A 142,113-nucleotide genomic window follows, 5' to 3' on the forward strand; every position below is an offset into this window, starting at 1 on the left:
ATTCATAGGTATACTGCCACCACCGCAATCAGTTTTAGGACATCCATGATCCCAAAAGAAACCCTGTGCCTCTTGCTGTAACCCTAACCACCTTCATCCCTCTTGGCAAAGCTATGGTTTTTATTGTTATCTACACCTTACAGAATAAGGACATTGAGACTAAGCCAGGAGAATAACTTGCCCAAGGCCACACAGTTGGTATGTGACAGCATCGGGATTCCATTTAGGTTTGCTGGAAACTAAAGCCTGTGCTCCTGTCCACACAGGTCAGCTTGACCAATGAGGAAACTCAGGTTCAGAGAATACATGTGACCAACCCAAGGCCACATAGCTACAGCTATTAAGCGGTCAGGATGAGGTTCACATGTAGTCCTGGCTCCTAATCCATCCATAATGGTCCTTATTCCACTTTACTGTGCCCCTTCAAGGTAAGCAAATCAACATCACCAGAATCGCTGAGAACCTTAAGATCCAAGAGAGAGACGTGAAACTAGTGATTGCTCTCTTTTCCACTGAGGAAGGAGAATGGTGCCTGGGTCCAGTCTCATTCTGGACTTGGAAAATTGACATCTCTTTGAGCCAATTGTTCCCTTTTCCTTTGATCCCGAACACCCTGGGGAGGCTCCATGCAGGTGGAGAGGAGTTATCCTAGCTGGAATGAGGAGCAAGGTGGTACCCGAGCCCCTATCCAATCTTTTCTAAGGCATCTGTCATCCTAGGAGTGAATGAGTTTCACAATATCTACTACCTTCTCAGATGTTAAGGGGAACTGTGGGTGGACATGAGAGAATTGTACGTCAAAGCTTCTAAAAGGGATGGAATGGAAACGCAGAGTTGCTTGGTAGCCTGCAAGTCTAGGATCTCCAGGGTCTAATTTCCACTCTGCCCTAGACAACTATACTCAGAGTGATTAATCCATCTGGACCCCAGTGTCCCTATCTATAAATTCACAGAGAAAATGGGGAAATGAATTTGCAAGAATTATGAGTTTCTAGGAGGAAAGTATGCTACAGATATCTGAAAGGATCTTTATTATTTATTTATTTATTTATTTTGCGACAGAGTCTTGCTCTGTCACCAGGCTGGAGTGCAGTGGCGCGATCTCGGCTCACAGCGACTTTCGCCTCCCAGGTTCAAGCAATTCTCCTGCCTCAGCCTCCCAAGTAGCTGGGACCACAGGCACATGCCACCACGCCCGGCTAAATTTTGTATTTTTAGTGGAGACAGGGTTTCAGCATGTTGGCCAGGATGGTTTCAATCTCTTGACCTCGCGATCTGCCCACCTCGGCCTCCCAAAGTGGTGGGATTACAGGCGTGAGCCACCACGCCTGGCCAAAAGGATCTTTATTTTCCTTCCTTCCCTTCCTCCTTCCCTCCCTCCTTCCCCCCAACTTCCTTTCTTCTTTTTGGATTTTTTTCAGGTTTATTGAAGTATAATTGACACAAGGAATTGTGTATATTTAAGGTGCACCATTTGATGTTTTAATACATGCATACATTATTAACTTACTATCAGGTAAGAGAAGCTATGGATTTTTAACACAGTTTTCTTAAGATGTAATCATACACCATACAATTTACCTGTTTAAACTGTAAAAATCAATGGCTTTTAATATATTCACAGGTATACTGCCACCACCACAATCAGTTTTAGGACATCCATGATCCCAAAGGAAACCCTGTGCCTCTTGCTGTAACCCAAACCCTCTTATCCCTCCTAGCAAAGCTATAATTTTTATTGTTATCTACACCTTACAGAATAAGGAAATTGAGGCTAAGCCAGGAGAATAACTTGCCCAAGGCCACACAGTTGGCATGTGACAGCACTGGGATTCCATCTAGAGCGTGTGTGTGTGTGTGTGTGTGTGTGTGTGAGATATATATATATATATATACACACACATATCATATACACATTTAGGTTGTTTCCACATTGTGGCTATTGTGAACAGTGATGCAATAAACATGGAACTGCAGATATCTCTTCAAGATCCTGATTCCATTTCCTTTAGATATTTACCCAGTAGTGGGATGGCTAGATCATAAGGTAGTTCCATTTTTAAGTTTTTGAAAAACCCCCATTCTGTTTTCCATAATGGTTGTACCAATTTGCATCCTCACCAACAGCACATTTTGCATACTAATTTGCATCCTCACCAACAGGACTTTTCTGTATGTCCTCATCAACATTTATCTTTCGTCTGTCTGATAATACCTATTCTAAGAGATGTAGAGTGATACAGGGTCTTTATTTTTAAATGTTTGTGGAAGCTAGTGATTTACCTGGCCGTGGGTTGGATTTCCATCTTTTCTACTTGGAGCAAAGATCCTCCACTTTCACATTCCTTATTTTATATTTACAATCGAGCAGCAAGAATCTAAATATCAGCTTCATGGAAGAGGAGTGGACCACGATAATAAACACAGCAGAGCCGGGAATCCGAGTATTTAGGAGAATTTATTTCTCACACATTTCCCCTCCACTCTCTCGGAGGTGTCCCGTGGCCATGAGCATCAGGTGAGCCTCATTCTTCCATCTTCTGTGGGAGAAAAAAGAATGCACATAGGAAATGAGTGAACTAAATGGGAGACAGAACATCCTCTTGGAGTGGAGCAGCTAGAAAATCTGGAAGGTCAGAGAAGTATTAAGGAATGGCATTGTTTCCCTTTGCACATTGTAAAAGCAAATCACAGTACTGGAGACAAGACAAACGCCCTGCAAAGCAGGGGCTTCATGGGCAGCATCTGCAGCAACAGGGAGAGACAGCGGTGACAGTGTACCTCACTGCTCCTTCTCCCAAGAGCCTGGAACCATGGGAGTCTTTGCTAAAACAGTCGCATTTGGGAGTGCATGACCAGCAACAGGCAAGAGAGAATCCACAGTCATCATCCAAGCTCTCCCTGGGTGGTCCATGGGACTCCCCTGCGTCTTGGGACTTCTTGGGAAGAAGCCATACTCAGGTACCTGCTCTTACCTGGCCCCCATATTCAGTATCTGTTCTTAGCTGTCCCTGCATCTCCGGTACCTGCTCTTACCTGGCTGCCCACATCTCGGCTCTTGGCTCTCAGCTTGTTGACCTGGGATTCGGCGATGTCTGCCCTCTCCGCCGCCTCCTCTAGCTCATGCTGGACTCTCCGGCATCTCGACAGCTGCGTATTGGCCTGCTCCTCCTGAACAGGAGACAGAGGGGGTATGAGACTGTAGACTCTCTCAGTCTGATTATGAGGTGCCCTGTCCCTGAAGGCCTCTGAGGAGTTAAGCCACCAGGGCCCTGGATTCCCTTTCTCCAGAGTGTGAGGATTTCCTTTCTCCACAACCATGCGTACTGCCTTGGATCACCTTGCAGGGGCCACGGTCCCTCCTAGGACCTCCACACGTTCCTTCGTACCTCTTCTATATGGTATCTGTTCCGTAGAGATCTTTAGAGGAGACCTAAGCTCAGAACTCTCCCAAGACACCTAAAGGTATAAAGACCAATGGCCCAAGTCTCCCTTGTCCTGTGCCTCTGCCCAGCACCATCTGTCTAGGGCCAGGCCACTCTACTGGTCTATTTGGGGGGATTTCAAGGCTTTCTGACTAAGGTGGCCTCCTGGGCACCCTGTAGCCTGCCTGTCCTGCTGGGACTGTACTAATCCTAGGCGCACGAATTGCTCTCAACACTGAACCAGTTCAAATCCGCTTCCCTGAGGCTAGGATTGAACCGACCAGGTTCCGAGGCAGGGAGGAAAAAGAGCAATGTGAGCAATTCAGTCATTTGTCCAGGGCAGGGTCCCCTAAATTTTGGTCCTCAGGAAAGTAGTCTTGTGAGATGCTCTGCATACAATAAGAAGGTTCCAACATCAATTAAGTGTGAGAAATGGTATATTCTGGAACCCCTCTTCCATTTTTTTAGAGTTGCTGACATATCAAACTCTACAACATCTACGAAATCTGAGAAATCCTTGAAGTAAAGCAACCAGTGTAACTTTGTTTAACTCAGAGTTTCCCAAACTATTTATTTTCTATAAATGAAAAAGCTGAGCTGGGTGTGGTGGCTCATGCCTGTAATCCCAGCACTTTGGGAGACTGAGGCAGGAGGATCATGAGGTCAGGAGTTCGAGACCAGCCTGACCAACATGGTGAAACCTCGTCTTTACTAAAAATACAAAAATTAGCTGGGTGTGGTGGTATGTGCCTATAGTCCCAGTTACTCAGGAGGCTGAGGCAGGAGAATTGCTTGAACCCAGGAGGCGGAGGTTGCAGTGAGCGGAGATTGCGCCACTGCACTCCAGCCTGGGCAACAGAACAAGACTTCGTCTCAAAAAAAAAAAAAAAAAAAAAGAAAAGAAAAGAAAAAAGAAAAAAAAGAAAAATCTCCCCATAGCCCCAGCCTCCTGCTTTTAACATCCCTCGGAACCAGTGTCCTCAGAGCATACTTTGGGAGACACTGATTTCAGCCCATTCCATTTCTTTCCTGTTGATTTCACCTATTTGATTAAAGGGTGAATCAAAAAGGATGGAATGGAGTGGAGGGCACTAGGGACAGTTGAGGAAGGCTGGAGATGGGGGGGACTAGTAGGGTGGGCTGTGGTGAGATGGTGGGAATTAGGATGAGGTGTCTCAGGTCAGGTCATGGGAGCAGGAAGGGCTGGGAGGGTAGGCTGAGGTGGTTTGGGAGAGTCAGGGTGATCTAAGGCCAGCAGGATAGGCTAAGATGCTCTGGGGTGGGTCACGTGAGTCACGGTAGGTAGGATGAAGGGGATGGGTGGGGCTGGCCAAGTGGGGTGAGGCAAGAAGGCACAGAGGTGATAGAGAGGGGGAAGGCTTAACATGGACCAGGAGAGGGAGAGGACAGGCAGATGTCTCTGTGTTTATAGCCTACAAATGCAAACTCAGGCCTGGGACTCAGAGGACTTTACCAACCAGGAACCTGCTCCTACTCAGGGATGGCAGGGACACCCAGGCTGCCTCAGGGACAGTCTGACTGTGGGCACTCCCGGGGACCTCCTGTGCTCACCGCCTCCTCAGCCTGCCTCTTGTAAGACTTCACTTTGGCCTGCAGCTTGTCCACCAGGTCCTGGAGCCTGAGGATATTCTTGCGGTCCTCCTCAGCCTGCCAACAGAGCACACGTGGCAGGGCCCCGCAAACCCACGGCCACTTCTGATGGGGCTTGGTTCATACAGCATTGGCTAAGGTTTTTGGGACCTCTACCTGGTAAGTCATCTCCTTGACTTTGCGTTCATATTTGTGGGCCCCCTTCAGGGCCTCAGCTCCCCTCTTCTGTTCCACATCAAGCTCATTTTCCAGCTCCCGCACCTGGGTAGGATGCAAAGAACACAGAAATCAAGTCTGCTCTCCCAGGCTTCTTGCATGGACTCACGGGCCAGTCATTCTAGGGTGAACTCAAGATTCCCTAATGGGATTTTTATTGAGATTCACTCAGGGTGGCTGGCAAAATATTAGGAAAATATTAGGGAGAGTTATAAGATTATAGTCTCAAACTTTTTGGAAGGCTGAAAGGTTTTAATGGAATGGGCTGAAGGCAGCCAGTTCTTACATTAGCACTTTAAGTCATAGGGTAAAAGGTTAGAATAATAAAAGCTTTCCCAGTTAAGTCTGTTTATGCCACATTCCTTTGTCCCTACTTTAATCTGTTTGCTCACGTAAACTTTGTGCTAGATGGTCCTCTTAGGGGGAGGTCGAAGAGGACTTACCCATTAATGGTGTTTATTCTAGGCACCCCCCCAACCAAAACCTTTTATTCATAAAAACCACTCTTTTAACCATGTTAATTATTCACAAGCATGTTGACTTAGAATCTCTGTTACTAAATCTATACTGAATACCTGCGAGGAGGAACAGAAAGTCATAGACAGCTGCAATTGCCCTCTGAAAGCAGCAGAGGACCATCAGATCCCACTCAAATCACTGTACTAGGTGTGAGCATGTATTTTATTCATCTGTTGCTGAGTCAAGGTCTGCAGGACAGAGCTCCACCGGTAGTGATCAGTGTCTCAGGTGGTGACCCTGACGTGACACTCGTCACAGATTTTTGCCAAGAATATCTCCTCCTAGGGATTGGGAGCCATATTTTACTGACCAGGTCACCACAAGTCCATGCAGGTGCTTTCAGGAAGTGAGAACAAAATGCCTTCATTTGTTCTCAGGTGCACAGGGCATAGCTGTGCAGGCAGCCTCAGGTGCACAGAGCATAGCTGGTGGGTCAGGCTTTGCTTAGCTGCCCCCTCCTGTGGAGCCAGGTAGTTTGGCAAGGGCAACACAAGCTCCCCTGACTTGTCCTTGCAGGCGAAACCTGCCCAACTCTTCCTGGTGATCTTGATTACAGATCAAGTAAGGCAGCAGGGACCATGAAGAAAACCTGGGCCAGGAGAAGTCAAAGCGCTCTCTGGCCCCGCTTGATAGATTCAAAGCAAGTCCGCCGCCACCACTGAGCACGAGTTTCTGTATGCTTAGGATGGAGACAGTATTTCCTGCCCAGCCTACCTTGCATGTGGAGATCGAATTAAAGTATGTGAAAGGATTGTTAGAATGACAAAAACTACACAGGTGTTGTTGATTTCACAGTTGCTTCTGCCTTTCCGGAAGTCTTGGGGGGAAACAGCAGCCACTGAGGATGCAAGTCATCGGCTGTGGTCCCAACTCCACAATCCAGAGATTCAAGCTGCGGAGGGGCAACGGCCAGCTGTATGCTCCACTCCACCAGGAATCCCAGTGGCTGCGGAGTAGGGGCGACTCTGGGCTTGTAGACTCACTAAATCGTCTATGAAAACTACCAATGGGACAGTCTTACTCTGGGCGGTCTTCCAAAAACCTCCCCACCCTCCACCCCCGGAAAACTGTCTTCCATCAGGTTCTACAGAACACTTGTTTTCCTGGGAATTCTTTCTAGGCTTATGGAAGTCACATAACTGGGCGGGGGATGGGAGGACAGTCAAGGTGCCTCACCATGGGAGGGGGAGGGTGGCCGAGGGCTCCCTGCCGACCCAGAAATCAAAGTATGACAGAAGGTGTCATGTAGACCTAATCCTTTTCCCATAGGAGAGATCCATGAGAAGAACAGGCCTAAACTCATTGTAATGGAATAGGACTGGGGATGATTGAAAATAAACGTTAAAAGAATTTGGGGGGAAGTTCTCACTTCCCTGGTGTTTACTTTTGTTAATCAAAAAGTCTATGTGGCCTTGTTTTTAGCAGACCCCTCAAAAAAAAAAAATCCTTTCACATTTAATGGGACCCTGTGCCTGGGGAGGATATCCTCGGGCAGTTTGCACAAAGAATGACTGTATTTGGGGGCTTATCTGCTGGAAAAAGTTGTCTCCATTTTCTTTTCCTCCTCCTCATCCTCCTTTCCTCCCACTCTTGCATTTCCTGTCTCCCTGGGACAAGAGACATTCTAGCAGCCTCCTCCTCAGAGCCCTCCTCCAAAATGTCAACTGCGAGTACAGCCCATTTAAAGAATGATTGAAATAAACCACCCGGGTCTAAAAGGAAAAGCAAGGGGGACAGGAAACAAAGGAAATGGTGGGTAAAGACACTGAACCATCAGTGCAGAATACGGTCTCAGATAGAGAAAGAGCAGATGTCCAGGTGCTGCGGGGCTTGAACTTTTCTGGTGCATCAACCTAAAGGAAGAAGCCCCAGTCACCCTCTTTTGGGTATGGAGCCAGAATTGCAGCCTGCAGTGAGGGCTGGGAACAGCTGGGGAGGGAAGGACACCTGAGATGGGGAGAAAAGAGAACAGGAGATTTTATGTGGGAAGGGAAGCTCGGTCCAAAATGTACATTCACCACAATGTGTCATCTTCTGACTGTAAAGTATATGTTAATAGCTTTTTTCCATGTATGTGTGTGCCTCTGAATCTACACAGCAAATGGAATGGGAACATTAACACACATCATTCTATTCCACTGACTGAGGTGTGAGCATACCAAAATAGAGGGTGTGTGTGTGTGTGTGTCTGTGTGTGTGTGTGTGTGTGTGTGTGTGTGTGTGTGTGTGTGTGTGTTGGGGCATAGGAACAGGTGAAAAAGATAAAGGAGAGAAATAAGGCTCATGGGGAATTTCACAAGCAGCCCTGAAACTGAATTTGCAATCTATTTCATCAGTGACCACTTTCCCACCACCTCAATTTCTGGGCTGTGGTTCTGTCTGAGGCTGTCACTTTCAGAGTGAGAGTCCTCTCAAAAACTCTACCCGGTTCTCCAGTTTCTGGATCTGCTTCTTCCCGCCCTTCAGCGCCAGCTGCTCAGCCTCATCCAGACGGTGCTGCAGGTCCTTCACCGTCTGCTCCAGGTTCTTCTTCATCCGCTCCAGGTGGGCGCTGGTGTCCTGCTCCTTCTTCAGCTCCTCGGCCATCATGGCGGCCTGGTTAAGTTCACAGGCACATCAGAAGCCCCGTCCACCCATCCCTACCCGGAGCATGCAGAAGAGGTGAAGGTTGGGATCATGATGCTGAGCCTCCCCTTTCTGACTCGGGTCAGTCATTGCTGATTCTTCGCAGCCTCCCTTCCCGCTTTGCCTCGTTTGGGACTGTAACTCTTTACATCTGTCTGGGAAGCCACCACTAACTGATTGTGGTCATAAGAGATGAAACATACTTGCCACGCCCTGGCTCAGAGGCCCCCCTTTCTCAGCTCTGAGAAGGAAGAGCAGAACTCACATCTGTGATGGCCTTCTTGGCCTTCTCCTCTGCATTCCTGGACTCCTGGATCGAGTTCTCCACCTCTGCCTGGCACTGAGCTATGTCAGCCTCCAGCTTTTTCTTGGTATTTATCAGGCTTGTGTTCTATGAGAATAATTAGATATCAGGGGTGTGGGTTCTATTTGGGCACTTAAAATCATTGGAAGGGGGAGGGTTGGTTGGGGAAGGAAGTAAATCATGATCCTGTTCCATTTCTTATTTTTCACATGGGTGACCTGCTGGGTACAGTACTGTACATTCTTTCTTCATTCTTTTTTTTTTTTTTTTTTTTTTTTTTTTGAGACAGAGTCTCACTCTTTTGCCCAGGATGGAGTGCAATGATGCCATGTCGGCTCACTGCAACCTCCGCCTCCAGGGTATAAGCCATTCTCCTGCCTCAGCCTCCTGAGTAGCTGGGATTACAGGCACATGCCACCATGCCCAGCTAATTTTTGTATTTTTAGTAGAGACGGGGTTTCACCATGTTGGTCAGGCTGGTCTTTAACTCCTGACCTGGTGATCCGCTCGCCTTGGCCTCTCAAAGTGCTGGGATTACAGGCATGAGCTAACACACCCGGCCTCTTTCTTCATTCTTAACTGAACAGAAAGTCCTGAAACAGACCCAAGAATTGTACATCAAAGAATTAAATAAATGATAAAAGTAGAATTTCAAATATTTGAGGATGGATAGATTATTCAGTAAAAGGTGTTGGAACAAGGAAATGATTGATAGACATACTACATAAAATGAAAAATAATGCAAATAATCAAAATCTGTCATAAATAGAATTGTAAGCGGGATGACAAACTGGAAAACATTTGCAATATGTATATTACAGAAAAAAATTCCCCTTCTTAACATATAAATACAGCAAATAAATTTTAAAAAGGGCAAAAACTACAAATGGGTGAAACACACTAGAAGAAATACAAATGACCAGCAAATGTGATATAACATTCCACCTCGTTAGCAGCAAAAAGCACTGAAAACTCAGTGAGGTGTGTTTCAGCAATAAAATTGGTGAAAATTTTAAAAATAAGAGCTAGAATATTTGAGAATTTATGGAAGATAATGCTCACACATTTTCCCAGTGGAGATAATAACTGGGACAACCTCATTAAAGAACAATTTACAATGTATTACAAGTATCTTTGCTGTTTATACCCTGGAATTTCATTTTTAGAAATTTATTAACTTCTAGAAATATTAAGATGATAGTAATCATGGAAGTATGTGAAAATTTAGTTATGAAGAAGTTCATCACAACAGTCTTTCTAATAGTAAACTTGTTATTGAGAACAATCTAAGATAACCACAGAGGATTGATTAAACGAAAGTACCATAATATACAAGTAGAATAGCCTACTTTTCTGTCATTAAAAAACACATTGCAGAAGACTATTTAAAGATGTTGAGGCTGGGCATGATGGTTCCTGCCTGTAATCCCAGCACTTTGGGAGGCTGAGGCGGGAGGACACCTGAGGTCAGGAGTTCAAGACCAGCCTGGCCAACATGGCAAAAGCCAGTCTCCACTAAAAATACAAAAAAAAAAAAAAAAATTAGCTGGGCACAGTGATGCAAGCCTATAATCCCAGCTACCTGGAAGGCTGAGGCAGGAGAATTACTTTTACTTGAACCTGGGAGGCAGAGGTTTCAAGATTCTGTCGTTAAAAAAAAAAAAGAAGTCGAAATATATTCATGATTGTTAAATGAAAGAAAGAGGCTGCAAAAGATTGTTCATACTTTTACAAAATATACTTATTTTATTTTTAATTAAAACTGGTCTCAAACTCCTGAGATCAAGCAATCCCAAAGTCCTGGAATTAGAGGCAAAAATATAATATTTATATAATTCACAAGGACCTAAGAAAGAGAGACCCAGGAATGTTAATGATATGCTTGATTTTTTTCTTCCATGTATTTGCTTGTTTTTTCTATTTTTTAAACAAAAGAGTTTTAAAAACTTTATATATATATATATATATATATATATATATATATATGAAGAGAGAGAGAGAGAAAGAGAGAGCGAGAGAGAGAGAGAGGCAGGGTCTCCCTCTGTTGCCCAGGCTGGAGTACAGTGGTGTGATCATAGTTCATTGCAGCCTCAACTCCTGGGCTTAAGGGAACCTCCCACCTCGGCCTCCCAATGTGCTGGGATTATAGGTGTGGCACTGAGTCTGGTCAAAAATAATTATTTTGAAATAAAATCTTAATATTCTAAGGTTTCCACTTAAGTAGTACTTCCAGGTGCTCTGTGCAGTACTTAATCCTTTGTTGCTCTGATTTTCTCTCCACATGCAACATGTTTTATCTTTAATGTTTGGATGAGAGAAAGCTCAGAAGTCTGTCAATCAAGAGTCAGTTATTCCCAGAACCAAGCTTAAAGAAACTTGGTCTTGACAACTAGTCTGGGAGGAACCGGGTGCTCCTTCCCATGGCGTGGGCCCTGAGCCAGCGGAAGCAGCTGGGGGTGCAGGAGGTGCTACCTGCCCCAGGGAGGACCTTCAGTGGAGGCGTGAGGGTGGGCGCACCTGGGAGTGCAGGAGCTGCACGCGGTCGCTGGCATCCAGCAGCTCCTGCTCCGACAGCCTGCGGGTCCGCTCCGTCTGCTCCAGGGCCACCTTCATTTCCTCCAGCTCCTCCAGCAGGAGCCCATTCCTGCGCTCCACGATGGCCAGCTGCTCCTTAAGGTCCTCATTGCTCCTCAGGGCGTCATCCAGGTGCAGCTGGGAGTCCTGCAGGGGAGACCCGGAGTGAAGTCAGAGCCACCTGGCAGGCTGGGGCCCGTCCAGGTACACAGAGACGGCCACCACGCTCACCTTAAGCTGGCCCTGGACCGTGCGCAGGTGTTTCTGGGTCTCTGCCACCTGGCGGTTGGAGTGGCCCAGCTGAATCTCCATCTCATTGAGATCTCCCTCCATCTTCTTCTTCAGTCGCAGGGCGTCATTGCGGCTGCGGATTTCAGCATCCAGCACGCTCTGCATGGCCTCCGTTGCCCGCTGGCTATTTCTTTTTAACTGCTCGATTTCTTCATCCTTCTCAGTGACCTTACGGTCTAGCTCGGATTTCACCTGGCTCAGCTCTAGCTGCACGCGCAAGATCTTGCTCTCCTCATGTTCCAAGGAACCCTGAGGAAAGCAAAAGAGTGCCGTGGAAGGCCACTTTCTTGAATGGGTGTTTTCATCCCCATACGATCAAACAGGTATTCTTTTTTTTTTTAATTTAAATTTAATTTTTTGGGGTGGTAGAGACAGGGTCTATGTTGCCCAGGCTGGTTCTGAACTCCTGGGCTCAAAGTGATCCTCTCTCCTTGGCCTCCTAAAGTGTTGGGATTACAGGTGTGAGCCATCGTGCCTGGCCCAAATAGGTGTTTTTTTGTTTGTTTGTTTGTTTGTTTGTTTTGTTTTGAGATAGGGTCTCCAATGGCATGTCTCGGCTCACTGCAACCTCCAACTCCTGGGTTCAGGTGATTCTCCTGCCTCAGCCTCTCCAGTAGCTGGGATTACAGATCCCCACCACTGCACCTGGCTAATTTTTGTATTTTTAGTAGAGATGGGGTTTCACCATGTTGTCTAGACTGGTCTCAAACTCCTGACCTTCCAGGTAATCTGCCCACCTTGACCTCCCAAAGTGCTAGGATTACAAATGTGAGCCACCACGCCTGGCTGCAAATAGGTATTCTTATAACCATTTTATAGATGAAGAGAACAATACTCAGAGTGGTCTGAGTATTTGGCTTGCTCCCAAATGTCCCTCAGAGTGATGAAACTGGGACTAAATCTTTGCATCTCTCATGACCAAATTATCTTATGACTTGAGATAGAGTATCTTTCTAATTAGTGAAAATTTTATTGAGGGTATCTATTTTAATAGTGACCATAAATCAGGAGTCAACCTAGTCTCTAAAATGACAGGGCAATTGCTCTCCTGTCATCCTGTGTTGGTTCATATTTCCCTAGAAACAACCAATCATCCTGGCCATGACCGACGACTGCTTCAGGAAACTTTGGGTGTGTTTTGGTTATACAGGATTCTTGATAGTCAGAGATGAGTGTCTGTGCCTTCATGTTAAATGTAACTGAGAGATTCTCCATTGCTCTCAGGATGTTAGATGATTGATTTTCTGCTTCCTGAGAGGAAGACATTGAAGACATAATGAACACATGTATTTATTTTCGAACGGGGAAATGTGCTAGAGGACACCTAGGAGATGAGGTAGCAGCCCGTAAATGTTTCAGCCCCTGGGATGGCTGAGTGTTCTTCCCAGTGGAGACTCAGGGCCTCCTGGCACGAAGGGCCCCATGGGGTGGGGAAGGGCAGCCTCTTTTAGTTCCCCGTCCTCCTGAATTTCCAAATGTCACGTCCCAGACACTTGCCTCCACTTCTTCTAAGGCAACCTGCAGATCTGACTTTTCCTGCTCCACTAGCTTCTTGGTCTTTTCCACTTCCTGAAGATTCTTGCCAGTTTCTGCAATCTGCTCAGTTAAGTCAGAAATCTCTTCTGCAAAGGACAGGCTCGATTTAGGCTGCTTCAACAGGCTCCAGTTTATAGTATAGGCATTTGCCAGGCAATTTAGGGACTGGGGATTCATTCATGACGTTTATACAGGAGAGAATACAGGGAAGCCGTTCAGAGGAGGTGTCAGCAAGACAGGGATGTGTTGCCTCACCTGCGCTCGGCAGACGGGAACAAGTGAAGAATAGAAACTTAAAACTTCAAAAGTGCTCTATATAAAACGATCATAGAGAAGGCCAGACAAAACAGTTGTGGGGGGAAATGCACAGAATCATGGTATGCAGGACCAGAAGGGGCTTTGGAAAGTGTTGGGTGTGGTCTTCCGGTTTTGTAGATCAGAAGTCTGAGAACCTAAGAGATTCAGTGGCATGCCCAAGAATGCAAAGCCACTTAGAGACAGAATCACTGAAGGGTCTGACAGAGCAGTGGACTCAGCAACCCGTTGTGCCTTCAGTTCTCAAAAATGAGACTTAGCTGCGGCCATGCCTTACATGAAAAAGGTTTGGGCCTTGGGGCAAACTGAGTAAATGTGAGGCATGATGGGTGAGGATCATGTGGGGCAGTGGGCAGGAGGCATCTGGAGATGGCGGTGGCCACATGGGGAAGGGGTTGGCAGGAGGAGAGGGGCATGTGTCACACACTGGTGGTGGAGAGAGCTCACCTTGCAGATTTTTGTTCTCCCGCCTCAGTGTCTCTAACTGGTCCACCACCTCCTCATAAGCGTTCCTCATCTTGAAGAGTTCAGTGCTGAGTGACCTGGACTCCTTCTGAGCAGCTTCCAACTCAGCCTGGCTTTCATCCAGCTTCTGCTTCCACTCTGCAAGGACCTGGGAGATGACAAAGGGACATGGGAGAAGCAGAAAGCCTGGGTGACTCGGAAGAGTTCATGCAAACAAGGGCTGTCAGTAAAACCGAGGTTTTACCCTTCCATCCTTAGGGACTGAAGAAAGAGGAGGAGCACTGTTCCAGATCAGGGACCCCAAACTGTGATATTCTTGCAGGTCCTCTGCTGCATTCTCACAGACATTACGATCTCAATGGAACTGAATTAGCTTTCACTAAAAATAAAATCGCTGGGCTGGGCACAGTGGCTCATGCCTGTAATCCCAGCACTTTGGGAGGCTGAGGTGGGTGGATCACGAGGTCAAGAGATTGAGACCACCCTGGTCAACATGGTGAAACCCTGTCTCTACTAAAAGTACAAAAATTAGCTGGGCATGGTGGTGCACATCTGTAGTCCTAGCTATTCAGGAGGCTGAGGCAGGAGAATCACTTGAGCCCAGGAGGTGGAGGTTGCAGTGAGCTGAGATCACACCACTGCGACAGAGTGAGACTCTGTCTCAAAAAAAAAAAAAAAAAAAAAAAAAAAAAAAAAAACACACACCAAAAAATGGCCTTTGGAGGGACTGTCACAATAGTCAAGAGACACCCCAAGTCCCCTGAACTGGGAAGTGCTGTTTCAACTGGGGGCCTTCTAGGATGTGCAGGCGGCTCACACATCTAAGTGTGAAACTGTTGCTTTCACCACCGCTGCTGTCAAACATTTGACCCTTTCCAAATCCAGATATTTTCATTTAGATAGCGTTTCCCCAACTTGAATGATCCCCATGCTGTCGTCACAAAGAAAGCGGCTGGGGCAGGACCTTGTCAAAGTTCCTCTGCTTCTTGTCCAGGGTGGCACAGGCTGTGTGGGAGCGCTCCAGGTCCCGCATCAGGTCGTCCACCTCTCCCTGGAGCCTCTGCTTGGTCTTCTCCAAGGACGCGCACTTGGAGTTGGCTGTCTCCGTGTTCTCCTCTGCTTCCTGGAGCCTCTGGGCCAGTTTTTTCCTAAGACAACCAGATTTACTATTTTCCCCCCCACCCCTTGGCAAAGGTGGACTATTTCAGAAGGCATCTGTCAGACGGGAAGAGAAACGAACAGCATGGAAGGGACTGGTGTTTGATGAGACTGAGACCTAGGATTGGGTGATTGGAGAGGATCCAAGTGTCACCAGGAGATTCCTAAGATGCTTGGTGGCAAAGCAGGTTCCTAAGGAGCCCCCTGGGGAGCTGGGTGGAACGGATGGTTCCCGAGAAGAAGGACAGGGAGGCCACCAGAGGGTGGGGGGCACATTCGGAATGTTTTGGACACCACCAAGGCATGGCAGGGAAGAGAGACTCTCTCAAGACACCTGCTCCCTTGGCTTGTGTCCTCGGGTCCCCTCTGCTCTTGCAACCCCGGAGCCCATACTTGGCCTCCTCCAGCTCCTCTGTGCGCTGGATGGCGTCCGTCTCGTATTTGGTCCTCCACTGGGCAACCTCAGTGTTGGCCTTGGACAGCGCCCTCTGCAGCTCGGCTTTGCCTTCCTGCTCCTCCTCATACTGTTCCCGCAGCAGGTCGCAGTCGTGGCGGGAGGACTGCAGGGCGTGCGCCAGGGCGTTCTTGGCCTGGCAATGAATGACAGCGGTGACACATTGCAAAAACACCTGACCCTTTTCCAAATTCAAGTATTGATTTTTTTTTTTTTATAATAAGAAAAAGAATAAAGAAGAAGAAGAAAGAGGAAGAGGGAGAGAGGATGGGGGTATTGCTTTGTTGCCCGGGCTAGAATGCAGTCTAAATATGGGTATGCCTATAATTGTCCTTAATAATGGAGACATGAAAGAAAATGAGGAAAGAGAATAACAAACAAGGAGCCAGCCGACATTTCGTTTAAACTTCTAAGTTGATATGATGTGGTGCTGATAAGAGTGTATATTTTGTGTATTTAAAGTGGAGAGTTCCATAAACGTTAATTACGTTTACTTGTTCTAGATCTGAGTTCAAGTCCTGGATATCGTTGTTAATTTTCTGTCTCATTGATCTGTCTAATATTAATGTTGAAGTCTCCCACTATTATTGTGTGGGAGTCTAAGTCTCTTTATTAGTATTGTATATCTGGGTATTCCTGTATTGGGTGCGTATATATTTAGGATCTTTAGCTCTTCTTGTTGTTGCATTGATCCTTTTATCATTATGTAATGTCCTTCTTTGCTTCTTTTGATCTTTGTTGCTTTAACGACTATTTTATCAGAGGCAAAAATTGTAACTTCTGCTTTTTATTTATATATTTTAGCTCTCTGGTTGGTTGGTAAATCTTTCTCCATCCCTTGTTTTGAGTCTTTGTGTATCCTTGAATATGAGATGGGTCTGGATGCAGCATACTGATGGGTTTTAGTTTTTTATTCAAATTGCCTGTCTGTCTTTGGATTGGGGGATTTAGTCAATTTAAATTTAGAATTAATAATGATATATGTGAGTTTAATACTGCCATTTAATATTAGCTGGCTATTTTGCCCATTAGTTGATGTAAATTCTTCATTATATTGGTGATGTTTTTGGTATTTTTTAGAAAGGCTGATACTGTTTGTTCCTTTCTATGTGTAGTGGTTCTTTCAGAAGCTCTTGTAAAGCAGACCTGATAGTGATGAAATCTCTGAGTGCTTGCTTGTTCACAAAAAAACTTTACTTTTCCTTCACTTATGAAGCTTAGTTTGGCTGGATGTGAAATTCTTGGTTGAAAGTTCTTTTCTTTAAGGATGTTGAATATTGGTCCCGACTCTCTTCTGGCTTGTAGGGTTTCTGCTGAGAGATCTGCTGTAAGTCTGATAGGCTTCCCTTTGTGGGTAACCTGACCTTTCTCTCTGGCTGCCCTTAGTATTTTCTTCTTCATTTCAACCCTGGTGAATCTGACGATTATGTGCCTTGGAGTTGCTCTTCTTGAGGAATATCTTTGTGGTGTTCTCTGTATTACCTGGAGTTGTATATTATCCTGCCTTACTAGGTTGGGAAAATTTTCCTGAATAATATCTTGAAGCGTATTTTCCAGCTTGGATTCATTCTCTTCGTCACATTCAGGTACACCTATCAAGCGTAGATTAGGTCTTTTCACATAGTCCCATATTTCTTGGAGACTTTGCTCGTTCCTTTTTATCCTTTTTTCTCTAATCTTGTCTTCTTGTTTTATTTCATTGAGTTGGTCTTCGACCTCTGATATCCTTTCTTCTGCTTGATCAATTCGGCTGTTAAAACTTGTGCATACTTCACGAAGTTCTCGTATTGTGTTTTTCAGCTCCATCAATTCACTTATATTCCTCTCTAAATTGTGTATTCTTGTTAACATTTCGTCAAACCTTTTTTCAAAGTTCTTAGTTTCTTTGGATTGGGTTTAAACAAGTTCTTTTAATTCACAGAAGTTTCTCATTATCCACATTTTGAAGCCTGCTTCTGTAATTGGAACACACTCGTTCTCCATCAAGCCTTGTTCCGTTGCTGATGAGGAACTGTGATCCCCTGCTGAGGGAGAGGCGTTCTGATCTTGGGTATTCTCAGCCTTTTTTGGCTGTTTTCTTCTCTTCGTTGTAGATTTATCCATCTGCGGTCTTTATAATTACTGTCTTTGTAATTGGGTTTCTGAGTGGACGTCCAACTTATTGATTCTCAGCGCTGAAATCTGAGCAACCCACTGCGCCCACTAAATCAGCGGCGTTAAGATTGATGGTGCTTTTCTGACTCTGCACCAAGAACTGACACTCGGAGGCGCCGGCAAAACCGCCTCGCGCTGGCGACCCCGTGGGGCTCCTCCGCTGGGAATCTCCTGGTGCGTGAGCAACAAGAATTCATGTGAAGGTGTGGCGTCCTCTCGTTCTTTGCACTTTCGCTGGGAGCTACAATCCCGAGCAGCTAGTGATCAGCCATCTTGGATCTCTCCTCAAGTATTGATTTTCATGTAAGTATCTTTTCCCCAACTTGAATTATCCCTATGCTGTCTTCACCAATTTTGCCACATCGGCATATCACCTGGTTTATTTAATTTCTTTTCAAGTGGACTCCTTAATTATATTTACGTATATTTAACAAAAGAGTAAACTGTAACAGGACGGCAAATGGAAAACCATTGACATTTGCCATAAGCAGAAGGTAACCATAAAAATAAGTGAAGTGGGAATAAAGCAATGTTATCAGGTCTAGCTAGGTACTGTTGCCTGCTGGGACTCCGTGCCTGGGGTCTACCCTCTATTTCTTAATAGGGTAAATAAACAAATGCTAAGAAGTGCGGTTCACAAGGAGGCCTTTTTCTTGATATAATCGAAAGGTTTGGAACAATTAAAAGGAATAATTTTTTCACTACTGGATACAGTGGTATGAACTGCTGTGATCAGGAGAAGCCTGAAAGCATCTTTTGAGGTCACCAGTGGGCTATGTCCCCACGCTGGGGACTGCTGATGTGAGCTTCGCTGATTCCACAGCTCGACTCCCTCTTCCTAGGCAGAGAAGACATGCCTAGAGGCCTCTGTCCCTCACCCCCTCCCATATGGAGGGATGTAAAGGCAACAGGTTAGCTCCAACTATAATGGCCACAAAATGCCTTCTGGTGCCACCATCAAAGAGAGAGTTCTGTCACCCCACTTCAGTGATTTGTACATTTTCATCTTTTTAAAAATACAGGCTGGGCACAGTGGCTCAAACGCCTGTAATTCCAACACTTTGGGAGGCTGAAGCGGGTGGATCACCTGAGGTTGGGAGTTCGAGACCAGCCCGACCAGCATGGTGAAACCCCATCTCTACTAAATTACAAAATTAGCTGGCGTGGGGGTGCATGCCTGTAATCCCAGCTGCTTGAGAGGCTGAGGCAGGAGAAGCGCTTGAACCCAGAGGCAGAGGTTGCAGTGAGCTGAGATCATGCTACCGCACTCCAGCCTGGGTGATAAGAGTTGAGACTCCATCTCAAAAATAATAATAACAGAATAAATAAAAACGCAATAAAGGACAAACTTTGCCTAAGAAGGAAAACAGCTGTTGCTGTATCCTGGCCAAAGGACAGCCCCCCTCCTGCAGTGGCCCTTCTCGCTACTGGTTCAGGCTTGGGTTCTCACCACCTCCTCCTCGTCTACCAAAGTCTTTGCCTGAGAATGGAAAGAAGGGAGACAAATATAGCGCTTGTCCTTTTTCAGAAGAGAATGGTGGAACTTGGGAAAATTCCAAAAGATTGCCCTGTAAGTCTGAGCCAGTGCACAGCAACCTCAGAATTTCATTTATGCAGTTTTTCGAACTCTTGGACCCCTATTCTGATACTGGAACACGCATTGGCAGCACCAAGCACCTACTGTGTGCACTGTTCTACTGGGCACAGAAGGTACAATAGGGACAGACCATTCTTGCCCCCAGGAGTTTACAGATCTGTGGGGAGACACGTATTATAAACACAACATCTAGATACTGAAGTCAAGCAGGTGATGATGTTCATGTTTATGCAAATGTCTCAAGGGTGCTCCCAAAACCATGCTCCCGTTTTTGGAGGAGGGGAGCTTAAAATCAGGTGGCATAGGAGGTGACACAGCAGGAATAATGAAGAAGGAAGAGGAGGGAATTTCAAGTGGCTGGGACAAATTGCTAGGAAGAATGGTCAAGCGCGTGCAGTGATGGGGAGGAGGTGCCCTTGGCTCGAGAGGGGAGCTTCTGAGACTACCCTGTAGGGGACAGAGGAACCCAGGGGACGGAACACCATGGTGTGGTTCTCTATCCCCGACAAAGGAGATCCAATGCCAAGATCCTCTAGCCTTAAGGAACAGATTCCCACCATGCTCCAAGGCAGAGAGGAGAAGCAACAGGTTTCTTGACATACCACTGCTTAGGACCAGCTTTGGGTGTGAAGTGGTCATACTCCCTGGCTTCTCAGGTTCAATCTAACTCTACGTCTTTACCTTGGTTTCTTCTTCCAGTTGCCTCTTAAGCTCCTCCACCTGCTGGGTGAGGGCCTGCTTGCTTTTGGTCAGCTGTGAAATCAGAGACTCCTTCTCTTCCACTTGGTGGCTCAGCTCCCCTACCAAACAGATGTGGCCCCCAAGTCAGTGTTACTGGCCACTCTTCCCATGGTCCGGCTGTACCCAGAGCCCTGCCCATCCTCACCATTTTGGGTCTGCAGTCGTGCTTTCTGCATGTTGAGATCATGGATCAACTGTGTCTGTTGTTCGTCCTTGGCTTTGATTTCATTAAATTGGTCTTCTACCGTCCGGCACGTTCTTTCTATGTTACTCTTTAAAAAACAAAAAGTCAGCATGAGTGGGGAAAAAAATAGATTCCTAGTGCCCAGCATTGAACTGAACAGTGTGATCAGTTAGCTTCTTTTCAGGTAAAATAAAGATAAAAATACAGAACAAAAATGTTTCAAAAAAAATCGTAATTGGCTGGGCGCCATGGCTCATGCCTATAATCCCAGCACTTTGGGAGGCTGAGGTGAGTGGAACACCTGAGGTCAGGAGTTTGAAACCAGCCCGGCCAACACGGAGAAACCCCGTCTCTACTAAAAATACAAAAATTAGCTGGGTGTGGTGGCAGGTGCCTGTAATCCCAGCTACTCGGGAGGCTGAGGTAGGAGAATCGCTTCAACTTGGGAGGTGGAGGTTGCAATGAGCAGAGATTGTACTCCAGCCTGGGCAACAGAGTGAACTGTCTAAAAAAAAAAAAAAAAAAAAAAAAAAAAAAAAAAAAAAAAAAAAATCATCATTTCAGATTTGTGAATGCAGCTCAATCACCAATTGCTTGGAACATCAGCTTTTGGTAGATAAGTATTTAATGATTTGTAAACAAATCTTTGAGAAGATTCTACTTTTTTTGTTTTGTTTTGTTTTTTTGGATGGAGTCTAGCTCTGTTGCCAGGCTGTAGTGCAGTGGTGCAATCTCAGCTCACTGCAACCTCTGCCTCCCAGGTGCAAGAGATTCTCTTGCCTCAGCCTCCAGAGTAGCAGGGACTACAGGCACCTACCACCATGCCCAGCTAATTTTTTTTTTTTTTTTGGTATTTTTAGTAGAAACAGTGTTTCACCATGTTAGCCAGGATGGTCTCGATCTCCTGACCTGTCGATCTGCCTGGCTCAGCCTCCCAAAGTGCTGGGATTTCAGGCGCGAGCCACCATGCCTGGCCAAGAAGATTCCACTTTAAAGTGCATCCTTGGGATCCTCTTGTAATATAAGTAATTCATGAATACTTACAAGCAATGCCAAGCATGTGAATATTTGCAAGCAGCGTATTCAGATGACTGTTAAGCATTTCATTCAACAGCACAAAAGGTTCCCTATGGTGGAGGTGGTAAGAAGGGATTCACTTTCCCAACCTCCAGTTGGCCTGGATTCTTGTGAAGTTTGTTCAAAACCCTTGTGTGTATTGCCCTTTCTCTGCTCCTGCTGCTCCGTAACATAGAAAATAAAATGTATTGAGCATATGTTTTCCCTTAGAGTGGGAAGGATGAGATGGCAGTGGAAGGAGCAGGGATACTGATTCCAAGGGAGTCCTGGAGGAGCTTAGGGTCTCTTTGAGGAGATGACGCACAAGCATGGGAGAATCAAAGCGGGGAGAGTTGAAACGCGATGGTGACTTGCAAGGAGACCCATCAAAGGGGACAGCTGAAAAAGCATAAAGAAACATGAAGTGCTGGCTCCCCTGGATGCGAAATTCTCTCTTGAGAACAGAGAGCAGCAGAAGGCAATTCTGGAGAGAGGGAGGCTGCAGTGGGGGCTGTTTATAGTCACAGTGCGTAGGGGATGCTGGAGGCTCTTCCCACCCAGCTACCCCTGCAGGCTGGCCTGGCTCGCTGAGAGAGAGGTGTGGGAGGGGAACCTATTCAGACCCAATTTCTTAGAGGAAGAAAGGAAACCAAGAAAGGGAAAAGGCGCAAACAGATGGGAAAGCAGGAAAGAAGGAGGAAAAAGAGTCATCACCCGGAGAAGCAAAGGAGGCGGCACGGGGCAGTGTGGACGCAGACCCTAAACAGTGACCGCGAGGAGCGCTGTAGAGACCACTCTGTTCTCTGATCCATATATCCCTCCCTTCTCTGGACAGATGCCCTGACCTTCTGGAAAACCCGCTGTGGGAGGCCCACAGCCCCACTTCTAGGGTCACCACTGCTTCTCCCAGCCCAGCCAAACAACTCCTAGTACAGCTCAGGGCACCCTGTAAGGAGGGTAGCTGTTAAATGAAGGAATACACATGCTCCAGGAGGAATGCTTTGCTTTGAGGGCAGGTGCAGAGGTAGGTTCGCTATGAAGCTTGTGAAATAAGCTTCAAGGCCCGTATTTGCATGGGCCCCAGAGGATCTGGGAGCTGCAGAAGGTTGAAGGTAGGGAAGAGGAACCATCACAAGCAGAATATATTCTAGAAGACGTTTCTGGCAAATGGCCCAAAGAGGCCTCAGGGGAAAAGAACTTGAGTCTTCAAGGTAATCTGTGACTTTTTTGTTTCATTATCAATATTAAATCTCATGCCCAATTTTCGTAAGTTTGTATACTTTTTCTTTAAGAGCCCCAATCAGCCAGGCACAGTGACTCACACCTGTAATCCCAGCACTTTGGGAGCCTGAGGCAGGTGGATCACCTGAGGTCAGGAGTTCGAGACCAGCTTGGCCAACATAGCGAAACCCCCATCTCTACTAAAAATACAAAAATTAGCCGGGCACGGTGGCGTGCACCTGTAATCCCAGCTACTCAGGAGGCTGAGGCAGGGGAATTGCTTGAACCCGGGAGGCAGAGGTGGCAGTGAGTTGAGATCGCACCACTGCACTCCAGCCTGGGCAACAAGAGCAAAACAGTGGTGCCAGATCATTCAATTGTGCTTGAATCAAATGATCTTGATGATACGGTCTGAATGTTGGTGTTCCCCCAAAATTTGTAATTTCTAGTGCAGTGGTGTTAGGAGGTGGGGCTTTTGGGAGGTGATTAGGTCATGGGGGTGGAACCCTCATGAATGAGATTAGTGCCCTAATAACAGAGGCCTAGAGAACGTGTTCACCCCTTCTACCACATTATGATGCAATGAGAAGGCACCACTTGGGAGGAACAGGCCTTCACCAGACACCGAATTTACTGGCATTTTGGTCTTGGACTTCCCAATGTCCAAAATTGTGAGTGATATATTTCTGTTGTTTATAAATTACCCAGTCTAAAATACTGTGTTACAGCAGCCCAAATGGGTAAGACAAAGGACATGAGTGAATGTGAGGAATCGGAAATAGGCAGAAATAGGGAAGAGAGCTTCAGTGTAGAACATGCAGTGGATTTGGAGGGTATGTTCAAACGTGCTGGGGGCAGGTGGCTACAGCTGCCTTGCATTCTCCACGAGCAGAAGGGTCGGTCCATCAGGTACCTTCGACTTGGAGATAGCCTCGATGTTGCCGGCCATGTCATCGATCTCCATCTTCAGCTCGCTCTTCTCCTTCTCCAGCTTCTGCTTCACCCGCTGCAGGTTGTCAATCTGCTCCCCAAGCTCGGCCACACTGTCTGCGTGCTTCTTCCTCAGCGTGGCTGCCGTGGCTTCATGCTGCAGGGTGGCCTCCTCCAGGTCCCTGCGCATTTTCTGGAACTCCGCCTCCCGCTTCTTGTTCATCTCAATCTGGGCCGAAGTGGCCCCACTGGCTTCTTCCAGCCTCTCGCTGATCTCCTCCAGCTCCCTGGCCAGATCTGAGCGCTGCTTCTCAATCTTGGCTCTGAGTGTGTGTTCCGCTTCAATTTCCTCCTCCAGCTCTTCTATGCGGGCCTGAAAGGATCACTCTATCAGGAATGTTATGGTAGAGGAGGGGGCAGCCCCCTTTGGGAGGGGCTGGGTGGTGAGGAATTGTGGGTAGGCAGCACGAGGTGGGTGGATCATTTGAGGTCAGGGGTTTGAAACCAGCCTGGCCAATATGATGAAACCCCGCCTCTACTAAAAATACAAAAATTAGCTGGGTGTGGTGGTGGGCACCTGTAGTGCCAGCTACTTGGGAGGCTGAGGCAGGAGAATCACTTGAACCCAGGAGGTTGCAGTGAGTGGAGATTGCTCCACTGCACTCCAGCCTGGGCAACAGAGCAAGACTCCGTCTCAAAAAACAACAACAACAGAAAATACAATATAATATTAAATTGGTGAAAAAACTTGGAAACAACCTGTACCCATGAATAAGGGAATGCTCCAATCAATCGTGATGGAGACTTGCTCTAGAAGTCTATGAAGCAGGTAGACACTGATCCACATCCATCATGGATGGCTCTGCAGATCATGTTGCCAAAACAAAGGAGCAAGTAGGCCAGGCGCAGTGGCTCACACCTGTAATCCTAGCATTTTGGGAGGCCAAGGTGGGCGGATCATGAGGTCAGGAGTTCTAGACCAGCCTGGAAAAGATGGTGGAACCCTGTCTCTACTAAAAATACAAAAATTAGTCAGGCGTGGTGGCATGCGCCTGTAGTCCCAGCTACTCAGGAGGCTGAGGCAGAAGACTGGCTTGAACCTGAAAGGTGGATGTTGCAATGAGCCGAGATCCTGCCACTGTACTCCAGCCTGGGCAACAGAGTGAGACTCCATCTCAAAAAAAAAAAAAAAAAGAGCAAGTTGCAGAGTGATACTCTCAGTATGATATTTATGCTAAGACTATAAAGAAACAAGAACCTTTTCTGCATGTGTGCTATATATTTTTGGGGGTCTTAAATGTGTACAAAAACACATAGCAAGAGATGCAGAAGGATGCATATCCAACGGAAACTGGTAATTACTTCTGAGAAGACGGGAAGGACCCTGGGCCGACGGGCGGCGGTCAGAGCACCCTTCCCAATAATATTTAGCTTTACTGGGCACATTTTGAACCTTTGTAAGGAAGAATGTTTATGGGTTGCTTAGAACATTTAAATGTTATTTTCAAAAAACAAAGAAAAAGACAGGACACCTCTAGCTTTAGCAGAAGGAAAGAAAGAAGCAGCTAACGAAACAAAGGGGAAAGAGCAAGGAGGGGCGCTCTTGCAAAGGGATTGTCGTGATCGGGAAGGTTTTGAGGCTCTCACCTGCAACTCTTTAATCTTCTTTTGAAACTGCAAACTGTGGACTTGTTCATCATCTATTTTGGCTTGTAACTGACTGATTTCAAACTCCTTCCTGCAAATAGATTTAAAAAAAAAAAAAAGAGCATGAGATACTAGCCTCTTGGAGAAGGGTGAAAGTCGGCTTTTAGGCTCAGACACAGAGGTGGCAAATGAAATACCTACTTTTTCAATTTCTCTTCTATTTGCTGCTTGTCATTTTCTAGATCCATAATGGATTCCTGGGTCATTTTCAGGTCTCCTTCCAGCTTCCTCTTCATCCTTTCCAGGTCTGCCCGCAGTTTCTTCTCCTGCTCTAAGGAACCCTCAAGCTGAGAAGACACACAGGTAGAAAATTAAGCCCCTGCTGGGGAAGTGTTCGCTCCTTTTATCTGGTACACCTGGACACATGGCCTGGCACTTCCTGAGGCTCCTAGAGGGTGCTGGCTGCAAGCCTCTCGCCCCAGGAGGAACCAAATCTTGCCTCTAGATCCCGTATCTCTGTCTACTAGAAAAGGCTACCCAGGGCATGGCTGGATCCCTCAGGGGCCTTCTGATGCCTCTCTCAGCTGATTGCCACTCGGCCTGGCCCAGACCATGTTCCCTGTAGGGGTATGGAACCCATAGGAGCACACTCTTAATGGGGGCTTCTATGCACAGCACTGTGAAGGTCTATGCTGTACCCCATCATGCCTTCCCTGCTCACATGCATCATGCAACCATGGGAGGCAAGGAATTTGTGTGTGTGCACACACACACACACACATGCACGCACACGTCGAACAGGGAATGGGTGTAGCGGAGGAGCACGCCCACCCTGGGCTCAGAAAAATTAAAGATATCTAGAAAATAATCTCTAACCACAATACTGAGTAAAACCTAAACACTTCAAACTTGGCTCTTACTTCTCTAAGAACAATAATGTAATGTGACGGGGCAGAAATAGTCATTTTCATGGCCACAGATGGAAACATCTTTAATAACGTTAGAACAGGGTTGGAGGGTTTTCGACCCAAAGGACCTACAAGCAGATGCTAATAATAATGATGATGAAGATGATAACAATATTAGCAGCTGTGATTTACTGAATACTTTCTGTGTGCTGAGCTTTCTGTGAAAACCCTCCGAGATGGAGCTATTAACCTCGCCATTTCAAGAGGCATGAACTGAGGCTTTGCAAGGATAAGCAGCTTGCCCAGTACCCCAGACTCCTTCAGGGTCAGGGTGGGGCTGATTCCAGAGTCTGACCTTGCAAGCCCTGCATTCTAGTTAGACTGTCTCTTAACTGTGGTTTACAAGCCATAAATGCTAAAGCTTCGTAGTAAAATATCCTCACATCATCTGTTTGCTGTTCAAGCTTGGTATTGATTTTGATGAGACCATTGACTTTATCTTCTTCAACCTGAAGATCATCCAGTGTTTGCTGATGGGCTTCCTGCAGAGATTTCTTTTCTTTGGTCAATTTGGAAATGTTTTCTTCAAGTGCTGTCATTTCTTCAGAAAGATTCTTTACCTAGGATAATATCAACAGCGATTTAATATTGAAATGATTAAGCCAGAAGCTTCCACCAGTAAAAGCTCTTGCTTCTTTGTTCATTTTCCCTCTTTTTTACCTCCTGGAATTGACAACCTGTCCGTTCTTTATCTTCCTTTATGGTCTATCACGGTACCTCAAACTGTCTCCCATTAGGATTATTCCTTTAAGGAGGGCATTATATTTTACAAGGAAGGGCAGTATTAAAATGCAAAAGTGATACCTTTGAAGGGTAACTCATCAATCTATATTCGCTCATAATACGCCTGTGGAGATGTGTTTGTTAGGTTGGCTGATGAGGATTTAGAATAAGGCAGGGAGGGGAAGGAGAGACATGAAGTGCTGTGCAAGAAAACTCACAGCGGGACTGCTGTGTTATCAGGAAGCAGAAGGCAGGCACCAAACGTGGAGCCTGGAGGCAGTAAGTGGAAACTTTTTCCATGTCCACCCAGCTTCCAGATCAGAAGTTGCTAACTCCTAATCTATGGACTGAATCTGGCCATATTTTCTTTTCTTTTTCTTTCTTTTTTTTTTTTTTCTTTTGAGACAGAGTCTCACTCTGTCGCCCAGGCTGGAGGGCAGTGGTGAGATCTTGGCTCACTGCAACCTCTGACTCCCAGGTTCAAGCAATTCTCCCTGCCTCAGCCTCCCAAGGCTGGGACAACAGGCGCATGCCACCACGGCCAGCTAAGTTTTATATTTTCAGTAGAGACGGGGTTTCACCATGTTGGCCAGGGTGGTCTCCATCTCTTGATCTCGTGATCTGCCCACCTCGGCCTCCCAAAGTGGTGGGATTACAGGCATTAGCCACCGCACCTGGCCCTTCTGGCCATATTTTCTTTAGTCTACATGGTAGTTTACAGTTTTTAATATGTTGTAAACATTGAAAAAAATGAGATTTCACATAAAACTTGGATTTCTGGCTTCTCATGGAAAACCAGAAACTCTGACAATGCTGGATTCCTATTCTCCCCGACAATAGTTGGCTGGGGCTGTCACAGCTGCCATCTGTGGGCGGGGCGAGAGTGCCTCAGTTTGCCACAGTCCCCAGCTCTCCCAAGTGTCTCTTCCCATTAGTCCCAGTGGCTATCCAGCACTGACTTTGAGTGTCAACTGCCACTGTCATCTTACACTCAGCAGTTTGCACCCCTTAGCCCACCTCATGGGTAACCCATTATGATATGAATCATGTCAGTGACTGCATATTTTTGTTCAAATGTATGTTGTTGTATTGTGTGCATATGATTGTTGTCTACATAAATGCTATCATGCTGCATATTTCATTTTCTTACATTTTCCTAGCAGTAGGGGGTTAATATTTGCTGTGCACAACCCATCCGTGGTGTGTATCTACCACATTTTTTTTTTTTTTTTGAGATGGGAAAAATCTGTCACACAGGCTGGAGTGCAGTGGCATAATCTTGGCTCACTGCAATCTCCGCCTCCTGGGTTCAAGCAATTCTCTGCCTCAGCCTCCTGAGTAGCTGGCATTACAGGTACCCACCACTACCACTGGCTAATTTCTGTATTTTTTGTAGAGATGGGCTTTCGCCATCTTGGCCAGGCTGGTCTTGAACTTCTGACCTCACGATCCACCTGCCTCAGCCTTCCAAAATGTTGGGATTACAGGCGTGAACCACCACGCCCAGCCTATGTACCACATTTCACCTCTCTGTTTTCCCCGTGGTGGACCCTGGCACTGCCTCCAGCTGTCTCCCATAAGCAATGACACTGCAAACACCCTAGGACAAGTCCCCTTGTGGACAGGTGGAAGAATTCCTTGATCTGTACACCCAGGAGCAGATTACTGGGTCATCGGTTATCTGGATTCTTAATTTGACTAAGTAATTCCAAATGACTTTCCTAAAGGCTGTCTCAGCCTCTGTCCCACCGGTATACCCTCCTGTCAGCCAGTCCTTGGTGTTATCCAGTCTTCTGCCTCCTTCACTACCTGTCTGGCCCCTGTAGGCCTTCATGTTTGCGATCCCTGTGCTTGGTGCTATGGAAAATGAAGAAGAATATGAAACAGTCCTTCCTCTCAAAGAAATGCTAGAAGTTTGTGATACAGCCAGGGAGAGCTGGGAAGAGCCTATGGGGCCGGGCACGGTGGCTCACACCTGTAATCCCAGCACTTTGGGAGCCTGAGGCAGGTGGATCACCTGAGGTCAGGAGTTCGAGACCAGCTTGGCCAGCATAGCGAAACCCCCATCTCTACTAAAAATACAAAAAGTAGGTGGGCATGGTGGTGCGCAGGCCTGTACTCCCAGCTACTCAGAAGGCTGAGGCAGGAGAATTGCTTGAATCTGGGAGGTGGATGTTGCAATGAGCTGAGATCACGCCACTATATTCAGCATGGGTGACAGAATAAGACTCCATCTCAAAAAAAAAAAAAAAAAAAAAAAAAAAAAAAAAGCCTATGGGATAGAAAAGATGGCAGAGAATAGAACTTGCTGGGACTTAACTACCCTTCTCCTTGACTCCGGCATCTCATTTCCGGGCAATGTTGTATTGACGGGCTTCTAGGCCACCCTTTCTCCTTCTTACAGAGAGAGTAAAGTCTGGTCGAGACACAGAGGGGTCCTTGGGGTTTGCGAACCTTATTCTCTGTGGCATGCTTCTCCTTTTCAACTTTGGTCAGCGTCAGCTCCAGGTCATCAATGTCTCTCTTGAGAGAGGAGCATTTATCTTCCAGATTCCTCTTCTTGGCAACCAGTTCAGAATTCATCTCCTCCTCCTCTTCCAGTCTCTCGGTCAGCTCCTTGACTTTTGCTTCCAGTTGGATCTTGCTTTTGATGAGTCCTTCACACCGTTCCTCAGCGTCCATCAGATTTTCTGTTTCCTGAAAGAACCAGGTCATTTTACGTTTTGATTAGCCTCTTGGAAAACATGACAAAGAAAGGGTATCACCCTCTACAAGCCCATTATCTACACCTAAGCCAAGAAATGGATCATGCACTCACATGCACACACAGGTACACGCTGCACACACACGTACATAAACTTAGATATCACCCGTATACACTCTTTTTCTTTTTAGATGAGGTTTGGTCTGTAGCCCAGGCTGGAGTGTAATGCTGCAAGTATAGCCCGCTGCAGCCTCGCACTCCTGTGCTCAAGCAATCCTCCCACCTCAGCCTCCCAAGTAGCTGGAACTACAAGGGATGTGCCACCATGCCTGTCTGTTTTTTTTTAATTGTACAGATGGGGTCTCAATGTGTTGCCCAGGCTTGTCTCAAACTTTCAGCCTCAAGTGATCCTCCTGCCTCAGCCTCCCAAAGTGCTGAGACTGCAAGTGTGAGCCACTGTGCCTGGCCTCACTTATAATAATTTCAGAGGAGTTCATGAAGTTACAAGTTCATTTTAAAGAATGAAGCTTTGGCTGGGCGTGCTCACACTTATAATGCCAGCACTTTGGGAGGCCGAGGTGGGCGGATCATGAGGTCAGGAGTTTGAGACCAGTCTGGCCAACATAGTGAAACCTTGTCTCAACTAAAAATAGAAAAAATTAGCTGGGTGTGGTGGTGTATGCCTGTAATCCTAGCTACTCAGGAGGTTGAGGCAGAAGAATCGCTTGAAACTGGGAGGCAGAGGTTACAGTGAGCCAAGGCATTGCCATTGCACTCCAGCCTAGGTGACATTGCGAGACTCCATCTCAAAAAAAAAAAAAAAAAAAAAAAAAGAAAGAAAGAAAGAAAAAAAAAGAAAAGAAAAACGAAGGCTCTAGAAATTTGCTAAATTTGAACAGCTGGTCATCTCACTCTTCCTGCTACCACCAGTTGGAAAATGACTCATCTACTCTCAGTTATCTCAAGCTAAGAAAATATTTTCTAAACATTACTATCTTTTAACTTTAATTAAAATTTTTAAAAATGTAGGTATTTATTTATTTTCTAGAGATAAGGGCTCACTAAGTTCTCCAGGCTGGTCTCGAACTCCTGACCTCAAGTAATTCTCCTGCCCTGGCTTCTCAAAGTGTTGGGATTACAGGCATAAGCCACTGCGCCTGGTTCTTTCAATGGAAAAGTTCTGCCTATGTCTCCTTGAACCACAGAATGGATAATTAAAAACACCCAAGAATTCATGATTGAATCCATATGTCCCAGAAGATCCTGCAGTGGGTCCCTTGAACAGACCAAGATCAGCTATTTCTGTTATAACTGGGCTATATCTTCCCATATGAGAAGTTTTTGTTGTTGTTGGGTTGTATTTTTGAGACGGAACCTTCTGTTGCCCTGGCTGGAGTACAGTGGCATGATACTGGCTCACTGCAACCTCCTCCTCCCAGGTTCAAGCAATTCTCCCACCTCATCTTCCTGAGTAGCTGGGATTACAGGCACGCACAACCACACCTGGCTAATATTTGTGTTTTTAGTAGAGACGGGGTTTCACCATGTTGGTCAGATTGGTCTCAAACTCTGGACCTCGTGATCCACCCACCTTGGCCTCCCAAAGTGCTGGGATTACAGACCTGAGCCCCAGGGCCCAGCCATATGAGAGTATTTTAAGATACACGAGGCAGGGTAATGTGTGGAGGAGACTGGCAAGCACCGTGCTGATGTTTACTGAACATCATAAACATGAGCTGTGTGCTAGGCATTTTACAGGCATTAACCGCTCTGATTCTTCAACAGCTGGATGAGTGAGTAGGTGACTATGCCCATCTTACAGATGAGACAGTGGAGGCACAAAGAGGATACATAGCTTGTCCGAGGTCACGTGTGGAGCATCTAGGATAGAATCCCAGTTATCTGGTTTCAAGAACTGTTCTCTTGCCCACTGTACTCCTAATAACTCACTAGAAATTGCTCCTAATAACTCGCTTTACTGATGGGGAAAGTGAAAAGGGGAGCAGAAAATGTTCTGCATATAAAACAGAAGGTAAAAGTATTTGAGGGTTAATGATAAAGGAGAAATTATAGGCCAGGAGCAGCGGCTCATGCCTGTAACCCCAGCACTTTGGGAGGCTGAGGTGGGCAGATCACAAGGTTAAGAGATTGAGACTAGCCTGGTCAACATGGTGAAACCTCGTCTCTACTAAAAATACAAAAATTAGCTGGGTGTGGTGGCTTGCATCTGTAATCCCAGCTACTCGGGAGGCTGAGGCAGGAGAATTGCTTGGACCCAGGAGACGATGGTTGCAGTGAGCCAAGATCATGCCACTACACTCCAGCCTGGTGACAGAGCAAGACTCAGTCTCAAAAAAAAAAAAAAAAAAAAGGGGGGGGGAAATTAGAAATTGTTTCACTCTGTGAAAGAGACACGTATACTGCCCATTTCTTTGATAAGATTATGTATCTTTAAAACACTTTTTTTTTTTGAGACAGGGGGTCTCACTGTGTTGCCCAGCTTGGAGTGCAGTGGTGTGGTCTCGGCTCACTGCAGCCTCAACCCCCCGGGCTCAGGTGATCCTTCCACCTCAGCCTTCTGGGTATCTGGGACTACAGGTATGTACCACCATGCCTGGCTAGGTTTTCTAATTTTTTGTAGAGATGGGGTTTTGCCATGATACCCAGACTGATCTTGAACTCCTGGGCTCAAGTGATCCTCCCACCTCAGCCTCCCAAAGTGCTGGGCTTACAGGCATGAGCCACTACACCTGGCCTAAAGCACCTTTTACATATCATTGTAAATAATATATGGAAAATTACTCTTGTTACTTTGAATTGGGTTAATTTTGATGTTTTATTTTGATTTTTATTGATTTTTAAAAGGTGTGGTGCATATATACGAGATACGTATATATCCCTCATGCCCACAGCAAAATATATCTAACTCTGCGATGACAGGGAGAAATCAGGGAGAGCGCAAATTTACTTTGCAGACATAATTTCTGGCACTCACTGCTTTGGCTAAGCCTGGGGCGAGGCATCCTTTTACGAACAGGGTGGTGCTGCAATACTCCACATGAGCACTAGGTGACACCACCGTCTCTCGAATAGACACCTGATGGGGGCCTCAATCTTCCTCCCCGTTTATTGTCCTCCAGAGTCTGTGTCTCGCATTGTCAGGTAGAAGGTACTTACAGACTGGACCTGCAATTGGAGGTCATTCTTCTCCTGCAGCAGGGAGACCATTTTCTCCTCCAGCTCCTTCCTGCGCGCCTCGGATCGGGCCAGTTCTTCCTTGGCCTTCTCGAAATCTTCCTTCATGGTGGCCATCTCCTTCTCGGCCTCTGCACTCTTCAGCAGGGGCTTGATTTTGAAGAACAGGTTCATCCAGGGCCAGTGCTTGACATTCATAAAAGAGCGGATGTTGTACTGGATGCAGAAGATGGAGTCCCTGTACACCCGTTAGGACTCCAATCAATAAACCCAGCAAGGTCTGGCCTCTGCACCCCCCACCTGTTCCCCACCAGCCCTGTCCGTCCTTCATCCTTTCCGGTTAGGTGTGAAGGAGTTTGGCAGATCCTCTGGATCCAGAGTAGGTCTGCAAATGCAGGGCAGAGGAAACGGCACGTGCAGAGGTTGGAAGGTAGGAGAGGGCATGGGGCCACCTGTGGGCTCCTGGTCACCTGGCTGCCCCTTCCACCACCCTACTGAGAGTGCCCTGCCTGAGGGCGTCAGTGGCCTTCTAATGCTTAATGCAAGGAATAGCTTTCACTCCTGTTTTATCGGGTCTTTCTCCCCACTGAATGTTTTAATCAGCTCTCAACTTTTGAAACGTCCTCTGCCTTAGATTCCATCAACATTTTTCCTGTTTCATTCTATGTTGCCATGCGGGGCCCCTCTTCCTGCTGAAGAAATCCAGGACTTGTCCTTGGTCATCCCCCAGTCTCTTGCCCTAGTAGAGTTGATCTGTTTTCCTAATTCCTTCCTTCCTTCCTTCCTTCCTTCCTTCCTTCCTTCCTTCCTTCCCCCTCCCTCCCTCCCTTCCTTTCTTCCCTCCTTCCCTTTCTCTCTCCCTCCCTCCCTTCCTTCCTTCCTTCTTTCCTTCCCTCCCTCCCTCCCACTCTCTCTTTTTTTCCTTCTCTCTTTCTTTCTTTCTGACGGTGACAGTTTTTTCTTTTCTTTTTTTTTTTTTTTTTGTTTTTTTTTTTTTTTTGTTTTGAGATGAAGACTTCCTCTGTTGCCCAGGCTGGACCGTAATGGTGCAATCTCGGCTCACTGCGACCTCTGCCTCCCAGTTCTCCTGCCTCAGCCTCCCAAGTAGCTGGGATTACAGGCACCTACCACCATGCCCAGCTAATTTTTGTATTTTTAGTAGAGACGGGGTTTCACCATGTTGGCCAGACTGGTCTTGAACTCCCGACCTCAGGTGATCCGCCTGCCTCGGCCTTCCAAAGTGCTGGGATTACAGGTGTGAGCCACCGTGCCTGGCTTATATTCCTAATTTCTACTGCTGTTTACATCCCAGTGTCACCCACATGGTCTCCTCCCCTTCACCCTCCACAGCTTTATGTTTACATAACTTATGGATTCCTGAACACGGGCTTCTCTTTCCCTTCTTGAGATTTTTTGTTGTTGTTGTTAGACGGAGTCTCACTTTTTCACCAGGCTGGAGTGCAGTGGTGTGATCTCGGCTCACTGCAAACTCCGCCTCTCGGGTTCAAGCGATTCTCCTGCCTCAGCCTCCCAAGTAGCTGGGACTACAGGTGCACGCCACCACACCTGCTGGTTTTTGTATTTTTAGTAGAGACGGGGTTTCACCATGTTGACCAGAATGGTCTCGATCTCTCGACCTCGTGATCCACCCGCCTCGGCCTCCCAAAGTGCTGGGATTACAGGCGTGAGCCGCCGCGCCCAGTCAAGATTCTTTTCATCTCTATGCTGGCTTCCATTTGCTTCATCAAGCTCGATCCCTGGGAGTGATTCCTGGTGCATACGTGATGGCGGCAGTCCATCATGGCCCTGACAGTCAGAGCCACACAGGGATCAGGGAGCGCTGGCTCCCACCCACACCCCCTCTCCCTGCAGTCCCCGCAGATGGCCAGTCATCAATGTTGCTATTCCTTCTCTTGAATTTTTAAAGGAAGGAGACTTAAGCATTCCTTTAATCCATGCCCTCCTCTCTCCGCCATCAACCATGTTCTGCCTCAGGTCCTGGTCATCCTTTACAGTCATCCCTTATTTGGACTTCTACCTTTATGGCCTTGTGTTCCCTCTCCTCCTAGAGTGACCCAGTTCTACCCCTCCTCTCTTCACACCCCTTCTGCAACTCTCCATCAACGGCAGTATGCAGCCTGGGTTTCTGACTGTGACAAGGGGGACCTCCCCTGCCGCTTCTTGCTCTCTATTCCAGTGACAGCCACCTGTTAGTGGGGCTTCCTCCCAGACCACCTATTCTCAGGTTATGCAGGGCTTGCTTCAGAAAGTGCTTTCTTCAGCCAGGTACCGTGACTCACGCCTGTAATCCCAGAACTTTGGGAGGCCAAGGCGGGTGGATCACAGGGTCAGGAGATTGAGACCAGCCTGGTCAACATGGTGAAATCCCATCTCTACTAAAAATACAAAAATTAGTTAGGCCTGTTGTTAGCACGCGCCTGTAGTCCCAGCTACTCAGGAGGCTGAGGCAGGAGAGTCACTTGAACCTGGGAGGCAGAGATGGTAGTGAGCCAAGATTGCGCCATTGCACTCCAGCCTGGCAACAGAGCAAGACTCTGTCTCAAACAAAGCAAAACAAAACAAAACAAAAAATTAGCCAGGCATGGTGGCGCATGCCTGTAATCCCAGCTACTAGAGAGGCTGATCCAGGAGAATTGCTTGAACCCGGAAAGTGGAGGTTGCAGTGAGCTGAGACTGTGCCACTACACTCCAGCCTGGATCACAGAGCAAGACTCTGCTCAAAAAAAGAAAAAGAGAGAGAGAGAGAGAGTGAGAGAGAGAGAGAGAGAAAGAAAAAAGAAGGAAAGAAGGAAAGAAGGGATGGAGGAAGGGAGGGAGGGAGGGAAAGAAAGAATAAAAAGAACGTGCTTTCTTCTTGCTGACACCTTCATGCCAACTCCAATCCCCCGACCAGGCTGGGGGCTTCTTCTTGCCGGTTTCCCCTCCCCCTCACCATAACCTGAGCACTGCGCTTGTCACAGTCATGAAAACCAGCCATGCATGCGTCTGCTTCCCACTCCTCTGTGACCCCGTGGGGGCAGGGTTCGCTTCCGTATCCCCGGTGCCATGCAGAGCACCCAGCCCAGGATTGCCGCTCACTAGAAGTGCGTTAAACAGATGAACAGAGAAAGAGCAAGCACATGGAGATCCAAGACGAAAAGCAGGAAGCGACAATCAGCTGCTAAGCAGGGAGGGCAGGATAAGGGGGAGGTGAGGGTCTGCATCACCTCCTCTCCATCATCTTCTTGAACTCCACCCGCATCAGGTACCCCCTGCACACGGCCTGCGTGCGTGTCATTAGCGTCACCAGCTTCTCATCTCTCATCTCCTCCAAAAGCCCCAGGAGCCCAGCTTTGAAAAACACCTGCATTAAAAGACAGAGGAGCCTTGCTTTTTCCTCAGCAGGTGTTGAACTGGGCCCTTGAGGGGGCCTGTTTCTGCCCAACTCTGAGCCTCAACTCTCACAGCACTGCAGGGGAAGCAATTCTGTTTCCAGGACTTGCTTCTCGGAGGCTCTGGTCTCCTCCGGGGCCCCTCCTGGGCAGTGAGGCAGCCTGTTCCAGAGTCTGTTCCAGGCCAGGGGTGGTGGCTCATGCCTGTAATCCCAGCACTTTGGGAAGCCGAGGTGGGCAGATCACTTGAGATCAAGAGTTCGTGACCAGCCTGGCCAATATGCTGAAACCCTGGCTCTACTAAAAATACAAAAGTTAGCCAGGCGTGATGGCGTGTGCCTGTAATCCCAGATACTCAGGGGGCTGAGGCAGGAGAATCACTTGAGCCCAGAAGGTGGAGGTTATAGTGAGCCGAGATGGTGCCATTGCACTCCAGCCAGGGTGAGAGAGTGAAACTCTGTCTCAAAAAAAAAAAAAAAAAAAAAAGTTTGTTCCAGGCCTCACCAACACACAGAGACCAGATGTGACAGAACTCACGTACAGGAAGCAAAGATGAGTCCAAAAAGAAACCATGGGATGCAACTGTGCCCAGACCAGAGAGCTTCACAGATGCGTTGGCTTCACCGTCTTCCTCTGTCCATCCGAGAAGGTTGGCCCCACCCTCACCCATTGTCCCCATGACATTTCCCATGCCCACTTCACCCATTGTCCCCATGACATTCCAGGAAAACAAAGCACCCTCTGAGTCCAGCAGGCTCTTCCTTGATGGGGGTCCCCAGCCTGCCCCTTTCTGAGGTATAGAGCTTTGGACACAGGCCAGGATTTGAAGCCGACCTCTGCCACTATCTATCCATGTGACCTTGAGCAGGTTTCTCGGCCTCCCAAGAACCTGACGGGTAAGGACCACCCCTACCATCATCACTCCCACCTCGGTGGTTAGTGAGGGGAGTCGGCGAAGTAGGTACAGGACGCTTCTCACAGGGCTGAGACTCATGTGCTCAGTAATCAGCAGCTAGTTTCTTCGTTTTTTGGTTTTTGGTTTTTGAGACAGGGTTTCCCTCTGTTGCCCAGGCTGGAGTGCAGTGTGTCATCAAGCTCACTGCAGCTTCCATCTCCTGGCCTCAAGCAGTCCTGCTCCGGCCTCCAAAAGCACTAGGATTACAGATGTGAGCCACTGCGCCTCGCCTGGTAGCTGGTTGATTGGTTACAGTCTTTCGCCTCAAGGCCTCTCCGTCCCCGGAGCCCTCTCTACGCTCTCCTCTCTCTTCGGCTCTTGCCTCTGGAGCACTAGAGTTTTCCATTGGCTTTTCCTATCCTTGCTCCATGGTGGGGCTCAGGCTTCTAATCTAAGCTTCCAGCTGCTTACAGACCAACAGGAGATAAGCTCTTTATACCAAGACACAGAGCTCCCTTTACCTGGGCGACTGGGCAAGGATGATCGGGGGACCACAACGGGGAGGGGACCCTTTCTCTGATCAGCGAACAAGCAGCCCAGGGCCGTGGGCTTACTAGGAAGTCCCGGCTTCATCTGCTCTCACCTTGGTGTGGCCGAACTTGAACTGCTCCCGGTCCACGTCGATGGAGTTCAGGAGCTTCTCCGAGGCGTTTTTGCTATCAATGAACTGCCCTTCAGGGATGGCACTGGCATTGAGGATCCGGTATCTGAGGGGAGGGAGCATTTCCCGAATGGCTTCCGGTCCCCTGAAAGCCTTCATAGCTGAGACCAGGCCTTCTAGAACCTTCTCCTGCTCCAGTCTTAGGAGGAAGTGGAATGTTGTACAGCTGGTCTGGGAGATGGTAATATCGAGGGACTGATTCCAGGCCAGGGGGCCACGGTGGGTGGGAGAGAGGCATGAAAGAAGGAAACCCTGCTGAGTGCACGGTGGGAAGTTTGCTTTCAGAGGAAATGGTTCTTATCTGGCTGAAAAGAACCTTGAAATAAACTGTGACCTGCAGACCTCGGTTCTCCTACTTCTGGAAGGTCATCTCCTGTCCTCCATCCTGGACAAGGCCTGGACTTGGGCGCCCTGTTGGCTGCTCAGAGGATAGAGTTGGTCTAGAGCTGTGGGCCTCAGCTGGGGGTGATTTGGCAGTGTCTGGGGAGTTTTGATTGTCACAGATCAGCGGGAAGGGTGTGGTTTGCTACCATATCTCTGAGCAGAGAGTGTGGTTACTGCTAAAATCCTCCCACACCCAGCACGGTGTCTATCGTAAAGGACCATCTAGCTTGTATGTCCACAATTTGGAAGTTGAGGCACTCTGGCCTAGAGCCACAATCACCCTAGAGGGTCTGGGCTCTGAATCTGGGAACACTTGGGCTGGCCGGCACTCACGGTGGGCATGGGATCAGTTCCTCCAGTAAGAGATGAAGCCCATGGAGACTCTGGGAGGCTTGGGAGCTCACCAAATACTTGGGCTGAGGAGTGTCTTTGGGGAATGCAAAAGGTGCCCTCGGAAGGAGAGGGGTACACGGGAGAGAGAGAACCTACCGCTGCTTGAAGTCAGCATAGAGGATCCGGCTGGGGAACCCCTTCCTGCAAATCCGGATGCCCTCGAGGACACCGTTACAGCGCAGCTGGTGCATGACCAAGTAGTGATCCATCACACCTGGAGAGAGAACGTTCCAGGGGTGTGCCCGTGACACCTTCATTTATCATTGACCGTCTGAGGGACCATGAGAGCCTCCAACATACCCACACTTGAGTGGGAGAGTCAGTGCCAGCTCCAAGGTTGAGGGCTGGGGGTGGCTGGAGCCTGCTTGGGGGTCCTGCAGTAGAAATAACCCCAACCTCTTGGGGAGATGCTAGCACCCCGTAACCAAGGCAACAAGAACCAAAGGATTGCGCTCTTCCTGTCCTCAGCCCTGACTCTGTAGCTAAGTTGCAAGGCAGGGCAGAGTGAGTGTGGGGTGCACTGGGGCTTCCCGTGGGATAAGTTGAGATGCCCTCTTGGGTCTACACAAGGATAGGGATGGAAAATCTGCAGGCTGAAGCTGTAGAAGAGTAACCCAGTAAAGAAGAAGAGGCTGGCTGGGCACAGTGGCTCACACCTGTAATCCCAGCACTTTGGGAGGCCAAGGTGGGTGGATGGCCTGAAGTCAGGAGTTTGAGACCAGCCTGGCCAATATGGCAAAAGCCTGTCTCTACTGAAAATACACACACAAAAAATAGCCAGGCATGGTGGTGGGCATCTGTAATCCCAGCTGCTCAGGAGGCTGAGGCAGGAAAATGGCTTGAACCCAGGAGGTGCAGGTTGCAGTGAGCTGAGATCGTGCCACTGCACTCCAGCCTGGGCAACAAGAGCAAAACTCTGTTTCAAAAAAAAAAGAAGAAGAAGAAGAGGAGGAGGAAGAGGAAGGAGGAGGAGGAGGAGGAAGAGGAGGAGGAAGAAAGAAGAAGAAGGAGGAGGAGGAAGAGAAGAGAAGAAAGAAGAGAAGGCCATGGGAGGGGATCGAGAGGGCTGAAAGCAGGGCAGCGGTCATCTGCTGACCACTCAGCCCCTGCTCTAGGAATTAGGGGAGAGATGGAACTTGGCTGTAAGGAGAGGAGCCAGAGGGGCAAGCCCCCCGGGGAGGTAACGTGGGTGCTTGTGGTAACCAGCCTGGGTCAGGCACAAATCAAATTGGGATGGAGAAAACCCCCTGTCTTGGGGTTGCATGGAGGGTTGGAGGAGAAGGGCTATGGCAAGCTGATGGCTTTTTTTTATGGACTCTCTAAGTTGCCGGGGCGGTGTGAGCTAAGGCTGGCTTTCACTTAACCATTTAATAACAGCAGCAAGCCAGCCTTTGGTGAGTCAGCAGCACAGACTTAGCAGGCCCCAGGCTTGCTGCAAGAGGAGAATGAGAGGAGTCGAGGCTGCAGCCTGCTCCCGAGGAGCCCCTGGTCAGCAGGTGAGCAGAGGACCCGGGCCCAGGAAGACCCGGAGGATTTGGAGAACAACTTGCAAGCTTTGTATGTGCCTGTGGGCAGGGAGGAACTTGAGACTGGATCACGGAGCATGACTCCCAGCCCCAGCTCTTAATGTCCTGTGGTGAGGCATGGAAATGCCCGTCATCTCTAGTCTTCTAGAAAATGAGGAGGGCACACCAGATGAATTCTAAGGCATCACCAGGCTTCCGTAGCAGTGTTGGGCTAGTCCCAGAAATGGGCATGAAAACAGAGAGGTCAGTGCCAGAGCTAAGGAGAAGCAGGAAAGGAAACACAACAGGAAAGGACGGAAATTTCAGCAACATTTTCCTTCCCAAAGAAAACGTAAGCTAGTGGATTACCAAAAGAATTCCCCAGAGTGGCACAGTTTGAAGCCATCCCCCGCCATCTGCTTATAGAGGAGGAGTCAGGCCACAGGCACATTTGATTTATGCAGACGTGTAATCAACAATAACCGTAATGGAAATGGATTTTTTTTCCAAGACCTACATCCAAGCCAATGATTTCGAGTGATGCTTAACCAAAGTAACCACTCTTCCCAACCCTGGAGAAGCTGGCTCACTGGTCAGGGGGCTGCAGGACACCCCAAATAACGCATATCACAATGATGCAGCTGGTTTTTGCCTTTGACTTGGACTTTAGAATCTCACTTTCATGGAAGATGCAATTTCACTAACTATAACACACTGGCTATTGGGGAGTTAGTTTCCGGTTCTGAGTAATAATAATAATAATTATTATTATTATTGACATCCAACATTTGCTGGGTGTTCACTATCTGCTCAGCCCTATTGTAAATGCTTGATTTACAGTTATTCACTGAACCTTCACGATAAGCCTCAAAGGTGGGTTGAATGAGTTAATATTCACAAAGTGAATAATGACTTTATGAGCGCTTATTCAAGAAGTAAATAGTAGATTAAATTGCTACTCTTATCCTTGTTTTATAGACAGCTAAGGCAGAAAGAGTGCAAAGGCTCTGCTTAAGGTCACGTGGTAATAGATTAACTTCCCCCCCCACCCCCGACAATCTACACCTCTGTTGACTTGTAATGTTGCAGAGGCAGGATGTTGAATCCTGAGCTAGGAGGCCAGTGTTTGGCATAGAACAGCTCAGCTGGTGAGTAAGCTACCCCCAGCCACAACTCCATGTAATAGTTTATTCTCCTCTTTGTGACAAATGACACTGAAAAAGCTAGACTCCAAGAATATTTGCAAATCAGGATGGGGTGATAGTTAAAGGAGCCCTCTACTGCCCAGGGTTCTCTATTTATACGATATAGTCTCTGATTCTCAGTTTTCTCATTTATAAAATGGAGATCAATACGTGTATCTTGCAGACAACTGTTGGCAAGGATTAGAGGTAATGTAACAAAGTGATTGACACAAAGTATGGCCTCAAACAGCTGTTATTGATGCTATTTTGATTACGGGATACTGTAGGAAGTAGAAAAGTTCCTCTTCAAAATTTCCTTTCTTGTTAAAGAATAATAATAATCATAAACGTTAGAAATAACAGTCTCTTTTAAGGACTAACTTTCTTCAACGCCTTCTTGCTAGTAGCTGTTTGTTAAGCTCTATCCTATGTAGCTGTTAGACATGCTTACAGGCACGTAGTACATTCTACGTCCTTGTACTTTAACCAAGATGTCTGTGCTGGACGTGCTCACAGGTGTGTCCCAGCTCGCAGCCTATGACCCTTCCTTATTTAGATTTCCTTTTTGTTCTCTATTGCTTTTACCTGTTTAGAAAAGTTTTAAGTTATTAGTCAGTCAGGTTCAGTTTTAGATTATGAAGGCTGGCTCCAACCAACAGAGATCAGACACAGCAGTAAGGACGACCCCAAATGTGTAAAAAAGAAAGATGTCTGCTTTTCGTTTGTTCATTGTACTGTTGTAGCAAGATAGCTAACAGGAGCACCCTTTCTGCAGAAAGTAAAGATTGCCTTGCTAAGAGATCCTTTGTCTCAGTACTGATTTTTCTTTGCAGCACTGAGCATCTGTTGTCAACAGACACCTAAGATGATTATTCACCAAATGTAGTGACATTTAACTTTGGGGTAAAAGGGGTCAACAGAGCCTTTATCTTATGAAAGCTGTGTATCAGATGTGCCTATATACATACACACAATACTTTGGATATGATTTCATAGTAGGGATGCCAGATAAGATACAGGATGCCCCACTGAATGTGAATTTCAGATAAACAATGAATACTTTTTTGGTGTAAATATATCCCAAATATTTCATGGGTCATACCCATACTAAGACATTTTTCATCGTTTATCTGAAATTGAAATTTAAGATGGCATCCGGTTTTTAACATTTTTGTGGCTACATAATAGTTGAACATATTTATGGGGTACCCATATTTTGATACAAGCATGAAATGTGCAAAGATCATATCTGCATAATTGGGATATCTATCACCTCAAACATTTATCATTTTTTTGTGTTGGGTACATCTGGTGTTTTTATCTGCTAAATCTGGCAATCCTATTTCAGAGACTACTTCGAGAAGTGATAAAGACCATAACCCTTTCCAAATGCACACCCACAGAAATTCGCATTTATCTCAGGGCGTTCTGTTCTGTTCAAATACTTGGCAAGATCTGCTGGTACTCACCAGGAGTCTTGGTCTCATTGGGAATCAGACATCGTACAAAGTGAGGGTGGGTGCTCCTTAAGTTAGTCATCAATTTGTTTAAATTTTCCTGGGACATAAAGCAAAACAAGCACATTTAGCAAATGCCAGTTCCCTGGGCAGAAAAACAACCACATGTGGAAGCTGCCAAAACACCAACCCTGAACACAGCCGACACGGTCTGGAAAGAGGAGCCCTTCTTCTTTCCGCCCTTCTTGCTTCCCCCGGAGTCGCCTGGAGACAGACACAGAAAGGCACTTCAGATGCAGCCCAGAGGACGCAGCTGTGGGCTTCCTGAACCACCTTTTCCCAGCCCGGAGTTCTAGTTTCCTTTTGACATAAGAGACATGAGGTTTTATTTGTTCGTTGTAGACAGAGTCTCACTCTGTTGTACAGGCTGGAGTGCAACAGCGCGATCTGGGCTCACTGCGACTTCCGCCTCCCTAGTTCAAGCAATTCTCCTGCCTCAGCCTCCCAAGTAACTGAGCATGCACCGCCACACCAGGCTAATATTTGCATTTTTAGCAGAGATGGGATTTCACCATATTGGGTAGACTGGTCTGGAACTCTTGACCTCAAGGTGAAAATGATCTCACCTTTCAACATTACACTTGTGCCCATTTCCCATTTATTACATTCCCTGGTACAGAAGACTTATTTTTTTAAAAGATATGATTATCTAATGAATAATTATATTCCATATATTTTATTAATTTATTAAGTCCATGCATTTGAAATGGCACATAATTTATTTTGGCAACTATTTGAAAGTATATTTACTGGTAATCTTAAAAAGTGATACTGGCGCCAGGTATGCTGGCTCACGCCTGTAATCCCAGCGCCATCACTCCTGGCTAATTATTTTATTTATTTTATTTTATTTTAGAGGATCTCTATGTTGCCCAGACTGGTCTTGGACTCCTGGCCTCAACTGATCCTTCTGCCTCTGCCTCCCAAAACGTTGGGATTACAAGTGTGAGCCACCATGCCTGGCCCCTGTGTAGCCACTTTGGAAAGGACTTCAGAAGTTACACAAAACATTGAACACAGTTACCTTATGACCCGGCAACTCTACTCCTAGGTACTGTATATACCCAAAAGAATTGCCAATCTATGTTCTCATATAAACTTCTATCAGATGTTCATGGCAACATCATGCACAATAGTAAAAAAGTTCATCAACTGATGAATGTGCAGGCAAAATATGATCTATGTGAATGATACATGTATGTATGTACAGTTCATACATACAATGAACTATTATTTGTCCATAGGAAATAACAAAGTCCTGATACATGCCACAACAGGGACAGGCCTTGGAAACATCAGTCTGAGTGAAAGAAGCTAGACACAAAAGAGCATCCAGTATATAGTTCAATTATATGAAATGGCCAGATAGGCAAATCCACAGGGAGAGAAAGTTGATGAGTGGTTGCCAGAGGCTGGGAACAGAAATCTGCTCATGAGCTACAAGGATGTGAAAAATGCTGTCAAATTCCACGGTGGTGATGACCACACAACATTGTGAATATCCTAAAAACCACTTTTTTTTTTTTTTTTTTTTTTTTTTTTTTGAGATGGAGTCTCACTCTGTCTCCCAGGCTGGAGTGCAGTGATGCGATCTCAGTTCACTGTGATCTGTTTCTCAGGTTAAAGCAATTCTCCTGCCTCCGACTCCTGAGTATCTGGGACTACAGGTGTGTGCCACTATGCCCGCCTAAGGTTTTTGTATTTTTAGTAGAGATGGGGTTTCACCATGTTGGCCAGGCTGGTCTCAAACTCCTGACCTCAAGTGATCAGCTGCCCTTGGCCTCCCAAAGAGCTGGGATTACAGGCGTGAGCCAACAGCCTAGCCAAAACCACTAAATTTTTTAAGGGTGAATTTTATTATATGTAAATTATAGTTCAATAGAAAACTATTAAACCATGTGATGTTGGCCACTCAGAGGTCCTGTTTACCTCCATAGAGCTCAATCTCTCACAGAAGAGGAAAAATAGGAGCAGGAGGAAGAAAAATGGAGGTGAAAGTCGGAGACATCACATTCAACTGAAGCTCATGTCTGATGACTGATTCTTCACAAGCAGCTCTGGGTTGGAAGTAATTTCATGGAATGGTCAACCGGGGGAAAGAAAGAATAGAGTTTTACCTGTCTCTGCACCAGCATAGTTGGAAAAAAGGAAGGAAAGCAGCTTTAGCGAAGACTTCTGGTACAGCCCGACCACAGTCTCGTTCAGGGGGTCCTTGTTCTTGTCCAGCCAGCCGGCAATGTTGTAGTCCACGGTGCCGGCGTAGTGCACCAGCGAGAAGTGGGCCTCAGCCTTGCCTTTGGCAGGCTTGGGCTTCTGGAAGTTGTTGGACTTCCCAAGATGCTGGTCATACAGCTTGTTCTTGAAGGAGGTGTCTGTTGCCTTGGGGAACATGCACTCCTCTTCCAGGATGGAGAAGATGCCCATGGGCTGGAAAGAGGATAACAGGGTCTATGCCTCCACATATAATAGCTCATACCCATGCTCCAAGGTCTGGAGAAGCCAAAAGAGCGTCTTTGGTGCTTTCACGCTGGTACTAGGAATGCTGGTATGTACGCTCTGTGAGAGAGCAAGGCTCTTGGTCTGTTTGGGGGATGACCAGAAAGTGCTAGGCATAGAGTACGTGCTTAAATAATATTTACTGAACCAAAGAATATAGGATGAAATTATGTGTATATAAATGAAGCTCACTTTTTTCAGTAGGTTTACAAAAAAGTGAAGTTACATATATAGTCATAAAGTAATGTGAGTAATATTTTGAACAATAATGTCTGAATTTCTCAGTAGCCACCTTAGGAAGATATATTCATTCCAACATAAGCAGTGCTCAAATGTTATGGGAATTCCTTTTTAAAAAGTTAATGTCTTCCAGGTGTGGTGGCTCACGCCTGTAATCCCAGCACTTTGGGAGTTCAAGGCGTTCAGATCACAAGGTCAGGAGTTCAAAACCAGCCTGGCCAATATGGTGAAACCCCATCTCTACTAAAAATACCAAAAAAATTAGCTGGATGTGATGGTGGGCGCCTGCAGTCCCAGCTACTCGGGAGGCAGGAGAATCTCTTGAACCTAGGAGGCAGAAGTTGCAGTGAGCCAAGATTGCGCCACTGCACTCCAGCCTGGGCGACAGAGCAAGACTCTTGTCTCAAAAAAAAAAAAAAAAAAAAAAAGTTAGTGTCAACTCCTGTTTTTATAGTAACATCCTTCCAAGAACCACACTGCTCTATGGTCTCACCTCCTTGGGTATTTGACTAAGTCGAATAGTTAAGAAATGCCACAGTCCTTACTGGGGTTCCATCACATTCTTCAAGCTAACTGAGCCCTTGAATTTTAATGACCCATAAAGCTCTTTCAGTGTGAGGACAGATTTTGGACATTCATTCTGTTTGCACAGAGGCATTCAGTTACCTATCTAAAGGCTTGCAGCCTGGGGGTTATGGGTACCAATCTGTGAGCAGAAAAGAATCAGAGCAAGAAGGTGAGTGTCCCCAACAAGGAGGCGCTGTCCCTGGGGTGCAGTATCTCTCTACCTTCTCGATGAGCTCGATGCAGGCAGCCAGGTCCATCCCGAAGTCGATGAACTCCCACTCGATGCCTTCCTTCTTGTACTCCTCCTGCTCCAGCACGAACATGTGGTGGTTGAAAAACTGTTGCAGTTTCTCGTTGGTGAAGTTGATGCACAGCTGCTCCAGGCTGTTGAACTGGGTAATTCAAATACCAAAGAGTTTGAGTGAGTTTGGAAAATAAATTGGCGATTCAGCAAAGCAGACAAGAAGGTAGAAGCTCACAACTCACATCAAAGATCTCAAAGCCAGCGATGTCCAAGACCCCAATGAAGTACTGCCTGGGCTGCTTGGTGTCCAGCTGCTGGTTGATGCGGGTGACCATCCACAGGAACATCTTCTCGTAGACGGCTTTGGCCAGAGCGCCCACCGAGTTGGTCACCTTGAAAAAGGGTCACCCACTCAATCTGTGAGTTAATGTTTCTATGGCAGCATTAAGTTGAAACATGAAATTGACTTGAAAATCAAAAGCAGTTGAATATTGGAAATTTCACATCATTCAACGTAATTTTTTTTTTTTTGAGACAGTCTCGCTCTGTCACCCAGGCTGGAGTGCAGTGGCATGATCTCAGCTCACTGCAACCTCTGCCTCCCGAGTTCAAGCTATTCTCCTGCCTCAGCCTCTTGAGTTGCTGGAACTACAGATGCATGCCACAACACCCAGCTCTTTTTTTTTTTTTTTTTAGTAGAGATAGCTTTCACCATATTGGCCAGGCTGGTCTCAAACTCCTGATCTAGTGATCCTTCTGCCTTGGCACCCCAAAGTGCTGGAATGATAGACGTGAGACACCACGCCTGACCCATTCAACATAATATTAAGTATTTCGTGAGGTGTTTGCCCAGCTCATGCTGCTCCCCTTTCTTTGAGAACTATTTACAAAGATATTTTTCTAACAACACGGTTATAGCACATGACTCCAGCCCCTGGTCACACTTAATTAGACCAGAAGTGAACACTTGATCCAGGTTGAATTAATTGAGTATCTCTCCCAAGAATTTGGAATTGGGATCAAAAGACACTGGTCTCAGTCTCAGGGTGAGGCTGGAAACACAGATATATAAACGGGAGCTAGGGGATGGGCATGGGCAAGAGAGGTGGAAGAAATGTATCAGCCTAACAAGGACACAACAGAGGAGAGAGATGATAGCCCATGAACCTCAGAGGAGCTCGAGGGAGGCTGCCTGGCTCCAGAGGGCTCTTCACTTTCTAATTCCAGGCCCTCACAGGGTCCAATGGGCACTCCAATGATTTGCATTGCTTCAGTTGCCTCTGAAGCCTAAAAATGAATTTCCTCTTAATGTGAAAGACAGTTTCATGTGTGCTTCTGATAGCTGCAACTGAAAGAACTTTGAGATAACGGCTAAAACAGCAAAATATCTCCATCAGCTGGATTCACAGCATCTCCATTACCTGCTGGACATTTTGCCCTTTAGTGACGTACTCATTCCCGACCTTCACCCTTGGACAGCACAGGCCCTTCAGCATTTCTGCAGAGTTCAGACCCATCAGGTATCCGGCTTTGTCAGCCACTGAAGGAAGAGAAAAAACGGCATTATGCAAAAACAGTAGCTGCTAACGTGTCCAGTCAGCTCCTGGCTTCTCCTGGAAGTGTTTCCTGTAACTCTCTTAGATGTTTTCATATTGTATCTGTACCAGGTCTGGACTTGTTCACTGAAGCTTCAGTCCCACAGTCCAGGGGCCCATGGTTCTCAAGAACTTCCAATTTGTCTCCTAGATGCAACTTTTAACAATAAGAAGCTTCTTGGCCAATCTTAATCTACTGATATTTCAATTTCATAAAAAATGTTAATTACAGGGTGGGCACTGTGGCTCATGTCTGTAATCCCAGCACGTTGGGGGGCTGAGGCAGGCAGATCATCTGAGGTCAGACCAGCCTGGCCAACATGGCCCTAAAAATACAAAAATTAGCTCTCTAAATACTAAAAATACAAAAACTAGCTGGGTGTAGTGGCAGGTGCCTGTAATCTCAGCTACTTGGGAGGTTGAGGCAGGAGCATTGCTTGAACTCGGGAGGCAGAGTTTGCAATGAGCAGAGAGCATGCCATTGCACTCAAGCCTGGGTGAGAAAAGCAAGACTCCGTCTCAAAAAAAAAGTTAATTACATAGTTACGTTGGAGTCTGACAATACATCAAAATGTTCTATGAGTAAAGGAGGCATCACTTGGACAGTTGACAATATAAATTAGGCACCTTCCTAATTTAAGCCAAGTGTGTCACGCTAAGGGTTGAAAGAGAAATACAAAACTTGACCCTGTCTTCAAATGTCTGGAGGTGGTCAAAAGCAGCTGAATGTTGGTAATTTCCTATAGTTCATGAGTTATATAGTTTTATATATTTCAGTGGATGTTCATTGACTTTGCGAAGGACCTGGTGGCTTGTATTGAGCTCATGAAAAAAGTAGAGAAATCCTGCTCCCCAGGGACAACTTCTTGGTGGGGACCCTTGCCTCATTGCTGGTTGAGGAGATGAGTTAATAAAAATCCAGGGCAGAATATGCTAAGTACTTAATCAGAGGCCAGACGCATGCTTTTACTCTTTCCTTGAATTATCTCCTTTTCTCGAGTGGCCCATTCAGGTGGATGGCACCATTATTCTTCTAGTCTAATTAAACTTGAAAGGGGCGATACATCCTTCTCTCTTTTCCCTGACATGCCTTTGTTCAGACAGGCATGAAGTCCTGGTCATTTTACTCTCAAAATGCCTGGCCTCTTCATTGCTTCCAGCAGTTATAGTGGCAAAGAGCCTGGGCTCTAGGGTCAGAATGCCTAGGTGCAGATTTTGGTTTTGCTTCTTTGTGCCTCAGTTTTGTCATCTGTAAAATGGGAGACAGTGACAGTACTCATGTTATAGGGTTGTTATGAAGCATGTCTGGTGACTAGTGAGCGCTCCGCAAATATTCACTTGGGTTGGCATTGTCATTGGTATCATTGGAGCTCAGGCCTTGATGATAGCACTTCACTTTTTCCTCCTAAACACTGCAGACACACAACTGCTAGGGCTGGAAGAGGGCCTGGGGCTCTACTGAGGTGTATCAATACGTATATCAAGGCAATCTGCTCTTGTTGAGGAGCTTGATACTTTTATTTTTTTCAAGTTTTCCCATGCTTGGTGAGCCTGGCTGCTGAGATTAATTTCAGGTTATCTGCATATACTTCCTCTGCTTCTTGCACAGTAGCTTCAGTGGCCTACCATAGACTCTAAACCATTCATCCTGACACTCAAGACCTTCCCAAATGGATGCCAAAATTGTGATTTTAAAATTCTCATTTCTTACAAACCCACTGCACGTATCCTGTTCCGTAGCGAGAGTGGACCACTCATTGTTCCTCCATCCCCATCACATTTCATCCTCTGCCCCTTTGCACGTGACATTTCTTTTCCGTTTTTTTTTTTTTGGAAGATGGAGTTTCATTCTTTTCACCCAGGTTGGAGTGCAATGGTGTCATCTTGGCCCACTGCAACCTCCACCTCCTGGGCTCACACGATTTCTCCTGCCTCAGCCTCCTGATTAGCTGGGACTACAGGTGTGCGCCCGTATGCCCCGCTAATTTTGTATTTTTGATAGAGACGGGGTTTCACCATGTTGGTCAGGCTGCTCTCAAATTTCTGACCTCGTGATCCACCCACCTCGGCCTCCTGAAGTGCTGGGATTACAGGCGTGAGCTGCCGTGCCTGGCCTGCTCATGACATTTCTTCTGCTTGAACTGATCTCTCCCCCAATCTTTCAGAATCCTCCTCATCCCTCAAAGCCCAAGTCAGTGTCCCTTCTCTCAGGAAGCCTTCCCTGATTGCCCTAGTCAGAAGTGTTTCCTGTGTGAAGATTTGGAGTCCCCTCCACTGTGCTGGGCAGGATTCTAGGAGGGCACCCAAGGTGTGTGCCCCTGGTGTACATGCCTTGTAAAGTCTCCTTCACTTGAGGGCAGTGGAAACTGTACAACTCCCAAGATGTGGTTACCAATCAGTTGACTCTGAGTTAATACAAAGGGAGAATTATCCCAGGCAGCCCTAGGATAGGAGTCTGCCAAGCCTTTATGGGACACTGATAAGGTTATGTAGATTTTTCTGCCCTTGAACTCATGGCTACATTTCCCGTTTATTACTTGAGAATTTAAAGCATACTGTTTCACACACTGTGGGGCTGTAATCAAAAGGTAGAATTATCAAGAATGATCCATGTTGCCAGCCTTTGAGTCAATGAACTTGTAAAATGCATCATGAGAGCTAAGGAGTCTAATGAGCAGGACATATGGGGGGTGAGCCGGTCACTGTATAGTCCTTCCTGCTGCCCTCTGCTCTGTTTCCAGGTCTCCTAGGGATCAAGCAGAGGTTGGCGGTAAGATCAGTCAGGAGAGAGTTATGGGGAGGAAGAACTGTTCACCATTCTTGGTTCAGGGTCAAGTTCAACAGATGCTGGGCTGAAAGTGATGAGAGGAAGAAAACTTGGCTCCCAGTTTACCAAAGGCCTCATTGTAGGCAACAGGCACCTCCTTCAAGAACAAGCTGGATGACTAGCATCTTGGAAAGTCCAACAACTTCCAGAAGCCCAAGTGATTAAGATTGCCTTCTGGACATTCATAATGAGATGCACAGAGAAAAAGAGACATTCACCTAACAATATTGTCTCATGAAAGTCCACCTTAAAAAAATGGACATTTAGATGGTGAAAGACAGTGGAGTGGCTGGTGATTATTCATTGATAGGAGTGATGCTTTTTGTTTTTTAAGGATCCACCACTCTAGGAGTTCTCGACGGAGTGAACAGACTTCCTAGTGCATGCCACAATGAGCTTCAGGAAACCCAGATTTGATTTACGCAATTTCAGAAGAACCGCTCTTGAGATGAATGCAGTTTATCCCATGTGGCCGAGCCCACACACGGACACAGATGGACCCAATCGCATCCCTTAACAGATACGGTTACCTTCGGTGCCGTCCGGCTCCGCCTGCTCCTCACGCTGCTTCTGCTTGAACTTCATGTTCCCATAATGCATCACGGCTCCTGTCAGTTTGTAGATCCCAACTTTCTCCTCTGAGCTGAAGCCCAGGATGTCAATGGCATTCTGGAAAATAACAAAAAACAAAAAACAAAAACAACTGTCATAGTAGGACTCAGGGATCCACATGCAGCCTTTTCTTGGCAAGGACCTTGCCTCTTTTTTGTTCGGCATGTGAGATAGCATTATAATCCAGGAATTCCATAAGTGGATGACAGGTGGGGTGTAGTAAATTAGAAACCATTTGTTTCACATGTTTGTGTGGCTGGGTGGAGACTATGGGAAGATGATGTGAATTATCTGTTTCCTTCCTTCAAACAGTACCTGATTATGATCTTTTCCCACTGCACATAGATCTGGGGGGCAGGTTTCTGGCTGAGGCTATTGGGAAGCATTGTATGATACTGAGAGATGGGAATGTCATGGAGAATGACTGGGAAATGATGTCTGATGGCTTAAGAGTTTGGCATTATAATCCAGGAATTCCAGCATGGTTCAGACTCAAGACAATATGCATGATATAATATTAGATCTGGAAGGGAAGATAATCAAAGATGGTATCATTATTTGATACCATCAATGATGAGAAAGGGGCAAGATTTTGCAGAGACCTTTCTATCTGCTCGGCTTTCAGTAGGCATCATCTGTATGTTACCTTATTAAATCCCCATGAGGCCCCTTTAGCTGTTCGGGTTTTTCCAAGTTTCTAGATGAGGAATTGAGGGTCTTAGTTGGTAAGTAGCCTGTCACAAGTCATACATGGAGGGTGTGATAAGACTGGGATTGGAGTTAAGTCTCAGTCCCTTCAAAGCCTATGGTAATTGCTGGTTTGGTTTACAAGCACATTGCCTATCTTCCACCGCAAAGGTTTAAACTAAAAGAAATCCTTCTCTGGGATACGCATATTGATTATGCAGTGGGGTTTACAGCCTGAGCTTGAGCAGTATCCATTGGCGGGATTTAAACATGTCTGGACGTGTTTGGCGAGCAGGTAGGATAGACACAGTAGGCCAACACGAGCAGGATGATATTGGAGAGTCAGGGATTCTTGGAGTGGTGCCCCCTTTCAAGGGAGAGCCAGCCTACACCAGGAGCTGGGATATATGGGGAGGAGAGATTCGGAGGCCATGATGGCCATCCCTCAAATCCATATCCCATCTCAGGAATGCATATCTCTGTCCTAGGGAGGGATCACTGTAGGTTAAAAGAAAAAGAACACTTTCAAAAACACTGAAAGCAGCAGGTGAAAGCGTTACTGCCCGGGGAGCCTCTTGGAGAATGTCTTCTCTAGGGGAAAGGGTGCAGGTGAACCTGGGAATATGATGGAATGGGAGCATCACGAGATTACCAATCAGTTGACTTTGAGTTCATAAAAATTGAGACTATATCAGGCAGGCTGTAAAAGCTCTGTGAGAAGCGGGAGTAACAGCCACATCTGGCGGCAGGCATCTCAGTGAGGACTTGACATAGGCATGGTGACTTTTAAAATTCCTTAGGTGGGTCTTTCTCAGGGGATGGAGGCCTTGCAGCAGTCATTAGCCTTGCCCTTCCTGTGCTCACAAGTTAGTGAATATTGGGGAAACCTCATTAAAAATATATAACAACTTGGCCAGGCGCAGTGGCTCATGCCTGTAATCCCAGCACTTCGGGAGGCCGAGGCAGGTGGATCGCAAGGTCAAGAGATCGAGACCATCCTGGCTAGCACAGTGAAACCCCATCTCTACTGAAAATACAAAAAAAAAAAATCAGTCAGGCATGGTGGCACGTGCCTGTAGTCCCAGCTAATCAGGAGGCTAAGGCAGGAGAATCACTTGAACCTGGGAGGCAGAGGTTGTGGTGAGCCAAGATCACGCCACTGCACTCCAGCCTGGATGACAGAGTGAGACTCGGTCTCAAAAATAAATAAATAAATAATAAACATAAAAATATATAACAAATTAAATTAAATTACGTCTAAAGCTGCCTCTATATGCAGCAAACTATAACCTAAAGTAGTATGTAAACAAACTGCAACTTAAGAGTAGCTGAGTCTCAGCCAATCACAGGCTGCCCACTGATGCGACGTTGTCTATATAAGACAAATGCTGCATCATGCCACCCCCAGATAAGGCAAAGGCTGAGCTGTAACCAGTCAAACTGTTTCTGTATGTCATTTCCTTTTTCTGTCTGTAAAGACTGCCTGCCATGTTGCTGGGTGGAGGTCTCTGAGCCGTTCCTTGTGCTGAGTGCAGTCCAACTCATAAATTGTTCTTTGCTCAAATCAACTCTGCTAAATTTGTCTAAAATTTTTCTTTAAAACTGTAAACTACTAGACTTAAACTAGCAAGTTTACTTGATCACAAAATTTTTTCTATTTGTCTTTAAATAATTAGTATCAGCTGGAAATGTCACCAAATAAAGGCTAAGAAGCTGGTCATGGGGCAATGTCCCTAGGATGATGGACAAGACCATTTTTCACAAGCTCTTGCAGCTTTTCTATGGATGGAGCCAGCAAGGTTGGAGATGAATTGCTCAGAGACAGTGTACTTTAATTAAAAATGTAAGTTCTGTAGTTAGGCAGACCTATATTTAAGTACTCTGAATTGGGCCTGACACAGTAGCTCATGCCTAGAGTCTCAGCACTTTGGGAGGTGGAGGTGGGTGGACCACCTGAGGTCAGGAGTTCGAGACTAGCCTGGCCAACATGGTGAAACCCTGTCTCTACTAAAAATACAAAAAATAAAAATAAAAAAATTAAATAAAATTAGCTGGGCATAGTGGCACATGCCTTTAGTTCTAGCCACTTGGGAGGCTGAGGAAGGAGAATGGCTTGAATCTGGGGGGCAGAAGTTGCAGTGAACTGAGATTGCACCATTGCACTCTAGCCTGGGTGACAGAGTGAGACTCTGTCTGAAAAAAGAAAGAAAGAAGAAAAGAAGCAAGGAATAAAGAAGGAAGGAAGGGAGGGAGGGAGGAAGGGAAGGAAGGAAGGAAGGAAGGAAGGAGAAGGAAGGAAGGAAGGAAGGAAGGAAGGAAGGAAGGAAGAGACTCTGTCATTGACAAACTGTGTCTTCCAGAAAATTATATATATTTTTAAGAGTCAGCTTCCACATTTGTAAAATGGAGACAATAGTGACACCTATGCCAGAGGTGCTTTTAAGATTATAATGAGATAACGCAGGTAAAGCCACTTATCTCAGTGCCTGGCACATGTAAATGCTCAATTTAGTTATTATTGTTACTATGATTATTAATCCTGCAGGTCCATCCCCAAAATAAATGCCACAGGCCTGGCAGATGTACCAAGGAGCTGGGTGTCTAAGGTGAGCCCAAAGGGAAAGGCAGAAAGAAAAAATGGAGAGGCTATTACAGAGCGGGGATGATTTTCTGCTTTATACTTTTTAATATTTTCTAAATTTTCTTGAAGAACCATGTAGGTGGTTTTGCAACATGAAAACTTTCAACGAATATTATGTTAAAGATCTTATAAATGCAAAAATGCATTCTAATTAAAAAGCTAGAGAATAGAACTGAAGGCTTGCTTTCGTGAACCTTCTGGATTCCCATTTTGGAATGCTGTGACGGGGAGCTGAGCAGGGAGGGGCCAATCTGTGCTAACTCTCTGAGCTCTTGATCTCTGAGATATTAGGTCTAATCACTTAGTATCCCTGGATTTCAGTTTTCCCATTAGCTCACTAATGTGTCTCTCAGTTCATAAACTCAATAATTATGTGCATAAACAAACAAATAAATGGCATGCTTACATCTGTCGCCAACAATTCTTCACTGTCATCGATACTGGCCACTGTGACCTCTCCTTGGCTCACGAAGGGGAAGTCGAAGGGGTTGGTGGAGATCAGAAGCAGGTCTGTGAAACACAGAGATCCCTTTAATGGCTTATGCTCAACTTACTCTGGGGTTTTTCCCCACAATGTCACTGATTTGGAAGATAAACATATTCCAAGAGCTTACCGATTAGTTCTGGCTTCTTGTTTGACATAATTTGGTAGAAAATATGATAGCTTCTCTCACTGGATAACTGAAATGTCACTCTGGATTTTTCTAACAGATCTAAGGTAACGAGCACAATGTGATTTTAGGTTTCCAAGAGATGTTTTTGTGGCCAAATACCAACAGATGTATACAGTGTCTGGACTCACAGGTTTCAATGTCTGCCGACGCCAGCTTTCCTGTGGCTCCAAAATGAATGCGAATGAACTTCCCCTGTCCAGTAACAGGTAGACAAACATTACAGTTATTTGATTCATCTGGTTTTGTGGCTGGTCGTGGACAGGTGCTGCCACAGATGGGTGGGAGGTGTAGGGTCAGGGAGGAAGGGATGTCAGAACATGAGCACTTCCAGCCTCTCCACCTGGTGCCCAGAGCTCCCAGGCTGGGTCAGCCGAGACTCATGTAGCTCTACCCAAACACTGAGCCCTGTTCCTACAGCTCAGGGGACACCCACAGGCTCCTTCTCCAGCTCTCCAGCTCTCAGCTCCACTCTTGACTGCCCACCTGGTTTTTATCCTGTTCTCTTACACCTGGATTCTTAAATCTTCATAACACCTTTGAATTTGATAAATGGTTGCATTGTTCTGTCTGACTTTTATTTTTATTTTTTTATTTTTTTGAGACAGAGTTTCGCTCTTGTTACCCAGGCTGGAGTGCAATGGCACGATCTCGGCTCACCGCAACCTCCGCCTCCTGGGTTCAAGCAATTCTCCTGCCTCAGCCTCCTGAGTAGCTGGGACTACAGGCATGCGCCACCATGCCCAGCTAATTTTTTGTATTTTTAGTAGAGACGGGGTTTCACCACATTGACCAGGATGGTCTCGATCTCTTGACCTCATGATCCACCCGCCTTAGCCTCCCAAAGTGCTGGGATTACAGGCTTGAGCCACCACGCCCCGCTGACTTTTATTTTTGTTGCCTCTGTTTTAATAGATGCTACTCCTGAGATTTCTTGCCTGAGTTTTACATACAGCTTACTACAGACAAATCTAGCTCACAGGCTCAGGCTCAGGCTTAGGCCTGGCTTCTTGGCTACCAAAAGAACAACTCAGGGTCTAGGTCCCCCATTTTCTGGGGAGTGGGAGGTAAAATTGTATATGTGTGTTTGTATGTAGACACCTGCTTCATACATGATGTGCTTAATTGGTCTTCGATGACACTTTGAGCAAATTTGAGGACAAAAAAGAATGTTTTCTTGCTCGTTCACCCACAGCATCTGAAATGTGGATGGTACTTAGCAGTAGCCTCAATATTTTCTTAATGAACCCTAAGAAAAGTTGGCCAGGCGCCGTGGCTCACACCTGTAATCCCAGCACTTTGGGAGGCCAAGATGGGCTGGTGAGGAGTTTGAGACCAGTCTGGTCAACATGGTGAAACCCTGCTTCTAATAAAAATACAAAAATTAGCAAGGCATGGTGGCGGGCACCTGTAATCCCAGCTACTTGGGAGGCTGAGGCAGAAGAATCACTTGAACTAAGCAGGTGGAGGTCGCAGTAAGCTGAGATCACACCACTGCACTCCAGCCTGGGCGACAGAGTGAGACTCTGACTCAAAAAAAAAAAAAAAAAAAGTTAGTGAAAGGTCAGTGAAGGTATGTGTGCATTGTAAGTGCTGGGTCTTCAGCATTTTTAGCTGCTTAATGGAAGACAGTGGAAGTCACCCATAGCCTGCAAATGTTTGGAGGGTGGAAAGAAGACAAAATAACCAGAATGACTTTGGGGTCAGGGCTAAGAGTAGAGGCCCATGAACTAAATGATGGGAGTGAGAAGAGGGAGCGCCTGAAAGTATTGTCGCTCACTTTAAGCTGGTGTCAGGCCAGAACAATGACTAACTTGGTCCAGGCATGTGTAACATACCTCTGCCATGTAACATGTGCCCAGATCTTCCAGGAGGAAGAGTTTAGTTGGGCACTGGGGAAGATAGAGGTGCAAATTGGCAGGGCACAGGGTACAAAGAATATAGCCAAGAAAACAAAAGTCAAGGCTCAGAGCCATAGTCCTTGATGGATATATCTACTTTCTCATCAATAACCATTTTATCTTTGGGGGGCAACAAAATACAAGTTTGAGACTATCCAACTACTAAGATGTGTGAAGTTTTAATGCGCTTTTGCAACTATACGTAATCACGTATTACTCACACCTGTCATCCCAGCATTTTGGGAGGCCAAGATGGGCTGGTGAGGATGGCTCACCAAATGATGGCTTTGCCTCTCAGTGCTTGCTCCACTGGCCAGCGAAATGAAATGGAGGACCAGATGTGTGTTCATTTCCAATGTGGAAGCAAATACCTTTCTGATTAAGCTAATCCTAAGTAAAATGTTGAAGGGTGGGACATATCCTTCAATATCTTCAGTATGAATCTATTCCAATTTTTTTTTTTTTTTTTGGAGACAGAGTCCTCTGTTGTCCAGGCTAGAGTGCAGTGGTGCAATTGATCTCGGCTCACTGCAAACTCTGCCTCCCAGGTTCAAGCAATTCTGCTTCAGCCTCCCAAGTAGCTGGGATTACAGGCATGTGCTACCACACCTGGCTAATTTTTCGTATTTTTAGTCAAGATGGATTTTCACCATTTTGGCAAGGCTGGTCTCAAACTCCTGGCCTCAAGTGATCCGCCTACCTCAACCTCCCAAAGTGCTGGGATTAAGGCATGAGCCACCGTGCCCGGCCTTTCAAATTTTTGAGCTCTTCTGCATTCACTAGGTTTTCTCTGCTCCCAATCCCTACTGAGTTGGAAAAGATCAAATCTGCTAACTTAATTCACACTAAGGTTTCCAAGGCTAGGTCAATAGATATGGCTTAATGGATGTTTACATTTTAAGATGTTTCCACACAGAGAGGCCAATTTTAGCATAAAGTTGATCTCTAATTGTGGGATTTGAATCAGGATGCTGTGGATGCATTTGAATCAGGATGCTGTGAGGTGACATTGACTAGTTAGGGTAGGGCAGCAAAATCCTCCCTCTGCCCGCTAGGAACAAGCCAACACCTTCCTCAAAATGTATTAAAATGTTCCAGGTGGGAAGACTGACCTCAATCACTTGGGGTTAGAAAAAGACCCTGGTATATTCTAGTTTATGGGGAAATTTTTCATATCCAGCATTTCAGGAGAGGGGATGGTTGTGGGAGGATACTTGAAAATTGGGCTGGGTCTTACAAATCTTGAGGAGTTGTCATTCCTCACAGTCTTGGCATTTCCAAAGGCCTCCAGCAGCGGGTTGGCCTGGATGATCTGATCCTCCAGGGTTCCCTAAAAACAAACAAGAAGAGGAAAGAGAGGACTTTGGATTGTTTTCTTGGTGAATAAAACTGTGGGTGCTCTGGGGAGGTTCAGAGAGAGATGTTGACCAGCTCCACCTGGTGATCGGTGCAGTACCCACACCCCCACCCCCAGCCAGCCTGAAGTGTCTTTAAGGTCCCATCCTAGACAGGCTCTCAAAGGTATAGCATCAAAGTGACTTCTGGTCATGCCAGGTTCTAGGCAGGAATATTACTCCCTCCATCAAAACATCCAGACTGCCTTTCTGATAACATTTCATTACAAATCATGGATTTTTATAACATGGACCTCTGTTATTGCATGTAATATGATCCACCTAATATCATAGATATTTGTGTTCAGAAGAATAAATAGAATGCCAAGCAAGTGACCCAAGAGATGATACAATAAAAACAGTGGTTCTCAGAAAGATTTTGTATGTTGCACAAAATATGTAAGGATGATTATTCAGAAATCCACTATAGAAAGCAGAGTTTTCACCTTCACCTCCATGATTGCTTATCCTTTTGGGGCTCAGAGCAATTTAGAAACTACTGTCAAACCTAGCAGTTCTCAAAGTGTGGTCCCTGGATCAGCAGCATGAACGCTACCTGGGAACATGTGAGAAATGCCAGGTATGGTAACTCATGCTTGTAATTCTAGCACTTTGGGAGGCTGAGGCAGGAGGATTACTTGAGGCTAAGAGTCTGATACCAGCCTGGGCAACATCATGAGACCCACATCTTACAAAAAATAAAAAAAAATTAGCCAGGCATGGTGGTTCCTGCAGTCCTAGTTACTCAAGAAGCTGAGGTAGGAATGATCGCTTGAGCCCAGGAGTTTGAAGTTACAGTGAACTATGATGGTGTGCCACTGTACTCCAGCCTGGGCAACAGAATGAGACCCTGTCCCTACAAAATAAAAAGACAAAAAGAGAAAAGGAAACGCAAAATATGAGGTCCCACCCTAAATCTACACAATCAGGGATTCTGGGTCTGGACCCTGCCACCCTTTGCTAAAAATCCCTCCTGTTGATTCTGATGTATACTCCAGTTTGAAAACCACTGGTATAAACATTCCTTCTCCAGAGGAGGATGTGGAGTTGGTTAAGGATGTGGAGTTTCTCTGAGTTCTATGAACCGTTCTAGGTAATTATCAAACCCGAGAAGAGGTCATAAAATTCCCCTGATTAATAGCTGTTTGGTTAGAAGTTCAAGAGTCCTGCACTAGTCCCTGGTATCTAAAGTGGGGGTAGTTTTGCAGGACTGAGCCCTTAACTTCTGGGATTTGATGCTCTCTCTAGGTAGTATCAGAATTGAATTGAATTGTAGGACAACCAACCGGTGTCTGAAGAGAATCGGAGAATTGTTTGGCATTGGAAAACCTCACGCATTTGATGTCCGAAGTGTTCTGTGTGAGGATATAGAGAGGAAAGGAAGAGTTTTTCCTTCCTATTTGCCATCTCTGCTGTGCTCACCCAGGCTTTAAATTATACTTATTCCAATAAACCTCAGGGTGCAGGTGGCTGCTCACCTGCATTTTGCCCGGCTGTGGCTCCTTCTTCTTGTCCCCAGTGACTGCAATTGTTGCAAAATACTGGATGACACGCTTGGTGTTCACAGTCTTCCCAGCCCCGGATTCTCCGCTGCCAATTTAAAAGTAAATGGGATAAAGGAGAGTGGAAGGGAGGGCACTGCTTTCTAAGTCATGATGGTGCAAACGGGTTACTCACGTGATGAGGATAGACTGGTTGTCTCGATCTAGAAATGCAGAGGAAAGCAAAACAAAACAAGTAAACAATAAACAGAACATTAAAATAAAACAATATTTTTGGGGAGATGGCTGGGGGAGAACACAGGCTGTAGTTAATGTCTTTGCCATTGACTAGTGGTATGATTTGGACATGTCTAATCTTCTCTTGGACAATTTAGGCAGATTTCCCAAATGTGGGATGTGCAACATGACCAGCCTGGGAGGTGACTGGTGAATCCCACAGCATAGAATTTATTCATGTTGCAGATTTTTAACTCCTGCTAGCTCTTTCCCATCATCCTTTTTCTTTTTTTGAGACGAAGTCTTGCTCTGTCGTCAGGCTGGAGTGCAGTGGTGTGATCTCGGCTCACTGCAACCTCCGCCTCCCAGGTTCAAGCAATTCTCCTGCCTCAGCCTCCCAAGTGGCTGGGACTACAGGCGTGTGCCACCACACCCGGCTGATTTTTTGTATTTTTAGTAGAGATTAGGTTTCACCGTGTTAGCCAGGATGGTCTCGATCTCCTGACCTCATGATCCACCCACCTTGGCCTCCTAAAGTGCTGTGATTACAGGAATGAGCCACCATGCCTGGCCCCTATCACCCTTGTTCACAAAGAAAGCAAGTGTCAGGTTCAGAGCCTGTGGGTCCACAGCTTTTCATTAGCATTTATAGCTGCTGCTTGGTATTACAGAATTTTTCTTTTATCTTTACCTTCTACTTGTGAAAAGTGATACTAGTTTTCCATTTACAACAGAGTATGGATTCAATTGTGTCCCCCTAAAATTCATATATTGAATTCCTAACACTAGGACCTCAGAATGTGACCTTATTTGGAAACAAGATGTAAACGAGTTGCAGGGGTGATTAGTTAAGATGAGGTCACGCTGGAGTAGGTCCTGATCTAATATGACTGGTATCCTTATAAATAGAAGAAATGTGGAGACACATAAGCACACGGGGAGAAAGCCATATGAAGATTAAGGCAGGGATCAGGGTGGTTTCTACAAATCCAAAATAACAAAGATTGCTGCTAGCAAACCAAGTAAGCTAGGAGAGCGGCATGAGCCAGATTCTCTCTCAGTGTCCTCAGACAAACCAATCCTGCCGACGCCTTGACCTTGGACTTCTATCCTCTCGAACTGTGGGACAGTACATTTCTATTGTGTAAACCCCTCAGTCTGTGACACTCTGTTACAGCAGCCATACCAAGCCAATAGAAATTGTGGTATTCATCTTCCCTTTAAAATTAATGTGCTATTAATGAATTTCAAGAAAAAATATGAAGTTTGCAGACACGGCAAGGATTGTGATTGTGAGACAGAAATGACAGAAGTTTGGGAACCCTTGTATTAGATGATTTTTAAGCATCTACAGATCTCAGATGCTTGATCTTTGTTTTGGTGGCAGGGGATGGAGTTTCACTCTTGTTGCCCAGGCTGAAGTACAATGGTGTGATCTCGGCTAACTGCAACCTCTTCCTCACTGGTGCAAGTGATTCTCCTGCCTCAGCCTATCCAGTAATTGGGATTATAGGTGCCCACTACCATCCCTGGCTAAAGATTTGTATTTTTAATAGAGACAGGGTTTCATCATATTGGCCAGGCTGATCTTGAACTCCTGACCTCAGGTGATCCACCAACCTCGGCCTCCCAAAGTGCTGGGATTACAGGCATGAGCCACTGCACCCGGCCTTACTTCTACTTCTAATATCTGTTCCAAGTCAAGTCAGATGAAGGCTGAATAGGCGGACTTGGTATTAGGCATCACGGCATAACAGTGTTACCATGTCTCTACTCCCCAGGTCATTCTGGAAATTTAAAGAGGTAAAAGGGAGCCTGAGTTTGGGGAAGAAGGCAGGAACACTGATTTACCCATTTCTCCAACTTAGCATTCCCTGAGGGGCTACTAATATAGTTTTTCTCTTCCAAGCACACCTGGATTGGTTGGGGGTTCCCTAGGGACAACGATATGGCATCTCCTTGTGTTCCACATTCTCCCAAATAAGCATGAGCTTGGTGTAGCTTCAGCCATAACCACAAGCCTTGTCATGTGCTGTGATTGGCAATGGAAGATGTTGTAACCCTTGTTTTACATCCCCAAATCCTCTGACTCTCCTAAGATCACTTTGATTATTTCACCATTCAGATGGCCGATGCCCATCTGAAGTTAACTAAGGATAGCTTCAAAAAATATGAATCAAAGAAATTACTCACCGGTCAGCATGAACTGATAGGCGTTGTCAGAGATGGAGAAGATGTGGGGCGGGGCCTCCTGGCGCTTTTTGCCTCTGTAGGCAGCCACCACCTCGGGGTTGTACACCGGCAGCCACTTGTAGGGGTTGACGGTGACACAGAAGAGACCCGAGTAGGTCTGGGAAAATCAGAACATTATCATTTGGGTCTTGTTTTTACTCAGAGAGAGAACTGAAATAAAAGGTGTTTACAGACACTCACGTAGATCATCCAGGCTGCGTAGCGCTCTTTGAGGTTGTACAGCACAGCAGGCTCATGCAGGTGAGTCATCATGGCCATGTCCTCGATCTTGTCAAATTTGGGAGGGTTCATAGGGAAGACCTGGTCATTGTTCAGAGTGAGTGTCTGGGTATTGAGAGGAAAAGCAGGAAATAAATGGGTGAGCCAAGCGTCCGTATCATGCATTACTGGTGTGGTAGAAGTCGTGAGATATCGTGGAGCAATTATCCCATTGGGATGGATAATTTGATGGATCATTTCCATGCCCAAACATGATCCATAAATAACAGTTCTTGAAGAATCCGGTCAAACTATGTAACCAATTCTGGTCTGATGCCCCCCAACCCCAAGTCATCCTGCCATCATGTGTACCAGGAGTGGGTTACAGGTGTGCAGAGCTTTGGAGCCCTTGGGCCCCAAGGCCAGGTTGCCTCTGTTTACACTATTTGTTGTGAGTGCTGTGATGAGACAAAGTTTGGAAGGTTATAAAGAACTGTTCCAAAGTGTTCTGTGCTTTTCTGCCTCAATATCCCTGCTCATGGGGGGCTCCTTCAGCTGGAATGTCTTCATGAAAGTTTTGTTTAGAAACCTTCAAAGTTCAGCTCCACCACCACCTCTTCCATGACCTATCTCCTCTCTCCCCTGTTGCTTCAAGGCTCCCATAATTATTTGTACCTCTGCTCTAATAGTTCGAACATTTGGGGGTGCATCATGGTTCTTTGCTGAATATTGTGGGAATATTACTTAATTTTTTTTTCTTCTCTGTGTTTTTCCCCCCTCTCACCCCCATTCAAGCATACAGCTGTCTCTGTACTCCATGACTCAGGAGAGGTAGAAGATAGGGAAAGAAAAGAAAAAGAGCCTGTAATACTTGCCGGATTTTGTTTTCCAAAAGCCCAAGTCCTTAGAAAAACTTTGAGGTTTTGCAGAAAAGGTAAAAGGAAGGAGATTCATTGGTATAGACCACATTTTTTGAGGAAGGGAGGCCCTTCCACTCTACCACCCCAGACTAGAAAAAGACAGAAATTCAAGGTAGCCAAAAGGGAGGTAGAAAAGTCTATGTATCCTGAACCTCTAAGGACTGGGAATTGTTTCCTAATAGATCCTCTAGGGAGGCTGCGAGTCCCCAGTGTGGTGCTGCGTAAGTTCTGAAAGCGTGACACATCCCTGAGGTGGTGGTAGGGGCATCCCAAGAGTGACAGAAAAAAAGTTTTCCCAGCCCACTGAAAAGGGGCTGAAATCAGAGGTTAAGTTTAATAACAAAAAGTAAAAGCAAGGCCTGTCTCGTATGCCTGAGTTTGTGAAATGAGATTCATACCTGCCATATACATCTTTGGGAAACTTTAGGAAAGCAGGTGCTGAGATATGCTTATATTTGCAAAACGATCAACACTGTGACCTAAATCAGGTGGATGTCCAGTAAGTACATGGTAATTCTCCACATTAACCAAGTCAATGGCTCCTGAGCTTCCTCTGTAGGAACCACTCTGCAGCCCAGAGAGGAATGATTGGTCACCCCATCCAGTATCAACCTCTTCCTTAAATAGCCCAACCTTTTCTGCCTTCACCTGCTGCTTTTCTCTAAAGCAAACACCACAAAACCCCTTAAAGCCCACGTCCTTGGAGAAGGAAAGAGGCAAGAGTGAAGACACATGCAATGGTAGCTTTCACTTGCTACTTCACCACAGAACAGATAAACTAAGTTTTGTTCTATCTTCAGATTCCAAAGGACCAGCATGCAATTTCTGATATTCTACTGCAAAGAAAAATGAGCATGCTCCTATGATCAAAGACATCTGGAATCAACACTCACCCGGTCATCATCGAGAGTCTTGACTGTGACTTTGTCGTTTTCCCTACTCTGGATCATGCCTTTCACATACATTTCCTTATCATCCACTACAAAGCAGGCTTTCTTGGAATCGAACGGCCGATTTTGAGCCTCAATTCTCTCCTTCTCTGGTTTCCGCAGATAGGGAGCTGCTTCCCCAAAAATGGCCATTTCTGCATCAGAGCTCATGACTGCAGAGGGCTGGGAATACCAGAGGGACTGCTGAGTCTTGTGCTCGGGTGATGACTGAATCTGCAGGGCCCCTACCCAGTATTCCATTCAACAGGGGATCAGATTCAAAGGCTCCTAGATTGAACGTAGGTCCTGAGGGATTGATGGCCAGGTCTAGGAACTTAAAAGTGTGCAAATGGGAATAAGCTAAAGGGGATATTATATTATAACGACAAAGTATGAAGGCTTTTTTTCAATCTTGTGAGTGTCAATTTTGGGAATATTTTAGTTTAGCCCTATGTATGCATTGCTGAACCAATTAGAGGCCAATTAGAGTAGAGCCAAGGTGAACCCAATGAAAGAGGCTTTAGGAAACACTTTCTAAATCACTCATCGAGTTTGAGCCTGTGACCTCAGTGTCCCAGTGTGGAGATTCCTTAAGGATCTAGAAGTAGAAATACCGTTTGACCCAGCAATTCCATTACTGGGTATATGCCCAAAGGATTATAAATCATTCTATCATAAAGACACATGCACATGCATTTTTATTGTGGCACTGTTCACGATAACAAAGACTTGGAACCAACCCAAATGGCCATCAGTGATAGACTGGATAAAGAAAAGATGGCACATATACACCATGGAATACTACACAGCCATAAGAAAAGATGAGTTCATGTCCTTTGCAGGGACATGGATAAAGCTGGAAACCATCATTCTCAGCAAACTGACACAAGAAGAGAAAACCAAACATCACATGTTCTCACCCATAAGTGGGTGTTGAACAATAAGAACACATGGACACAGGGAGGGAAACATCACACACTGGGGCCTGTCACAGGGGAGGGGGAGTAGGGGAGGGATAGCAAGGGGTAAAGTGATGGGGAGGGATAGCATTAGGAGAAATAACTAATGTAGATAATGGGGTGATGGGTGCAGCAAACCATCATGGCACGTGTATAACTATGTAACAAACCTGCACACTCTGCACATGTGCCCCAGAACTTAGAGCATAAAAAAGAATATTTAAAAATCATCACTGGAATGCTGAAAATTCTTAACAGACATTTCGTTTAACCCTGTGAATAGTAAATGACTTGAACATGAAGATTTGTCACATTTGTTTAAATAACAAGATGATAGGAGGCAAAATGGCTCAGGGTGATGGTCCCAAACTTTTTTTTTTTTTTTGAGGTGGAGTCTAGCTCTGTCACCAGGCTGGAGTGCAGTAGTGTGATCTTGGGTCACTGAAACTTCTGCCTCCTGGGGTTCAAACAATTCTACCTAAGGCTCCTGAGTAGCTGGAATTACCAGCACATGCCGCCACGCCCAGCTAATTTTTGTATTTTTAGTAGAGATGGAATTTCACCATGTTGGGCAGGATGATCAGAAATGATAATGTTCTGATTTTCCCAGACCTACTGATCTCGTGATTCGCCAACCTCAGCCTCCCAAAGTGCTGGGACTACAGGCATGAGCCACCACTCCTGGCCAATGGTCCCTAACTTAAACATGCATGGAATCCCCCAAAGGGCTTGTGAAAGCACAGATTACAGGCCCCATCCCCACAGTTTCTGATTCAGTAGGTCTGATATAGGGGCTAAAAATGGGCATTTCTAGCAAGTTCCCACGTGATGCAGATGTTGCTGATCCGGAGACCACACTGAGGATGGCTGGCATAGTGCCTTCCTGTTCCCAGAGTGGTCCTTGAAATGTAGCAGCCTCATGCAGGAGTTCATGAAGAAATGCGGAATTTCAGACCCACCCAAGATAATGGAATCAGCACCTGCTTTTTTTTTTTTTTTTGAGACAGGGTTTCACTCTTGTTACCCAGGCTGGAGTGCAATGGTGCAATCTCGGCTCACCACAACCTCCACCTCCTGGGTTCAGGCAATTCTCCTGCCTCAGCCTCCCGAGTAGCTGGGACTACAGGCACGCTCTACCATGCCCAGCTAATTTTTGTATTTTTAGTAGAGACGGGGTTTCACCATGTTGACCAGAATGGTCTTGATCTCTTGACCTCGTGATCCACCCGCCTTGGCCTCCCAAAGTGCTAGGATTATAGGCACGAGCCACCGCGCCTGGCCAGCACCTGCTTTTTAACAAGAGCCCCAGGTAATCCCTATGCCTAGAAGATGAGTAGGTACTGGGCCTCTAAACTCTAAACACTGTCTCTAAACTTTGTGCATAGCAGTGTCAGGGTGAGACAAACACTGATTGGTTAGATTAATACCCACCTTAGAACTCGTTGCATGGGTGTGTGTGTGTGTGTGTGTGTGTGTGTGTGTGTGTGTGTGTGTAGGGGGCATAAGTCTCTTATCCCTTGTATTACTTTCTCCCAAACTATCTCCCTTTGCTGGCCTTTCTTGCCCCTCTCTTTATGTACTTTTTCCTTCTTTTATGTAATGTATCGTCCCTACTTAGAATGCAGGAAATTCACCTTAAAGTCCTAGCACTGATCAAACCACTTCACCTCTCTGGGCTGCAGCCTCTTCTCATTTAGAACAGAGAAGCCAGCCCAGCTCCTGTCTAAGGTTCCTGCAAGTCCTGGGTGGACTGTTCCTTCTCTCTGCATTTGCTTCCCCCACTCCTCCTCTGGACCTCTTTCCTCTACTCCATTACCTGGTTTCCTCAAGTACTTTTCCTCTTCCTTTCCCTTCTCTCCTCTTTTCCTTCCCACTCAATTCTGTGACATAAAATAGAGTTAAGTCACACACACACACACACCCCACAAACAGCTTTCCATATCTCCTAAGAAATACATCATATTGACCGGGCACTGTGGCACACACCTGTAATTCCAGCACTTTGGGACACCAAGGTGACAGGTGTCAAGAGATTGAGACCATCCTAGCCAACATGGTGAAACCCAGTCTCTATTAAAAATGCAAAAGATTAGCCGGACGTGGTGGCGCGCACCTATAGTCCCAGCTACTAGGGAGGCTGAGGCAGGAGAATTGCTTGAACCTGGGAGGCAGAGGTTGCAGTGGGCTGAGATTGTACCACTGCACTCCAGCCTGGTGACAGACCAAGACTCTGTCTTTAAAAAAAAAAAAAAAAAAAAAAAAAGAAGCCGGGTGCGGTGGCTCAAGCCTGTAATCCCAGCACTTTGGGAAGCCGAGGCGGGTGGATCACGAGGTCGAGAGATCGAGACCATCCTGGTCAACATGGTGAAACCCCGTCTCTACTAAAAGTGCAAAAAATTAGCTGGGCATGGTGGCACGTGCCTGTAATCCCAGCTACTCAGGAGGCTGAGGCAGGAGAATTGCCTGAGCCCAGGAGGCGGAGGTTGCGGTGAGCCGAGATCGCGCCATTGCACTCCAGCCTGGGTAACAAGGGCGAAACTCCGTCTCAAAAAAAAAAAAAAAAAAAATTAAAAAATACATTGCATTTTTCATATTTTTTGAATACAGTCTTTTATGTCCTCTTTTTGTAGTGGGAAAGTTGGACATGTTATAATTCTCTCCCCCATCTTAGCCTTTATGAACTTGCTGTCTTCATTAGTAAATGGTCATTGTTTAAATATCCCTTCCTGTGATTCTGTGAGGTTCTGTCTAAACAGAAAGAAAAGCATCTGCTTCCTGCTGGGCCTTATTCAGATAAGCTGCATTGTAGTTTTTCTTTGGCCAGTGGCTCTGCTGAACCATCTGTGGATTCATGTTAAGTTCTCACAGTAAGGGACCGGAATTCAAATGTGGCACCCACAAATAAGGCTCTTGGCCTGCATTAATTGGTTTAGAGTCTCTCAGTTACTACCTGGAGCATGAGTAATTCATCCACATTGCTTTTCTCCTTCATTTCTTTGAAGATAGTCGCTAGTATAATGGCTTAAGTGGATTTTACTACAGCAGTGGTTCTTAAACTTTGTGGTTGTACGACTCCTTCACACTCTTTTTTTTTTTTTTTTTTTTTTGAGACAGAGTCTTGCTCTGGCACCAGGCTGGAGTGCAGTGGCACGATCTCGGCTCACGGTAACCTCTGCCTCCTGGTTTCAAGAGATTCTCCTGCCTCAGCCTCCCGAGTACCTGGAACTACATGCTAAGCAGCCTCAGCTTCCTTTGCTTCTTCTATGTAGTGCTTCTGAATCCCTTACCATCTCGGTCACTCCTCTCTGAACCCACTCCTGTTAATCTCTTAAAGTGTGACATCCAAACCACATGTCACCCTCCACTGGAGTGTGCCCTCACCCCTCTTGACCTAGGTGTCATGCCTGAGGTGGTGATTGCCTGTTGGCAGCCACGTTTCACACTGCTGACGCACCAGTCCGTGTCGAGCAAAGCCCCTCAATCCTCTGGTTGCATGCAGTTGCTAAGTCAGACCTTCTCTCTGTATTTATGCAACTGTGAGTTGGGACCCAAGGGAAAACCATTCATTTTTGACTGATAAACTTCACCTGTTAGATCTGACCCAAGTCTCTAGGCATGACTCATGCTGCTCACTGAGCGCCCCCCTCAAGAGTTCCCTTAATTAGCTCCTTCTGCGTTCCAAGAGCAGGACCTGTTTCCACCGTTGCATAGCTGTGCCCCTTCAACCACCTCCTCTGTTCCCGTCTTTAAGGGTTTTCTCATTGAGACAACCATCCCCGCCTGCCTAATCTCCATCACCCGCTTCTGAAGCTCCTAGCTTTCTGTTTGTCCTCAGTGCACCATGACACTACTCTCAACTTTGATTCCTCTCCAGGGAATTTCACCACGACTGTGTCTTGTCAGCAATGATGTGGTCATGACTCAATGACACCTTGGCTTTGTTGGTCCCAATCTATCTAGAATTACCTCTAACAAACACACATTTTAAGGGGAGAGGGTTTTTATTACCACACTGGGCATGGGACTGAACTGATCCCTCCTCGTTGTGTGAGGGAAGTGCAGCCGTATGGATTCAGGGGTGCAGACTTTAAGGAGCAGCAAAGTCAGCCTGTGTGTAAAGACTGCATCTGGACTCTACAAAATTCATGTTCTGAGCCAACTAATTACTATTTATTGACCTGGAGCTTGTATCTCAAAATTCTGCATTATATTTTGTACATTTTGGTATAATGAGCAAACATGAGAAGCCAATTCTTTCCTTGACAAAACCTGTATGTATTTTAAAATCTACCTTTAAGAATAGTTATTGGTTTCAAATTCATCAATTTCATCTTCTTATGAGTGCGGCAAGAATGAGAACGTGTAAAACAACGTTTGCTGATTTCAATGATTGCATTCATGATCCAGTTGAAAACAACTCTTACCTTCTTGGCTCCCGAGTGACAGTCAGTGTCCTTCAGGAATAAAGCGTCTTCCTGGGGATAATTTGAGAAACAAAAAACAAACCAAAAAAATCCCCAAATGATCTATCAAGATTTTAAATAAATATAGAAACTATGTTTGTTCCAGTTTATCTACCTTAAATAGATACACAGTAGATGGTGTGGAATGAAATAAATTTGCCATTTTGACTTTTTACTCTTGGTTAAAATTATTATTCTTTAAACAGTTGGTTAATTACAACATTTAATTAATACTCGCTTGAGAAACATCTGTGTCTATAATGTACTGCGTCAGCTCCTTCAGGGGATATGAAAAATAAAGTACAGTATCTGCCTACAGGAATGCAAAAGTTAGTAAGGGATAAGAGAACGCTCAGATAAGTCTTTGAACAAGATTAAGACACATTTTTAAAGTCTAAACAAAGTACTATGGGAACTCAGAGAAATTGCTTCTGACTGGAGTGCTGTGAGGGGTCAGGGAAGAAAGAAAGCAGGGAAAGGAATGTTCCAGATTGCAAACAACTTGGATGCTTAGGGGCAGTTCCCTTTTTTTTTTTTATTGGAGAAAAGTTATAAATTGTGGACAAAGACTTCTTTATTCTCTTAAAGGTTCTAGATTCCTCCTGGAGATGATGAAGTTAGGGCAGCTGAAAACTCACCTGGGACTAAGGATTCTCAGCCCTAGGAGTTTACAAATGACGTGGTTATCTCAAGGAGGCATAAGTGTCTGAAAAATTTTCAATATCAAATGTAATCTAAGCAAACTTCCCATTTACCATACAGTGCTTTTATGGAGCCAGGGGAACATTTCATGAAGTCCCATTTAGGCAGGAACAGACATTTAGGACTTGCTTTACTGTTCTGGTTGCCTCCTTTCTCCGCCTTTAATGCATCTTGAACAATCTTCAGCGATATCCTAAAATTCTCACAAATTTCTTCTAAAAAATTAAAGTATTACATACTATATTCTGAATCCTCAATTAAAAAAATAAAATATGGAGGCAGAGCTACAGAATTCTAGTATCAGTTCTGGTTAAGTAGCTGTTGTGATTTCTTTGGGCGCCTGTTTCCCTCTGTAAAATGAATCAGTTACACGAGAAAATCTCCAAGGTTCCTTTCAGCCCTATGAATCTGTAACAGAAAGTTCTCCAGTAGACATGGTGGCCTGAATTCAAAGCATCACAAGTCCTCCTGAAGGATGCTATTGAACTGTCAGACACAATCCAGTCCCAAGTCCATAAGGCATGTCATGTAAGACCAGTCTGCAAACCAGTCCATTCAAATCAGCCTATGACCATTCTAAGATGGTTAAGATGCTTGGGATTATTTCTCCCCACAGCCATTTTTCAGAAATCCTGACATGGGAAACCAATTAAAAACCATAAACATTTCAAATAATAGCTTAAGCAATCACAGAAGAGATACCACAAGTTACCATGTTAATTTGCTAACTGAACAGTATAACATTGACCTAAATAGTCAGAGGAGGTATTACGCATTATACTCAGTTTTGTTTGGCAGGTGAATATTTTTTATCTTGTAATTGTTTATACTCTTTTCTTTTCACCCCTTGTAAAAGCTTCTTGAAATGTAATTGTCTTGTCTTTCCATCTTGTCTCCAACACTGCCCTCAACACAAGACCTTACACTTAGTAGGCCCTCAGTAAAGTCTACTTTGCTGCCTCCCTGCCTGGACTGGTAACCTGATCAGGTGCAACGAGAGCTATGTGAAGCAAAAAAGTGGGCACTTGTGAGCACTTACCTAGAGATGCTGCGGTCACAGCAATTTCGGGAGTGTGGCCCCCAGGTCTCTTTATACTCCCAAATCTGCCAGCCCAGCACTCTAACTTGGCTATATTTGGGGGATCACCATTTACTTGTTAGATGAAAATGCGTTGTAGCCCTGATCTCTCACTCTTGTTAAGTTACTTGGATAAATGACCAGCGGAGGCTGTATAATGCCAAGTCAGCTGTGTGGGGATTTTGACGCTGGACACAGATCTTTGAGACTTAGAGAGTCCTAGGGGCTGAGTGGAACTGGAGCAGAGTATGCTAAGAAGGTCACTGAAGGGCAGAATGACAGGATGCTTTGTCAAGCAATGGGTGGTCAATAGTGTGGGCAGTAAGTACACCCCATTTACCTGGCACTGGTATGGGATGGTATGCTCCTTGTCTCAGAAATCTCTGGAAATTTAAGGTTGACCTTTTAATACATCCAGTCTTATTTATATATGCGTTTGTTTAAAAATCTGTTGGAAGAAAATCTTTCCAAAATGTATTGTACATCATCCTGCTCTGTATAACCAACTATCTTGAATCAAATTTCAGCTTTTCTTGATCACTCTGGGGTTCTGGGAGATGATATAATAAAGTCTTCAAGTATCTTAGGTTCTTCGTGGGTTATGCCTGCACTAATTGTTCCTGCTGTAAATTTTTGTGTCCACATTTATTTATTTATTTATTTATGGAGACAGAGTCTTGCTCTGTTGTCTAGGCTGGAGTGCAGTGGTGTGATCTTGGCTCACTGCAACCTCCGTTTCCCGGGATCAAGCAATTCTCCTGTCTCAGCCTCCCGAGCAGCTGGGATTACAGGTACGTGCCACCATGCCCGGCTAATTTTTGTATTTTTAGTAGAGATGGAGTTTCACCATGTTGGCCAGGCTAATCTCTAACTCCTCACCTCAGGTGATCCTCCTGTCTCAGCCTTCCAAAATGCTGGGATTACAAGCGTGAGCCACCATATCCTTACTTTTTAGATTTTATATCTTTGCCTTCGTGGCCAGCTCTCAGGTGTAATTTCTTTCTGTGGTAAGTTTGTCTTTACTAGCCTGATTTTGTGTTACCGATTGGGAAAGAGATTACAAAATTAATATCAGGCTAAAGTAAGAGTAAATAAGTTCTGAATGCAGCTCTAGTGGATTCTAATGAAAATATGTGGCCTTTGTGACAATTCTTATGGTTACTTTGGGACTTTTTTTTTTTTTATAACATACAAGTGATGTTTGACTATATAGGGACAACTGTACATGTAGAATTCAGAGCCATTTACTGCAATACAGTATGATCTGTTTAGATTATATATAATCAGTGTTTGCTGAATCAAAGGTTCCTTAATCATTCTCCAGTGGGTAGAATTTCCTGTAGGTGGGACATTTCCAAAGACAGTTTGCATTAATCAAGATGATTTTGTGAGCAGAGTAGGAGTAGGTAGAGATAGGACCTTCACAAGGTATTTTCTAAAGTAGATTTGACAGAATGCAGATTGGGAGGGTAACTTTGAAATAAGTGTCTCTGTGGTTGAATGAGTGTAAGAAATGTTAAACTCTATTCCCTCCTGTTAGACATTCATGAAAAATATTAGCATATTAAGGGATGTGAGAAGCCTTTCAGTAAAGAAATATGAATACCTTTTTTTAAGACCTGGAACTTCCCTAGGTGATTTGATGTTGGAACACCAACTTATTTATTTCCTGTTCCAGAAAACAAGAGAGGAAGGCTGAAGGACATAATCCATAACAAAGTTCTGGCTCAGAAGAAAGCAACAGAGAGCGATCAGGTGTAAGCACAGTTGCTTTTATTCAAGGTGCAGCCTTTTGCATGTAGAAGATGCTTAGTAAATGTTCATTCTGGTGAATAAATGAATCAAAATGATTCACAGGGGAGTCATCTAATTCATGTGTTGAAAGGTCTGAAGTGATAAGAAAAGAATGGAATCAGACTCTGAGTTTCACTTAATGGTAATAGTTAAGACTTAAGAACTAGGTCAGGTGTGGGGGCTTACATGTGTAATCCCAGCACTTTGGGGGGTCGAGCTGGTGGATCAGTTGAGGTCAATAGTATGACACCAGCTTGGCCAACATGGTGAAACCCCATCTCTACTAAAAATACTAAAAAAAATTAGCCTGGTGTGGTGGTGTACACCTGTAATCCCAGCTACTTGGGAGACTGAGGCATGAGAATCACTTGAACCCAGGAGGTGGAGGTTGTAGTGAGCCAAGATGGCGCCATTGCACTCCAGTCTGGGCAACAGAGAGAGACTCCATCTCAAAAATAAGTAAGTAAATAAATAAATAAAATAAAAGACACTTAAGAACTCACCACATGACCACATGCCAGGCTTCATCCACACCAATTCATTGATGCTTTATAATAGTCCTGTGAGGTAGGTGCTGATATCATTCCCATTAAACAACTACTGAGAGTTTAAGCAATGTGTCCAAAGCCATACAACTAGTCAGCAGCTGAAATGAGTTTCAAATGCTCTCTGGCTCTAGAATCTACGCCTATAACCTCTCGTTTTTGGAAGTGCAGCATATTTGAGTGCCTCCTTGGTCTAAGACTTTGTGCTGGGAATGGGGAAGAGGGGTATGAGCTAAGATCACTGCCCTAAAAGAGTGGACAACAGAGATGGGCAGAGAAGTGCATAGACATGAAAATGATAAATCACTTTGCTAAGATTAAGTTATCCTAAACTGATTGGATTGTGGACAGTGGATTCGATGTATATACAAGGTATTTGAAAACCATAGTGTGTTGTAGATAAAATATTAGCAGAATTGTTATAATAATTATTAATAACAATGTTTTATTTATTTTGAAGGAGGGAAGAGATGGGTGAGTAGTGACTGTGTAGATAATGATAATCTTTTAGTACTTTTCAGTTTACATGATAATTTTATATATTTTATTATGTTTATTTTTCTCTGCAAGCCTGAGTGATTTATATGATTCATATTATTACTATTTCCACTGTCTAAATAGGGAAACTGAGGCCTACCAGTGTACGGGATTGGCTAAAAGGCCCCTGGCTAGTAGGCAATTGAACCAGAACTGAAATCCAGGGTTTCTGATTCCAAAGCCATGCCTTTACCTCTATCCTCTCCTGTCTCTTAAAGGAGGCAGACTTTTATCTGGGTGAGGGGGGCAGGAAAGAGGTTCTAGGCTTGGGGAGCTGAGGGCTCATGGCTTGGAAACAAGTCTTCTCAGGACATTTTGGGAAGGTCAACTGGGAGAGCCAGGCCACAGCACAGGACTGGGGTGGGGCCGGGGCTAATACAGAGGTGAAGGCAGAAGTGGGCTGTGCTTGTCTGTGATAGATTTTCAGTGCCCAGGGATGGAGTCAGGCATTATTCTGAGATCACTCGGAAGCCTTTTGAGGTTCGTGAGCAGGAAAGTGAGATCACACACACACACACACACACACACACACACACACACACGTATACACACATGTACACATACATGTACACACACGTGTACACACACACACATATGTATTTGAAGATGAGTCTAGAACTGGTGATATGATGCAGTGATGACAAGAGAACCTGGAGGCCCAGAAGCCCTTTGTGACTATTGAAAACATCTTGGTGTAAAACTTCCCTAGATGATTAGATAGGTTCTGATGGTTTGTGGGGGCAGGCAGGCTGGTAGATGCTTCGGGTTTAGCCCTCAATGCCCCTGAGCTTTCAGGTCTGTAGTAAAATGTTCCACAGCAGCACAGGGCAGCTTTCATAGCGGTTGTTCCCTGGTCACTCTGAGTACATCATGCAGAGTCAGGGAGAAGAGCATGGCGTGGGCTTCTTGTTTTTCTTCTACACTGTTCGATTTAGGCACAGCAGGAACAGTGAAATTTCAAACCCCAGGTGGTAAAAGGAGTGCGTATTAGGGGCCAGGTGTGGTGGTTCACATCCGTAATCACAGCATTTTGGGAGACTAAGGCAGGTGGGTCATTTGAGGTCAGGAGCTCAATATCAGCTTGGCCAACATGGTAGAACCCCATCTCTACTAAAAATACAAAAATTAGCTGGAGATGGTGGTGGTTACCTGTAATCCCAGCTACTTGGGAGGCTTAGGCAGGAGAATTGTTTGAACCTGGGAAGCAGAGGCTGTAGTGAGGTGAGCTCGCACCATTGCATTCCAGCCTGGGTGGCAGAGTGAGACTCCATCTCAAAAAAAAAAAAAGTGTGTATTAGGGCCCATTTAAGATATTGTGGGTTCTAGACTTATTTTTTTGAGACCCTACCCCATATTATATCAATATATTAAAATCTACTCAATTTATATTAATATCCACTTACACTGAATATAAAAAATAATCATGGTTAAGTCATCGTAGTTAAGTATTTGCAGAAAAAAAATTTTTAAATCATGGTGCAAAATGAAGTAGGCCTCAATTACAGAGAATAAAAATGAGGTTCAAAAGGAAAGAGAGAAAACTCAAGAGATCCCCTAAAGGCAGGACCCAAAGGAGTTTGCTGACTGCTGAGTTTGAGGGGTGAGCAGTTGTCAAAGGATCCTGCCTGTCATTCAGCCCTCATTTCAGCCTGGACTCTAGGGCCATGGTGCCAGCCCAGAGGAGACACTTAAGTGGAGAAAGATGAGTTTCGATTTTGGACATATTGAGGGTGAGATGATGTGGCAGAGATAAGATTTCAAAGTTTAAAGGAGATGTCAAGGCTAAGGATGTGGTTCTGAGTGTTGGGAGATATTGTTTGTACGGAGGTGATAGTCGAAACTATTGTGAAAATTGAGCACTCACTCACAGGAAGGCTAGGTGTTGCGGACATGGGAAGAAGAAATGAAGAAAAAGAGAAAAAAGTAAATAAAAATCGGCCAAGTATGGTGGCTCATGCCTGTGGTGGCTCATGCCTGTAATCCCAGCACTTTGGGAGGCTGAGGCAGGTGGATCACAAGGTCAAGAGATCAAGACCATCCTGGCCAACATGGTAAAACCCCGTCTCTGCTAAAAATCAAAAAATTAGCTGGGTGTCGTGATGCACTCCTGTAGTCCCAGCTACTTGGTAGGCTGTAGCAGGAGAATGGCTTGAACCCGGGAGGCGGAGGTTGCAGTAAGCCGAGATTGCGCCACTCCACTCTAGCCTGGCGACAGAGCGGGACTCCGTCTCAAAAATAAATAAATAAACAATTAAATAAAATATAAATAAAAAATCAGACCAGGCATGGTGGCTCACGCCTGTAATCCCAGTACTTTGGGAGGTCGAGGCGGGTGGATCACAAGGTCAAGAGATCGAGACCATCCTGGCCAACATGGTGAAACCCCGTCTCTATTAAAAATACAAAAATTAGCTGGGCGTAGTGGCATGCGCCTGTAGTCCCAGCTACTCGTGAGGCTGAGACAGGAGAATTGCTTGAAATCTGGAGGCAGAGGTTGCAGTGAGCCGAGATCACACCACTGCATTCCAGCCTGGCACTTGGTGACAGAGTCAGACTCTGTCTCAATAAATAAATAAATAAATAAATAAATAAATAAATAAATAAATAAAGTTCACTCTGCAAGTAAGCAAATATCAAGTGAGAAGCAGTAACGTCTTGCTGGAGTCAGAAGACTTGAGAGAGTCCCCAGCTTACTTCTGCCATTTATGGACTGGAGTGAACCCCCTTCCTTCTCTTAGCAACTCTGGAGTCTTTTCCCTTCAGCTGCAATGAAATTTTTTCTGTTTCTGCCCAAGTCATGAGAATGATGTGGGGACATAATCAAATACTGTCTATGCCATCTTGATGTGGCTAGCTCTGTGGGCACTCTGCTTCTAGCCTGTGCCAAACTGTATATGTTTATCTCCCCCCAACCTGACCTGGTCTCAGCATATAATCCACCATCACCAAAAATCTAAATGAGCAATGCAGAATTTACTGAAGATTCTGAGAATAAATTACCCATTTCCATCAGCAATATCTGTTCTTTACAGATAGTAAAGTCCATTTTCAAAGTCCATTTTTCTTTACACTGATCCTGGATGTCTTTTCCTTTCTTCCCCCCAATAATTTCTCTGCACCCCTAGGATACTCAGTTGTTCCTCTATCATGTGGAATCATTTAGCTCTGCCATAGACATGCATTTCTATGCACCTGGTTACTCAGCAACTTAAAAGTCATCAAGAAGACCACTTTCATCTTTAGAAACAAGTTTGGTAATCGCCTATTTTCACTCTCATAGGCTCTTTTTCAGGGAGAAAGGGGCTCATCTTTTTCTTTTTTTTTACAGCTGTATTGAGGCATAATTGATATACAATACACAATTTGATGAGTTTGGACATATGCATGTACTATAATCAAGGTGATAGTCATATCCATCACCTCTGAGAGATTCCTTGTGTTGGGGGTTTCATCATCTCTATTTCATCACTATGCCCCCAAGGCCACAGCTCCCACCCCACACTGTCAGCCCACCTCTCTCCAATCTGAGAGGAGTTCTGTGGCTGGAAATTTGCTTCAGGCTTATTATAAAATCATTTTGTCTATTCTAAAGTGAAGGTAACTTTATTATTAGTGTCAAAGTCAGTGAAGGGAGGTGATGTTTTCAAGAGAGAGGATATCATGAAGAGCAGTACAGAGAAGCTGGAGAAAGAGAGGACCAGGAGCAGGGCATTGGATTGGCCAGGGAGGTGATCCTGACAGCAATGTCAGCAGGATGGTGGGGGTGGCAGCAAGGGATTAAGGAATGAGCAGGTGTTAAGAAGGGGGAAAAAGTTTTTCTGATTTTCCTAGGGACAAATCTCTTCACAAATCACTATTTAAGATGCATTCAGAGGAAATGTCAATGTGGATAGCGAAGTGGGAAGAAGAAGGCAGTAGCAAGGCCAAATAAGACTAGGAAAATAAGTGTGATTGAGGTCACTCCTCAGAAGGCTACTTGAGAAGAAAGGGCAATTAATTGTGCTAATAGTGGGATCATACCTTACCCCTCACAGCTCAGGCTATCTCAGAGCTTATGTAACAGATGAAATTTCAAAAAGCAGCAGGAAGTTTTCCAGCTAGGAACAGAAATTTCTGGGTGAAAGTCATAGGGCAGGCACATTGGTGAATGACACCCATTTGTATTTGAAGTGCCTAACTAAAGATTTGAATGACAATCTAGATTCTGGAACTAAAGGAGGCTTTGAATACTTTCTAAAGTGACTCCTACCTTACAAAATCAGAAACTGAGGTTCTGTTCAGGTTTGCTAATTCATGCCAAGCATAAAATTAGACCCCTCTCCATTCTACTCTCAAATTCAACAGAGCAAATGTAGAACTCTTTCAAATAGAATATATCAACTTTTTCACTGCTGGTATTTATATACTGAAAACGTGCAAAGCAAAATGTTCATAAGGAGTTATCAAAAGCATTATTTAAATTGATTATTAAATGTCAATGAGAAGAAGGACTTATCACAGTTTTATGCGTGGGAAAAGTGAGGCTTGGTGAGGTTAAGTGACTAATCATACGGCTAGTAAGTGGCAGAGTGAGAGCTAAAACAAACAGCTTTCGACTCCAAGTCCAGTTTGTATTTTCACTTGAAGACAGCTGCTTCTGGCTTTACAAGGTCCTGTAAGACACTAATGCTCTCAGAATTATACATGCTTCTCAGAATTACACAGAAACTAGACATCCTTCACTGAAAATAGCATGAAGAGATTGTGTGGATAACCTAAGAACATTGTGTTCAGAGAAGAAATCCTACCAGCTAGGTCTTTTCAGTAAACTGGAGACTTTCCAGCCTGGCTTCATAGCTTTGACTCATGTCTGTGAGAGTTAGGATATCCTGCTGTTTGCTTCCTACCTCCCCTTTTTGGGGTCTGTTTTCTGTGTTTTGATTACATCAGCTGCTTAAAATCTCATTAGAGCTAAGGAAAGAATGACTGGGTACTTTTAACTACCATTAAGGTCTTAAACAATGTACCCTAAAAAGAAAGTTACATCCTTTGTTGGACACAGTGAAAGTATGTATTTATATCATTAAAACCCACCTGATATTGCAGTAACTAAGAGTGGACCTTGACAATCAGAATGCGAAGTCTCAAATCCTGACTTCACTATTTAAGCTACCTGCATTTGGGCAAGTTACTTCACCTTTCTCAGCCTCAGTTTTCTCACCTGTAAAATGGGAACGATAACAATAACTCGGGGGTTCTTGTGGCAGTTCAGTGAATTAATGAATGCATGGCAGGGTGCTGTTTGGATGTGACATGACAGTTTGGGAAAGGAGAGAGTGGCTGAAGCTATGTCAGCAGAGGACCCTTTGATTTTGAAAAACATGAGCTTTCTCTTGCAAACGCACCAACCATTGTCAGTGGCGGAGGGCTTTGTGGAAGCCAAGTCAATGTCTTGTATGTAGTTCATGTCTTTCATGTTGCTGACTGGTGAGACCCACCAGCTGCCAAAGCCTGTTCATTGTCTTCTTAGTTCTCTCATCCCACCCACTATATATTACCATTTTTCTGTTTAGATTCATTCCTCCCCTAATAGCAGTAAAACAAAACAGGAAAGATAGGAGCCTGGAAACCTGAAGGTAGGTGACCAACCATACCAGTTTGTTTAGGGTTAAGGGAGTTCTTGAGACTTTCAGTTTTAAAACCAGGACTGTCTCAGGCAAGTGGAGATAAATTCCTCACTATACCTGACAGGTTGTTGCGGGGTATCATGGCAAATCCTCAAGCCTGACCAAGACAAGGCTAGATGGAATTAGTTTGAGATCTCCTAGAATAATCCAAGCTAGAATAATGACGAAATTCCCACCCGGAACTGTTAATTGCAAAGCTGTAATACATACACAGTGCTTAGCAGTGAGCTAGCAACATGGTGAACAGGCATTCATTCAGTAAACATTCATTGAAAGTTAACTATGTGCTGGGAGGATTTTAAGTACGGGAGAACAAAATAGACAAAGTCAGAAACAGATACATCGCTTAATGATAAATGTTCTGAAGAAAAGAAATGCAGGTTAAGGAAACAGTGGCTGTGCAGGGTCTAAACAGATTGAACAGGGAAAGTTTCTCTCAAGAGGTGATATTTGAGCAGACACCTAGTGAAGTAAATGAGTAAGCTGTGAAAACATCAAAGGGGGACAGTATTTCAGGCTGAGGAAACAAATGCAAAGGCTCTGGGAGGTGATGGGCCAGTGCGGCAGAGTGAACCAGTAGTACGGAATGAAGTGGCAGAGGCAGACAGGCGCCAGATGGTTTAGAGTCTTGGAAATTAAGGTAAGGACTTTGGGTTTCAAATGTTAGCTGCTGTTATAAAGGCTGTTTTGTTCCTCCTTATTTTGTGCTGAGCGTTGGATCTGTTATCTGCTCTTTCTCTACTAAGTATTGGTTCATTCTGTCCAACAAAATTATTGAATTCTGCTTTTCATTCAACAGATGGCTAATGAAGGCATTGTTCCAGGAACTCGAGAGAAAGTCTGTTTTCTCAACATCTTACGATCTAGTTGTGGGGAAGGAGGGAGTGGGTCAAAGTGCTGATAACGCGTCAAAAGATGGCAGCAGTGGGCTGGGCACGGTGACTCAGGCTTATAATCCCAGCACTTTGGGAGGTCGAGGTGGGTGAATCACCTAAGGTCTGGAATTCCAGACCAGTCCACTAACATGGAGAAACCCCGTCTCTACTATACAAAAATTAGCCAGGCATGGTGGCACGTGCCTGTAATCCCAGCTACTCAGGAGGCTGAGGCAGGAGAATTGCCTGAACCCGGTTGCGGTGAGCCGAGATCGTGCCATTGAACTCCAGCCTGGGTAACAAGAGCAAAACTCGATCTAAAAAACAAACAAACAAACAAACAAAACGGCGGGAGAGGAATAACTTCCGGTGTGCCCCAGGGCATCATGGGAGGGGTCAGTCTTCGGGAGGGAAAGGCCGGAAGTGATTCCCACCAGGACTGGGGCGGGCGTGGAGGCGATACTGGGACCTGGCCGGTAAGTGTGCGTTAGCGTTTGCGAGTGAGGAGGGCCTTGTTCGTCCTCGCGATTTATTTGCGCTGTGGGGTTCCGAAGAGTAGATGCGTGAAGGACCGTGTGGTGGGGAGGGAATGAAATTTGACTGTGGGGAGGGAATTCGAGGACAAGTTCCATGACTGAGCGGGCCAGACAGAAATTTAAAATTCGTGTTACCAAAAGCCCGTTTGAAGCTTTTCAGTGCATAACGTAGCCATCTTATGATGTTGTACACACATAACATTCTTATAGAAAGTCAAGTTCAGATACTAAAATCTGTGGTTGCCAGCTGAATTGTTTTTCCAAATGGTGGAAACAGTGATGATTTTGTTGCTCAGAAGGTGCTACTCCTCCCGTCCATGTTTTAAACGTAATTTCTCATAATTTGAGCCTTCACACTGCCCAGTACCTCAGTTTCCCCAAGAAAGCTACAAGTCATAGTTTCTGTGAGGAGCTGAGAAAATAGTCTGCCCTCTTGTGAAGGTCAGGCTATTGAAATCTAAGAGAAGGCCTGTTTTGGGTTTGTTCCCCAAGGGAGATGTTTTTCTCCTTCACCACGGAGAGGCTTTCTTTTTCCTTGCAGCCTCCGGAAGCAGCATCTTAGTGGCCTTGGAACTAGGAGGGAGGAATCAGGCTGGCAAATTCCATCCTTAAGCAAGGTTCTTTCCATCCGCCCACTGCTGATTCTTCAGCTTCTCGCTTTGGAAAATGTGACCGATGGAGTCTGCGGTGAAGGTTCCTAGGGACACTGATACGTGGAACATGTGCCCAAACCTCTGCCACAGCCAGGAGGCAGAATTTAAGTTTGCTTTCTGACAACTGCTGTGTGTCAGTCCTGGAATGTTAATCCTTAGAGCTTGGATGACAGGCAACAACTTTTAGCAGCTGTGCTAATGGTCTCATCCATCAAATGACCCTCTCTTCATCTTACTGTTGTCAGTTATATCCATGTCTTTGATGAGAAGTGGATATGAAATCTTAAGGGGCAGGTTACTTTTATTTTAAAAACACGAGCCTTTAAAAGAATTCCAAAAATAGTGCACACGTTGAAAAATATCAAACATCCTGAAGGAAAATTTTAAGTCATGCCTAAAATTTTAACATAGAAGTCATCTGTACCTAAATTTTGGTTTAAATCCTTTCACATTTTTCCCCCCATGTTTTTATGTATTCTTAAGCCCATACACAATGGGGATATCAGTCTGCAAGCACTATTTTGTATTCTGCTTTTAGAACATATTTTGAAAATTTTCTCATGATATTAACTATTCTTTTAGAGTATGATTTTTAATAGTTACATAGCTTTGAATATAACATAATTTATATAATAAAATTTCTATTGGGCATTTAGGATGCTCTAAGATTTTGTTCTTTAAAATATTCTGTTAAATTTACATGTACGTAAATACTTATGCATATCTTTAATTATTAAATGTATAGAATAGAGTTTCTGGGCCAAGACTAAAGATGGTTTTCAGTTTGCAATAGTGGAGTCCCTGTTATTGGACCTTTCACAGTAATGACATTGAATAGGAAAACAAGAAGTATTCACTAATGATCTTGTTGATCATTAAATGTTGTATATGTACAACAGTCGATTTAAGTTGAATGCAAAGTAAAATGAGAAATCTTGCAACAATTGCAGAATTTAGTGAAGTCAATGAAAGTAGTAAAAGAAATTGGCTTGAATTTTGCAAAGCCGTTGACCAGCATGGATTCAGCAGTGTTGAACTAATTAACAATTGAATAACTAAAAAGGGACGAAAATAATGACCCAATAGATGTTTCACGAGAGTGAATTCAGGATCAAAGGATTAGGAAGGCTCTTAAAAATATTGATGAAGTAATGCATTTTTGTGAAAAAGGATGTACTTTATTATTGTATTGCACAACTTAAAGGCTGTCATTTTATGTTATCACATACAATTGTGAGAAATCTCTCCGTTTTGTCCCAACTGCAACATTTATTCGTTCTTTGTTCTAAGAATAGCAGAGTTGCAGTTATGACCTAAATCTTACGAAATACAACAAAAAATAAATATATTCCAATATTTTTGGTTTTATTTTGAAAATCAAACACTAGTTCACAATTTACTCTGAAACTTTGGACCTCATTTTAATTTAAATTCACTTTTTTTTTTTCTTTTTTTTTGAGACGAAGTCTTGCTCTGGCACCAGGCTGAAGTGCAGAGGCACGATCTTTGCTCACTGTAACCTCTGCCTCCCAGGTTCAAGCAAGTCTCCTGCCTCTGCTTCCCAAGCAGCTGGGACTATAGGCATGCGCCATCATGCCCAGCTAATTTTTATATTTTTAGTAGAGACGGAGTTTCACCATGTTAGCCAGGATGGTTTCGATCTCTTGACCTCATGATCCACCCACCTCAGCCTCCCAAAGTGCTGGGATTATAGGCTTGAGCCACCGCACCAGGCCTAGATTCACTTTAAATGGTTGTTTTTCCAGATAGCATCATTTAGTATGCGGAAAATCTCAAGGAATCTACAAAAAACTTCAGAAATGGTGAGTTCAGTAAGGTTTCAAGATACAGGATAAACATAGAAGAAATCAATTGTTTTTCTGTATGCTAGCAGTGAAAACGTAGACAGCAAAATTGGAACTATAATGCCATTTACAGTCACTTAAAAAAAAGAAAAAAAAAAGTTACACATAAATCTAACAAAATATGTATAGGGCTTGTATGCTGAAAACTACCAAACACTGATTAAAGAAATCAGAGAAGATTTAAATAAATGAAACAAACTGTAGTCAAGAATTGGAAGACTCAACATGGTAAATATGTCCACACACTGTTAAACAGGCTTAGTGCAATTTTTGTGACAAAGTATAGCTCTGGCTTTAAAGTTTGGCATATAGTATTATAATTATTAGTTATTTTCCCAGAGTACTGTAATTGTAGTATTTCCCCTAATGCAGAATTTTAAATTTATGGAGGTATGATTGACATTTAAAACTGCACATTTTTAAAGTGCCTAATTTGATAGGTTTTGACACACATAGATGCCTGTGAAACCATCGTCTCAATCAAGATAATGAACATGTTCATTGACCCCCAAATTTCCTCTTGCCCTCTTGTAATCACCTTCACTCTTTCTTTGTGCCCCTACAGACCCTTCCCCTGTATCACTAGGCAACTGCTGGTCCACTTTCAATCACTATCGTTTTCATTTTCTAAAATTTTATATAAATAGAATCATGTAATACGTACTTTTTGGAGGGGCTCCTGCTTTCAATAAATGTAATTATCTTGAGATTCATCCATTTTTTGTGTTAAAAGTTTATTTTTATTGCTGAGTAGTGTTTCTTTGTATGGATATATTATGTTTACCCATTTATTTGTTGATGAATAGTTTAGTTCTTCTTTCTAGTTTTTGCCCCTATTACAAATAAATATGCTCTGAACATTTGTATCCAAGTCTTCATGTGGACATATGCTTTCATTTCTCTTTGGTAAATACCTAGGAATAGAATGACTAGATTGTATAGATACTTTCTTAACTTTTAAATAAGTTGCCAGACTGTTTTCCTAAGTCGTTGTACCATCTTACATTATGACTAGCAGATACGAGTGGTCCAGTTACTCTACGTCTTGGCCAACCCTTTGGTCTTTAGGCCCTGGTAGTAAGTGCGTTGTGGTATCTTACTGTGTTGTAATTGATATTTTTGTCATGGCTCATGATGTTGAATGTTTTTTCAGATGCCTTTTTATCATCTGTATGTTTAGTAAAATATTTTTCTAAACCTTTTGCCTTTTAAAGTATTAGGTTGTTTTCTTTTCATCGGATTTTTGGATTTGTTTATATATTCTGAATACAAGTATTTTTATCAGGGATATAAGTTATAAACACTTTCAGTCTGTGGCTTGTCTTTTCATTCTCTTTGTAACAGTGTTTTTCAAAGAGCAGAAGCTTTAAATTTTGATGGCATACAGTTGCTCAAATTTTTCTTTTGTGGCCTGTATCTTTGGTGTCATATCTAAGACATCTCTGTTTAAGCTGATGTCACAAAGATTTTTTCTTTTGTTTCTTTCTAAATATTCTTATGATTATAGTTTTGATTTCCTCTTTGATCCAAAATTTGGTTTGGGAGAGTATTTAAATTTTTTTTCTCTTTTTTGTTTTAAACTTTTGTTATTAACTTAGACACATTTGAGACTGTAAAAGATTGGGCCTAATAAGGGCTTGGAGGTTGGGGGAGAGTAAATGTTAGAAGATAGAAGAGGGTGTGCATAAAGTACAGTCTTTGTCTAGACTGCGTTTCTGTTCTGCTGCTTCCTCTCTTTCTGGAGGCCAAACATGTCTGTTCTACTCCATCAAGCCTTTTTTCGGTCTTATCTTCTGTCCCTCTTTTCATTAGTTCATTCTTTCTCTCTGTAGTCAAGAGAGAAAGAATATCCAATCTGACAATCCTAATACACTAGCTACCTTCAACAAATCTAGAATCCATTCGCTTCTCTGTCTCCTGATGATATTTTTCTGCCCTAAGCCACTGGCATGGTTTTTGTTGTTGTTAGTTTTTTTTTTTTTTTTTTTTTTTTTTTTTTTTTTTTTTTTTAGACAGGGTCTCACTCTGTCTTCCAAGCTGAAGTACAGTGGTGCAATCTTGGTTTATTGCAGCCTTGACTTCCCGGGCTCAGGTGATTGTCCCACTTCAGCTTCCTCAGTAGCTGGGACTACAGGTGTGTGCCACTACAACCCACTAATTTTTTTCTATTTTTAGTAGAGATGGGGTTTTGCCACATTGCTCAGGCTGGTCTTGAACTCTTGAGTTCAAGTGATCTGCCCACCTCGACCTCCCAAAGTGTTGGGATTCCAGGCGTTAGCCACTGACCCAGCTGCCACTGTCATTTTTTATCCTTTTTTTTCAGTAGGCTCCTAACTAGTTTCCCAGTTTTTGTCTTTTCTCCCTTAGTTTATTCTTAACACTGCAGCCAGAGTGAGTCTTTTAAATGTATGTTAACATTACCCTGCTCGAAACCCCCCAAAGCGTTCCCACTTCACTAAGGCAAAAGTCCTTAGAATGGCCCAGGGGTGATCTGGCCTCCTGTTATGCTTCTGTTATGCCTTAACTGTCTTATCTTGCTCATTTCCTACCTGCCCTTGCTTTCAGACCTTTGCGTTTTCTGTTCTCTGCCTGGACATGCTGTGTGCTCGTATACTCACTTGGTTTACTCTCTTGCTTCCTTCAGGTCGCTGCTCAAATGTCTTCTTACCAGAGAGACCTTCCTTCACTACTCTCTATAAAATAGTAAATGTGGCCGGGCGCAGTGGCTCACCCCTGTAATCCCAGCATTTGGGAGGCTCAGGTGGGTGGATCATGAGGTCAGGAGATCGAGACTATCCTGGCCAACATGGTGAAACCTCGTCTCTACTAAAAATACGAAAATTAGCCGGGTGTGGTGGCAGGCGCCTATAGTCCCAGCTACTCAGGAGGCTGAGGCAGGAAAATCGCTTGAACCTGGGAGGTGGAGGTTGCAGTGAGCCGAGATCATACCACTGCACTCCAGCCTGGCCACAGTTAGGCTGTCTCAGAAAAAAAGTAAAAAATAGAAAAAGCTTCCCTCCTACTTTTTAATTTCCCATTAGTACTTATCATCTGGCATGTTACATAGTTACGAATTTATTTATTGCTTTTCTTTCCTTGTGGAATATAAGTTCCTAGAGAGGAGAAAGTACATTTTGTTAATTGCTGTATGCACAGAACTTAAATAGTTCTGGCACATAGTAGGTGCTCATTATGTATTTGTGGAGTAAATGAATGGGCCTATCTGGAGGGGCAGCCTCAGGGAATGTTTTTCTTAGTAATTTGTAACAATCTGGAGAGATGTAATGGGAACAAGCTCAGCAAAAGATACTTGTGTGTGTGTTGTGGGGGTGGGGGTGTGAAGCCGTGGGAAAGGGATTGTTGGGTGGTTCTGAAGGTACAAAATACTGAATGCTCTGCAAAGCCGTCTATGATATTAAGATATTAATAGCTAGGTGAGAACTGTGAGCATAAATAAATAGCTTTGCAAGTGAAAAAAAATCAAAGTCCAGTTTAGTGTATAAATTTAATGTAGTTTTTATTTATTCAGCTTTAAGAGGAAAATAAACATATAGCAAGTGACCCAAAATAGCACATTTTGTGCCTTTCTTCAGTCACTTGCTAGCATCAGGCAGGTGTATTTACTCTGCACTGATTTTTGTGTGAACCTCGCGGCTCTTCACCCGCAGTTTGTTGACCTGGGACTCAGCGATGTCAGCGCGTTCCTCGGCCTCCTCCAGCTCGTGCTGAAGTTTGCGGAATTTAGCTAGATTAGCATTGGATTGTTCCTCCTGAGAATAGAGGTAAAATTGTGAGAATTAGACGATGTGGTTCTCATTGCCCTTATCACCAGACAGGATTAGTTTCTCAAATCAGGTATTTCCTTCTTATGGTCTATTTAGCATATCTGTCTTCAAATCTAGACAGAGGTTATAACCAACTGCAATTTTTACTTTAAAGAATGAAAGGAGAAGTCGCTTTGAAGTGGAGGGGATAGTCCCATATAAAGCCCATACATCCTTTTATGATGTATGTTCTGTGTGGAAAGGAGGAAGAGACCTCTAGACTTCAGTAAGAGACCCCTTATAGACTTCAGTAAGTAAATGTAAGGCCAAATTATAACTTGGGGAAATACCACTTTATATATATATATGTAATATTATGTATATACATATATATAAAGTGGTATTTATATATAAAGTGGTATATGTATACATATATATATAAAGTGGTATATATACATATATAATATATATTATAAATATATATCATATATATGTATATGTAAAAAATATGTATAAAATAAAAAATATAAAAAGATATATATACATACGTACATATATATATAAAGTGGCATTTCCCCACTTTATATATATTTATATATTATATATAAGATAATATATAATATATATTATATGTTATATATATTATATATATAATATATATATTATAATATATATAATTTATATTATATATATAATATATAAGATATATATACATAAAGTGGTATATATACATATAAAAAGTGGTATTATATATATATATGTATATATATATATATGTATTTGCCATGTATTTTGACTCTAGTATGTAAAGAAAGGGAAAAGGTGAGACTAGGAAGAAAGTCTCCCTCTGTTATTTGACACATTACCATTTGTGCCTCTCCCTTTTTTCTCTCTTTTTCTTCCTTTCTGTTTACTTCCTACCTATCACATGTGTCTGGAAGAGTGGAAGGAAAACCAGGACGGGTCTAAGGTGCAGAATATTCTGACATGTTCTTACAGTAGCTACAGCAAATGTGGGGAGAAGAGCCCCCACTGGTGACACTGATGACACTAGCAGTGAGTGAAGAAATGGAGTAAAAGATTGATGTTTGGCTTTTCAGAAATTGATTTTTTTCTATGTCTAGAGGGAGAGGACTATTTATGGTGGTATTAATTAAAGTTCCTACTGTATATTATTTGTAGCTATCAAGTAAGTGAGTTGTTTGGAACTTGCCCCCCTCGACCCTTACAAATTGCTTAATAATAAAAAATACCTTGGCCAGGCCTGGTGGCTCATGCCTGTAATTCCAGCACTTTGAGAGGCCGAGGCTGGTGAATCACTTGGAAGCAGGAGTTCGAGACCAGCCTGGCCAAATGGTGAAGGCCCGTCTCTACTGAAAATACAAAAATTAGCCAGGTGTGGTGGCGCATGCCTGTTGTCCCAGCTACTTGAGAGGCTGAGGCATGAGAATCACTTGAGCTTGGGAGGCAGAGGTTGCAATGAGCCAAGATCATGCCACTGCACTGCAGCCTGGGCAACACAGCAAGACCCTATCTCAAAAAAAAAAAAAAAAAAAAAAAAAAGTCTCTTTTTGAAGTCTTACTCTGTAATTTGGATTTTGGGGAAAATTCGTATTTATAAAATCATCCCTCTTAAAATATGAGCGGTAGATTTTCACTTTGTCTTCTTTCTTATTGACACATTCTTTTGAAACACTTTCTACTCCAAAAGAAATTTCCTTCTTTCCTCAAAGGCTTAAAGATACTTACAGCCTCCTCAGCTTGTCTCTTGTATGATTTCACCTTCGCCTGTAATTTATCTACCAAGTCCTGCAGCCTGAGAACATTCTTGCGATCTTCTTCAGTCTGAAAGGTTGAAAAAAAAAATCTGCATTCAATCCAAAGAAAAAAGCCTACTCTGGGTACTAAAATAAAATCATTTGGCATAATGGTAGGTGGACGTGGGGTAAACTTGATCAACTCTGAGATTTTCTTCATAGAATTAATAGTAGCACTCTTGTTAAATGCTTTGAGTGTACAGGCATGGTGTTAGTGATTGCACATATCCTCTCTAATCCTTACCTCCCTGTCCTGGAAAATAGATACTGTTACCCCTATTTTACTGGTAAAGAAACTGAGGTTTAGAGTTTTAAGTTCAAGAAGCAAGAAAAGGCCAGGTGCGGTGGCTCATGCCTGTAATCCCAGCACTTTGGGAGGCTGAGGTGGGTGGATCACGTGAGGTCGGGAGTTTGACACTAACCTGACCAACATCGAGAAACCCCATCTCTACTAAAAATACAAAATTAGCCAGGTGAAGTGGTGCATACCTGTAATCTCAGCTACTCAGGAGGCTGAGGCAGGAGAATCACTTGAACCTGAGAGGCGGAGTTGCAGTGAGCTGAGAACATGTGTTCTTTACTCTCATGCTATTTTCTAAACTTCAGAAATCTAAAGGCCTCCCTAAGTTTAATATAGGTCCGTGATAAGCAACTGGCTTTACTGCTTATATGTACTGAGTTAATTTGTATTTGTTTGTGAGTGGCATATAAATAGTCATAAGGTTTCAATTTCCTTCTGGGCAGGAAGACTGGATATTCTGGAAAACTATTCCCTTTACCTGGTAGGTGAGTTCTTTTACTCGTCTCTCATGTTTACGTAAACCTTTAACAGCCTCTGCGTTACGTTTCTGTTCATTTTCAACCTCTCCTTCAAGCTCACGTACCTGCAGCCGAGAAAAATACTTACACAGTGAGTCTTGGGGGTGGGTGTTCCCAGCCCCAGGACAGGATGGGAGTCTTGAGTAGGAAGAGAGAAAAGTAGAGAGAGTGTCCTTTTTCCCTTCCCAGATTTAGACAGTGTGAGACACACACCCTGGCCTCCAGTTTCTGGATCTGCTTCTTCCCGCCCTTCAGCGCCAGCTGCTCGGCCTCGTCTAGACGGTGCTGCAGGTCCTTCACCGTCTGCTCCAGGTTCTTCTTCATCCGCTCAAGGTGGGCGCTGGTGTCCTGCTCCTTCTTCAGCTCCTCCGCCATCATGGCGGCCTAATTAGGAAATACATTAAGAATGTAATGAAACTTGATGATAGCAGGTAGCATATGTGTATCAGTAAGACAAATGTTCATCTTGCTCACATCAGTGATGGCCTTCTTGGCTTTCTCTTCTGCATTGCGTGATTCTTGGATTACTTCTTCCATTTCACTTTGGAGTTGGGAAACATCATTTTCTAATTTCTTCTTGGTGTTGATGAGGCTGGTATTCTATTAAAAATAGTGGAAATTTACAAAATTTGCAGTTTGCCCTCTTGGGATTTTACAGGTGTCTTATTTGTTGGTTTGTGCAGGGGACCTGCTGGCAACATTTCGCTAAACTTTAATTATTTGTTCAGTGCAAAATGTTAATTATTTGCAAGATTGGAACTCCTTTCCGCTCCCCCTCCCTAGTGTCCATCTGATTTATGCATAAGGACTTCCAAGGTCTAAGAATGCCTTTATTGTTATACATTAGTTAATTGTTCTTTCAGTTATATTTCAGTTAGACATCACTAGTTACTCTATCTCTAGAAGGTTGGAAATAGAAAAGAATAGATTCGTTTTGTAAGTGGCAGGCACTGAGAGTTTCTTGCTTAGGAGGAATCTATTCTCTGTGAACTTTCATGATTTGTTTCCTTGAAGAGCACTGAATTTGTCTGATGAAAACATATTCTTAAGATTTCAACTCAGTGTTTCTCAAAGAGAAGCTATATTGTCTCAGTGGGTACTTGGAAATGCTTACGGGCAGATATTTTTGGTTATCAAAATGGCTAGGGGGTGCTACTGCATGTAATGCCTAGGCAGTTCAGGGATGCTAAATGTGCTGCAAGGCATGGGGGACAGTGAACACAACAGTGCTAAACGCGTGAGTGCTCACGATGAGAAACACTGCAAGGAACATTTTCAGATTTTGGAGGCAGCAGGTATCTTTACTCAATATTATTCTACCTCATGGTTTCCAAAATAATCTGAATAGCCAAACTTTATTTTTAAATAAAAAAGTAATAACCTTTTTTTTGGTGGTGGGGGGGTAGAAACCCTAAGAAAGAAACAGGAACACACACACCCCAAAAAAAAAAAATCCACATAATCCAATTACCCTAAGATAATGGCAATGAGTATTTTTGAGCATCTCCCCGATCCTTGTTTACATACACATATTTACACAAATTGAGTACTTTTGTGTTGTAATTCTAATGCATCACCTACCAGTACACTAGCATTAGTTTGATGTGAGGGTCTCACCTGGGTGTGGAGGAGCTGGACACGCTCACTAGCATCCAGGAGCTCCTGTTCTGCGATTTTCCTGCTCCTGTCTGTCTGTTCCAGAGTGGCCCGCAGCTCCTCAATCTCAGCCTGCAGCAGGTTGGCTCTGCGCTCCACGATCGCCAGCTGCTCCTTCAAGTCCTCTTGGCAACGGAGAGCATCATCCAGGTGGAGCTGGGTTTCCTGTTAAGTGAAAAAAAGAAAAAGGTCTTAGGTGTTCTGAAGAGGATTTGAAGATGCCAGGAGATGAACTGGAAGACTGCACTGGTGCCAGGAACAGATGACATATGCCTGTCGTTTGAGTGCATCTGAGTATAGTTATGTCATTTTCTTAGGGTGAGAGAGAATTATCAGGAGACATAGATTCTTGTTCTATTTCTGCCATTAACTGGTTATCATTTCCTGTGTAAGTCACTAATGTCTGTCATTTGTGGAGGATTTTCCATATGCTCTCCCAGGACTTGACATCTGTTATTTCATTTGATCCTCACATAACTCTGTGAGGTGGGTAGTTTCATTCTTATTTTGAAGAAGAAACAGAGGTTCTGAGAGGTTAAATACTTGCTTAAAATCAGGCAGCTAGTAAATGACAAAACTAAAACTCAACCTCAGGCCTGTTTGGGGCCCAAGTCTGTCCACTTTCTTTCGTATCATACTCTAATGTCTAGGCGTCTGTTTGTTATTCTACGTAACATTTTCTTAAAAAGATTATGTTCTATGTGTATTTAATTCAGCTCCCTTTGTGCTGTCAGCCGTATAATTTGTTAAGAGAAGCAAAGGATGGCTTAAGAAAGTGTTTGGGAAATGGAAGACAGGTACTTCCCCTGCTTCATCTGGGAGGCTAATGTGGACCCACTTACCTTCAGCATTCCTTGGGTGTTCCTGTAGTTCCTTAAACTCTCTGCAGCTAAGCGATTGGCATGGTTCAGCTGGATTTCCATTTCATTTAGATCTCCTTCCATTTTCTTCTTGACTCTCAGAGCATCATTTCTGCTTCTAATCTCAGCATCCAGTGTGCTCTGCATTGTCTCCACGACTCTAATGTGGTTTCTCTTCAGCTGATCAATTTCCTCATCTTTTTCTGCAATTTTTCTATCAACTTCAGACTTGACTTGGTTTAGCTCAAGCTGGATACGTAGAATCTTTCCTTCTTCGTGTTCAAGAGATGCCTTAGCAAAACAGTCATCAATTAATAATGGAGAAGAACTGCAGTATTTGGAGTATATTCCCTCACGAGGCAAACTCTTGTTAATATCAGTTTGTCTAATCTTACAAAGTATAATACAGTAGTTCTGGGAATCTTCTAGGTAAATCATTATTTTGTTTATTTAGTGGCAGATTATATAGGGCAGCTCTGCAATAAAGGTGCTTTGTGCTGTACGAATATTATTCATATTAGTACTAATAAAAATAATTAAATTCATGTATAGTAAATATGAACTCTCAATCTGTTTTATAAATTAAAATGTTCTTATGTGATACACTAAGCCCTGGCCTAGAACCTGTCAGTTTTAAAATATATTAATTTTTTTCTGATTACATAATAAATGTGCATTGTATAATGTGGGGGCAAACATAAAAACAAAGGAAAAACTACCTGTTGGTCCCCCAGTAAGAGATAAATATTTTAATGTGGTGTATTTTTTCTAGTGTTTTTTCCTACTTCTATATATTTTTACATAATCAAAATTATATTGTCTATGCACATTTGTGTCTTTAAAAATTATTGCCTACTATAAAATATTTTTCCAAAATAATAATTAATGACTATAAAATTTCATCATATGGCTGTTCTGTAATGTACTTACTTTTGTTCTTAGATTGGACATCTTTGTCTTAAAGCTTTACTCCATTTGACATTTTTTTGGGAGAGGAATACATCTTAGAAATAGAATTGCTGGGTCAGAGTATTTACATTTTTAAGGCTTTTGATAACTATTGCCAAGTTACCCTTCATAAAGGTCCTTTGAGTTTAAATTATCACTAACCCTATTTTTCTGGGTTTTTCTTAACTGATGTTTCTCTTTGTTTTTCCATAACATAGTAGAGGGTAATACTTACCTCTGCTTCCTCTAAAGCAGCCTGAATTTCACATTTCTCTTGTTCTACTTGCTTCTTTATTTTCTCCAATTCATGAATTTGCTTTCCTCCCTCTGCAATCTGCTCAGTGAGGTCAGAAATCTCCTCTGTGGTTGAACAGACAAGAGAGACATGGTCAGAAAGATGGCAACATGGAAAGGTCCTCTCAGGGATGTATGGGGTAGGAAGGACCGTGAGGACTCACGTTGTAAGTTCTTATTTTCTCTTCTTAGCGTTTCAAGTTGATCCAGGGATTCCTCATATGCATTCTTCACCTTGAACAGCTCGGTGCTGAGAGAACGGGACTCCTTCTGGGAGGCCTCAAGTTCAGCCTGAGTTTCCTCATACTTCTGTTTCCATTCTGATAGGACCTGAAAAGCAATAAATTATTAGTTGATGCAGGGAGAAACGAAGACCAAGTAAAACACTCTTAAAGTTTAAGCAGTCTGGGCCACCTTGTCAAAGTTCCTTTGCTTCTTATCAAGAGCTGCACAGGCTGCATTAGATCTTTCCACATCAAGCATGAGGTCTTCAACTTCATTCTGGAGCCGCTGCTTCGTCTTTTCAAGGGAAGCACACTTGGCATTCACAGCTTCTACGTGTTCCTCAGCTTCCTGCAGGCGCTGGGCCAACTTTTTCCTGAAAAGTTAGCCAGGCAGTCAGGAGAATGGCTAAGACCAGAAGCAAAGTGGTAACCTCCTTGGTCCCTTTTCACAGTCTTGTGTTTTTTTCCCTTTTCTTTTTTATTTTTGAGAGACAGAGTCTTGCCCTGTTGCCCAGGCTGGAATGCAGTGGTGTGATCTTGGCTCACTGCAACCTCCACCTCCCAGGTTGAAGCAACTCTCTTGCCTCAGCTTCACAAGTAGCTGGGACTACAGTCACGCACCACCACACCCAGCTAGTTTGTGTGTGTGTGTGTGTGTGTGTGTGTGTGTGTGTGTGTGTGTGTGTGTGTTTTAGAAGAGACAGGGTTTCATTATATGTTGGCCAAGCTGGTCTCAAACTCCTGACCTCAGGTGATCTGCCTGCCTCAGCCTCCCAAAGTGCTGGGATTATAGGCGTGAGCCACCGTGCCTGGCCACAAATCCTATTTCTATACTGGCAAATAACATATGATTTCAAAATTGTGGCAGCCAGAACTGCGTTCTAGGTTGGTAAACGGTATGGAGAGGTCCAAAGTGGTGAAGAGTTGGAAACAAGTCCTTGAAATATTGAATTCTTAGAGGCTGCTGTTGGTGCTGCCACTGTGTGTGCCTTACTACTTAAGTAACTCAGGATTTTCAAGACTTCTGATTGAATATGACTGTGGAAAATGATTAGCCAGGACAGTCTTTCTGTTGGACGTATATATCCATTCTCACTCCAGTACAAATTTGAGGTTAACCAGACATTTTACTGACCAGAAATATACTGAGAATATTCATTTGCTTTCTCAGACTTTACATTCCATTTTATGTAATTTTGTCCCTAGAGAATAGCCAGTTTCTTCTAATCATTGTATTTGGAAAATCTCCCCAGGGAAAGAAACTGATAGATAAATCAGGACAATTCATGCAGTTTAAACAAAGGCAGGCTTTGTTCCCTTCTGAATTGTCTCCTTTCTCAATTCATTTTCAGTTGTGTGCCAAGTACACATCCTTAGGGCAGAGAAAAGCCTTTGGCTTAATGCTCGAGGAGATCTACTTGAAAGTCTTTGTTTGTCTATGTGCAGACTAAGGCTTTACTTTATTTATGCCAACCCTAAACATTATGTATGGTCTGGTGGTCTCCAACGTGAGTTTTAACAGGTATGTTTTCTACTCAGTGCTTAAGAAGGTGGGCTGTGGAATCAGAATGACAGGTTCCAAACCCAGCTGTGCCATTTATTTAGGAGATACTATATATATATATATAGTATATACATGTATATATACACATATATATGATATATATATATAGTATATACATGTATATATACACATATATATGGTATATACATATCTATATCTATCTATATATATTTATAAAATACTTGACTCACTATGTACTCAATAAATGCTAGCTTTTGCTATTGTTATGTTATCATCATCATAAATATCACAGCTGCTTCTGGGAGTTTCTTTTGTAGAGTTCACACACGCACTTGGCCTCCTCCAGCTCCTCTGTGCGCTGGATGGCGTCCGTCTCGTATTTGGTCCTCCACTGGGCAACCTCAGTGTTGGCCTTGGACAGCGCCCTCTGCAGCTCGGCTTTGCCTTCCTGCTCCTCCTCATACTGTTCCCGCAGCAGGTCGCAGTCATGGCGGGAGGACTGCAGGGCGTGTGCCAGGGCGTTCTTGGCCTGCAGAAGTAGCAGTTCAGTGACATAAATTTATGTATTCAGTGATACTTAACGTATACATACCAAGTAAAGCCTAACTGGGCATGTTTAGATTTTGTTAGTCAAAAAGATCTTTGACAAAACTCACTTTAGTTTCTTCCTCCAGTTGACGTTTCAGCTCTTCAATCTGCTGAGTAGATGCTTGCTTGCTCCTTGAAAGCTGAGAGACTAAAGCATCTTTCTCATCTAATTGTCGGGAATATTCACCTAGGAATAATAGATGGAAGGCAATTTTTTACTGGCATAAAAATAAACCTAAACCTTTTATATTTATATGTACGTGTGTGTGTGTGTGTGTGTGTGTGTGTGTGTGTGTGTGTGTATGTGTGTGTGTGTATACATATACATATACACAAGTTGCATATTCCTTATCTGAAATGCTTGGGACCAGAAATATTTCAGATTTCAGATTTTTGCTTGATTTTAGAATATTTATATTACATTTACTAGTTCAGGATCCTTAATCCGAAAATCTGAAATGTTGCAGTAAGTGTTTCTTTACGACATCATGTCAGCACTCAGTTTTGAATTTTGGAGCATTTCAGATTTTGGATTTTCAGATTAGGGATACTCAACGTGCGTGTCTGTGTCTGTGTGTGCCTGTGTGTGTGTGAGATGTGTTTAATTGACACTTCATCGGCTTCTGAGCATTTTTATAGAACTGGTTAGAACCAGAGATTTAAAAGCATCATTGCCATATTAGTTTGCAAATAAACTTGTCTGTTTAATCTAGCTTTCTTTCCTTTTTGACCTTCTTAGCAAACTCTGATCATTTGCTTATCTTTCTTTAAAGTGCGAGTATTGCTATTTATTAAAATCCCTAGAGTTCTTTTTACTTAGTCCATGGTTTTGGGACTCAGAGATGTCTTTACCCGCTTCTGTCTGCAGGCGTGCTCTCTGTGCTGTGAGGTCATTGATCAGCCGCTGCTGCTCTTCTTCCTTGGTCTTAAGTTCACTCACTTGATCTTCTAGGGTGCGGCACATCTTTTCAAGGTTTCCCTACAGGATATGTAGCAGTGAAAGATGAGACACCAAATGCAATAAAAAAGGTTAAAACTTTATTCTTAAAATATTTTTACAGTAAATAAATTCATGTCAAGTGTCAATAGAAAGTTAGGACATGAACTCTGGAACATGCAAGAATTTAGGCATAGTGAGTGCATAATGTGCCTAAAGTGGTCGTTGTTGGAGACCATTCATTTATTCCAATGATATTGACACTCCTTAAAGTGGATTTTGAAATCATCTTAATAGATCATAACCAGCATTTAAAAAAATAAAATAGAATGGGATATATTAGGTTAGAAAATATTTGAGTAGTGGTCTAAAATGCCTGCAAGCAATGTTTAGTGATAGAGAGCAATGGGTGTTCTTATAGATGATTACCCTCATTTAGAGAGTATTGGGTACCTTGGCTTTGGAAATGGCCTCTGCGTTACTGCTGAGATCATCAATCTCCATCTTCAGCTCACTCTTCTCCTTCTCCAGCTTCTGTTTGACCCGCTGCAGGTTGTCAATCTGCTCCCCAAGTTCAGCCATACTGTCTGCGTGCTTCTTCCGAAGAGCAGCCCCTGTCGCTTCATGCTGCAGGGTAGCCTCCTCCAGGTCCCTGCGCAGCTTCTGAAACTCAGCCTCCCGCTTCTTGTTCAATTCTACCTGAGCAGAAGTTGCCCCACCGGCTTCTTCCAGCCTCTCACTGATCTCCTCCAGTTCCTGGGAGAGGTCAGAGCGCTGCTTCTCTGCTTTGGCCCGGGAGGCCCGCTCTGCCTCGATTTCTTCCTCCAGCTCCTCAATGCGGGCCTGGGAACAAAAAAAGCACATTAACATAAACTCAATCTCAATTCAGTGTTGTTGTTTTTTTTTTGGTGTGCAGAAAAAATAGAAGTGAGTTGACTAACCTGCAACTCTTTGATTTTCTTCTGTAGTTGAATTTCTACAGCTTGCTCATCTTCAATTTTGCTTATCAAATTGCTAATTTCAAATTCTTTCCTTTAGACAGAAGAACAAGATGTATTAATACTCATATGAATTGGAAGATAGTATCACATAGAAGTTTTTTTCTAAAACGCTCCTACTTTTTAAGCTTTTCATCAAGTTGCTGTTTGTCATTTTCTATATCCATTGTGGATTCTTGGGCCAATTTCAGGTCACCCTCCAGTTTCCTCTTTGCTCTTTCTAGATCCATTCGAAGTTTCTTTTCTTGTTCCAGAGACCCTTCAAGCTAATAAGAAAGTTAATATAGTAAAAATTAAAAGTATATTAAAAAAATCTTTCAAAGGGATATTAAAAATGTGCTTACATCATCCACTTGCTGTTCCAGCTTGCTTTTAGCTTTGGTCAGGGTGTTGACTTTGTCCTCCTCTGCCTGCAGGTCATCCAGGGTCTGCTGGTGAGCCTCTTGGAGAGCCTTCTTCTCCTTGGTCAGCTTAGCGATGGTTTCATCCAGGCCGGCCATCTCTTCTGTAAGATTTTTCACCTACAAAGGTTAAGAAGGAGATTATTTCTCCTATAAAGCAATTTAGTTGGTGGCAGAACCTCTATATAGTATTGTAGGGTGTGATTGATACCTTGTTCTCTGTGGCATGTTTCTCCTTCTCAACCTTGGCCAGTGTCAGCTCAAGGTCGTCAATGTCTTTCTTGAGCTCTGAACATTCATCCTCCAGTTTCCTCTTCTTGGCTGTCAGCTCAGCATTGATCTCTTCTTCCTCCTCAGTTCTCTCAGTCACCTCTTTGATTTTGGCCTCAAGTTGGATTTTGTTTTTAATCAGTTGCTCACACCTTTCCTCTGCATCAGCCAAGCTATCTGCTTCCTGTGGAGAGATGATATTAAGAGTCTGTTACTTATTTTGAAACTTGTTTTTTGTGCAAAAATAAGTGTTTTATTGAATTCAATTGAATTTTTCAGTATGAATATAAATTTAATTAATTGAACATTATTACATAGTCCGGAGAAATGCAGCTTATTAGAAGTGAGACTATAGCTTTAGAAGCAAACTAGTTTGCAAAGTGACTGGTTTGGAGCTATTAAGTATTTAAAAAATAATTTGCAGAAGAGTGGAAAGACCTCTAAATAGGACAAAAAGAAGCCTGAGTTCTTGTTCCAATATTGTTTTTATATGTATGACTTTGGGCAAATTGCTTTATTCCTCCTATTCTCAATGTTGTTTTTACATATTTCAAAGGGGGTTGGAATAAATAATTGCTAAGAGCTTTTTAGCTGTAATATTGGAAGACTTTGATTTAGTTATATTGGTTAGTTTTGATTTTGATCATTCCCTGGCCTCCTCAAACCACTAATTGCGAGGCTGTGTTGAAAAAAGAAAAAGAAGAAAAATAACTTAAATACATTTCCATGTAGTATTTTTTAACACACTAAAACCTTCCTGATAGTTCATACCATGCTATGATTGTTCAAAATTTAGATTTCCGTGTAAAGAATTACCCATTAGTCTTAAGATGAATTTTATTTTTTTTGAATCTTTTACCTCAACTTTTTATTTTGAAAAATGTTAAACTTACAGAATAGCTGTGTGAATAATCTAATAAATTGCCATATACTATTTACCTAAATCCTCAGATTGTTAGCATTTCACTATTTTTTTCTCTCTCTAAATACCCACACATGTATATGCACATGCACGCACACACACACACACACACACACACACACACACAAAACCTTCTCCTAAATCATTTTAAAGTAAATGGCAGATATCATGATATTTTAGCATTTCTCTCCTAAGAACATGAGCATTCTCCTATATAACTATATTACTGTTACTACAAATGAGAATATTATCACTGATACAATAATATTATCTAATATTTAGTCTATATTCAGATTTCCCCAGTATCACAAAAATATTCTTTAACTTTTGTGGGTTTCATTGTTTTATTTTTATATATAATATGGGCAGCAGGCCGAAATTGCAACATAATTTTCAGAGAGTTATACAGTTGACTAGGCTAGAGGTTCTTCTGCCCAGGACAGTTCTAGTTAAGGAAAGATTGATGAACTGTTTTTAGCCCTTTCTGCTTTTGTGCTTTTGTTTGCTTTCATTTTCCTGTTCACCTTCTAAATCTGGTTAATGTGGAAAGCCTATACTGAGCTCCTGAAATTTTGAAAATTTTCAAACCCATATGTCAAATTAGGAAAAAAAGTAGAATGAATAGTGATATATTATCAACCTAGATTCAGCAGTTAAGTTCTCCACATTTGCTTTGTTCATCCCATTTGTGGCCCTCTCCCCTCCCCCTGTAATTATAAAAGTGAATTTTAGAATATATGAGAATGTGTAATTCTCAGAAACTGTATAGCTCAATAAAGTTTTTACAAGTGACTAATTAAGGGATTCAAATAAAAATTAGTCCAGTCCCTAATTTATTAGGTTACCATGGCCTGGGGAATATTTTTTAACTTTCCAGCGTTTGTTTTGTTCTTGTTTAAAAAAACATTTAAATGGAATATAATAGGGACTTATTGGGGGATTCTTTCTTTTTTTGAACTTTACTGCTTGATGTATTTATTTATTTACTTATTTATTTATTTTTATTTATTTATTTTTTTTGAGGCGGAGTTTCACTCTTGTTACCCAGGCTGGAGTGCAATGGCGCGATCTCGGCTCACCGCAACCTCCGCCTCCTGGGTTCAGGCAATTCTCCTGCCTCAGCCTCCTGAGTAGCTTGGATTACAGGCACATGCCACCATGCCCAGCTAATTTTTTGTATTTTTAGTAGAGACGGGGTTTCACCATGTTGACCAGGATGGTCTCGATCTCTTGACCTTGTGATCCACCCGCCTCGGCCTCCCAAAGTGCTGGGATTACAGGCTTGAGCCACCGCGCCCGGCCTAATGTATTTATTTTTAATAGTGGTACACTCAGTACATATTTACTCACTTACTGATGAGAACTGTGAAAAGCTGTTAAGATAGGCTACAGTCCCGTGCTTTGGAAGAATGTGACCTTCATATAAATGAAGGTATTGGAAGGAAAAGTTGAAAGTTGCTAAAATAAGAAGTAAAATGAACTACTCTTTTCACAGGTCAGATTATGATATTGTTAGGCTTGTCGAACCAAGGAAATGGGAGGTTATGTTTGATCAGTGCTCCTGTCAAACCTACTCCCCACCCTGACTGCCATTCCTTCCTGCACCAATACACAGAGGCTAGGAATTAGAGATTTGTGTCAGAGGCAGAATCAGGAGGATGCATTACTCTGCCTCACATGCTGGTAGTTCAGTTTCATTAAATACAGATAGATTTATTGAGCTAAATCTTGGGGGTTGGGTAAAGGAAATACAGAAAGAAATGTCTTTCTTTAATTTAAATACAATCTCGTAGACTTGTGTTTAGAAAATATGGTTATACTTTTTTTTTTTTTTTTTTTTTTTTTTTTTTTTTTTTTTGAGACAGAGTCTCATTTTGTCACCAGGCACCAGGCTGGAGTGCAGTGGCACAATCTCGGCTCACTGCAACCTCCACCTCCCGGGTTCAAGCAGTTCTCCTGCCTCAGCCTCCCAACTAGCTGGGACTACAGGTGCACACCACCACACCCAGCTAATTTTTGTATTTTTAGTAGAGACAGGGTTTCACCATGTTGGCCAGGATGGTCTCGATCTCTTGACTTCATGATCCGCCCGCCTCAGCCTCCCAAAGTGCTGGGATTACAGGCTTGAACCACTACACCCGGCCAGGGCTATACTTTTAATGCTGGGCTGAAGTAGCCAAGGCAAAGGGGTGAAATACTTGACTGAGATGTGGGGGCTTGGCTTTAAGCTACTTTCTTCATAGCTGTTAAGTTTTGTCATATTATTTGAACAAATTCTTCAATTTTTCCTTTTCCCATTGTAAGTTGGAAATAATTGTGCCTTTTCTTCCTCATGAAATATTGAAAAATAAATGCGGTATTCAAAACAGCAACTTGAGATTTTTTTTTTTTCAAGTAGAGAGATCATTTATGTGTCTTTCAAAAAAGCTTTAGTAACATGTTGCATTCAGAATATGGAGTACTCACAGATTGAACCTGGAGTTGTAGGTCATTTTTCTCTTTTAAGAGAGTGACCATTTTTTCCTCTAGCTCCTTCCTTTTTGCTTCTGACTTGGCGAGTTCATCTTTCGTTTTCTGGAATTCTTCCTTCATGGTGGCCATCTCTTTCTCAGTCTCTGCACTCTTGAGGAGGGGCTTAATCTTGAAGAAGAGTTTCATCCAGGGCCAGTGCTTGACGTTCATGAAGGCACGGACATTGTACTGGATGCAGAAAAGTGCTTCTCTGCAATGACATGAAAATATCAGTGTAGACTGATTGATCAGAGGCAATGTTATTGATACTTATCACATACAAATTTCCCTTTGAGAGAATGCCCCTGACAAATAAATATGTCACATTCTCTATATATTATATGCAGGCTTTGCATACACACACACACACACACACGTACACACATTCTCACACTCATAGTAACCCTCAGTATAACCCTTGCTAATGTGAGTACTATTCATATTGAGCAGATATTCTGTGTTCTCAGTCCCTATCAAACTAGCAAAGAAAGTGACTTTTGGGGTGAATACTTTGAATGTATAAGCAGCACATACCCTTTGACATATTACAGTATTAGTGATTTGAGGGAGGGCGTGGCAATTGCATGTTGATTGTGCTGCCTATCTGTGGGCATAGGGATCTGAACTGTGAAATGGCATAGGTTGCTTTCTGAATTGCCCACCTAAACTGAGCTGATTTGTCATCTGTTCCTTGAAGTTGCTTCTCTTATTTTGAAAAACACTGGATTATTCACTTTATAAACTTTCTTTGCTAACTTCTTCAGATAACATACTGGCTTATCTCAAACTCTTTCAAGTGGCTCAGTCTTAACTGCTTAATTGGATTTTTCTAATTTTTTTGAGATGGAGTTTTGCTCTTGCTACCCAGGCTGGAGTGCAATGGCACGATCTTGGCTCACTGCAACCTCCAACTCCTGGGTTCAAGCAATTCTCCTGCCTCAGCCGCCCGAGTAGCTGGGACTACAGGTGTGCTCCACCATGCCCAGTTAATTTTTGTATTTTTAGTAGAGACAGGGTTTCGCCATGTTGACCAGGATGGTCTTGATCTGTTGACCTTGTGATCCACCCACCTCGGCCTCCCAAAGTGCTGGGATTACAGGCATGAGCCACGGCGCCCGGTCTTAATTGGATTGTTAATATTTGCAAGGCATTCAGCATCTGCTGAACTCCAAAATTCATTTTATTTAAACAAAGTGAAAAGTAGTAATGAAAGATACCCCCTCTGCAAACTATAGCCATAGATTGGCTAGGTTTGACTACCTTGTAGCAATGTGTATATTTCTTAAAGCTCATTAAAATGGAAATTCTATCTCTATAGGTCCAATTTTTAAGACCTGTAACTCTGTGAAGGTAGATACCTTGACACAAACCATAATGTCCACACATGGGAAAAACTCAAGAACACCTCCAGTGCAGGCCTAAATTAGTACAGGTGAGAAAAATGAATGCACAGTGTGGGGTGTGTGTGTGTGTGTGTGTGTGTGTGTGTGTGTGTGTGTGTAGAGGGAATGCAGTAGTGTTGGGTGACCAGGTAAGTTACAGAAAGGGGAAATGGAAGTTTTAAATTGGTAAATAGATGAATTAGGATGAGGGAGAGATGAGATAAGAAGATAAGCAAATGAGAGAATAGTAGATAAGCAAATTGTTAGCCTGGCTGGAAGCGGCTATGTGGTTGGAAATGATAGATGAGGTGGAGAATAGCGAGGGCCTTGACAGGCAAGCAAGGCAACTGGCATGAGGAAAATAGTGCTTACTGCAAACCATTCCTGCTGCTGTATGTGAGATGTCTGGAGGTAGCAGAGAAGTTTTGAAGGGGATCCAAGTGTGAGAACTGAAGCAAAGGCTGCTGTGTTGTAGGAGTGAGTTGGGTGAGAGGAACTATTAGCCACAAAATGAAATAATGAATGAAAAAGACTGATGGATAGTCCTTACAGGACCTCGTGATTCTGATATGTATGGTTGTTACCTCCTTTGCAGCATCTTCTGATATTCTACCCTCATTAGGAATCCCCTACAGACAGCTTGTGTTCTTGTTATAATCTGGGCCAATTTGTCATCTCTCATTTCTTCCAGAAGACCCAGAAGGCCAGCTTTGAAGAAAACCTGGAGAAAGAGAGAGTTACAAATCATCCCCCGACTGCAGGAGACACAGAAATGGCAGAAGGTACTTGGATCAGGTATAAATAAATAACACTATACCTTGGTATGTCCAAATTTGTATTGAGTATGATCAATATCAATAGATGCAAGAAGTTTCTCAGAAGCCTTCTTGCTGTCAATAAACTGTCCCTCTGGAATAGCACTTGCATTTAAAACCTTGTATCTGCTCAGTTAAACAAAGAATGGTTAGGAAAATGTGACCACATGCCAACCAAATGACACCAAAAGGAAATATCAACAAAAATCTGAGAGTAGAGGTAAAAGTAGAAAATCCAACTGTCCTTTAAGGTCAGAGAGTAAAACAATATGATTTTCTGTGGCATGCCTGTTTCCTGTTATTCTTCTAACCTGTTGTAGTATCCTACTACCACAAGACTATATTATTCAACTTCTTAATTTTTAAATATATACTAAGGATATGTGAAATAAAATGAACAGAGGACAACAATTAAGGTGGTAAAATATTCACAGTATTAATGAAATACAACAAACAAGATTGACCTTTGTTTGAAATCGCCATATAAGATTCTGCTTGGGAATCCTTTCCTGCAGATGCGGATGCCTTCCAGCACACCGTTACACCTCAGCTGGTGCAGGACAAGTTCATGTTCCATTGCCCCTAAAAATAAAGCAGAGTACTTATTTATACTAGGCATTTAGTTTTCAAACCTGTGCCTGTTTGATTATTTCACTCTCTGTGTCTTACCAGGAGTTTTGGTTTCATTGGGAATGATACACCGTACAAAGTGAGGGTGTGTGCTCCTCAGATTCGTCATCAATTTATTTAAATTTTCCTAGAAAACCAAACAAAGAATTTGATGAAAAAGTTCTATTTCAGATTTTTTTTTTTTCGTAATTATATGAAGTGAACCTAGACAATCTTTTAACTACTAGGTATGAGTCTGTGAGGCTTCCGTTGCTCTGTATGTTGAAGGTCTCAAGAGTTCTAGCCTGCCAAATAACAAAAAGGCCTAAGTGCTTGGAAGGAATGCACATCTCCAAGGTATTCATTTGTTAACACCAGGGATCTGTCTCATACAGAAACTGCAATTCAGTATCCTTGTGCTGTACAAGGAAGGGTTCTCAACCGAGAATCACAAGACAGAGATTATGGCCTTGCTATGCCACTAATGAATGAGCTGCCTGACTGTAAAGTCCCTTTTGTTTCTCTGGCATCATCTGAGAATGGTTGAGATTGTTTGTGAGGTCTATTTTGTCTCTCTCAGTGCTAATAATTTTCACAGTAGCAGATTACAGCAGTAACCTAAGTTAGGAATTGTCCTAGCTTTTGCTTTTCCTTCCTTGAGTGTATTATTCCCCGGGACCTCTTAACGTCTTGTGTGTGTGTGTATTTTTTTTTTTTTGTGCCATATCTCGGTTAACCATTAGGAAATTAAGAAAATAAGTAATGTGAGTTCCTAATTTTGAAAACGTGTATGAAAACAAATCGATGAAACAAAAGTCTGTTTGGTAAGATAATGCGATTGGTGGTGAGAAAGGAAAGGAGCAGGAGTTGTTTTCTTGTTTAGATCATAGGTCGTATGTCATATCCGTATTTTAGTTTTATAAGGAATGAGACTTAGCCATACACATTTTGATAAAAAAAGCCATTATTAGTCCAGATATAAGAGCCAGTTTTTAAGCTACTTAGGAAAATAAAATGATTTTATAGTGAAATTATTATTTAATTTCAAGAGATATTTCATATCTTAACGATCCATTTAAATCACTGGGCTTGGCTTTAGATGATTTTCAACTGTAATGAAAAATTAAATTTACCTCAGAGGACAGAGATATGTTTAGGTGAGAGATGTCGTAAAGAGTGTATCTGAGGCTCATTCTCAAAGAGGAACTCAGGGACGTTTTCAAAGGGCAACATTAGTGGAATAAGAATATGGTGTTCCACAGGGACAGCTTTGAAGTTTAACTATACCTCTTTAGAAGTCCACCTCTTTATATAATAAGAAAGTTTCTAAGGACATTTTGGCAATCCTGAATACATTAGATAATCATAATAAGGAGTAATGGGTAGAGCATCTATTCCTATAGGAGTAGTATTTCTTTGGCTATACTCTAACGAGAGTGGATATTTGAAGTGATTCCTATTAACATTTTATTCTCTCATAATTTATTTGAAATCCTTAATTATAATAATTCATAGAAACCAAATAGATATTAAATTAAATATGTACTTTACCCTGAAAAGGGCAGACACAGTCTGGAAAGAAGAGCCCTTTTTCTTCGTACCTTTCTTCGCGCTGCTATCTTAGGTAAAAAGAAAACCCGTCAATAGGAGTAGAATATCAGAAGCCCATGTGAACATGTATTATAACAGTCTGTGAGAATGGGTTTAATTTAGATTAAGAGCACTGAAAATACCTGCTTCAGCACTAGCATATGTGGAGAAGAGACTGGCTAGAGTCTTCATTGCAGACTTCTGGTACAGCCCAACCACAGTGTCATTCAGGGGGTCCTTGTTTTTGTCCAGCCAGCCAGTAATGTTGTAGTCCACGGTGCCAGCATAGTGAATCAGAGAGAAGTGGGCCTCGGCCTTGCCTTTGACCACCTTGGGCTTCTGGAAGTTGGCAGACTTGCCCAGATGTTGGTCATACAGCTTGTTCTTGAAGGAGGTGTCTGTTGCCTTAGGGAACATGCACTCCTCTTCCAGGATGGAGAAGATGCCCAGTGGCTGAATTCAGAAAAGCAACATTGGTGTCAACCTAACTTCTCTCAAAAGATAGAGACACGGTGGCTGTCATTTGATTGAATTATGAGCACCTCCACTTAAATATATGTATGAAATACACCAGGATCACAGTTCAAAGAAGTCCCTTGTTATCACTAGAATGATAACCATTCTTCTCATATTCAATCTGTAGCATTATTTTCAATTAAAAGAATAGCTGGATACAAATGTCCTCAGCATAGCATGTTAAAATGTTACGTATTATCACACTTTTTTCCTATTCAGGGAATAAATCTATTGTCAGAGTTTTTTTTTTCGCTATGAAAAGCACTTACTGACTTGTGATCTATGCAGTAATTAAACAGCATAAACAACCAAATTTTATTTAAAATATTTTGGGTAATTTCTTTAAAATAGATTATAGGTTGAGCACAGTGGCTCATGCCTGTAATCCCAACACTTTGGGAGGCCAAGACAGGAGGATCACTTGAAACCAGGAGTTCGACACCAGCTTGGGCAACATGACAAAACAGTCTGTCTACAAAAAATACAAAAATTAGCTAAGCATAGTGGCACATGCCTATGGTCCTAGCTACTCAGGAGGCTGAGGAAAGAGGAGCACTTGAGCCTGAGGTTGAGGCTGCAGTGAGCTATGATTATACCACTGTACTTCAGCCTGGGTGACAGAGTGAGACCCTGTCTCAAAAAAAAATAAATAAAATAGATTATGAAGTAGCATATGCAGTTTGACTTCTTGACTTGGAACAGATTAGCTTTCATGAAAGCACTAAGTCTATCATGTGTGCATTAATTTTTATATGAAAAATGTTTTTATTGTGGACATCATGGATCATAATGGAGACAGATCAAGAACTGATGAGGATAGCAGTTGTAGCGAAGCAGACCATCTCAAACAGAGTTTTCAGTGTTGCCTTAAAGTTGGATCTGATCCAGTATCAGAATAAGAATGGTTAGAACAAAACAGAAGTAAACACTGTCAGATCTTTTCTCATGTAAAAGTTAAAAAGAGGAAGTCATTTCAAAATAGTAATTTTCCAATTTGTTCAGATCACAAGCCATTTGAGATTACAGTAATACTTTCTAGAATTGCTTGAGATTTCTGGGAAAGGTATCCTTGCAGTCTGCCTTTCTTTGGAAAGCCACCTGACCTTCTCGATGAGCTCGATGCAGGCAGCCAGGTCCATCCCGAAGTCGATGAACGTCCACTCGATGCCTTCCTTCTTGTACTCCTCCTGCTCCAGCACGAACATGTGGTGGTTGAAAAACTGTTGCAGTTTCTCATTGGTGAAGTTGATGCACAGCTGCTCCAGGCTGTTGAACTACACAAAATAATAGAGATTTCCAACATCAAATGAATTGTTACAGTAGTAAAATTAACTACTGAAAAATTTTTTATTAAAAAATGTGGAATGTAGTAATGAGATACAGTTCAAACTAACTGTTGTTCCTTCAAAAAAATGATCATTATTCACATTTTTTTGCCTTTCACATAAATTCCAGGCATTGTTTAGGGTCCCAGATTTCAATGTTACAACAAGAGTTCTGGTAGAATTTACCTTTTCTCCTCTAAGATTGTATAGGCAAGAGTATACCTTAAAAGAGCAACCATGGTCCTGTGTGTTTTGGTTTAGATTCAAAGGTAAAGGTGAAAGGAGTTTATTGGAAAGCCTCACTTCTTTTACCACTCCCACTCTCCAATTCAAAATAAAGTTCACATTTTCACCTTTGGCGGTTATGTAATTAAGGAAAGCTGATCTTAAGATCTTTAATATAAAGGTTTTGACATATAAAGTGAAATCATTGGGCTAATCTTCTATTCATATCAGACATTTAGCAAATCCCCCTTGTTAGGTGTGTGAAAGCAGGGACCTGATATAGCGATCGAAGATCTAGAAGAGTCTTTGTAATATATTACTTCTTTATTTTATGTATGGTGAAGCTGATGCTCTGGAGGCGAAATAGTTTGTGTAAAATGAATCTGGAAGAGCAGAGACTATCATCTGTCTCTATGCTTCTACCTTTGGGCCTCTTCTCCTCTATGAAAAAAGCCTTGTGCATGGACCAAATGCTATAGATCTGGGTTGCTGTTCTGATTTGTCTTATGCAACTGTGGGATCTTCAGCTACTGCTTTGATTTCCCTGCATCTCAGTTTCTTCTGTGTAAGGTGGTGGAATATTAGCTACTCCTTCTTGGCTTGTTTTGAAGATTAAATAAGGTAACATTTTGAAGTCCCTAGGGTACACTGATGGTTCAGTGATTGTTAGCTATTATTATTAGCACATTATGTTACCTCCTATTTTGGAGATAACTCTTGTTCTAGGTGTAATGTTGGAGCAAGTAATATAGACACTATAAATGTGAATGAATAATGATAATACTTAATATACCAAACCCACAATTATCTCATTCTTAATTCTTATTAATATGAAAATAACTCACATCAAAGATCTCAAAGCCAGCAATGTCCAAGACCCCGATGAAGTACTGCCTGGGCTGCTTGGTGTCCAGCTGCTGGTTGATGCGGGTGACCATCCACAGGAACATCTTCTCGTAGACGGCTTTGGCCAGAGCACCCACCGCGTTGTACACCTTCACAGATAAAGTTTGTTGGTGTTTTTAAAGACATGCCATGAAGGCCTGGAATATGTGTGATTCATGGAGGCCATGGACTTACCTGCTGCACAGTCTGGCCTTTGGTGACATACTCATTGCCGACCTTGACCCTAGGATAGCAGAGGGCTTTGAGTAGGTCCGCAGAGTTCAGACTCTGGAGATAGGCCGCCTTGTCAGCAACTGCAGAGACACAGTCAGGACATGTTTCATGAAGGATATCCGCTTTTACCTAATCTTTCCATTTTTCTCCAATTCAACTTATTATTTAAATAAATAATTCTATAAAAGGCCAAATGAAGTTCTCTAACCTTAGAGCATGTGGTCGCCATTAAATGGTTGATTGGTTATGCTGACCTTTAATGATTTATTGCAAGTAGTTTTTAAGAAGTTTTTCATCAACCCTAAACATATATAATGTTTACTGCAGTCTTGCAGTCTTACAGTCTTTTATGAGAAGTAAAAGCCATAGTCTCTGTTTTTTAGACACATTAGGTGTAGTTGGAAGGATAAGATAAATATTCACTGTTAGAAAGGGTAAAAGTCAGAATATTTTGATTCTTATCTTAGTTTTTCCCCTCCCTATTAAACCTTGCTGGATTTCTTTATCTGAAAATGTGGAGATTAAATTTTACTGGGTGATCCCTACAGAGTCCCTTTCTACAATTCTGTCAATGACTGTAATGTAAATAAATGCCACATGTCAGGTACACCAGTAACTGCTGAAACGTTTTGAGGAAGAAGAAAGAATGTCAACTTGAAGTGATCAAGAAAAGCTTTAAAGAGCAATAACTATCTTTCTGCGGTAGTTCCTGTATATTGCGTGTTCTTTTCATAAGTGGAGTATATGATCTTTGTCTCAATTCCTTTTTTTAAAATCTTACTTGCTGCCTATGTTGTCTATAGGTTTATATACATACAATACACACATGCATGCACATGTCTCTAGGGGGATTTTTTCACCTCTACCCCTGTGTTTGGGCACATTCTCTGTTGTCAGTTTCAAGGATCTTCCTATCTAGTGCTAAAATAGAGCAGTATGCAGTTATCTCATATACCCACCTTCATTGCCAAGGCCAACCAGGAGCACTATTATATTTCATTCTGTTTTATAGTTTGTGCTTATAAGTGGCTGTTTGGGTTTGTTGTGACTTATTTGAGCTGGATGGAAATGATGAAGATGTGGAGACGTAAGAAATGGAGGGGGTTAGGAAAACATGCAGTGTGTGTGAATATGTATGTCCTTCATAAGTCACAAGTTAGGCTACAAAGGAGATGTGAATGTAAAATAAGATTTTTTTTTTTTTTTTTTTTTTTTTTTGCTATATTATCTCATTAAACCCAGATAAAGTTTCATTTGGTACCTTCTGTACCATCTGGCTCAGCTTGCTCCTCACGCTGCTTTTGTTTGAATTTCATGTTCCCATAATGCATCACAGCCCCTGTGAGTTTATAGATGGACACTTTCTCTTCAGGAGTGAAACCCAGGATGTCAATGGCACTCTAACAGGAAAAATCATAGGACAAAGGTTAGGGCAAAAGAGAATAACTTATAAGATAATTTATACACATCCTAAAGTAACCACACCTACTGCAGGTTGCTATTGTTATTCCCACATGTAATAGATTTTTTTAGAAGTATGTTTTACTTACATCAGTGGCCATCAGCTCTTCTTGGTCATCAATGCTGGGCACTATGATCTCCCCCTGACTGACGAAGGCATAGTCGTATGGGTTGGTGGTGATGAGGAGCATTTCTGGGTCACAGAATTCAGGGCATACGTTTTATATCAGACATTGTTAATAATACTATTAACTTCTATCTGTGACTTTTAAGTTCTTTCTTACCAATTAGATCTGGCTTCTTATTGGAAGTGATCTGATAAAAAATATGGTAGCTTCTTTCTGCCTTTAGCTGGAAAGTAACTCTGGATTTTTCTAGAAGGTCTGGAGAGGGAAATAGATATAGAGTTAGAAAAAAAGTATCAATGCTTCTGAGATATTAAATGGACCTCACATCTTTGGCCAAATTTGGGGGCATTACATTGGACTCCATTGAAATTTCAACTTGATGACCACTTGCAGATGGATGGTGGTCCTCGCTGTCTAAGAGCAGCAATTGACGCATACTTGCTCTAGGACAAAATATTTTTCACATGGAAGATCCATGACCTCTGTATTTTAGTTCATCCCTAATATCCCCTCCTTTGGATCTCCTAGGATTCATTCTGTGGTGAGGGGCTACATTGGAAACATCTACCAAAACTCAGATCAGGAGCAAACCACAGAGACATATTGGAAACACATAGGTAACCCTAGGATTTGTCCTGAAAAAAAAAAAAATCATAGTTGCTTCTGAGGCAGGAGTTTCTCTAGGATGTGTTATGAAACTATTAAGTCTGAGATTGAGATAAAGGAAACAGTGGATTATGGGTAAGCCTTCACTTACAGGCAGTACAAGCAGCAGACTACCCCCTTTTTTTTATGTTTCTAAAAGTACTGAGTTTATTTTAAAGCATAACATTATTTGAATCTCATGAAACAAAGCCATCTCTTCATTATATGTTGATTTTGGCAAAAAGTAAGACTAGCATACAATAGTTGTCTATGAAAAAGTAGTTTAAGAGGTGTTTGCTTTTAGTAATAAAGAAGTATGAAACTAAAGTACTATATAAATCTTCTGTGTTCTTTATTTAGGCCATGTTTCCTGTCCTTTTAGAAGTCTTCAGACTTAATTTTTTTTTTTTTTTGAGACGGAGTTTCGCTCTTGTTACCCAGGCTGGAGTGCAATGGCGCGATCTCGGCTCACCGCAACCTCCGCCTCCCGGGCTCATGCAATTCTCTTGCCTCAGCCTCCTAAGTAGCTGGAATTACAGGCACGTGCCACCATGCCCAGCTAGTTTTTTGTATCTTTAGTAGAGACGGGGTTTCACCATGTTGACCAGGACGGTCTCGATCTCTTGACCTCGTGATCCACCCGCCTCGGCCTCCCAAAGTGCTGGGATTACAGGCTTGAGCCACCGCGCCCGGCCCAGACTTAATATTTTAAAAGTTGCCGTTTTTATTTGGTACTTCTACTTTTTGCTGGAATAGAAGCATAGAAAAGATTCTCACTGCTTAGACTAATATACAATACATCGCTAAACTGAAATAAGAAGGTATACCCTTTTAACAGGCTTCATGCACAGCAAGTGTTGCAAAATATCACTGCAAATGAAACCACTTGTCTCTCTTTTGATTTTCACTGGTCCTGTTACTCACATGTTTCGATATCAGCAGATGCCAGCTTCCCCGTAGTACCAAAGTGGATTCTAATGAATTTACCCTTGAAAAGAATATTTAGTATTAGAAAACTGAAACACACAGAGAGATGCAACTGAAATAATAATTCAGACGTGACTACTCTGAAATTTAAGGGTCGAGTAGACCCCTCTGTGACCAAGAGACTCACAAAGCGAGAGGAGTTGTCATTCCTCACAGTTTTGGCATTGCCAAAGGCCTCCAGTAGGGGGTTGGCACTGATGATTTGATCTTCCAGAGTCCCCTGCAAAGGAAGGAACAGTTCTCACATCTGGGACTCCAGACATCTGAGAGCCTTGACAGAGGCTCTGACTCTTGCTACCAGACCTACCTGCATTTTGCGAGATTCATCCTTCTTCTTCTCTCCAGTAACTGCAATTGTTGCAAAGTATTGGATGACACGCTTGGTGTTCACAGTCTTTCCAGCACCAGATTCTCCGCTTTCAAACAGAAATCAGAGAAGAGATCAGAGAACTATGCCCTTAGATTGTCAAAATCTAAGGCAATACTTGCAAATCAGAGAAGAAAAAAAAACACATACGTGATCAGGATGGACTGGTTCTCTCGATCTATGAAATAATTCAAAATCATCAGTTAAAAAAATGCATATTCAATATGAAGACTATTGAATTAGTTCAGATCAAAACAGCTTGATAACTTTTTGAAGATGTCACTTTTGGTTTTGGTTTTGTGTTTAGCCTCCAAAATAGCCAATTTTCTCTTCACTGTACAATGTATGAAAATGAGAGGCAAAGAATCATCTATTCCTTTTTGTATTTATCAATTTTTAATTGTGGTAAGATACAGATAATAAAATTTACCATCTTAACCATTTCTTAAGTGTAGAGATTGCTGGCAGTAAGTACATTCATAAAGTTGTAAAATCATCACCACCCTTCATCTCCATAACTCTTTTCATCTTGTCAAACTGAAACTCTGTGTCCATTAACCTCTTGACTCTCCATCTCCTGCTCCTCCCATTCCCTGGCACCCATTATTCTACTTTCTGTCTCTATGAATTTGACTTCTCTAGATCACTCATGAAAGAGGAATCATAGAATATTTGTCTTTTTTGTGACTGGCTTATTTCACTCAACATGATGTCTTCAAGGTTCGTTCACATTTTAACATATGTCAGAATTTTCTTCCTTTTAAAGGCAAGATATCTTCTTGTATATATGTATTTGTGTATATATATACACACCGCATTTTGCATATCCTTTCATCTGTCAGTGGACACTTGGATTCCTTCCATGTTTTTGCTGTTGTAAATAATGCTGTGGTTAGCATAGTTGTACAAATGTTTTTTCCAGACCCTGCTTCCAGTTCTTTTGGGTATATACTCAGAAGTGGAATTGCTGGATCATACTGTAATTCTACTTCTAATTTGTTGAGGAACTACCATACTGTTTCCACAGTGGCTGAAACTTTTACATGATCACTAACAGTGCACAAGAGATCTAATTTCTCCAGTTTCCGTCAAAATTTGTTATTTTCTGAATTTTTGATAGTAGCCATCCTAATGAGTATAAGGTACATATTTTATTGATTTTTAAAACATTTGTTATGGAAAATTCATATATATACAAGAGTAGAAACAGTAATATGACTCCCAATGTGCCTATCGTACAGATTCAATGGTTATTAACATTTGGCTAATTTTATATCATCCATACCGCATCTCAATCCCAATGAATTATTTTAAAGAAAATCCCAGATACCTTATACTTTTATTTGTAAATATTTCAATTAGAATTACAGAATTTTAAAGTCATAAAAGATCTTAGAAATTGCTTAGGCCAACTCTTACATTTAAGGGATAAAGAAACTGACACCCATAAAGGAAGAAGCAACTTTTCTAATATTAATTACATAGCTAGTTAAGGTCAAAGATATCCTTCTGCTGTCTTCCCAGCTTTTGATGTCACTAATTTAATTTCTGGCAATACTAAATATTGGGGTCTGGAATACTAAATAAAGGGGTCTGGAATTGTGAATATTTGTGTTCATCTGCTTTTATTTTCCTTTTAATCTTATATGCATTTCTAAATAATAAAAACAAATGCCACTATGTGACTGATAGGTTGTATTTATATCAACTTGCTGATCTGTTAAATCTCCAATTCTATTCTGTTAGATGATAAATTTTAGAAAATTACAAAACCTAAAACTCTATTCAGGAAAAATAGATACAAATCTGGATGGTATTTAGATGTAGATATAGAGATAGACTTTAGAAAGCTTAGTATTCTCTTTGGAGAAGTCAATGCAGATTTTGCATCCTATTCAGATAGATTTGTTTTATAGTATAAGCAAAACCATGGAAGATTATATCACATCTAGTGGGAGCACAGATAAGAAAACCATGTTCCTGTCTCTTGGCATTGCTAAAATAACACTCACCAAGTCATATACCAGAGCTCTGCACTATTTTGTGCAAAAATCATGTTTGGGAGCCATAAGTAACTTGAATTTGGAGCATCCCTAAACCCTGGGGAAAGGGTAGCTTGCCGGGGCAGGGGAACAGGAGTGGTGTACATAGCCATGTAAGTGCAGCTGCTGAGTATTCAAACCTCTGAAATGAGTCAGGATTTAGATAATTTCTGGGAGGTAGTTAGCTTCTGTTGATAACTATAGAACAGTTTGTCTACTGGCATGGAATCCTTGTAGAATTGATGGCCAAATTATAATGGAAGATTCCTATTTTATCCCTTCCTCTTGAAAAGACAATTCAAAAACAAGTACAAAAAAAAAAAAAAAAAAAAAGAAAAGAAAGAAAAAGCACCTTAATTTCCAAAATTTCATGGAACAACAAGAAACTCAGGAATATAAAGTATTTCCAAAGGCAGTGCATTTGGTGTGTGGAGATAAAAGGCTTTAAGGCTGTATTTGGGCCTATGATGCATATCAAAGCTGGTTGTTTGTGCCTTGATAAGGCAGGAATAACAGACTTTGATAAAATTTAAAATTTTTTCTCAGAAAAGATATTTTTTTCCTTCCATCTGAATACGAAGGTGCTTCAAATCTTTGGGAAGAAAATCATAGCTTGCTTTATTCATGCTGTACCCTAAAAGCTGGCAATATTAGCGGTGTCATTCAAAAATGAACATAAGAATTCACCAAGTTTTCCACCTGTGACTGATAATAACTCTTTTCCTTGATTGTTTTGAATCTGGGTATTTTTAAAAAGTCTTATGAACATTTTTCTATCCAAACTGGAAAGTGAAAAAATACGGAAAGCAGTGAATATGTTTATGAAGGTCTAGTAATTGTTTCAGCTAGGCCACCACTTACTAGCTGCGTTAGCTTGGGAAGGACAATGAATTCAGTGAGCTTCACTTTCCTCGTCTGTAAAATGGAGGTAGCTGCTGGGAAGAGCATAAGGTGTCAGAGCTGTGAAAGGTTTTTGAAAGCAGTAAAGCCCCATGTGGCTAGAATGTATTATTATAATATAATGAGGCTCAGAAGAAGTCTGTCTGTTCCTCAGACATTCTGTTTACACATTTCTGTTAATAGATGCCTCACTCACTCACCGGTCAGCATGAACTGATAGGCGTTGTCAGAGATGGAGAAGATGTGGGGCGGGGCCTCCTGGCGCTTTTTGCCTCTGTAGGCAGCCACCACCTCGGGGTTGTACACCGGCAGCCACTTGTAGGGGTTGACAGTGACACAGAAGAGACCCGAGTAGGTCTGGGAAAATCAGAATATTATCATTTGGGTCTTGTTTTTACTCAGAGAGAGAAATGAAATAAAAGGTGTTTACAGACACTCACGTAGATCATCCAGGCTGCGTAGCGCTCTTTGAGGTTGTACAGCACTCCAGGCTCGTGCAGATGAGTCATCATGGCCATGTCCTCAATTTTGTCATATTTTGGAGGGTTCATAGGGAAGACTTGGTCTTCCTTGACAGTTAAAGTCTGGTGAGTAAGCAAGAGACCAGTCAGTTTGTTTTAATGGTTGGAGGTAGGGTTTATGTTGGCCTGTATATTTTGATAGAAAATCATAATCATACATACTTATTATTATCTTATTCAATGTCCTTTTTAAAAAGACATGAAATATATTCATTTCAGAGTTTAATGTTAAGACAGCCTGTTTCCTGTGATGAGCTAGGACACTATCTTTTTAACATTCTTGCTCTTCTCCCAGATTTATCAGTTTATATCCTTTTATTCTTGTTTTAATAGGCTAAATTTTTATCTTTTCCTTTCATTCATTAAGAAACTTCATTTTTTGGAAGTAGTGGGGATATTAATACATTATTTAACTGAGTAAATATTTAACTTCTGATAGGAGGAGCTTATTTTCACTTCTCTCAAGTTTGGAGATTCCGACTGGGAAGTGGGGAACTGAAGAGAAATGATGAAGGCTGTACATAGTGGGGTGAGGTCCTGTGGGAGGCTGGAAGGGAAGACACGAAGTTACTTCTGTGAATTACTTTTGCCCTCCTCATCTGATGTCTCTACACTGACTGGAAGGGTGTTTGCATTGCAACAGGCTTGGAGATTCCCAGTAAGTTAGGTATCAACTTTTGAACCAAGAAATAACATGGGGAGTATTTTCTCCCTTTTTTTCACTTACTGCTCCACCTTCAGTCTTTACAGTTACTTTCCCTCCTTCTTTGCTTTGTATGGTGCTCTTCACATAGGATTCCTTGGGCTCTGCCACAAAGACAGATGTTTTAGCATCAAACGGCTTGTTTTGGGCCTCAATCCGCTCCTTTTCTGATTTTCGAAGATAGGGAGCAGCTTCGCCAAAAACAGCCATCTCAGCGTCTGAACTCGCACTCATGGCTGTGATTTATTTAGCAAAGGATTCTACCAGGAGAGGAAAGAAATGGAGAGAAAGAAAAAGCTGAAGTCACAAATATGAGTTAGGTTTTGAAATGAAAGAAATGTTGAACATAGCCTGTGCTGTAACATTCCTCCAAACCGGCACTCCCCAGAGTTCTAACGTAGTCCAAAGGACAAGTTTGGAGTGAGACTGTAATTTGAGATTTCATTTTTGGGACTGTAAATTTCCTTTCCAGATCACATATCTTGATCCTCAGGGATAGGTTACCTACAGTTGAATTAGAATGAAACCGCTATAGCTAAAACTATTGATGGATTGTTTTATAGCAACTGTCATTATTTAATTCCCTCTCCTCTTTCTGCATGTTTGTATATGGCATGTACCAGGACAATCATATAGTTAGAAAAGAAAATTTGTCTTGTTCAAATAAAGGTTCATATTTTGAAAACTATCAAAAAAACCTTGCCCTTTAAGATGACCATTTCCTCTCATAAAGGAAATAATTATTTTTTATGACAACATCTTTATGTTGATATTTGGTGTTATATATCTCAGTCGATTGTTAGAAGAACATTCTAGTGCTCTGGATTTATTTTGTCATTTGGCTTGTTCCCAGGAGACTTAGCATTGCCTTGATTCCAAAATCTTTTTTGATACTCTGCTTTTGACATGAGGGATTTCAGCTGTCAGTTAACAGATCTAACCACAGAGAAATGAGAGCTTCAGCACAAAGGCCTTTCTTCCCACATAAATTCCATGTGATTCTTTTCTTTCCACCCAGAAAAACAGAGAAAAAAGTTTAAGAGTATATCACGTGCATGTAAGTCATTGTCTTCCGATTAATAGATAGGCCTCTGCAATGTAGATATGTTAGATTGGTTGAGTTTTTCCTTTATTTTCAATTAGTAAGTTACTTAGGGAAGGGCAGGATCCCTCTTAAATTAGTCATGGTATTTAACACCCCATGGATGTAATACTTGTGACCTTTTAAGTAAATAATAATAAGTCTTTCTGAAAATAAATAACAACAACAAAAGTAGCTAAAATATAATGGTTTTAACAGTGGTGTTTGTGTTTATATTTTTAGGTAAGAATCTTTCTGGGGGTGTTTAAAAGTGTCTCTGAAATGTCTTAAGTGTTCAGTGCTTTGCCATAGAAGATTGGCGTGAACTAGTCTATTGCCACTGGACAGTTCTAAGCACAGCTGAGAACTCAGTGTCAAAGCTAATTCTCTTCTAAATGGTTTTTTAATCTTAGAACTCAAATGAGGATAGTCTCTGAGAACAAGACATTTTGAAAAAGTTATTTTCTAGCATTTATAAACACTCATTTGGAAACACTCTTTCCTGATTTAACTGCAAAAACATGGAAATGGTGTATAACTAAGGATTATTCACAGCTTCATTAGACTATATCCCCTCTGTCATCAATAAATGAATAAAACCAAGTCCTACCTCTGGAGTTCCAGATGAAAATGCAGGTTCAGAAGTGTTCCACACTGTAAAACAACAAGTTTCTTATTAGTGGGGCTCTGAAATTCCGGTAATACAGTTACAGAATTAAAGTTTCCCTACCCTAAATCTTGTTTTTATAAAGACAAAAGTTAAGGTTGAGAAAGCAGTTTAATGCACACAGGTAGCTATGAGATCAGCACTTTTGCCCCACCTGGGGTTTTTCGAGTTCCAAGGCCCTCATCACTTACCTCTGGGTTCTTGGTGGAGATAAGGCACAAGGGTCAGTCCTGCTTATATAGGAACTAATGTGCTGATGCTGCAACTACCTCCTCTTTGTTAGGGCAAGACATTTGGCAACATGAACCCTCAGCATAGTTTGTAGTGACATTTGGCATGTTTGGATATAATTAGAAGTATTCATATCATTTTGAATATGCGAACCAATCTCCTATAAATAATTTGACAGAGACCGATCTGCCGGCAGAGAATGCTTTCTAGTGTGCTGGGAAGGGATCTTTGACAGTGCCTGATGGGGCCTCAGAGTAAGTTCTTAAGAGCTATATTCAATTTGGCAAACTCTTTTATGCATGCCTGTGGTAGCCAAATGATGAGATACCCGGGACACACTGCTGTCAGGGCCTTAAGCACTTTTCCTTATTTGTTACCCTGGGAACCCCCAACTACATTCCCTTGGGCCACTGAAGACGCTTACTCTTGAAGTCCAGGCTTAGACAGCAGAGATTCCACATTGAGTCTCCACCATTGGGCCAGTGCCCACTCATCTAAAATTGAAAAATATTATTAGTAGAAAATAATATGTGTTTATCACAGAAGAAAATGCAGGTAAGTAAAAAAAGTCTCTGTAATCTCTTATGCAGAAATAAGATATAGGCATATAAATAGGATTATATTATTGACACACATATATATAGTACATGTATGCCTTGTAATCTGCTTTGACAATTGATATATCACTAATGTAATTTATACCCTATTATTTAAATAAATTATGATTTTTTTTAAAAAACTATTTTTTAAGGTCAGATATATTGAGGTATAATTTATATAGAGTTAAATTCACCCTTTTAAAGTGAGTTTTATGAGGTTTTTTGCTTGTATTTAAAAAAATTTTAAACTTTGTAATAAAATTCACTTATTTTGTTGTATGATTCTATGAGTTTTTATACATGTGTTGATTCATATAGCTACCACTACAGATAAGATGCAGAACAATTTCAGTTCTCTGAGTTTGATAAATATATGTAATTGTGTAACCTCTTACCTTGTAATTACATAAAAATTAAGGCCTTATAGGTGAGGCTAAATTTTCCCTTTGGCGAACACTTACAATGCTGGTATTTCCCTTTTCTCTTGAGGTAACTATGGATACCCATTTGGTTTGTAATATTGCAGACCTTTTCTGTACATTTGCATATTTAGTCTCTGGGAAGATATGAATGAGTAAAACTGGTCTAAAGATATTGGCCTACAGAAAATTTATAATATATAATATAGATGTTTAAAATATAGATAGTATTATAATTTATATATTTACAAACTTTCTTTTTTCATTTTATACTCTTGGATCATTTGCCATGTTAGTACATAAATAATAATACGGAAAAATTTCAAACATACACAAAAGTAGAGAGAGTAGTACAATTAACCTCGTATATTCATTGTCCAGATTGATAATTATCAGTTCCTTGTCAATCTTGTTTCATATATATTCTCACCATTCTCTCTATCACTGGATTATTTTGATAATACTCATTTTTAAATTTCTCTGTAGAATTCCATAGGTTTCAGATTGTAATAATTGCTTTTTTATGCAAGTTGTAAAAAGTGTCTCCTGATCTGATAATGGTCTTTACTATGGGATCTCAGTCTTCTAGAGGTTTTACATCTTTAGATAGTCAAAGTTATACAAAATTTTCTTTTATATTTTGCTTTGTTATGTGTATTGTGTAAGAAAAACCTTCTCTAACTCAAGAACTCAGAGTCATACATATGTTCTGCATTTTCAATCTAATGCTTAAAAAAATAGTTTTGTAATCCAGCTGTATGTGTGTTTGTGTGTGTGTAATCTGTTTCTGGATTCCATATTTTGCACTGTATTTCTATGCCAATAGCATAGGTTTTGATGTCCAGTAGGGCCAATTTTCCCTAATTATTCCAAGTTGTCCTGTTAATTTTTTACCTTCTACTAAATGAGTTTTAGAATCTTTTTTTCAGGTTATGTGGAAAATTCTACTGGGATTTTGATTTGGATTAAATTGATTTAATAGGTTAATTTGATAAGAATTCATACCTTTATGAAAGTGAGTCTTTCATTTTATAAGGAATGATATATTTTTCTGTTTATTCCAAGTTCTTTTAAAAAATATTTTTTAGTCACTTTCAAAAGTTTTTTTTTCATAAAGATCTTACATTTCTTGTTGCATTTATTCCTACACATTTTACAGTTTTTTTGGTTAATATGTTAGATTATTGGATTGTTGATATGGATTATTTTTTCTATTACACTTTCTACTTGGTTACTACTGGCATGTGGCAGACACGTTGGCATAATCAGAGCTTCACTTTTGTTAGTGGCATTAGTATGTCAAACTATATGTTATTATATTCAGACTCGCAGCATAGGGTAACTATATGACACTGTTTTGGCTAATGAAACGCAAGCAGATATTGCTGGGTGGGGCTTCCAGAAAAGTTCGTCTCTAAAAGAGGGTAGACTTTGCTCATACTACCTTTTTCTTTCTTCTGTTTTTCTCCTACTTAGAACACAGATGTAATGGCTAGAACTATAGCCTTAAAAGAAAGATCAAGAGATTTTTGGAGACTTTAGCCTTGACACCTGTGATCTGAATTTCATTGTGTGAAGAAAAAAGTAAAGCACTAATTTTTTGAGGCATTGTTTACTCAGGTTGTTGTTGTTGTTGTTGTTGTTGTTGTTGTTACATACAAACATAATCCCTAACAGATACATGGTGTTTCAGAAAGTTACTGACTTTTCTGTGTTAACTTTTATCTGGCCCTCTTGCTGAACTCTTTTATCACTTCTGATAATTTATTTGATGCTCTTGGATTTTTAAGGTGTCATGTGCAATTAATCATAATTTTGCATCTCCTTTCTCTTGTCACCTATGTTATTTTTTTCCCCCTTATTGCATTGTCTTTGACATTTAGGACATTGTTGAATGGCATTAATATAGTATTAATACTGAGATACTTGTGTACATAGCCTGTGCAGGTTAAGGACATCCTTATCTTGTTCTTGACTTTTATCGGATTGCATCTGATGTTTCACCAAACATAATATTTACTGTACACTTTTGTATCTAGTTTGCTAATAATTTTGATCATAAAGATGAGTTAAATAGTTCTATTTCTAGGCATATGCCCAAGAAAATTGAAAACATGTTTTTATAAGAACTTGTACATGAAGTTCATAGCAACGTTATCTATAACAGCCAAAAAATGGGAACAATCAGGTGTCTATCAGGCAACAGGTAGATGAGCAAAATCATGTTTATCCTACAATGGAATCTATTAATACAATGAAATATTACTCAGCCATAAGAGGGAATGAAGGCAGATGCTACCATATGGGTGAACCGCAAAGATATTATGCTAGGTGAGAGAAGCCTGACACAAAAAGCCCATATTTGATGACTCTGTAGATCTAAAATGCCCAGAATAGGCAAATTCATAGAGAAAGAAAATAGATTTGTGATTGCCAGAGGTTGTGGAGAGAAGAGAACTGGGGAGTGACTGAAAATGGACATGGAGTTTCTTTTTGGAATGATGAAAACATTCCATTCTGGAATTAATGGTGATGACTGCATAACTTTGTGAATCTAATAAAAACCCCTGAATTATACACTTTAAGAATTTCATGGCATGTGAATTATATCTACAAATAATGCATTGGATTTTACCGTTTTTTTTTTTTTTAATCTATTGAGATTACTCTTTTTTTCTTCCCTAACCTATCAATGAATTGAATTATATGGTAGATTTTTCTCACCTTTACCACCCTAGAATTCATAAAATAAAAGCTATTGATATAATATTAATTCCCTGCTGCTTTCAGTTTTCTAATTGGAATTTTTACGTCTGAGTTCATATATGACTAGGTCAAAATTTTCTTATGCTATCATTTTCTTGTTTTGATATTAGGACCATATTAGTCTTATAAAATAAACTGAGTAGCTTCCCGTTTGTTTCTTTATAATATTGAGTTTGAGAAGTGAATTATCTGTCCCATGATAGTTTGATAGAGTTCCTCCATTGGAATTCTTTCAACCTCCAGCCTTTGTGGAGTATAACTTTTTTCTGCTTATTGAGTTTTTTTAATGATTATTGATTAGTCTATGTAGTTTCTACTTGTTTTTTTGGCCCATTTGGATTATTTATAGCTTCCTAGAAAATTACTTATTTTATGTGAGTTTATATTTTTGGATTTTTTTGTGCATATCTTTTTGTAATAAAAAATCTCAGTGTGGTCATCTATTTCATTTTATTATTTATATTAATTTTGTTCTTTTTATTTGCCAAAGTTTTGTCTTTTCCATTTAATTTTACTGAATAGCTTTTATTTTCTAATTTATTATTTTCTGCTTTTATTTTATCAATTCCATTATTTTCTTAGATTTGTTTTATTTATAATTAGTTTAAAATTTTGATTCTCATTTCAACTCCCAAATTATTTAGAGCATTTTTGTTTTTTAAACTTCCAGGTGTATAATTTGGGTGTTGGGGAGGCGGATTTCATCTAGCTGTTAGTTCTTTTTATCTTATATGTGTGGATGTAGTGTGTTCATATCCTAGTACACTCAATGGGAATGAGTTGTAGTTCCTGTGATTGTGTTTGTGTGTGTGCATGTAAGTAATAAAACAATTCAAATAGTATCCAATATCCCATGAAACTCTCATAATCTGTATTATAACTCATGTTTTCCTTCCTTAAAAGGTTACAAGTTTATTTTTATAATAATTTCTCTGCATTTCTTAATGTTTTAATATTTGTATACATGCCCCCTAGTTTAGTTTTGTTGTTTTTGAACTTCATTTGAATACAACCTAATTTATTCTTTAGTATCTCCCTTCTTTTGCCCAAAATTATTGTTGTGAGATTTTTCCATGAAGTTACATGTAACTGTGTTTTACATTCATTGTGTACAGTATTACATTGTATGATAATATGATAATTTATTCATTTTGCAAACAAATTTTTGGATTGTTCCCAGTTTTTGCCTATAGTTTACTGATTGATTGATTGATTTCATGATAAACAGTGACTGTCACCTGTATGATATCTCATTCTAGAATTAGCATTTCTTTTGTGGCTTTGCTCATGAATCCGTTCTTTTTGCTTTGTAAACATCTTTATTTAGATAGAATTTTACATACCTTAAATGTCATCCATTTTAAGTATACAGTTCATTGAATTTTAGTAAACTTATGTAGTTGTGCAGTCTTCACCACAATCCAGTTTTAAAACACTGTTATCAGTCCAAAACATTTCCTTGTGTTTATTTGCAATTAATTCCCCTTCAACCGCAAACCTCAGGAACCCCTGATCTGCTTTTTGTCTCTTACAATTTTAACTTTTTAAAAAGAAATTTTATATAAATGGAATCCTACAAAAGGCAATTTTTTTGTGTCTGGCTTCTTTCCCTTAGCATTTTCATATCAACTCCCAAATTATTATGTTAATTAAACTTTTAGGTGTATAAATTTGGGTGTTGGGGAGGTAAATTTTATCTAGCTATTAACTCTTTTATCTTTTGTGAGTGTGTTTGGTTGTGGTGTGTTCATATCCTAGTAGGAAATTCAGTTTTTTGAATTTTGTTTTTTGAATGTTGTTTCTTTTTCTTTTCTTTTTTCTTTCTTACTTTCTTTTATTCTTTTTTTTTTTTGAGACAAGAGTCTTGCTCTGTCACCAGACTGGAGTGCAGTGGTGCGATCTCAGCTCACTGTGACCTCCACCTCCCAGGTTCAAGCGATTCTCCTGCCTCAGCCTCCCCAGTAGCTGGGACTACAGGCATGACACCACATCCAGCTAATTTTTGTTTTTAGTAGAGACGGGGTTTCACCATGTTGGCCAGGATGGTCCCCATCTCTTGACCTTGTGATCTGCCTGCCTCAGCCTCCCAAATTGCTGGGATTACAGGCTTGAGCCACTGCGCCTGGCCTCATCTATGTTGTTTTATGTGCCAGTAATTCTTTTCTTTTTATGAATGTATATGTGGTAGTCCATTGTATAGAAGTACTACATTTTGTTTATCCATTCATCAGTTAGACATTTGAATTCTTCCTAGTTTTTGGCTTTTATGAATAATACTGTTATTAGCATTCCATATAAGTTGTTGTTTAGACATTTGTTTTTATTAGTTTGTTTTCCAGGAATGCATATTGGGTACTATAAAAAATGGCCAAACTGGGAAGTAGTAGACAAAAGATATTGCATTTATTCTGGATGGAGAACTGCAGTAGTAGATTTTTAAGTAAAAGAAAGCAAGTTTCGGCTGAGCATGGTGGCTCACACCTGTAATCCCAGCACTTTGGGAGACCAAGGTGGGCAGATCACAAGGTCAAGAGATTGAGACCATCCTAGCCAACATGGTGAAACCCCATCTCTACTAAAAATACAAAAATTAGCTGGGCATGATGATGTGCACCTGTAATCCCAGCTACTCAGAAGGCTGAGGCAGGAGAATCGCTTGAACCCGGAGGTGGAGATTACAGTGAGCCGAGATTGTACCACTACAATCTCCAATCTAGCCTGGTAACAGAGCAAGACTCTGTCTCAAAAAAAAAAAAAAAAAAAAAAAAAAAAAAAAAAAAAAAAAAAAGAAAGAAAGTTTTCAGGAATAAAAAGCTTTTACCACATAAGGAATTCAAAATCCACTCTACTTGACATCAAAACACATTTTTAAAATATGGGATTAAAACAATATATGATTAATGTATATAAGTAGAAGAGTAGAACATAATATAGTTCAGAAATGGACTCTTGTATGTAAGCTAGTTAGTATAGGCTAAGGGTGTATTTCAAATTCACTAGAGGAAAGGAAGAATAATTCAGTGAATTAAAATTGAGACTTACTATTTGAAAAAAAATAAATTACTTCCTTGGCTGACACCATTTATAAAAATAAGTTCTAGATGAATTAACATCTTAGGCATGAAAACAAAGCAAAAACAAAGGAGTATTGACGAAATTGTAGGAGAATATATATTGATACTGTTGGAGTAGGGGGAGATCTTTAATAAGGCAAAAAGATCAGACATTTGACCACATCAAAATCTAAAACTTCTCAATGATTAAAAAATCTACACAAACAAATTGAAAGATAAGTGGCAGGCTTGGACGAACTATTAGCAACTTAAATAACAAGTTATATTCAGAAAACACACATACACATGTACACACACACACACACACACACACACACACACACACACCCCTCTCCTTCAAATAGAAGAGAAAGGGAATTAAAAGCAAGTAGAAAAAAATAGCCAAAATATATAAATAGGAAGTTCATGGAAGATCCACTACACATGACTAATAAACAATGTAAACATCCTCAATTTCAAGAGGTACAAGATAACAAAGAGCTAGTGTATTTTACCTATCAAGTTGACAAAAAGTAAAAATGATGGTAACAAATGGTGGTACAGAAAAATGAATGTTCTCATATGTTGTGAGTAAAAGTGTAAATTTCCAGGGCAATTTGTTGTGCCTTTTGAAATTTAAAATTGCAGTGATCAACTACATTGAGATACTATCTCACACCAGTTAGAATGGCGATCATTAAAAAATCTGGAGACAACAGATGCTGGAGAGGATGTGGAGAAAGAAATAGGAACACTTTTACACTGTTGGAGGGAGTGTAAATTAGTTCAACCATTGTGGAAGACGATGTGGCGATTCCTCAGGGACCTAGAATTAGAAATTCCATTTGACCCAGCAATCCCATTACTGGGTGTATATCCAAAGGATTATAAATCATTCTATTATAAGGACACATGCACAGGAATGTTCACCGAAGCACTGTTTACAATAGCAAAGACTTGGAACCAACCCAAATGCCCATCAATAATAGACTGGACAGGGAAAATGTGGCACATATACACCATGGAATGCTATGCAGCCAAAGAAAACGATGAGTTCGTGTCCTTTGTAGAGACATGGATGAACCTGGAAACCATCATTCTCAGCAAACTGACACAAGAACAGAAAATCAAACACTGCGTGTTCTCACTCATGGGTGGGTGTTGAACAATGAGAACACATGGACACAGGGAGGGGAGCATCACACACTGGGGTCTGTTGGGGGGAACTAGGGGAGGGACAGTGAGGGGTGGGGAGTTGGTAGGGATAACATGGGAAGAAATACCAGATATAGGTGATGGGGAGGAAGGCAGCAAACCACATTGCCATGTAAGTACCTATGCAACAGTCTTGCATGTTCTTCACATGTACTCCAAAACCTAAAACGCAATAAAATATATATAAAAAATAATAAAATTGCAGTGATTTCACTTCTTACTTTCTTTCCTACAGAAGCACACTGAAATAGAAAGGTATGCTCAAGACTGCATTTAACATTTTTTCTAATAGCAAAATTTTGGAAACAACTGTCAATTCAGTTACTTTGTGTAATTAAGTGGCCACCTGTTAAGTGATGGTGCTCCTACGATGTGGTCAGTGGTTGAAACTTGAAACTCGCTTTAATCTGAGATTTGGATCAGCATAATGCATTTTCCATTGGTTCTCTTTGAGATATACTGAAAACTGAAAATCTTATTTAACATAGCAATAAACAATGAAGCAAAGAGTTTTTATAGGTAACATATATATGAATACTAAACTGTGAGATGTATTTTGCTAATGCCTAATTATTGGTATATTTTATCCCTTCTGTAACATACAGATGTCTCTTACACCATTCTTGTGTGACAACTCATTTATTTTAACTTAGAGTAAAGCTCTTCCAAGGTCTGGCTTATATCCCTTGTCCTTGCTCTTCTTGCTAGTATCCACTTACAATTAAGCCCAGGGTGAACATTAAGTTACCGTATCTAATAACCCTTCTGCTCTAAGAGTCCTTGCCAGAAATTAGCTTATAATTCCTAAGATTCTCTCTGCCCTAAGGGTTCCTCTATTTTCTCTCTCCAGTGAGTGAAAGCAGATGAATTACAGCCACTTAAGACATCTCTACCTTTTCTAATATAAAACTCTGTAATTATCGTCTTGTCAGCCAAAGGAAACAACTGACCTTTCATATGACTTATACCAAAGAGGAGTGTTATTTAGATTCACCCACATTTTTGCATGTGTAAGTAGTTGATTTCTTTTTATTGGTGAGTAGTACTCCATTGTGAGGATATACCATATTTTATTCATCTGTTCTCTTGCTGATTTATATCTTTATCTTTTTAGACATCTTTTATTTCCTTCAGTTAAATAACAAGTAGTGGTGTATAGTAATTGTACTGTTTTACATCCTCACTAGTTATATGTGAGCAATGTGGTTGCTCAGCATCATTAGTCTTTATAGATTAGCCATTCTTGTTGGTTTGCAGTAGAATTTCTTTGTCACTTTAAAATGTATTTCCCTAGGCCAGTGATATTGAGCAACTTTTAATTTTGTTATTAGGCTTTAATGTATTTTCTTTATGAAATGTCTAAGTCTTTTGCTCATTTTAATTGGATTTAAAAAAAATATTGTTCTGCTTGTGTTCTTTATAAGTCATTTGTTCAGTACATGTATTACATTTTTTTTCTAGTCAGTTGCTTGCCTTTTGGCATTGTTAACAGTACCTTGATAAGCAGTAGCTTTAATTTTGAAGAGGACCAGTTTATCATTTGTTCTTTTATATTTAGTGCTTGCTGTGTTCTGTTTAAGGACTTTTGTATAAGATTACAAAGATTCTCCTATGTTTTCTTCTGGGAGATGCATAATTTTAGGATTTACATTTAAGTCTGTTATCTACCTTGAATTAATTATTGTAGATGATATGTGTTATTATTTTTTTCATACAGATGTTTGATTGATCCATCATCATTTGTTGCAGAGACTTTTCTCTGCACATTAAATTGCATTAGCAACTTAGTAAAAAGTCCACTATGTACATAGTGGATCTATTTCCAGACTCTCCATTCTTCTCTATTCTGTTCCATTCATGTATTTTTCTACCCTTACACCAATACCACACTATCTTAATTACTGTAGCTTTATAATAAATTTTAAAGTTTGTTGGGTAAGTTCTCCAACTTCATACTACGTATTTTAAAAGACTGCTTTGGCTACTCTAGGTCCTTTATATTCTTATATGTATTTTAATATCAAATTGCCAATTTCTACTAAAAAAAAAAGCTTGATAGGATATTAATTAGGGTTACATTAAAACTATAGATCAATTTGTGTAAAACTGACAGATTTATAATACTGAGTCTTCCAGTCCAAGAACATGGTGTCTCTTTCTCTTTCCTTTCTCTCTTAGTCCCAATTTTTGGCAGAAAGTGTTTACTGTTTCCTTATTAAGTGAGATATCTTAGTAGTTCTTTTTTTTGTAGGTGCCTCTTGCTAGATAGATAAAAGTTTTCTTTTATCACTTGCTTGCTGAGAGTTTTTTTTTTTTTTTTCATGTATGGGTATTGGATATTGTAAAATGCTTTACTGCATCTGTTTACATAGTTATATGATTTTCTTTTTTACTCTGTGAATGTTATAGTTACCTGATTTTTGAATATTAAACCTACCTTGCATTCCTGTGATAAATTCCCTTTGGTCATGATTTATTGTTAATATTGTTTTCATATATAGTCATATACTGCATAATGACATTTTGGTTGACAATGGACTGCATATATGATGGTGGTCTCATAAGATTATAATAGTGCATTTTTACTGTATCTTCTCTGTATTTAGATACGTTTAGAAATACTCTAATCCTACCATTCTGCTACAGTTACCTACAGTATTCTGTACAGTAACATACTGTTCAGGTTTGTAGCCTAGGAGCAATAGGCTATATACCACATAGCCTAGGTGTGTAGTAGTGTATTCCATTTGGTTATGATTTATTATTGTTGTTGTTTTTGTGTATGTAAGTATACTCTGTGATATCTTTACAATGAGGAAATTATCTAATGATGCATATTTCAGAACGTATCTCCACTGGTAAGCAACACATGACTGTATGTTAGATATTGTTGAATTTGATTTGCCAAAATTTTGTTAAGGATTTTTGTATGCATGAGGGATATTGGACTATAATTTTCTATATTGTTTTTCTATTTTGAATTTCATTAATTTCTCCTTTAGTCTCGATTATGTCCTTTTTTCTGCTTGCTTTAGATTGCATTTGATTCCCCCCCAGCCCCCGCTGTGCCTTAGATAGAAAATTCGGTTATTTGAACTCTTTCTTCTCTCTTTATATAGGCATTTACAAATATAAAGTTCTCTGTAAGCACTGCTTTAGCTGCATCCCATGTTTTTGTATATTGTATCATCATATTCATTTATCTGAAAGTACTTACTGGTTTCCCTTTTGATTTTTTTCTCTGACACACGATCACTTAACGAGTGTGTTGTATAATTTCTACAAATTTGTGATTGTCTCAAATTTTTTCCTAGTACTGATTTCTAATTTCATTTCATTATGGTCAGAGAACATATTTTGTGTCATGTCTATCCTTCTGAGTTCACTGAGGTTTGTCTTATAACCTAGCATGTGGCCTGTCCTGGAGAATGTTACATTTGAATTTGAGAAGGATGTATGTTCCATTATTACTGAGTGGAGTATTCTATAGGTTTATTTAGTTTGTAGTGTTTTTCAAGTCTTTCTTTTTTCTTATTGATCTTCATTGTTACATCCATTATTGAAAGTGGGATATTGACATCTTCAATCATTATTGTGGAATTGTCAATTTCTCCCTTTATTTCTGTCAGTTTTTGCTTCATGTGTTTTGGTGCCTCTGCTATCAGGTGCAAATATGTGTATAAGTATTATGTCTTCCTGATGGGCTTATCCTTTTGTTATTTTATCATTATAAAATATCTCTATCTCTGGTAACCTTTTTTTAGTCTGTTTTGTCTCCTATCAGTATAGCCATTCCATTTTCTTATGGTTCTTGTTTGTAAGATAATGTATTTTTTCATCTTTTTACTTGTATTTGTGGCTTCTGTAGACACGATATAGTTTGACCATGTATTTTTTATACATTATGACAATCTCTGCCTTTTGATTGGACTGCTTAATTCACATTCACTTTGATTCACATTTAGTGTTGTTATTGGTATAGTAATTATTTCCTATATGTCCCATGCCTTTTTGTTCCTCTTTTCTTTCTTATTACTTCCTTTTGCACTGAATATTTTCTAATGTAGCATTTTAACTTTTTTTTTGTAATTCTTTCACTATATTTGTATTTTATTTTAAGACATTTTTATAGAGATGTGTTCTCACTTTATTTCCTAGGTTGGTCTTGAACTCCTGGCTTCAAGCAACCCTCTCACTTTGGTCTTCTAACATGCTGGGATTATAGACATGAGGCACCAGGCCCAGTCCTTTCCCTATGTATTTTAATAGATGCCCTAGAATTTATCATATACTGTAAACCTCAACGTATCAGAATCAGTGTCAGATTTATACTAGTTTTATTCTAGTGACATATAGAAATGTTACTCCTACATAGCTCTATTCAGTTTTTCCCCATTTTTGTCATATTATTGTTACCTAAAGCTTTTAATGTTACAACCCCACAGAACATTGTTAAAGTTATTACTTTGCTATTTGTAGTAATTTCCTTAGCCCAATACAGCTTTGTTTCCATAACTTCTTTATGCTGTATTGGCAAGTATGTTACACATATAATACATTTCTTTATGTTATAGGCCCAACCATACTTCGTATATGTATTATTTTATACAATTGCTTTTTAAGTCAGTTAAGAGAAGAAAGGAGAAAATAATATTCATTTATACTGTTTTATAATTACATTTTCTGGTACTCCTTTTTTGTGTGTGGATATGATTTGCTGTCTGGAGTCTAGAGTTACTTGCTCTCAGCTTAAAGAATTTCCTTTAGTATTTCTTATCAAGGAGGTTTGCTACTCGCAAATCCTGTCAATTTTTATCTAGAAAAGTGTTTAGTTCACCTTCACTTATGAAAGATAGATTTACTGGATATAAGATTTTTTTGGTTGATGGTTTTTTTTTTTTAATTTGAACACTTTGAATATGTTATTTATCTTGGCCTCTATTGTTTTGGCTGAGAAGTCAGCTGTTAATCATATTGTTCTTTTATAAGTAATGACTCATTTTTCTCTCGCTGCTTTCAAGACTTTTTTCCTGTCTTTAAATTTCAGCATTTTTACTGCGATGTACATATAGATCTATCTGCACATATCCTACTTGGTGTTCATAAAGTTACCTGGATGTATGGATAATTGGTTTTCAGTATATTCAAGGAGTTTTCATCCATTATATCTTTCATTATTTTTTCTGCCCCTTTCTCTGAGTCCTTTCCTTTTGGTATTCTCACTCTGTATATATTGGTGTACTTAATTGTGTCCTACATTTCTTTGAGGCTCTTTTCATTTTTTATTATTCTTTTTTTTCTTCTCTGTTCTTTGGCTTTCATAAGCTCTATCCATCTTATTTCTTCTGCCAGTTCAAATTTGCTATTGAGCTCCTCTAGTGAATTTTAAAGTTTCATTTATTATGCTTTCAACTCCACAATTCTGTTTTTATTAAAAATAATTTCTTGGGAGGCTGAGACAGAAGAATTGCTTGAACCCAGGAGGCAGAGGTTGCAGTGAGCTGAGATTGCACCACTGCACTCCAGCCTGGTGACAGAGCAAGACTCCATCTCAAATAATAATAATAATAATAATAATAATAATAATAATGATTTCTACCTTTTTATTGATACTTATTATTTGATGTGACATTGTCATTATACCTTTCTTTATACTTTCACTATGTTCTCTTTATTTCTGTGAAGATATTTATGATAACTGCTTTGATGTCTTTTTCTGTTAAATTCAACATTGATTGCTGTCACAAGCAGTTTCTGTTTGCCTGATTTTTTCAGTGTATGGATCATGCTGTCTTATTTCTTCACATGTGTCATAATTTTTTACTGGAAACTGGACATTTTAGTTATGTATTGCAGCAACCTTGGGTACTGTGTTGACCTCTCCGGGGATTGTCAGTTTTATTTTCCTACTTACTTGTTTTTAAACAATTTATTACCTTTATTTTTAAAATTAGTACATAATATTTGTATATATTTATGGGGTACATGTGATATTTTGATACATGAATACACTGTGTAATGATCAAATCAGGGCATTTAGGATATCCATCACCTCAAATATTTATCATTACTTTGCATTTGGAACATTTCCATTTTTTAATTCTAGCTATTTTGAAATATACAATATATTGTTGTTAATTAGAGTCACCCTTCTGTGTTATCAAACACTGGAACATATTCTTGTGCTTATTGTTTTTAATTGACTGGTTTATTTTAGTGAAGTTTGTTTCCCATCCACAGTTTAAAGCTTCTGATACTGCTCCTCAGGGAGGTACAGCTTTGCTATGCCCACAGCCACCCTGTGATGACAGTGCTTTTGGTAGGGCTCTCTTCCTCTCTTTCTCTGACCACATCTAGATGTCAGACTCCACTACTTGGTGGCTGATAGCTTTATTGATTTTAATAAGCCCTGTGGGCGTAAATTGCCCTATGAACTAATCCAATCAAATTCTATCTCCTTTGAAAACATAATTTTTGAGGTCAGTGTTTGATATTTGTTCTCATCCCGGGGGCTTCTCCCAACTATCTTATTACCTGGTTCTCTCCTGAAAAGTAGCTGGCATACAGTTTAGCCTATATCTTTAATTTCATGACCATTTGCTTTTACCACAATGTCTTCTGTTCTTGAAATGTACTTAGGTTTTAATTTCTTTGCCTTCTGTTGCAAATGAAATCAGTTCCTTTGGGCAAAGATTAGGAGTTCTGTTTTATGACCCACTTCTCCCCAGCAGGCAAAATCTGAGCTGGGGCTTTGGAGCTGGTGGTGGGGACAATTTTAATCTTCTGTCTGATTGACACCTCCATTCTGGGAACTGAGCACTTGGTGGGGATGAACAGCAGCCTAAGGTCCTCTTGGCTTGTCTCTCCTGGTATGGAACCTCTACCTCATAAGTCAGGTCAAGGGTGATCAGGGCCCCAATATTCTCAGCACCCAGGGTAGAGCCTCTGTTCCTTGAGTGGTAGCTGGGCAGAAAAGAGACTCTAAAGCTTTCAGTCACCCTTGCTCAGGTCTTGGCCTCAGAAACATAGAGGCTGGATGAAAAATATTGATGCCTTGCACTTTCTAGAAGGAAAGCCCTCTGACTGGGAGTTTGAGGGAGAGGAAATCCTGTGGTTGGTTCTAGCAATCTGGAGTGGAGTCCCATCTCTCTGTGCTGGGATGGTAAGAGGCAAGAAGTGATTTTGGTTCAATACCACAGAACCTTTCATTTTCTTGATAGATATTTCTTCCTTTTCTATTTCTTTAGGACCATTTATGGAGACTTTAAATGTTGTTTTGTTTAAAATAATTTTCACCTATTTCACTGGGAAGAGGATCAGTGGAGCTCCTCACATTGTCATGTTGGAAGTCAATCTTCCCTATAGCACACTTGTGTGTATGTGTGTGTGTGCTTTTTGTATGTCATTTTTAGTAGTTTGCTTTAGGTATTACATTATGTGTGTATCATCAGTGTCTTCTGTTGTCATGTTATTAGTTCAAATGAAACATAGGAACTTTACCTCCCTTTAAGTCCCTTTACCCGCCCAATTTGTAAATGTCTTAAATGTTTCCTCTGTATACATTTAGAACTACACTGGAAGGTGATGAAAGTTTTGTTTCAATCATCAAACATGATTTAGGAAACTCAAGAAGAGAAAATCTTTTCTATCTACTTTTATTTTTGCTTATCACATTTTTTCCCCTTTGATGTTCTAATGTTTCTTTATTCACTTTTTTCCTTTCTGCTTAGAGACTTCTCTTTAGCCATTCTCTTAAGTAGGTCTGCTAGTGACAATTCTCATAGTCTTGATCTAAGATTTAGGCCTGAGACTTAAAATAGCCTTAATCTAAGAATGTCTTGATCTCTTTCATTCCTGAAGTTTATTTTTGCTGGACATAAGATTCTGAGTTGGCTTTTTTTTTTCAGCTGCTGAAAAATATTGTACCATTTATTTCTGTCCTTCATGATTTCTGATGAGAAATCCCATGTCATCTAAACTTTCTTTTATAGGTAAGATGTCATTTTTCTCTGACTGCATCCAAGATTTTGCTTTACTTTTAGCATTTATAAGTTAATGACATGCTTTGGTGTCGATTTCTTTGAGTTTATACTACGTAGATAAACTCCTTCTTGAATCTGTAGGTTTATGTTTCCTAACAAATTTGTAAGTTTTCAGCCACTTATTTTGTAAGTTTTCAGTACTTATTTCTTTAAGTACTTTTCAGCCCCACCCTCTTCTAGCACTCTGATAACATGAATGTTAAATCTTTTGTTTTAAGGCTCTGTCTACTATTTCTTCATCTACCGCTTTCAGTTGTTCAGGTTGGATTATTGCTGTTATTCTTATTCCAACCACTGATTTCTCTCTCCTCACCATTTTCCTGTTGAGCCCATCCACTGAGCTTTTTAATTCAGTTATTGTATTTTTTTGTTCTAAAATTTCCATTTTTTTTCATGTCTTCTTTTTATTTGCTGAGGCTTTCTTTCTTTACGTTTGTTTCAAGCATGTTCTTAGTTGCTCTTTGAAGCACTTTCATTATGTCTTTTAAAATCTTTGTCAGATAATTTAACATCTCTATCAACTTGATTTTGACTTTTTTTAACTCATTTATTTTCTTTTCATTCCGTGTGAGAATTTCTTGTTATAATGAGTGATTTTCAGTTGAAACTTGGGCATTTTTGTATTATGTTCTTGGAATCTGGATCTTTTTTAAACCTTTTAATTTGCCGTCTGTTACATTGATTTAGTAAGAGAAATGAAATGGTTTGGCTGTGTCCCCACTCAGATCTCACCTTGAATTATAATAATCCTCACATGTCAAGGGCAGGGCCAAGTGGAGATAATAGAATCATGGGGTTGGTTTCCTCTGTACTGCTCTCATGGTAGTAAGTCTCACAAGATCTGATGGTTTTATAAATGGGAGTTCCCCTAAACAAGCTCTCTTGCCTGCTGCCATGTAAGACATGACCTGGCTCCTTATTTGCCTTCTCCCATGATTGTGAGGCCTCCCCAACCATATGGAACTGTGAGTCAATTAAACTTCTTTCTTTTATAAATTACCAAGTCTTGGGTTTGTCTTTATTAGCAGCATGAGAACAGACTAATACAGGAAGTAAGTGGGGCTGGTGATGCTACCTTATTGCTTCCAGATAGAGTTGAAAGTCCAGTTTTCCTTCTGTTAGCACTGAATAGGGAGTATCTTTTAATTACTTTTGCATGGCGGTAAGCTCATTACCCCTGAGCAGCAGTGAAAGTGCTGACTTTCCTCTAGGCCTCCTCTGATGGTGGGAAGGACAAGGGGTGCCTTGTTACTCCCAGTGCGTGGGAGTCAGAGATCCCCATGTCTTCACTGCTGATACATGGTCGGGGGCATTATGGGTCAGCAGGGATGAAAATCCCAATTTTCCGATTTGGCATCATGCCCTCTGGTACAGGTGTTGGGCACTTTATTATAGCCTCATAAAGGTAGAAGTATAGGCTTTCCACTCATCTTTTGCTGGGATGGGGAGGCATCACAGTCTTATTCTCTCTTGTTCGATTTGACTAGAGAAGTTATTGTCTAAAAAGCTATTATCTAACTTTTCTGTCTTGCTAAGCTGCCTGTTTCTTTGTCCTCTGGCTAGAGAGAAAGGCTTTTGTTGAGGCTTTTAAAATCTTCACCCACTTGTGTTTCTGTATTGTCTGCTTCTGCAGCTCCAAGTCTGGGGCATATAAGTCAAAAAGAAAACTCAGGGAAATTATGTCATCCCTTGGGTCCTGAGGTCCTGTATTAGTTCATTATCATGCTACTAATAAAGACATATCTGAGACTGGGTAATTTATAAAGGAAAGAGGTTTAATTGACTCACAGTTCTGCAAGGCTAGGGCTTGCACCCTCTGAAGCAACATCCCCAGCTGCACTTTGGCTCCTTTTAGGCATGGTTGGAGTGACTGGGACGCTGGGCAGGAAGTTCCAAGGCTGCACACAGGAGGGGGTCCCTGGACCCAGTCGAGGAAACCATTTTTCCCTCAGGAAACTTACAATTGTGGCAGAGGGGGAAGCAAACATCTCCTTCTCATGGTGGCAACAAGGAGAACTGCTAAGCAAAAGGAGGAAAAACCCCTTATAAAACCATCAGCTCTCATGAGAACCTACTCACTATCACAAGAACAGCAGAATGTGAGTAACCACCACCGTGATTCAATTACCTCCCTCCCGTGACACATGAGGATTATGGGAGCTACAATTCAAGATGAGATTTGGGTGGCGACACAGCCAGACCATATCAGGTCCCTAGCTTTTCCATCTTTTCTCCATCTTTCAGGATCTCTTATGTTAGTTTTATGTATAATGCCCAGGGTTTTTTGTTGTACTTAATGAGAGGAATATGGAAAAGTACAAATACTCTATCTTCCTGGAAGGTTTTTTTTTTTTTTGTAGTTCTATCAATTACTGAGAAAATTGTGTTAAAATATACACTACTTTAGGATTTATTTTTGGACAATATGTGTAAGGTACATAGCACTGTGCATGGTACAGGTTAAGTTCTTATTATTCATTCATCCCACAGATATTTTTGAGCACCCATTACAAGTCAGGCAATGTTCATTAGATATTTAACAGTGAGCATAACAAAGTCCTTGCCCTTATGGAACTTATATTTTGAAGGACACAGATAAAAAACAAATAACTTAATAGTTAAGTGGTGCCAGGGACAGATATGAAGCAAATCAAGGAGAGAAGAAGCATAACTGGCAGGGTAGGGAGAAATGGTTGTCTTTTTATACTGGGTGTCCAGGGAAAGTCTCTCTGATAAGGTGTAATTTGACCAGAATGCTGAAGACATTAAGGAGGAAGCCACATGGATATCTGGGTGAAGAGCCTCTGCTCTGTGAAATGACAGATTACTGACCTTACTTGTAAGGGAAGAATGTCATCAGAACCTTTTGCTTGTCAGGGTATGGAGGAACTCAGAACAATGTATTACTTCCAGAAGGAAGAGTTAGATGATTGTAGCCTAGGTCTGGCTTTCTTATTTATTAGTCATACAAGTTTTAACAAAGCATAATCTTCTTTGTATCTCAGTTTCCAAAAGGATTCTGTTTATGTCACCTGGTTGTGAGAATCCAGTGACTGACAAATTGCACATAAAAGAGCATTTTACAAATGAAGCAAAGGTTTCTATAGATGTAAGATATTATAATAGTATTATTAGTAACTGCCAGTGCTAGCTAACTTGGAATCAAAAACATTTAGATTAGATTTTAGAGATTACTTTTAGCTCAACCTCCTAATTTCATGGATAAAGAAATAGGCCTAGAGGAGCTGTGGCTTAATTTATAGATGTACATGTGGGACTATAGAATATAGCATCTGATTTCTTTGTGAAAGATAGTGGTACTATAAAGCTGAGGTTGTCAGAATGTGGTCCCTGCATCAGCATCACTTAGGAAATTGTTAGAAATACATATTCTTTGGCTCCAGTCTATACCTACTGAATTAGAAAATCTGGAGGTGGGGCCCAGCAGTCTGTGTTTTAACAAGCCCTCTAGATGATTCTGATGCTTGCTAAATTTGAGAACCATTGACAGGGAGGCTCACAAATCACTTCACTCGTAAAGAATGATACTGGAGGATTTAATGCCCAAGGTGAGGCTTCAGCAAAATTGTGATTAAGTGGCCTTTGAGGAGACATTTAAAAATCTTCCCTCTTTTCCTGCTTCAGGGTTACCTTTTCTTTAGGCACAATCTCAAGGAACCTCTTTCCTTAGATGCTTTCTTACTTGGTTGGCCAGTTGCCCTAGTCAGGGTGTTAGCTGAAATTAGTACATTTTCAGTTTAATAAGAGATTAAATAAAATGACCACCTTTTAGGGTCCCAATAATTCAGACTCTAATAGGAGATTTGGATATGAGAGAGATAGAAGAGGTAATGTTCTGGAGTAGAAGGATCCTGAGATTTCTTCTATTCTTAATACCTGTTTGGTTATTTGAACACTTATGAATGGAGTGGAAAGAAGAAGATTTATATTTCCAATGTCAGTCACAGAATTTGCTTCCAGTAACCATAGTTTTTAAGTTCTCAGAACATAGAGGAAAAAAAAGACTGGCCCTATTACAAATGCTTAGGAGTTTCTATTAGTGTCATGATGCTTAACTTACCAAAAATACTAGCATATGGTCATCTTTACCTAGTTCTCTGTGTGTACATTTTAAATAGTTTTATCTGTAAGTTAAAGAAAAAGTCCCTTGCTTTTTTTTTTTTTTTTTTTTTTTTTTTTAATGTTTCAAAGTCTTTTTCCAGTCTCCATTTCTTTCTGTCACAGTTTAAGTCTTGGTGTTACGATCAGGTAAGAATTTAACTTAAACTGCTTCTGTTGCTCCTAATTTAGACTTGTGTGTTCTTGGAGACAGCCTCTGCCTTCTTTTTGAATGCATCCTGTTTGAGTTTTCAGATCCGGCAGCACTAGGTTAGAAACAGTTGCCAAATATCAATAATACCTATCAATGAAAGATGAAGCATGTTATAAGCCATCCTAGATTATTATGTGTGGCTTTATTGTAGTAGATAAGGAAATAATTCTATAAATCAGCTAATCTGTGAGGAAGATGAGGAAGAATATTAGCCAGAATAACAGTGACTCTATATGCTTGCTCCTTTAATCAGAAAACTCAGAATAATTGACCCATATTTAGTAAAATATACTCTCCACTCTCTACATAAGCAATTATTTAAGTTAGGAGTCAGAATAATAAAGCAATTGCCCAGTTCTTTTGAGGTCAGTAGATTAACTCTACAGAGCTTAATTAAAAAGCGCTCATAAATGCCTACTCTAGGCAGGATATTTCATTAGTCTTCATCATGGTCTAGGGAAGTATTCCTAATAATTATTTTCTACCCCTTTAAAATTATCTTCTTATGAAGGAAGCTTCTTGTTACTAATTAGGATTCCCACACTGGGGAAGGAGATTTCCCAAAGCAGCCTCTCCGTTAGAAAAGACTAACTTTGAAAAGACTGTACCACTATAAAAGAATGCATTGATACTCTCTTATTTTTGGAAGAAGCAAAATTTTAAACTTTAAGAAAGTATCAAAGAAAAAAAAAAACACTATGCAATGGCTATGAAAAAATTTTGGTCATATTCTTTTTGAAATTAAGAAGTAAATTTCCTTTATGGTTCTTCCTTAAAATACTTGTAAGATACTGAGAAAAGCCAGGCTCCTTTTCTGGAGCAAAAATGGACAGAACTTTTTGAATAAATCTTTCTTTTGACCTTCTAATTCTACATACAGTAAGAATTTTGGATAAATCTTTCTGTTGGCCTTCTAATTCTATATACAGTTCTGCTGTATATAGAATTAGAAGGCCAACAGAAAGATTTATCCTAAAAGTTCCCTTTTTCCTGGAGAAGGAGAAATTTCAGAGGAAAATAATTTCTTCCAAAAGGAAATGAAATCTGTAACTACAAAGTAACTCGGAGGTTTGAATGTTGTGAAACTGTTTAACTTTGTCAGTTCTTTCCCGTGCTTTCATTCTGTATTGTTCATTTCCATCACTGTCATATCTAACTTTGACCATTTTAATAGCCTCCTAAACAGTCTTTGTAGGCTTTTATCTTTCCCACCTTACTCATTCCTCCATACTGCTGCATAATTGTGTCAACTCTCCTCTTCAAGAAGTTGGACCAGTTTGATATGTGTCCTTATTAGCACTATATATGAGGCATCATGGACAGGCCTTAACTTTCATATCTGGCCTCATCTGCTACCCTTTGCTCATGAAGCCTATGCCAAAACCGTGCTGAAATCTCATGTTCGTTTTCTTTTCTTAGAATGACCATATTTTTTTTTTATCTTTCACCTGATAACTGTCTACCCATCTTTTAGGAATTAGCTCATAGTCTCCTCTGAGAAGCCTTCCTGGATTCCCAAGGTTAGCAGCTTACTCTATGTTATTGCCACACTTGTTTTTCACACTTATGCCAGAGTATGCATCTGTTTGAATTGGCGTCTTCCACACTGAATTGAGCTCCTCAAAGACAGAGGTGACTGTCATATCCGTGGTGTTCCTTTCTGTAGTA

General features: G+C 41.8%; 2 protein-coding genes across 2 annotated transcripts; both read right to left on the reverse strand.

Annotated features, from left to right (window-relative positions):
- Positions 1-2,439: 2,439 nt before the first annotated feature.
- Positions 2,440-71,688, reverse strand: MYH13 (myosin heavy chain 13). The gene is made up of 41 exons (XM_039476794.2): positions 71,661-71,688; positions 69,881-69,931; positions 64,462-64,680; positions 62,631-62,774; positions 62,391-62,547; positions 60,157-60,184; positions 59,958-60,069; positions 58,323-58,415; positions 55,316-55,379; positions 55,128-55,226; positions 54,920-55,023; positions 51,104-51,242; positions 47,573-47,691; positions 46,394-46,543; positions 46,129-46,299; positions 44,722-45,031; positions 42,735-42,808; positions 42,557-42,644; positions 38,495-38,612; positions 37,544-37,667; positions 35,841-35,977; positions 32,596-32,851; positions 29,169-29,411; positions 26,375-26,551; positions 25,225-25,370; positions 25,024-25,114; positions 23,360-23,749; positions 20,131-20,257; positions 19,926-20,044; positions 15,433-15,629; positions 14,846-15,029; positions 13,864-14,029; positions 13,063-13,187; positions 11,506-11,814; positions 11,218-11,421; positions 8,662-8,787; positions 8,196-8,366; positions 5,193-5,297; positions 4,998-5,093; positions 3,037-3,171; positions 2,440-2,540 (listed from the first exon to the last, which is right to left on the reverse strand). The coding sequence occupies exons 3-41, from the start codon at positions 64,666-64,668 to the stop codon at positions 2,526-2,528; spliced, it is 5,820 nt and encodes a 1,939-aa protein (XP_039332728.1). The 5' UTR covers positions 64,669-64,680; positions 69,881-69,931; positions 71,661-71,688; the 3' UTR covers positions 2,440-2,525.
- A 15,982-nt stretch (positions 71,689-87,670) lies between these two features.
- On the reverse strand, positions 87,671-119,776 carry MYH8 (myosin heavy chain 8). The gene is made up of 39 exons (XM_039476795.2): positions 119,731-119,776; positions 118,064-118,299; positions 117,256-117,399; positions 117,016-117,172; positions 114,024-114,051; positions 113,814-113,922; positions 113,634-113,726; positions 113,444-113,507; positions 112,031-112,129; positions 111,836-111,939; positions 111,547-111,685; positions 110,247-110,365; positions 110,012-110,161; positions 108,720-108,890; positions 107,244-107,553; positions 107,062-107,129; positions 105,571-105,658; positions 105,366-105,483; positions 104,904-105,027; positions 104,671-104,807; positions 102,660-102,915; positions 99,213-99,455; positions 98,945-99,121; positions 98,721-98,866; positions 98,544-98,634; positions 98,056-98,445; positions 97,518-97,644; positions 96,734-96,852; positions 96,410-96,606; positions 94,743-94,926; positions 94,493-94,658; positions 94,270-94,394; positions 93,069-93,377; positions 92,188-92,391; positions 91,045-91,170; positions 90,784-90,954; positions 90,531-90,635; positions 89,684-89,779; positions 87,671-87,940 (listed from the first exon to the last, which is right to left on the reverse strand). Exons 2-39 carry the CDS (start codon positions 118,271-118,273, stop codon positions 87,791-87,793), a joined length of 5,814 nt encoding a protein of 1,937 aa, XP_039332729.1. The 5' UTR covers positions 118,274-118,299; positions 119,731-119,776; the 3' UTR covers positions 87,671-87,790.
- Between the last annotated feature and the right edge of the window lie 22,337 nt (positions 119,777-142,113).

Source organism: Saimiri boliviensis, chromosome 17, assembly GCF_048565385.1.
Source record: "Saimiri boliviensis isolate mSaiBol1 chromosome 17, mSaiBol1.pri, whole genome shotgun sequence".
Lineage (NCBI taxonomy): Eukaryota > Metazoa > Chordata > Mammalia > Primates > Cebidae > Saimiri > Saimiri boliviensis.

What these genes read in the sequence shown, in the direction of transcription:
- MYH13 (XM_039476794.2), bottom strand. Translation starts at nt 64,668, where the DNA reads ATGAGCTCTGATGCAGAAATGGCCATTTTTGGGGAAGCAGCTCCCTAT. An exon ending in CTATGCTGGTGCAGAGACAG is followed by an intron (nt 42,809 to 44,721) that starts GTAAAACTCTAT and finishes GTCTGTCTCCAG; the next exon opens with GCGACTCCGGGGGAAGCAAG. An exon ending in TCAAGGAGATGACTTACCAG is followed by an intron (nt 5,094 to 5,192) that starts GTAGAGGTCCCA and finishes CTCTGTTGGCAG; the next exon opens with GCTGAGGAGGACCGCAAGAA.
- MYH8 (XM_039476795.2), bottom strand. Translation starts at nt 118,273, where the DNA reads ATGAGTGCGAGTTCAGACGCTGAGATGGCTGTTTTTGGCGAAGCTGCT. An exon ending in ATGAATCTCGCAAAATGCAG is followed by an intron (nt 113,727 to 113,813) that starts GTAGGTCTGGTA and finishes CTTCCTTTGCAG; the next exon opens with GGGACTCTGGAAGATCAAAT. An exon ending in CTGCTTTAGAGGAAGCAGAG is followed by an intron (nt 93,378 to 94,269) that starts GTAAGTATTACC and finishes TGTTTTGCTAAG; the next exon opens with GCATCTCTTGAACACGAAGA.